Here is a 112,322-nt window from a genome sequence, read left to right as displayed (position 1 = left end):
CGATTTAATTAACAACTTTTAAATACATTCTTCTTTCATAGTATAATCTTCACGTGCTTCCTCCGAAGCACACTTTCTGTGTACTCACTACCTAATTTATAGCCAAAGTATTCACTCACTGTCTCTGTACTGTCTCGCTAGCCTAGCTTAGCTCGTAGCCGACTCATTAGCACCATGGCTACTTCACCTGTCCCTCCTGCACTTTCTTGCTCATTGTGTCAGATGTTTAGTTACTCCTCGGCCTCCTTTAGCAGTAATGATATCTGTAACAAATGTAGCATATTTGCAGCGCTGGAGGCCAGGATTACTGAATTGGAGACTCGGCTTCGCACCCTTCATTCACCCGCAGCTAGCCAGGCCCCTGTAGCTGGTGCAGCCGAAAATAGCGTAGGCCCTGCTAGCTGTTCCCCGGCAGGTCCCAAGCAGCTGGGGAATCAGGGCGGCTGGGTCACGGTGAGGAGGAAGCATAGTCCTAAACAGAAGCCCCAGGTACACCACCAACCCGTTCATGTGTCTAACCGTTTTTCCCCACTCGGCGACACACCCGCCGGGGGTCAAACTCTGGTAATTGGCGATTCTGTTCTCAGACATGTGAAGCTAGAGACACCGGCAACCATAGTCAATTGTCTTCCAGGGGCCAGAGCAGGCGACATTGAAGGAAATTTAAAACTGCTGGCTAAGGGTAAACGTAAATTCAGTAAAATCATAATTCACGTCGGCAGTAATGACACCCGGTTACGCCAATCGGAGGTCACTAAAATCAATATTGAATCGGTGTGCAACTTTGCCAAAACAATGTCGGACTCTGTAGTTTTCTCTGGTCCCCTCCCCAATCAGACCAGGAGTGACATGTTTAGCCGCATGTTCTCCTTAAATTGCTGGCTGTCTGAGTGGTGTCCCAGAAACTATGTGGGCTTCATAGATAATTGGCAAACCTTCTGGAGGAAACCTGGTCTTGTTAGGAGAGACGGCATCCATCCCACTTTGGATGGAGCAGCTCTCATTTCTAGAAATATGGACAAATTTATTAAACCCCCCAAAATATGACTATCCAGAGTTGGGACCAGGAAGCAGAGTTGCAGTCTTACACGCTTCTCTGCAGCTTCTCTCCTCCTGCTACCCCCCCAAAAACCCATCTCCATAGAGACTGTGTCAGCTTCCAAAAAGACAAAAAACAAACTAAAAACCAGCAACAAACAACTTAAACATAAACAATCACAAAGAAAGAACAATACAGTATCCACATCTGAACCAAAGAGTAAAACAGTGAAATGTGGATTATTAAATATTAGGTCTCTCTCCTCCAAGTCTCTGTTAGTACATGACTTAATAATTGATCAACAAATTGATTTACTCTGCCTTACAGAAACCTGGTTGCAGCAGGATGATTATGTTAGTTTAAATGAATCAACACCCCCGAGCCATTCTAACTACCAGAAATCTCGAAGCACAGGCCGAGGGGGCGGTGTGGCAGCAATTTTTCACACCAGCCTATTAATTAATGAAAGACCAAGACAGACTTTTAATTCATTTGAAAGCCTGATGCTTAACATTGTCCACCCCAGCTGTGAAACTCAGAAACCAGTCTTACTTGTTATCATCTATCGTCCACCTGGGCCTTACACAGAGTTTCTGTCTGATTTCTCAGACTTTATATCTAATTTAGTTCTGAGCTCAGATAAAATAATTATTGTGGGTGATTTTAACATCCATGTAGATGCTAAAAATGACAGCCTCAACATGGCATTTAATCTGTTATTAGACTCAATTGGTTTCTCTCAAAATGTAAAAGAACCCACCCACCACTTTAATCACACTCTAGATCTTGTTTTAACATATGGCATCGAACCTGAACATTTAACAGTGTTTCCTGAAAACCCTCTCCTGTCTGATCATTTCCTGATAACATTTACTTTTACAATAATTGATTACACAGCGGTGAAGAGTAGACTTTATCAAAGTAGATGTCTTTCTGAAAGCACTGTAACTAAGTTTAAGAATATAATCCACCCACTGTTATCATCTCCAATGCCCTGTACCAACACAGAGCAAAGCAGCTATCTGAACGCTACCCCAACAGAGGTCGATTATCTTGTTAATAATTTCACCTCCTCACTACGTACGACTCTGGATACTGTAGCTCCTGTGAAAACTAAGGCCTCAAATCAGAAGTACCTGACTCCGTGGTATAATTCTGAAACACGTACCCTAAAGCAGATGACTCGTAATCTGGAGAGGAAATGGCGTGTCACAAATCTAGAGGATCATCATTTAGCCTGGAGAAATAGTTTGCTGCTTTATAAGAAAGCCCTCCGCAAAGCCAGAACATCTTACTATTCATCACTGATTGAAGAAAATAAGAACAACCCTAGGTTTCTCTTCAGCACTGTAGCCAGGCTGACAAAAAGTCAGAGCTCTTTTGAGCCAACCATCCCTTTAACGTTAACTAGTAATGACTTCATGAACTTCTTCACAAATAAAATTTTTATCATTAGAGAAAAAATTACCAATAATCATCCCACAGATGTAATATTATCTACAGCTACTCTTAGTACCATTGATATTAAGTTAGACTCTTTTTCTCCAATTGATCTTTCTGAGTTAACTTCAATAATTACTTCCTCCAAACCATCAATGTGTCTTTTAGACCCCATTCCTACAAAACTGCTCAAAGAAGTCCTGCCATTAATTAATTCTTCGATCTTAAATATGATCAACCTATCTCTAATAATCGGCTATGTACCACAGGCCTTCAAGCTGGCTGTAGTTAAACCTTTACTCAAAAAGCCATCTCTAGACCCAGCAGTCTTAGCTAATTATAGGCCAATCTCCAACCTTCCTTTCATATCAAAAATCCTTGAAAGAGTAGTTGTCAAACAGCTAACAGATCATCTGCAGAGGAATGGTTTATTTGAAGAGTTTCAGTCAGGTTTCAGAGCTCAGCACAGCACAGAAACAGCTTTAGTGAAGGTTACAAATGATCTTCTTATGGCCTCTGACAGTGGACTCATCTCTGTGCTTGTCCTGCTAGACCTCAGTGCAGCGTTCGATACTGTTGATCATAATATCCTATTAGAGCGATTAGAACATGCTGTAGGTATTACAAGTACTGCGCTGCAGTGGTTTGTATCATATCTATCTAATAGACTCCAATTCGTGCATGTAAATGGAGAGTCCTCTTCACACACTGAGGTTAATTATGGAGTTCCACAGGGTTCAGTGCTAGGACCAATTCTGTTTACATTATACATGCTTCCCTTAGGCAGTATCATTAGAAGACATAGCATACATTTTCACTGCTATGCAGATGACACCCAGCTCTATCTGTCCATGAAGCCAGATAACACACACCAATTAGTTAAACTGCAGGAATGTCTTAAAGACATAAAGACCTGGATGGCCGCTAACTTTCTGCTTCTTAATTCAGATAAAACTGAGGTTATTGTACTCGGCCCTGAAAATCTTAGAAATATGGTATCTAATCAGATTCTTACTCTGGATGGCATTACCTTGGCCTCCAGTAACGCGGTGAGGAACCTTGGAGTCATTTTTGACCAGGACATGTCCTTCAACGCACATATTAAACAAATATGTAAGACTGCTTTCTTCCATTTGCGCAACATCTCTAAAATTAGAAATATCCTGTCTCAGAGTGACGCTGAAAAACTAGTTCATGCATTTATTACTTCCAGGCTGGACTACTGTAATTCATTATTATCAGGATGTCCAAAAAACTCACTGAAAAGCCTTCAGCTAATCCAAAATGCTGCAGCAAGAGTCCTGACAGGGACTAGAAAGAGAGAGCATATTTCTCCTGTTTTGGCTTCCCTTCATTGGCTTCCTGTTAAATCCAGAATTGAATTCAAAATCCTGCTCCTCACATACAAGGTCTTAAATAATCAGGCCCCATCTTATCTTAATGACCTTGTAGTACCATATCACCCTATTAGAGCGCTCCGCTCTCGCTCTGCAGGCCTACTTGTTGTTCCTAGAGTATTTAAAAGTAGAATGGGAGGGAGAGCCTTCAGTTTTCAGGCCCCTCTTCTGTGGAACCAGCTTCCAGTTTGGATTCGGGAGACAGACACTATCTCTACTTTTAAGATTAGGCTTAAAACTTTCCTTTTTTCTAAAGCATATAGTTAGGGCTGGACCAGGTGACCCTGAATCCTCCCTTTGTTATGCTGCAATAGATGTAGGCTGCCGGGGGATTCCCATGATGCATTGAGTTTTTCCTTTCCAGTCACCTTTCTCACTCACTATGTATTAATAGACCTCTCTGCATTGAATCATATCTGTTATTAACCTCTGTCTCTCTTCCACAGCATGTCTTTATCCTGTCTTCCTTCTCTCACCCCAACCGGTCGCAGCAGATGGCCGCCCCTCCCTGAGCCTGGTTCTGCCGGAGGTTTCTTCCTGTTAAAAGGGAGTTTTTCCTTCCCACTGTCGCCAAAGTGCTTGCTCATAGGGGGTCATATGATTGTTGGGTTTTTCTCTGTATCTATGAAGCGCCTTGAGGCGACTTTTGTTGTGATTTGGCGCTATATAAATAAAATTGAATTGAATTGAATTGAATTATCTGGTGCCTTGAACTTGAAAACAGCAGCAAGGGTGGGATCAGGGCAGTACTTCACAAACATCATGGCTGCCTCCTGCTAGGGATCCTCCATGTGCCGTCCGAGCCTCTTCAGGCTTTCCTCTGCTGCATCAACTGCCTTATTCAGTCGGACCCAATATTCTACAGGAGTTTCTCCTGGCACTGGAACTGTGCTGTAGAAATCGACCATAGGCATACACGAATATGTCATGTCACTGAAATGTTGCCTCAGTATGTCATATATAACATTTGGATTCTCACAAGGTTTTAACGATGGGGTGCTTCTCAGAGTTAGTCTTACAATGTCCTTAGCTTTGCCCATCAACTTGAACATTATCTCTTGGTACTATTCCTGAAGGGGTGTTGCTCGCTTCTTGACATACATTCTCATCAGCTCCTCCCACTCACAGACTGTATGTTTTTCCGACCCATCTCCTCTGACGACTGGAGGCTCCCTCACATCTGACTGCAGGACTAGCTTTGCCCCAGTCAGGTTAAGGTAAGTGGGCTCGCTGGGTGGCTGGCTTACACTACTCTGAGCTTGTGCGGCCCCGTCATCCCTTTCCCCACATTCCTTTTTCAACTGATCCCTAATGGTCTGCCCCACCTGTTGAGCTATGTGTGTTATCAAGTCATTTAATGCTGGGTCTGCTGTGGCTGAAGGGTCTGAGAATGATTTACCTTTACCACTACTGGAAGATGTGCAACCAAGTATGCGAGTGGAACAGAAAGCTGGGGAGCCTGCACTGCGAACTGGTGTACTAGGCAACCCCTCAATTACCCTCCCTCTTCCCATGGCAAAGCTGAACCCGTCACTTGAAACTTTTTCATCATCCATTGTTCTAACACATGTACAATGCAAACAGCAGAATTAAATTTACCTTGTAAACAACAGTCCGAAAAAAAGGTGCAAGTGTTTCCTAGAACGCTTGGGATTTGTGTTCAAAGCTTACATTACATTGTCCATTACAGCAACCTCTGGTGACCAAACTGATGTTGATCACCACGAACCACGATGAGCAAGTCTGAAGTGGTGTGGATTCGGGTCACGGCACCACTGTAGCCGGTCTGGCCTTAAACTCTTATTGCCGTTAGTTCTCTGCGTTGTGTTGTGCGAATGACCAGAGGAGTCAGCTCTCACTTTGCCAGCTGGGTGGATTTATTCTCCCAGAACTGTTTAAAATAAAAACAAAACAGTACAGCAACTTCACTTTACTGGACTTCTGTATGAACACCTCTCCTCAGCGGGGTCTCTACGCAACTGAGGTGCAACATCACAACAAATCCAATTACCAAATAATACTGCTAAAATGTATTTATATTCATATATAACAAACAAAAATGCACTGCATCGTGAACATATAGTGACAATTACCTCATCAACAAAATTATACTTTAGGGAGACTTCATTTACCAGTGGCAATTTTACATATTTACAGTAAGTTGAAACAGTGAACATGAATCACAAACAAACAGAAGATATAACCAGTTCACAGGACACAAAAATAAAAGAGGGAGCTCACATACCTGTTTAAAATAAAAACAAAACAGTACAGCAACTTCACTTTACTGGACTTCTGCATGAACACCTTCAAGGGAGAGAGAAGGATAGCGGACCACATGAGAAGCCACGTGCATGCTCCTATGCTCTCATCTGAGATTGGCTAACTAGCATGTTACAATAAAGTGCTGTACTTGGCAGAGAAACAATAATTCACACTAAAACATCAAACAGAACTATGAGACAAAATGCACAAAGGGAACGAGCAGTGTTTGAATTACTTTTTAGTTACTTTAACTGTGTTTATTTGCTCTGTAACTGAGAACACTAGCGTACGCTCACCTCTCCTCAGCGGGGCCTCTACGCGACTGAGGAAAATAGCGCGCAGCTACAGGAAGTGACTTCCTGGGAAGTCAAAGGTCACACAAACAAAATAAAAGCTCCCAAAATATAAATACAGAAAATAAACATATATAAATAAACACATATACATAACCAATACTGACAAAACAAGATAACACTGCAGGATGGATCTTTGGTGAAATATAAATTATTTTTTAATACACCCGTTACACATGTATGGAAGAATGTTTAATTGATTATTTATTATAACTGATGCATACAGGGAGTGCAGAATTATTAGGCAAGTTGTGTTTTTGAGCAATAATTTTATTATTGAACAACAACCATGTTCTCAATGAACCCAAAAAACACATTAATATCAAAGCTGAATGTTTTTGGAAGTAGTTTTTAGTTTGTTTTTAGTTTTAGTTAATTTTAAAGGGATATCTGTGTGTTCAGGTGACTATTACTGTGCATAATTATTAGGCAACTTAACAAAACACAAATATATACCCATTTCAATTATTTATTTTTACCAGTGAAACCAATATAACATCTCCACATTCACAAATATACATTTCTGACATTCAAAAACAAAACAAAAACAAATCAGCGACCAATATAGCCACCTTTCTTTGCAAGGACACTCAAAAGCCTGCCATCCATGGATTCTGTCAGTGTTTTGATCTGTTCACCATCAACATTGCGTGCAGCAGCAACCACAGCGTCCCAGACACTGTTTAGAGAGGTGTACTGCTTTCCCTCCTTGTAAATCTCACATTTGATGATGGACCACAGGTTCTCAATGGGGTTCAGATCAGGTGAACAAGGTGGCCATTGTCATGGTCTGGGTGGGTATCTGCAAGTCTCCAACAGTGGCCCCTCCTCCTTTAGGCGGAGTTCGGTTGCTCCTCCCTGGCTGACCGCCTGTGAGCAATTATTCCGGCAGTATTTCAGACCTGCGCTCTCAACCATTCAACGCCTGAGTATCTGCTATCCCCATGTTAGTCAAGTGGAGCATCATAACTCTGTCCAGAATCCGTGTGATGACTTACTTGTTCTTCTTGTTCTCAGAGGTAGCACCTGGAGTGGAGGTCTTGTCTCCCTCACTCCCGCCTTCCTGGACCTGGGCCGCTTGCCGCTAATACGACGTGGCCTGCCGGCCCACCACTCACTTGCCTGCCTCCCCACGTCTCGACCGCTTCCGGGCCTTCCGCCCCACCTGTCCCCTCCACCTGAAACCAATGCCCCGGCCCCTACCTAGTCCTGTTTCCACCTCCCCGCTGCCTCTGCTGTTCATCCGTCTCCTAGAGGTGTCTAGGTCACCCTCCGTTATCTTAGATTATCCTACGCGCCACTAGTGTGGTGGCGTCGTTTTGTTTTTTGCTTGTGTTTGCCTGTGGGCGGAAATAAATCCTTTGTTCCCTTATCGTCTCGCTTCCGGGTTGGTTTCTGCACCTGTGTCCATCTCTGTTCCCTCGTGCCGCTGGGCCGTGACAGCCATGTCATTAGTTTTTCTTCTTTTATACCCTTTCTTGCCAGCCACGCTGTGGAGTACTTGGACGCGTGTGATCGAGCATTGTCCTGCATGAAAATCATGTTTTTCTTGAAGGATGCAGACTTCTTCCTGTACCACTGCTTGAAGAAGGTGTTTTCCAGAAACTGGCAGTAGGACTGGGAGTTGAGCTTGACTCCATCCTCAACCCGAAAAGGCCCCACAAGCTCATCTTTGATGATACCAGCCCAAACCAGTACTCCACCTCCACCTTGCTGGCGCCTGAGTCGGACTGGAGCTCTCTGCCCTTTACCAATCCAGCCACGGGCCCATCCATCTGGCCCATCAAGACTCACTCTCATTTCATCATTCCATAAAACCTGAGAAAAACCAGTCTTGAGATATTTCTTGGCCCAGTCTTGACGTTTCAGCTTGTGTGTCTTGTTCAGTGGTGGTCGTCTTTCAGCCTTTCTTACCTTGGCCACGTCTCTGAGTATTGCACACCTTGTGCTTTTGGGCACTCCAGTGATGTTGCAGCTCTGAAATATGGCCAAACTGGTGGCAAGTGGCATCTTGGCAGCTGCACGCTTGACTTTTCTCAGTTCATGGGCAGTTATTTTGCGCCTTGGTTTTTCCACACGCTTCTTGCGACCCTGTTGACAATTTTGATAGAAACGCTTGATTGTTCGATGATCACACTTCAGAAGCTTTGCAATTTTGAGACTGCTGCATCCCTCTGCAAGATATCTCTCTATTTTTGACTTTTCTGAGCCTGTCAAGTCCTTCTTTTGACCCATTTTGCCAAAGGAAAGGACGTTGCCTAATAATTATGCACACCTGATATAGGGTGTTGATGTCATTAGACCACACCCCTTCTCATTACAGAGATGCACATCACCTAATATGCTTAATTGGTAGTAGGCTTTCGAGCCTATACAACTTGGAGTAAGACAACATGCATGAAGAGGATGATGTGGACAAAATACTCATTTGCCTAATAATTCTGCACTCCCTGTATTATGTTCATTTGTGACACAGAAGGGGTTGAACCCTGACATGAATAAAACCATTCTGAAATGAGCTGTTTGGTGAAGATCTATGCTGATGTGTTGCAGTGTACATCTCCCCACGTGTGTGCTATATAAAATCATCGTTTGACTATCTCTTCTGGGCCAGTGTTGGTTTTGTTCCTTGCCTCAATATTTTGAATCAAGACAAGTCCTTATGCATTCATCTTCATAAATTGAACACAAATTGAAAACATATTGAACAAGGAAAGAACAACAAAACCCAATCTGATCAGATGTCTGCGTTTCCTACAGTCTATTGCTCAGGTGCCAGTGGTTAGATAAGAACCTACTCAGCAAGTGACAGGTGTAATTTATTAAAAATTCCTAATAAAAGATGAAAAGATTCTTACAAAAGTAGTTAATAACTCCTTTAGTGCATCAGCAAGAAAAACTTTGATGATGATGGAAAGGAGACAGCAGCTCTGGCCATAAAACTGTCATGCTAAAGAGGTGCAAGCTCATTCAGCACTTTTAGATTACTGTTAATGAGAATGTTTGAATGTACCAGGTCTAACAATGTGGCTCAAAGAGTTGGCAGTTCATCTTGTAATCGGAAGGTTGAAGGTTGCCGGCTCATGTCTCGGTCGTTGTGTCCTTGGGCAAGACACTTCACCTACCGCCTACTGGTGATGGCCAGAGGGGCCCATGGTGCTTTATGGCAGCCTCGCCTCTGTCAGTCTGCCCCAAGGCAGCTGTGGCTACAACTGTAGCTTGCCTTCACCAGTGTATGAATGTGAGAGTGAATGAATAGTGGTATTGTGAATCGCTTTGAGGGGTCCCGAAAAGCGCTATATAAATGCAATTTATTATTATTATAACAAGATGTTTTGTTAACACACAACCTTTATTTTTCATTCATATTTTAATTCTCCCTGTAGATATTTACTGTTAACCATGTTCAAGCCTTTTAATTCAGCAGATATTTTTGTTATTAATATTTACTTCACACTTTTTTTTCCAGTTGTCCTCGCAGGAGAGCCACTGCAGACATATGCTTTATAGAATATGATGCTGAACATTAAACAGCATATAAAGTATATAAATTAGCTCAGTCTTAAACATATAGAGCAACAATATTAATCCAGGTGACACTGATGGGGAACATTTCCTGCAGATTCATTGTTTTTACTTTGATACTTTTTGCTCTTTAGGCATTGTTGTAATATTTTGATGATTGTTTTCCTAAAGGAAAATTTCAGCTAATGGCAAATAATAGTAAATCATTTTTGTTAATATAGTAGATATTTATTCAACTAAAGAGGTAATAATATTCACAATTCTTCAGCTAGAAAGGAGTTCAGAAAGGTGAGGATCACAAGTTGAGTGCAGACTGGCAGCCTGAATGTTATGATTTTTTCATTTCATACGTGTATCTTATTAATTCCATAACAAGATAGTGGAGGAAGTTGTTTCTGTCTGTGGATGAACAGGGTGGATGGTTCATTTGCTTGCTAGGCAAATGTGTAATTTACTATACATTGGGGCCTTTGTACTCAAGGGAATATCCTGTTTTCAGTATCTCTACAGTTCAGTTCAGTTCAGTTCAGTTCATTTTTATTTCAAACATTTCAAACATGTGCCTTCACAATCATTACAAAATATCATTCCATTATTTGTTTGAAAAGGAGTAGGCTGAAGTATTTACTTATTTGTCCCTACCCCCTCAAGTTTTACCTCTCATTCATTTAATTTTTTTTTGTCTTAAATTAAACAAACAACATATGAAACATATGAAACATATGAAGTAAAACAAAACATAACATACATAAATCAAAAACAAGAAATTAGCAAGCCCCACCACAGTATAGTTTCTTTCATATGAAAAATACAGAATGTGTATATTTGCAGATACACAAGTTATGGAAAAACAACAAACCAAAAAAAAAAAAAAAAAAAACCAAAAAAGAACCGCAACACCATTGCCAGCAACATTACCGTCCTGGGTTAACCCCGTTTTCTTCATTCTTATACTTATTTAAAATTAGGTTTTTATATTTTACTTTAAACTGTTTTATGTTTTGACTGTCTTTTATTTCTTCTGTTAGACTGTTCCATAATTTAACTCCTGCAATTGAGATTGACATAGTTCTTAAAGTTGTTCTAGCACTTTGTATTTTTAAATTCCATTTCCCTCTTAAGTTATACCCACCTTCTCTTTCTATGAACAATTTACAGATTTCTTTGGGAAGCAATTTATTTCTTACTTTATACATTATTTGCGCTGTTTTAAGCTTCACCAAGTCTTGGAATTTAATAGCTTGCATTTTGACAAAGAGTGCATTTGTATGGTCCCTGTACCCTACATTATTTATTAATCTAATGGCCCTTTTCTGTATTATAGTTATTGTTTGTGTGTTACTTTTGTATGTGTTTCCCCAGACCTCTACACAGTAGATCATATATGGCAGTAGTAAAGCACAGTATAAAATGTGCAGTGCTTTCTGATCCAACATATGCTTTGCTTTCCCCAGGATGGCAATGCCCCGTGCCAATTTCCCCCGAACATAAGTAATGTGTGGCTTCCAACAGAGCTTGTGGTCGATGATCACCCCAAGAAATTTTATTTCATTTACTCTTTCTAAATATACATTGTCAACACATATTTCTACTTCGATGTTTTTCTTTTGGTTTCCAAACAACATAAATTTGGTTTTATCTAGATTCAATGATAATTTATTTATATCAAACCACTTCTTTAATATTGTTAATTCCTGTGTGATCATTTCCAAAACCTGTGGCAATTCCCCTCCTGAACACAGTATATTTGTGTCATCTGCAAATATTACAAACTTTAAAATCTCCGATACTCTGCAGATATCATTTAAGTACATAATAAACATTTTTGGACCCAGTACTGAACCTTGAGGTACTCCACAAGCTATATCCATCAAATTAGATTTATATTCATTTATTTGTACATATTGTTGCCTATTCCCTACATAGCTTTTTAACCATTCCAAAACCACTCCCCTAAACCCGTACTTTTCCAGTTTTTTTAATAGAATTTCATGATTAACAGTATCAAACGCCTTCTTTAGATCTAAGAAAACTCCGAGCGCATACCTCTTACTATCCATACATTCCGTTATCTTTTCCATTAAATCTATCAGTGCCAAAGCTGTTGATCTGTTGCTTCTGAACCCATACTGACTATCTGTCATTAATTCATATTTTTCCACAAAACTGTCAAATCTTTTTATGAAGAGTTTTTCCTGTCATGGTCCTGGGCCATGTGGGCCCAGTATTCTTAGTTTTCATGTATTTTTGTATTTTGTTCTTTATTTAGGCCATGCTTCCTGGGTTGATCTGTTACGTTGTTCCTTATGTGTTTTCCCTTCGTGACTCTTACCCCCTGTGTGCCCCTCTGTGTATTTATGAGCCCTCGTCTCTCTTTGTGTTTTATTCTATGTTTTCCCCAGCCCGTTATGTCTGCGTTCTCCCCGTGCTCTCTCTCCTCCTGTTTGAACCTCTGTGTACTTCCTGTTTTACTTTGCCCATCTCCCATCAGTGTTACGTTCACTCCTGCCGTGTCTTGTTATGATTATCAGTGTCACCTGTGTTCCCCGTGTGCATCCACTTCCCCTGATCATCCCTCATGTGTATTTAGTCTCTGTGTTTCATACAGTCTGTGTTGCGTCGTCTGTGTTCCCACCCCCTGTGTTCCGTATTTCCAGCCATAGCCTTTCCTTAGTTTGTCCAGTTTAGGTTTCTGTTGAGCTACTACTCATATGCTGCCTTCACTCTGTTTTGTTCCTTTCATCAGCCATAATAAAAGGCTCGCTTTTGTTTAAATCCACTCCTGCATCCTCGCTTGTGTTCGCACCTGGGTCCACCATACACATTCCCGCACGGTCTGCCTCCGCAGACCGTGACATTTCCAGTATCTTAGAGAACTGGGAGAGTATTGACACTGGTCTATAGTTTGTAAAATGATGTCCTTCACTGGTTTTGTAAATGGGAATAACTTTAGCAACTTTCATTTTTTGTGGAAAAACTCCTTTTTGAAACGACAAGTTGAATATATATTTTAATGGTTTTACGATACCATCAATAACTGTCTTTACCGTTACCATATCAATATCATTCCAGTCTGTACTGGTTTTGTTCTTAAGTCCTCTAACTATGTCATAAATCTCTTTCTCTTCCACTGCTCTTAAAAACATTGAGCTACTATTCCTTTCAATATTTTCACCAGTGTCCCTTTCTATTCCATCAACCTTTATTTCTTCTGCCAGTTTTGGCCCTATGTTTACGAAGAATTCATTAAAGCCATTTACTATCTCTTCCATGTTATTAATACTTCTTGTCCCTTCTATAAAGTACCCAGGGTAATCATTATTCCTTAATTCATTTTTGATTATTCTGTTTAATACATTCCATATATCTCTTGTGTTATCTTTATTGTGTTCTAGCCTTTTAATGTAATACTCTCTTTTACAGGATCTCATTATATTAGTTAATTTCTTTTTGTAAGTTTTATACTTCATTTCAGTTTCTATTGTTCTCTTTTTCATGAATTCTCGATATAGGGTATTCTTTTTTTTGCTGGCATTTTGTAGTCCTTCATACAAATATGAATTATGCAAAATTTGTGATGTAATCATACATACAGACAATGTACTCTAACGGTAAAAACATAAAATTTGAAGTCTTTTTTTTCATTTACATTTTATGTGCCCCAGCTTTTTTGGAATTGAATCGAACAGTTCTCTCTATACTAGTGGTCTATACTAGGTGATTACTGTCATAATCACAGTCTGCTTTCCACTTTGGCAACTAGAAGGCAATACTCTACAATATGCAATAAAAATACACTACTTCTCTCTCATGTTCTGAAAAAAACCAACCTTCCCACAGCAAACACAGTAAGAGCCACAGATGAATTTTTGTCAGCGTGCCTTTGGTCATAAAGAATGGAGTCAAACATCCCCTCCCAGATGATAGGAGCTTTCCAGGATGTGAATGTCTGAACCAATGGTCTGGCCCTGAGTGAAATTAAAAATAAATGTTGACATGCAGTTAAGATCCTGGATTTTATACTGGCAAATGTTTAGACTAAAAACAGACATTCTGTTTTTTTTTCTCTCTTCTCTGCTTTTTCCTGCTTATCTGTTCCCCATTTACCCGTCCCTTCTACCTCTTCCCGTTTATTTTTTGAATGTCTCCCAATAAGAGTGTGCAACAGTTGTAGTCTGGTTTTTTTGTTATCTGTGCTCTCCACATTTACAAGTGTGAAAGATTTCACCCTAAATACTAAATACCACTTCCTTGTTTGAAGGAAGACAGCAAACCAGCACTGTTTTGTTTTGTTTTTGTCAGAGTCCAGTACACTCCAGATTAGAATAAATATTTCCCCTCACCAGGAGCACTAACAAAAAACCAAATTATGAATCTTTTATTTGCCTTTAGGTATTGTTAGGGAGTTTTTATTGTTTTATTTGCTTATGTTTCAAAAGTTATGTTACACATATTTCACCAGACACAGTTTTCTGTAGAAACAGGAAGCTGAACCTGTGACACTGGGATTTACCGCAAGAGACCAGGGCCCTATTTCAGGAAGCCGGTTTAGAAAACCCCGAGTGAAAAACGATACTCACGGTTGAGTAACCCCGAACTGTCCAACTCGGAATATTCGGTTTCAGAAATGCTGATAACAATTAGTTCAATCAACGCGGAGTTGCTACAACCCCAAGTCAAGCGCGCGCACAAGGATACATAAAGCCCCGATTAGTGGAGCACAGATTAAGCGAGTCACCATGGAGACGGAGGGAAAGAAGGCGCGGTCGACGTATTTCACAGCGCTTGAGGCGGAAATTCTGATGGCAGCATATGCCGACAGCATGCACATCATGCAGAAAAAAAGTAACACAGCCGCAGCTGCAAAGGAAAGGGAGCATGCATGGCAAAACATAACCGACAGAGTCAATGCGTGAGTGTTAATCTAAACATTGATCTAGGGATCACCACCCATTTAACACGTCATCTCAGTATATGTCATTTCATTGCCTATGTCATACATTTTATGTTGTGATGTGATGTGAGCGCAGGTGCAACCCAACAGGCCCCAAACGTACCTGGCAGCAAGTAAAAATGAAGTATAAAAACATAGTCCAAACAGGTAAGGTGCAATTGTATTATGAGCCATAGTGCTTGGTCTGTGTGTCCTATGTAAATCAATTGCAGTTAGAGGCTACAGTAATATACCTCCTGTAAGCACATATTGAAATTATCTGAGCACATCACAAGTGCACATTTGCCTACTCTGTATGCCCAAATGTGTGCCGTCACAGCCAACAGAAAAAAAGCGGAGGCCCGACAAACAGGTGGGGGTCCTCCACCACCACCACTCACAGAGGCTGAGCAGTTGGCCCTCAGCCAAAACAGTGGGCGCCCTGTGGCTGAAGGCATCTCTGCGGGGACATCCTCTGTGGCAATAACCCCACAAGACACAAGTGGCTACATAAGGGGTAAATCCAAACCAATACATGGCGTGCATACATCCATTCTGCACAGTCACCTTGACCAAAATGAACTATGTCGTAGTGAAGTTATTGTCCTACTGTCAGAGAATGACAGTTATCAAACAGTCAGGTGAATAAACAACACTGAGACACTTGGAAACTGTTAACGTGCTGCACGGGTGAGGGCCCAGGGAGAGACTCACACACACCGAGCTGCAGTGGTACGTCTTTATGAAGAGCATAGCAGTGTCCTTTAATTTTGCATACATGTGTGTGTGTGTGTGTTAACCTCTCACAGGGTGAGCTCCCTGTTCCCAGAGACAGAGCGAGTAGTACATTTCGTACTTTTCCCAATAAGAGTAACATATGAACATATACCTTAATGCAACATAAAGCTCATAAAAGCGTTTCCACCCTGACACCTACTGATTTTGCCTTCCCTCAGTGTCGGTTGTCTCTGAGAGCATACTGACAATGAGGTGTATGGTGATTGGTATGTCTGGTAATTGCCATTTGCGCCCACATAAGTCATGAGTGACCTGTGTGAACCCCATATACTTCCAGTTGATGGTGATGGTGTACTGCATCTGGTGCAGCCCCCTGTTGAGCCAGACCGACATGCAGTCGTGAGTACTCATAATACTCCACAGACTACATGTGTCAACAGTAGAACAGCAATGTTGTTAAATGTCTCCACCACAGGCATATGATGACGAAACAGTGACAGCTGCTACAGAGGAGGCAGCAACAGAGCCACACTATGAGGTATACAGCGTACAGTGGAAAATATAACAACTGACTACAATGTGGTACTATGATGACACCATGGACTTACTATGTCCCTGGCAGAGTGATGCTGGAAATGAAGAGGAAGAGGGTCCAGCCACTCCTACAACAAACCTTACCACAGTGGGTTGTCCAGCACTGATTTACCTAAGTAGGCATGTACGATGGATGCCAATGCTATGTCCTTTGTTGCAATAGCTCCCTGTAAAGCAGCTGTATAAGACATATCTGGCCAGGAAGATACAGAAGTGCGACATGGAAATGGTGCACCTCCAGCTGCAGATCCAAAAGTCGAAGCTGGAGATTGTACTGCTGGAACAACAGTTAAGGGTGGGTGGAGTGATCATAGATGGATGAATCATGTCAGTGTTTGCACAACATACTAATATACGCATTTATACTTTGTGTACAGGACATACAAGGTGACCAATAAAGCCAGTTGACCCCAGTATCTGTGTATTTGTCATGTAACATGTTGGGGTGACGGGTCACAGGAAATGGTTGTGGCATATGGTGTCTCTGACTGCTCTTCCATCCTGTACGTTCGTGGGTGGGTCAGGATGTTCATCGTGTGGATCACTGCTGATGTCTGGTTCAGCTGGACAGTGTTCACCTCTAATCGTGGCAATGTTGTGTAGGATCACACATGCCACAATGATGTCACATGCCCTTTCTGGGGTGACCCTGAGTCTACGAAGGCACTGGAATCGGGCCTTGAGCATTCCGATGGTCATTTCAACTCTGGCCCGTGTCCTGCAATGGGCCAGATTATAACGCTGCTGTGGGCCCGGTTCAGGGGCAGGGTAAGGGGTGAGCAAATAGGGTAGACATGGGTACCCCCTATCACCAAGCAGGTGGCCAGTGAACTCTCCTAGGACAGAAGAATACATGTCAGTGCAAACGTCCCTGTGGCAATTGGTCTCTGTATATTTCACAGTTACTTCGACCCACCGTGTCCAAATTTGGTGCTCAGTGTACATTCCCGGAAGATTCGTGAGTCATGTACAGAGCCTGGCCACTTGGCTTCCACATTTGTGATGATGTTGGCAGCATCACATATGATCTACACAGTGCAGAGAACACATATTGGCATCCATTACCATGATGCCATCACTTGTTGGTGTGAAATGCTACAGGGAATTATGTACCTGTACATTGATGCTGTGGAAGGACTTCCTGTTCACATAGTCTCCTTCATTTGCTGAGGGTGCAATGATTGGAATGTGGGTGCCATCTATACAGCCAATCACGCCTGGGAACCCTGGAAATTTATGTACCATTTGAGTGGTAGTTCACGTATCACCACATCATGCATTGAGTTTTGTTCATCCTGATACCTGCAATTTTGTGGAATCCCTCTTTGATGAATCTTGTGGGTCTGTGACCGGGGAACACCACAAACGAGTGCAGGAGACGTTTCAGTGCTACTGTAACATTCCTGACTGCCCGACAGACGGTAGCCTTGGAAACGTGCTCAGCGTCACCAATATTGTACAGAAAGCTCCCGTTTGCAAAGAAACGGAGTGCGGTACAAAGAATATGTAATGGACTGAGCGCATGTCCGAGATGTGTCACATGCGCAATATATGGCCTGAGGATGTTATCCAAATAACTTATTGATTGTGCTGAGAAACGGTAACGTTCGCACAGGAAATCATCAGGTAATGATAAAATGTCCATATGCGCTCTGATCACTCTCTCCCGGCGGAGAGCTCTGCGGAGTATTTGGGCTTCAAGATCTACTGGCTCTTCAAGGAAGGGACACGCCATGTCTGACACTTCCTACTGTCAGGTTTCCGACAAAGAGGCGGGGACAGTCAGGGTTAGTTGTAGTAAACCTGCTAGGGGGCAGGTTAGCTTCACGGAGTGTGTCGTCATAGTGACTCACTCAGGCTTCAGCTGAACTCGCTTTGTGAAACCGAAAAACCAGAGTTTTCGTTAACTCAGGGTATACTTAGTCAGACTTTGCACTAAACCGGCTTCCTGAAATAGGGCCCAGCACAGAAATACATATCCGCAGAAGTTGACTTGCATTATATTATTCTTAGAAATTGACTTGCAACACACATACTTTGTGACACACACACACAGCTTACACACACAGCTTACACACACAGCTTACGCACAGACAGCATCAGGACCTGCGTAACAGGAAATGTGATTATATTTGCATATTGACGATGTAACCTATAAAAATAAACGAATACTGCAGTTCGGTGTGATTTGCTCTGAGCTTTTCACCCGTGCCGCACGTTGTCAATCTTAAGTGTCTCAGTGTTGTTTACTCACCTGACTGTTTGTTAACTGTAAATCTCTGACATTTAATTGGTCCTTCGAAGCCGTTAATGGACTGGTATTAATAATAATATTATGCTCCATTTCACAGTGGTATCCTTCCTCAAGTCCCGACGCCGTGACAAGCCTGCGTCGAAGTCTCTGCAGAGCACCCTCCAGGAAGGGTTGAAAGTCCAGGGACGCTAAATTCGGGTCCTGGCCGACGTTATACAGGCCCACGGCGCTGGGGCTTGAAGGCGACGCCCGACAGACCAGCAACAGCGAAGCCAGGTGATTATTCCACATTTGACACACCTTGCGTAAAACAATCGGCTGGGACAGACTGTCTGCTCTAAGTATATTAAATAGGAAGTGGCCTATTCGCTAAAATAAGTCTATAGAAAGACTGACTATCCGCTCACCTGAAAGAGGTTGGTAGCCTGATAGAATTAATTGTCCGCTCGCCTGAAATAGTGGCTGGAAGCCCGACAAGTTGTCCGCTCGCCTGAAATAGTGGCTGGAAGCCCGACAAGTTACCCGCTTGCCTGAAAAAGGGCTGGAAGCCGTGTAACGGTTAGCAGCACGCCTGAAAGACGGCTAGTGGTAGATACTAAAGAGACACCCAGACTGTCCAGCATAAATCTTGCGCACATAAACTGTTTTTACTGTTTTGTTGGAGCGGTAAGTTGATTTGACAGCACAGACAGCACATTAAGGTGGCTGAACTACTCCACTGAATTGTTTACCGTTGATAGCTCACGTACTGGCTGAATGAGAAATTAAGTTGTGCGTCATCACGTAAAATCGACAACCGCTTTCAAGAATAGCTGAAAGTAGAAGCCTGTTGTTGATAACTTCTCTCATTCTTCGTGCCAGTGACAGCTTCACGGGTCTGTCTGTATATTTAACTCAATTAAATACCTTGTAAACAAATCTTCTACAAAACGAAACTAAATGGGTAGTAACGAAACTAAACTCACGGCAGATGAACAGTGGTTAGACAGTAGCTATTTTAAGAGGAACCTTACAAACAGAACTCAACAATGAAATATAGTTGGCATGACGATCATGCCCAGATTGTATAAAATAAATAAAAGGAAATCATTCACATGAAAACCTTTTCTATAAAAAAGAGAGATGCATAAGGTAGATTAAGGCTGTGTCATTGTTCAGCCAAGGAAAGTGTGTGACAAGGTAAATGTCTCCAGCCTGGGTGAGGGTGGGACTGCAGCCCACCCGAAGCCCTTGATGGATACAAAATAAAATATAAAAATAAATATAATAATAAACTGCTTGTTTTGTTACACTCACTGAACATTAACATGCATAGGAAAAGTAATGAAGACCTGCTTACACTTATACACATAACATGAGTTGGTATTTCTGACCAGAGAGAGGGAAACGGGTAGTTTAAGTACTCAGGATAATAATGAAAATGTCTTAGTTGTGTTTCTTCAGGAGCAAACAGACCTGGACCAATTCTCCAGGTGCAGCGGTCGGAAGAAACCTATAGGTTAACATGACTGGACATGTCAAAGCAAGTTTCTGGTTGAATTGTTCACAGCGCCATGTCTCCATAAACCTGACAAGTGGGCCCTAACTTGTGTCTGAGGACAAGGATTGCTGTTAATAAGGTGGGAACTTAAAATTTGGGTTAGCAAATTTGGGAAAGAAAACTGACTGCTTAAGCGGAGAATTGTGCAGGAGTCTGAAACACTGCAAAAGCAACATATGCAAATTCACTTACATGATTTACAAATGCCCAGTTTTAGAGCTGTAAACTGTGAGCAATTCAAAGTTTAAAGAGAGATAAAAATATGAAAACTTTAACTTCAAAGTTGAAATATGTAAGATGTGTGAATTTTTTGAAAAACTAGGGGGTATCGAGGAATGCCTCAAGTATAAACATAATGAACAAAAAAAAAAACACACAGAAGAAGAAGCAAAGAGCAATGGAAACACGGACGTGTATAACATAGAACAATTACTTCTAGGCTCTGAACACAAACCCTCTGTTGTCAGATCTAGCAGATCCAAAAACTACCACAACTTACAGGCCAGTTAAACCACAATATCCCTTAAGCACAGAAGCAACAACAGGGATCAGGCCAGTAATTGCAGATATGGAAAAAGCAGGCATTTTAGTAAAAACAACTGAAACAACCTGTAACACTCCGATTTTCCCAGTGAAAAAAGCAAACACGGGGAAATATCGACTAGTACATGACCTTAGAGCAATAAATGACATAACAGAACAAATTCCACAATTGGTGGCAAATCCACACACCATTTTAAATCAAGTAACACCAAAGGAACAGTGGTTTTCTGTAATAGACCTATCCAATGCTTTCTTTTCCGTACCACTACACCCTGACTCACAAAAGCTATTTGGATTCACCTTTGACAACCAGAAGTATACCTATACAAGGTTGCCTCAGGGATTTCAGAATAGCCCCACTCTTTATGCAGAAGCTCTGAGAAAATCCAGGTCATTTTGCACGCTTCCTGCCCCAGGTAAATTCCTGCTATACGTTGATGATATTTTGATTACAGGCTACACACAGACGGATTGCAAAGCAAACACACACAGTTTTGCAACATCTAGCAGAGCAAGGCCATAAAGTCTCACAGCATAAATTGCAATTGTGGAGCCGAGAAGTAACGTACCTTGGCCACAGACTGACAGGACAAGGCAGACAGCTGTCAATCTTAAGTGTCTCAGTGTTGTTTGCTCACCTGACTGTTTGTTAACTGTAAATCTCTGACAGGTATATATATATTTAAATTCACCATCATTAATTTACTTATTTTGAGTTCTTAAACATGGTCTGATACAAGGCACGTTATAATTACCAGTTAGTGAGTCCATTCTCTTACCCAAAATTAACTGTGTCATCCAAATTAATGTTCGATCTTGCTTCTGGTTTCCATTCGGAGCATGGCGGTTTCGGCGTCACGTTAGCGCTCTTTAAACATCTAAAGTTTTTTGGAAGAGATCGTTTAATACACTCACCACAACTTCGTTAGATACACTTTGCAAGTATTAGGTTGTGATAGTATGACCTTTGTTCCACACCTTAAATACAGGGAGTGCAGAATTATTAGGCAAGTTGTATTTTTGAGGAAGAATTTTATTATTGAACAACAACCGGTTTTCGTCCTGGTCGCGGAACACTGGACCAGCTCTTTATCCTTTCGAGGATACTTGAGGGTGCATGGGAGTTTGCCCAACCAGTCTACATGTGTTTTGTGGACTTGGAGAAGGCATTCGACCGTGTCCCTTGGGGTGTCCTGTGGGAGGTGTTGCGGGAGTATGGGGTGTCTGGCCCATTGCTACGGGCCATTCGATCCCTATACAACCGTTGTAAGAGCTTGGTTCGCATTGCCGGCAATAAGTCGGACTCGTTCCTGGTGGGTGATGGGCTCCGCCAGGGCTGCCCATTGTCTCCGGCTCTGTTCATAATTTTTATGGACAGGATTTCTAGGCGCAGCCAAGTGGCGGAGGGCTTTCGCTTTGGTGGCCTCAGAATCTCATCTCTGATTTTTGCGGATGATGTGGTTCTGTTGGCTTCATCGGGTGAGGGCCTCCAGCTCGCACTGGAACGGTTCGCAGCCGAGTGTGAAGCAGCGGGAATGAGGATCAGCACCTCCAAATCTGAGGCCATGGTTCTCAGCCGGAAAAGGGTGGAGTGCCCACTCCGGGTCGGGGATGAGTTCCTGCCCCAAGTGGACGAGGTCAAGTATCTCGGGGTCTTGTTCGCAAGTGATGGGAGAAGGGAGCCGGAGATCGACAGACGGATTGGGGCTGCAGCTGCAGTAATGCAGACGCTGCACTGGTCCGTCGTGGTGAAGAGGGAGCTGAGTGTAAAAGCGAAGCTCTCAATTTACCGGTCGATCTACGTCCCTACCCTCACCTATGGCCACGAGCTGTGGGTAGTGACCGAAAGAGCGAGATCGCGGATACAAGCGGCAGAAATGAGCTTCCTCCGAAGGGTGGCTGGCCTCTCCCTTAGAGATAGGGTGAGAAGTTCGGCCATCCGGGAGGGGCTCAGAGTAGAGCCGCTGCTGCTCCACATCGAAAGGAGCCAGCTGAGGTGGTTCGGGCATCTGACAAGGATGCCCCCTGGGCGCCTCCTGGGTGAGGTGTTCCAGGCATGTCCCACCGGGAGGAGGCCCCGGGGCAGACCCAGGACACGCTGGAGAGATTATATCTCTCGGCTGGCCTGGGAGCGCCTTGGTGTTCCCCCGGATAAACTGGAGGAGGTGGCTGGGGAGAGGGAGGTCAGGGCCTCTTTGCTTAGGCTGCTGCCCCCGCGACCCGGCCTAAGCGGATGAAGATGGATGGAACAACAACTATGTTCTCAATGAACCCAAAAAACTCATTAATATCAAAGCTGAATGTTTTTGGAAGTCGTTTTTAGTTTGTTTTTAGTTTTAGCTATTTTAGGGGGATATTTGTGTGTGCAGGTGACTATTACTGTGCAACTTAACAAAACACAAATATATACCCATTTCAATTATTTATTTTTACCAGTGAAACCAATATAACATCTCCACATTCACAAATATACATTTCTGACATTCAAAAACAAAACAAAAACAAATCAGCGACCAATATAGGCACCTTTCTTTGCAAGGACACTCAAAAGCCTGCCATCCATGGATTCTGTCAGTGTTTTGATCTGTTCACCATCAACATTGCGTGCAGCAGCAACCACAGCCTCCCAGACACTGTTCAGAGAGGTGTACTGTTTTCCCTCCTTGTAAATCTCACATTTGATGATGGACCACAGGTTCTCAATGGGGTTCAGATCAGGTGACCAAGGTGGCCATGTCATTAGTTTTTCTTCTTTTATACCCTTTCTTGCCAGCCACGCTGTGGAGTACTTGGACGCGTGTGATGGAGCATTGTCCTGCATGAAAATCATGTTTTTCTTGAAGGATGCAGACTTCTTCCTGTACCACTGCTTGAAGAAGGTGTCTTCCAGAAACTGGCAGTAGGACTGGGAGTTGAGCTTGACTCCATCCTCAACCCGAAAAGGCCCCACAAGCTCATCTTTGATGATACCAGCCCAAACCAGTACTCCACCTCCACCTTGCTGGCGCCTGAGTCGGACTGGAGCTCTCTGCCCTTTACCAATCCAGCCACGGGCCCATCCATCTGGCCCATCAAGACTCACTCTCATTTCATCATTCCATAAAACCTGAGAAAAACCAGTCTTGAGATATTTCTTGGCCCAGTCTTGACGTTTCAGCTTGTGTGTCTTGTTCAGTGGTGGTCGTCTTTCAGCCTTTCTTACCTTGGCCACGTCTCTGAGTATTGCACACCTTGTGCTTTTGGGCACTCCAGTGATGTTGCAGCTCTGAAATATGGCCAAACTGGTGGCAAGTGGCATCTTGGCAGCTGCACGCATGACTTTTCTCAGTTCATGGGCAGTTATTTTGCGCCTTGGTTTTTCCACACGCTTCTTGCGACCCTGTTGACAATTTTGATAGAAATGCTTGATTGTTCGATGATCACACTTCAGAAGCTTTGCAATTTTGAGACTGCTGCATCCCTCTGCAAGATATCTCTCTATTTTTGACTTTTCTGAGCCTGTCAAGTCCTTCTTTTGACCCATTTTGCCAAAGGAAAGGACGTTGCCTAATAATTATGCACACCTGGTATAGGGTGTTGATGTCATTAGACCACACCCCTTCTCATTACAGAGATGCACGTCACCTAATATGCTTAATTGGTAGTAGGCTTTCGAGCCTATACAGCTTGGAGTAAGACAACATGCATGAAGAGGATGATGTGGACAAAATACTCATTTGCCTAATAATTCTGCACTCCCTGTATTATGTTCATTTGTGACACAGAAGGGGTTGAACCCTGACATGAATAAAACCATTCTGAAATGAGCTTTTTGGTGAAGATCTATGCTGATGTGTTGCAGTGTCCATCTTCCCACGTGTGTGCTCAATAAAATCATCGTTTGACTATCTCTTCTGGGCCAGTGTTGGTTTTGTTCCTTGCCTCAATATTTTGAATCAAGACAAGTCCTTATGCATTCATCTTCATAAATTGAACACAAATTGAAAACATATTGAACAAGGAAAGAACAACAAAAACCAATCTGATCAGATGTCTGCGTTTCCTACAGTCTATTGCTCAGGTGCCAGTGGTTAGATAAGAACCTACTCAGCAAGTGACAGGTGTAATTTATTAAAAATTCCTAATAAAAGATGAAAAGATTCTTACAAAAGTAGTTAATAACTCCTTTAGTGCATCAGCAAGAAAAACTTTGATGATGATGGAAAGGAGACAGCAGCTCTGGCCATAAAACTGTCATGCTAAAGAGGTGCAAGCTCATTCAGCACTTTTAGATTACTGTTAATGAGAATGTTTGAATGTACCAGGTCTAACAATGTGTCTCAAAGAGTTGGCAGTTCATCTTGTAATCGGAAGGTTGAAGGTTGCCGGCTCATGTCTCGGTCGTTGTGTCCTTGGGCAAGACACTTCACCTACCGCCTACTGGTGATGGCCAGAGGGGCCCATGGTGCTTTATGGCAGCCTCGCCTCTGTCAGTCTGCCCCAAGGCAGCTGTGGCTACAACTGTAGCTTGCCTTCACCAGTGTATGAATGTGAGAGTGAGTGAATAGTGGTATTGTGAATCGCTTTGAGGGGTCCCGAAAAGCGCTATATAAATGCAATTTATTATTATTATAACAAGATGTTTTGTTAACACACAACCTTTATTTTTCATTCATATTTTAATTCTCCCTGTAGATATTTACTGTTAACCATGTTCAAGCCTTTTAATTCAGCAGATATTTTTGTTATTAATATTTACTTCACACTTTTTTTTCCAGTTGTCCTCGCAGGAGAGCCACTGCAGACATATGCTTTATAGAATATGATGCTGAACATTAAACAGCATATAAAGTATATAAATTAGCTCAGTCTTAAACATATAGAGCAACAATATTAATCCAGGTGACACTGATGGGGAACATTTCCTGCAGATTCATTGTTTTTACTTTGATACTTTTTGCTCTTTAGGCATTGTTGTAATATTTTGATGATTGTTTTCCTAAAGGAAAATTTCAGCTAATGGCAAATAATAGTAAATCATTTTTGTTAATATAGTAGATATTTATTCAACTAAAGAGGTAATAATATTCACAATTCTTCAGCTAGAAAGGAGTTCAGAAAGGTGAGGATCACAAGTTGAGTGCAGACTGGCAGCCTGAATGTTATGATTTTTTCATTTCATACGTGTATCTTATTAATTCCATAACAAGATAGTGGAGGAAGTTGTTTCTGTCTGTGGATGAACAGGGTGGATGGTTCATTTGCTTGCTAGGCAAATGTGTAATTTACTATACATTGGGGCCTTTGTACTCAAGGGAATATCCTGTTTTCAGTATCTCTACAGTTCAGTTCAGTTCAGTTCAGTTCATTTTTATTTCAAACATTTCAAACATGTGCCTTCACAATCATTACAAAATATCATTCCATTATTTGTTTGAAAAGGAGTAGGCTGAAGTATTTACTTATTTGTCCCTACCCCCTCAAGTTTTACCTCTCATTCATTTAATTTTTTTTTGTCTTAAATTAAACAAACAACATATGAAACATATGAAACATATGAAGTAAAACAAAACATAACATACATAAATCAAAAACAAGAAATTAGCAAGCCCCACCACAGTATAGTTTCTTTCATATGAAAAATACAGAATGTGTATATTTGCAGATACACAAGTTATGGAAAAACAACAAACCAAAGAAAAAAAAAAAAAAAACCCAAAAAAGAACCGCAACACCATTGCCAGCAACATTACCGTCCTGGGTTAACCCCGTTTTCTTCATTCTTATACTTATTTAAAATTAGGTTTTTATATTTTACTTTAAACTGTTTTATGTTTTGACTGTCTTTTATTTCTTCTGTTAGACTGTTCCATAATTTAACTCCTGAAATTGAGATTGACATAGTTCTTAAAGTTGTTCTAGCACTTTGTATTTTTAAATTCCATTTCCCTCTTAAGTTATACCCACCTTCTCTTTCTATGAACAATTTACAGATTTCTTTGGGAAGCAATTTATTTCTTACTTTATACATTATTTGCGCTGTTTTAAGCTTCACCAAGTCTTGGAATTTAATAGCTTGCATTTTGACAAAGAGTGCATTTGTATGGTCCCTGTACCCTACATTATTTATTAATCTAATGGCCCTTTTCTGTATTATAGTTATTGTTTGTGTGTTACTTTTGTATGTGTTTCCCCAGACCTCTACACAGTAGCTCATATATGGCAGTAGTAAAGCACAGTATAAAATGTGCAGTGCTTTCTGATCCAACATATGCTTTGCTTTCCCCAGGATGGCAATGCCCCGTGCCAATTTCCCCCGAACATAAGTAATGTGTGGCTTCCAACAGAGCTTGTGGTCGATGATCACCCCAAGAAATTTTATTTCATTTACTCTTTCTAAATATACATTGTCAACACATATTTCTACTTCGATGTTTTTCTTTTGGTTTCCAAACAACATAAATTTGGTTTTATCTAGATTCAATGATAATTTATTTATATCAAACCACTTCTTTAATATTGTTAATTCCTGTGTGATCATTTCCAAAACCTGTGGCAATTCCCCTCCTGAACACAGTATATTTGTGTCATCTGCAAATATTACAAACTTTAAAATCTCCGATACTCTGCAGATATCATTTAAGTACATAATAAACATTTTTGGACCCAGTACTGAACCTTGAGGTACTCCACAAGCTATATCCATCAAATTAGATTTATATTCATTTATTTGTACATATTGTTGCCTATTCCCTACATAGCTTTTTAACCATTCCAAAACCACTCCCCTAAACCCGTACTTTTCCAGTTTTTTTAATAGAATTTCATGATTAACAGTATCAAACGCCTTCTTTAGATCTAAGAAAACTCCGAGCGCATACCTCTTACTATCCATACATTCCGTTATCTTTTCCATTAAATCTATCAGTGCCAAAGCTGTTGATCTGTTGCTTCTGAACCCATACTGACTATCTGTCATTAATTCATATTTTTCCACAAAACTGTCAAATCTTTTTATGAAGAGTTTTTCCTGTCATGGTCCTGGGCCATGTGGGCCCAGTATTCTTAGTTTTCATGTATTTTTGTATTTTGTTCTTTATTTAGGCCATGCTTCCTGGGTTGATCTGTTACGTTGTTCCTTATGTGTTTTCCCTTCGTGACTCTTACCCCCTGTGTGCCCCTCTGTGTATTTATGAGCCCTCGTCTCTCTTTGTGTTTTATTCTATGTTTTCCCCAGCCCGTTATGTCTGCGTTCTCCCCGTGCTCTCTCTCCTCCTGTTTGAACCTCTGTGTACTTCCTGTTTTACTTTGCCCATCTCCCATCAGTGTTACGTTCACTCCTGCCGTGTCTTGTTATGATTATCAGTGTCACCTGTGTTCCCCGTGTGCATCCACTTCCCCTGATCATCCCTCATGTGTATTTAGTCTCTGTGTTTCATACAGTCTGTGTTGCGTCGTCTGTGTTCCCACCCCCTGTGTTCCGTATTTCCAGCCATAGCCTTTCCTTAGTTTGTCCAGTTTAGGTTTCTGTTGAGCTACTACTCATATGCTGCCTTCACTCTGTTTTGTTCCTTTCATCAGCCATAATAAAAGGCTCGCTTTTGTTTAAATCCACTCCTGCATCCTCGCTTGTGTTCGCACCTGGGTCCACCATACACATTCCCGCACGGTCTGCCTCCGCAGACCGTGACATTTCCAGTATCTTAGAGAACTGGGAGAGTATTGACACTGGTCTATAGTTTGTAAAATGATGTCCTTCACTGGTTTTGTAAATGGGAATAACTTTAGCAACTTTCATTTTTTGTGGAAAAACTCCTTTTTGAAACGACAAGTTGAATATATATTTTAATGGTTTTACGATACCATCAATAACTGTCTTTACCGTTACCATATCAATATCATTCCAGTCTGTACTGGTTTTGTTCTTAAGTCCTCTAACTATGTCATAAATCTCTTTCTCTTCCACTGCTCTTAAAAACATTGAGCTACTATTCCTTTCAATATTTTCACCAGTGTCCCTTTCTATTCCATCAACCTTTATTTCTTCTGCCAGTTTTGGCCCTATGTTTACGAAGAATTCATTAAAGCCATTTACTATCTCTTCCATGTTATTAATACTTCTTGTCCCTTCTATAAAGTACCCAGGGTAATCATTATTCCTTAATTCATTTTTGATTATTCTGTTTAATACATTCCATATATCTCTTGTGTTATCTTTATTGTGTTCTAGCCTTTTAATGTAATACTCTCTTTTACAGGATCTCATTATATTAGTTAATTTATTTTTGTAAGTTTTATACTTCATTTCAGTTTCTATTGTTCTCTTTTTCATGAATTCTCGATATAGGGTATTCTTTTTTTCTGGCATTTTGTAGTCCTTCATACAAATATGAATTATGCAAAATTTGTGATGTAATCATACATACAGACAATGTACTCTAACGGTAAAAACATAAAATTTGAAGTCTTTTTTTTCATTTACATTTTATGTGCCCCAGCTTTTTTGGAATTGAATCGAACAGTTCTCTCTATACTAGTGGTCTATACTAGGTGATTACTGTCATAATCACAGTCTGCTTTCCACTTTGGCAACTAGAAGGCAATACTCTACAATATGCAATAAAAATACACTACTTCTCTCTCATGTTCTGAAAAAAACCAACCTTCCCACAGCAAACACAGTAAGAGCCACAGATGAATTTTTGTCAGCGTGCCTTTGGTCATAAAGAATGGAGTCAAACATCCCCTCCCAGATGATAGGAGCTTTCCAGGATGTGAATGTCTGAACCAATGGTCTGGCCCTGAGTGAAATTAAAAATAAATGTTGACATGCAGTTAAGATCCTGGATTTTATACTGGCAAATGTTTAGACTAAAAACAGACATTCTATATATTCAAAAGATCATTCTATATATTCAGACTTTGGTTGGAATATATATATAATATTTTCCTAAAGGGCATTCCATAATATATATATATATATATATATATATATATATATATATATATATATATATATATATATATATATAATGTTTTTCCTCTACACCCCCCCCCCCAATTTTTTTGCACATGTCGAGGAGCGTGTCAGGCTACATTTCACTGTGTGTTATACTTGTATAACTATGCATGTGACAAATAAAGAACCTTGAACCTTGAGAGTTTACTGGTCAAAACTATTTATTAAACAAATAAAACACATTTTTTTAACCACCAAAAAATACACGTTCAAAGCAACACAACAGCGGCCCAATATCAGACAAAACTCCACTCTGTAGAGTAGGCAATCGTAATGAAGCAGTTGGTTTTATTTTGTGGATTCAAGCTGCTCTTTGTATTTTTGGCCACCAGATGTCACCAAACAGGACTGTGTTGAAAAGCTTCGAGTAATGAACCGTTTTTCAATACAAGCTTCAGTGCTTCAGAAAGCTTCATTTGGCCATCACTAGTGTAATGCATTTACAGTGCTACAGTCAAAAGGCAGTTGTCAAAGACTTACATTGCCATTTCAGACTGCACAACTTCTCCACCAGTTGAGTCCTCATTGGCTTCTGTAATCTAAAACACCAGAGTATTAAAATATAAAAGAAATGGAACAACAAATGACAAACAAGAACAGAGGACAAGTCAAAGACAAGAACCAAAACAGCCACACCTAAAATGAATGAAAGCATAACCACAGAAGATCAGTCTTTGTGTCAGGGCTCTGTGTGCGGGCAGGCAGAGAGGAGGATCCAAGTGCAGGACTCGAACACAGAATTGTAAATCAGAACCTCAGCTTTATTGCTGACATGAAAACCAAACGTGAAGTGCCGTGACTACAGAAACCAAAGAAACACACAAGCATAATCTGAGGGTACGACACGACAACTGGCAGGGAAACACACAAGGCTTAAATACATACTGAGGTGATTAGGGAATGTGAAACAGGAGGAGAGCACAGCTGGGACTCATCAGACATGACGAGGCAAAACTCAACACATTGACATAGTACACAGACTTTCAAAGTAAAACAGGAAACTGAACAGACGTGGACTAACCTAGGGGATACGGTGACAGAACAAGAGACACACTGACAGAGACGACTGTATACTAACAGAACACAGAACCACGACCTAAGAAGGAGAACACAAGAAATGCCCAGGACCTAGGGAGTTAGGAATACTAGCGACAGAAATCAAACGCAAGAGAATCAAAACACATCATGAAATCAAAGCTAACTAATACAAACAGAAAAACACTGAGTCCACAGACTCAGGACCGTGACACTTTGGGTAGGTAGAACTTAGGATAACTGAGGGGGAAAAAATAAATAAATAAATAAATAAAGGAAAGGTTAAGGACATTAACAAAAGATAATGAAAAAGCCAGAACCCAGGAAACTAAGATTACAAGAACAAAATGACCCTAACCCTAAAATACTGTTAGACCACAGTTGAAGCTTGCTCTACTGCATTTCTGTTATTAACAGTGAATCAATTGGCGGGGCATTATTTAAGCATAGCCATCTGGCATAGTGATCAGATGAATGTCTCAAATCCTTTGGGGAAACTCACAGCATTTATTATTCTGAGCAGTAACATGTTAAAGATGTCTTATACAATACTAGGGTGACTGGAGCGCCACTGAGTTACAGTAATAGTGACAATTATGCCATATCAGCCACCCGAGTGGAACATTTGAATACCTTTGGACGGATATAAAGATTGGAGCGACCCAGTAGGTTTCTTGCTCTAATTTCTTGGGGCGTCTCCTCTTCAAGAGGAAGAATGAGCCGCTGTCCATTCACTTTGCATAGATCGAACTGCAAGGGTATGTCTGCAATATTGTCCCGTAGTGCCTGCCTGAATTCAGCTGCATTTAGGTTTACAGGAACGACCACCCGAGTAGCAGGAGTGGCATCTGTAATCAAATTTAAACCAAATTAGCTTTCCCTAAAAACGGAAAAGGGTAAATTGTCACATTGTAGTGTCTCAACATCAACTTATTGGTGCAAGGAAATAAAGATTACAAAGGTGCTAAAAATCTAATGCCAAATTCTACAATTTGTAAACAACTGACACCATGACGTAATTTTCTTTTTTCAAACCCATCACTCCAAATAATTAATATTAATATAAATATTGATTACCCCTATGAGATCGGTAGTGTGTCAGTGTGGGATTCCTTAGTACTGACACCTTAAACGTTAACTGGCGATGTCTGGTTCTCCCGCCTCTTGGTCTGCGCACTGGCCCACCTCCGTGCTGTTGGCGGAAAACTCCAAAGCTATCATTAGACCATGAGATAATTTTAGTCAAACTAATGACACAGAGACACCCCCCCCCCCCCCCCCCCCCCAAGAAAAAAAAGAAAAGAAAAAAAAAACACCCAACACACTCAGAGTAAGGAATGAGTGTTCAACACATCGGTGTTTATTGCGTGCATTTTTCGATTGTCTCGCAAATTAAATGCTCCCTGAAAATATGGGATATGCTACATTTATAAACTAAAATCTTTATGCATAAATGCACATAACAGGGATTAAAATGACTGTCATTTGAAGTCGTCAATCTAGGATAGACATTTATGATTACAGAATTTGTTGTTGAATTGTAACACATAATTAGTAAATGAGCCATTTATTATTTAAAAATGTAAAAGTTATTTCCTTTTGCAAAAACAAAAAAGGCGCAAAGCTAAAAGCTTGCCAATAGAGTAACCACCACCAAAGCATTTCACCTTTGTAGAAGAGATGTCCCCTCTTCACTGTCATCTTGATTCAGTAGCCGGTTAAATTGGGCATTCATTCTGTCTCTGATATCAGTGACTCTCCGTCGAAATGCAGCGCTCCGTTCGGACATGACTGTCCACAAAAAGTCCGCCAAAAGGCTGGGCAGATATATATATATAGCATCCCTAAAATTCAAAGTACGGCGGGAGAAGGTACATTGTTTGTGATTGGATCAGCAAGACTGAAGGTTGTGTTTTTTGTTTTTTTTAATCCACCCCTTACCACAACCTGTGATCAGAATTTGTGTTAACCAATCACAGTCAACCTCATATTTGTGTTGTCTCAATCAAGCTATGTGCGACAAACTACATACAGATGAATGCATGCGAAATCTCTGCGCCAACAAAAAACACCGTAAGTACCCTAGTTAATCTCAATTATTGTTCGACTTAGCTAACTAAAAGCTAAGCGATGATTCAAAAACATTGCTTTGTCCTTTTAAGCACATGTTACATGTTAGCTTTGTATTGTAGTAAGCGAAAAAAAAAGTCATGCTGAGAACCTTCACAGACAAGTCATGCTAACCTTTGTCCGTTAGGAATGTTGCCAACATGCCATTTTAGGTGAGGCATGTTAATAAGGTCTTTAATATGGTACTCCGTTTAGCCACTTTATATTATTTAAAATACGGTTTTATATCACTTGTTACATTAGCCGGATTAGGCTACACGGTACTGCACTGCCATCCCAGATAGCAAGACGACATTGAATTGATGTTGATTTTTTCTATAAAGTACCGGAGAAAGTAGATTGAATGTTCTTTTGTTATCACTGATTTATGGTCTAGTTACAGTTCACTAGCTATGTCGACGTGCAATTTAGGTATATCTGACCGGTAAATTAAAGCAGCGATCACCTGGACTGTTCCGTATCACCCCTCTCACAGTGGTACATCCCTCCAGGTAACCATTCACAAGTCTTGTACAGTAGAGCGGGAATTAATCTCAGCGGAATTGAGAGGAGAAAGTGGATGCAAGCTGCCGTTAAACTTGACTGAAGAAGAAGAGAGGAGAAAGTAAAGAAATGAATAAAGAACAGTCAGTATATGCAGAAAATAAATAATAAAGTTAAAAGACAGCATGGTCTTCATGAACCCAGGGTACAATACAAAAATGTCGTTTTATTTAAGTGAGCAAAACAATGTAGACCATGTTAATTTTGGTAATTAGTTGGAAAAAAAAAACCTAATGACAGCATTTAAAATAAACAAAGATGAATAACATGGATGGGAACATTTGACAATGGAATTGGAACATTATCAAAAATGATTTTTCAGATATGCTGAGTAGAAGATGCGGAGATTCAAATTTTTAACTTGGGTGTGTGTTTGAAATATGAAAATATTGGTTGACATCGTTGACATACTGCTATTAAAGATAGGAATATGTATGAAACGTAGATTCAAAAGCTCTATTAACAGAACTATAACCTGTTAGAATGTGACATTTATTTCAGATGCATTCTGTAACTGTTCACAGTCCCAATACTTAGTGATGACAGAGTGTTTCCAAAAGTGCTCAGTCACAATTTTCAGAAGACTAACATGAAATTTTTTGATTTATTTAAATATATAAAGCAATAATTTAAATTTTTGTCTTTGTAGAATCACAGTACAAAGTATGGCCTGGAGGATTTTCATCTCAAGGTGCAAGAACATTCATAATGACTGTACACGGTGGCTGCTGATGGACGATGTTGGGCCAGATGTGCTACAGTTAGCGTTAAGGAGGTATGATGAAAGCATGATGGAAAACATTTAACATTTTAACTTGCATAAAATGTTTAAGGGGAATATGGCCTGAAAATATAACATGAATTAAGAAGTAATTTTTTGATGTCTTTGAGGTTGGAGACAATGCAGAGAAGCCTTCGGTGGGCAAGAGGAAGACTGATCAGTGTAACTGCAGCAGATCAACTTCTACGTGACTTGGCTGAATTGATTCAGGAGGTCGAACTGTCTACTCAGCATGGCCAACAAGGTAAGCACATATTTTGTCGATTCCTTGACTGATCAGAAGTGTGAAATAAATTATGACTCTGTCTTAACCTATTTTCCAAATACACCAAACTCTTATATATTTTCAGGCTCTTTTGGATACCAGGCACCAGTGGTTTTCAACAGAGGTAGAGGCAGATCCCTTTACCTTATCACTCGGGAACAGCTTTCATTCCTGAAGTCATGTGGATTCACTGCACCTCAGATGGCTGATATTTTGAATGTTTCACTTCGTACAATTCGAAGACGTCTGCGGTCAGTGACTTTTGAAACCAGTGTGACTTTCAGTTCTTTTGTGACACACACCCACTGTTTATTCAAATTAAATGGTATTGTGAAATTGTAAAAATTAGTATGTTTGAATGTGCACTAACTAGTCAAGTAATGATGTGTGTTGTTATGGCAGTGATAAAATACTCGTGTTCTTTTTGTCTGATTTCAGACAGTATCATTTCACCCGTGCATCAATGTATGCGGAACTGACTGACAGTGCGCTGGATGAACATGTGCAGGACATTGTCGCTGGCAATGAACAAATTGGTCCTGAGGCTGTCAGAGCCTCCCTGCGAGTACGTGGACTACGTGTACAGTGAAGGAGGGTTCGAGCAAGCATGCTACGGATAAATCCTGGAGCAGCTGCCATAAGAGCAGTTTTGCGGAGACCAGAACGAAGAACATATCAGGTTGCAGGTCCAAACTCATTGTGGCACATTGATGGAAATCACAAGCTGATAAGGTAACCAAGCACACTGATTTGTTGAACACCTATTTTGACCAAAGTGAAATTCCGCATTACATCAAATATAACTGTTGAACAGTAAGACACATCCAATAGAGCCAGGCCCTGGGATGGGCAGTCCTCTAACACAACTGGTTATGTTTAAAGGGGAAAATGAGAGAACACAGACATCGCAAGCAACGTACAGACAAACTTGACATGCAATAGTGCCATGTAAATCAATTAAGAGTGTGTGTTTCCATTGTTTCAATAACAAAGCAGAAATAAGATTTTTCTTCTTATGGACCACGGTTTTAGGTGGAGGATAGTCATTCATGGGGCTATTGATGGATACAGTCGTCTTGTGGTCTTCCTTCATGCCTCAAACAACAACTGTAGCAGTACTGTTTTATCAAGTTTCATCAGAGCCGTGGTATCCTATGGTGTACCCTCGAGGGTCCGGACAGACAGAGGAGGGGAAAACAATGCTGTCTGCCTGATGATGAACATTTTCAGAGGCTTTGATCGTGGAAGTGCCCTAAGAGGAAGGAGTACCCATAATCAGAGAATTGAGAGGCTCTGGGGTGATCTGTGGCGAGGAATGACCAATGTGTACTGTGATTTATTTCACCACCTGGAGGAGGAAGGCATCATTGACATTGACAATGAAATGCACCTTTGGGCTCTCCATTACATCTATCTCCCAAGGATCAACAGAGATTTGAAAGACTTCACTCAACAGTGGAACAATCATGGCTTGCGGACAGAGAGACACTTGAGCCCATTACAGATTTTTGTCCGAGGCAGCCTCCAGCAACAGGGCCGAGCCTCAACTGCCATGCAGGACATCTTTCAGACCAGAGCAGCTGCTGCTGATGGGAGTATTGGTGGGACAGCTGATGGTGGTGTGACAGCCACTGAGAGTGAAACGACTGCTGCTCAGGGCTCAGGTGCAGATTCTGGTGGTGGTGCTGCTGCTCATGGTACAGATGAGCTGGGATTGCTGGTCGACTGACCTGAGAGGATTACTGTGCCAGACATTGAATTTACTCTGGACGGAATGGTGATGGAGCAAGTGGTAGAACTGTTTAATCCACTAAGTGGCACCAGAGGGAGTCATGGTATTGAGCTCATCACTGGCTTAATATACTTTCTGGACTCCACATATCACTGAGACAGTTCAATTAATGACTGAAACATAATAGCAGCAAGTGGAAAGACTTCAAAATATCTAGGTGACTGGATACATATAATGTGAAAAGTTATGATACGTGTTTACTGTGTACCATTGAGTAGTGGTGTAAATGCTGTTAAAATGTTCTGTGTGGATTTCATGATGTAGATGACTGATTTATAAGTTACATAATATCATGAATATATATAGTTTGTGTTGAAATGTCTTTATTTGAAATGTACATGTGTAAAGTGTAAGAGCTAGTGTCTCGTGAGAATACCCTTAACGAGAGTACACGAGACTTTGCATGGACTGCGAGGGAGCAGATGTCTCTCATGAAGTGATTTTAAGTTAAAAGTTTACTAAAAGAAAAAGCAACACAAGGACTTAAGGACCTCTTTTCAGGACAAGCAGCCAACGAGGTATTTGTCATTTGAGAAATGTTGTTATTTGTGTTTGGACTTAATATGTGTACTCTAAAGTTGCTAATTGATTTGTACTGTTCGCTTGTGACCAGTTCTCATGGTGTATCGGCGTACTGGTGATGGTGAAGCCGAGGAGAGAAGGCCCAAGTAATAAACGCCCGTTTCAAAGAACCGACCTGTGTCTGTGTTGTTGTGAATTCTGTCATGGAAATCAGTGCATTTCCTGTATCCTTTGGGGCAACAGACCTGAGTCACACTTTTAGAGAAGTACCTGGTGAGGTGGATTGAGAGGAATATCCATGATGCATGGCAGTTTGTTCACTCACTTCCTCTCCACCACAGCTTCCGAAGTGCAGCCAATCACAGAGCTTGCTCTCCTGATCCAAGAAGAACACATCAAAGTGCGCTGCACAAGCTTGCTCACAAAAAATAGCCTGCCCATACACTGCTTGTGTACAGCTTCTGTTTTGATCTTCCAGTTCAGCAAATGTATATATGTGGGTGTCCAGGTATTTGTGCTCCTCCACCACATCATATCAGTGGGTTCAGTATCTTATACTTTTGTCAAGATAATGCACACTGCAGCCGACAGTTATCAGAAAGAAGCCATTACCAAGTTACACGGATTCTTTTTTTTTTATAACTTCATGTCATATAAACTAGTTATGTTATGTGCAACACTGTCATGTGCCACTCTGGTTTTATGTTTCAAATTCATGTAAGACATCCAGAGTACTCTGATGACATTGACAAGGACATCTCCAGTTTATATGGGAAACTATTATTTCAGGTTCTTGAGATTACTTATTTACGTCACTTTTGACAAAACGTACATACAGGTCTGATTCAAAACTGTATATCTATTTTTTTAATGCATGTTGAAAGGGCAAAAATATTCCTGAGATACTGTTAACATTATTAAATTTGAAGGCTATTATACAGTGGTATTACTTTAAACTGAGTAAAACGGTATTTTGATAAAAGTTAAGGTCTCCGTTTGTTTCAGAAAAAGCATACTGTCATTTACTTGCTTTTATTATTTATTTATATGCCCTCCGCGGACCATCTCTGCACTGCGTGGGTGATTAGTGGCTCCCTGCACAGTAAGGGCTGCACACAGGGACAAGACGCACTCGGTTACGATCGGATCTTCCCTGGGCAGGGGGAGGTGATGAACTGTATGCCACTTTTTCATTGGCATACATTAAGTACAATGTTTTATTGCCTACAGTGGGGCAGGTCACATACTGGGTGAAGGCGGGCAGTGTGGAGTCCAGCGAGACATGATTAAAGTCCCCTGATATTAGAAGAAGAGCTCTCGGAGATTGCGTTTGCAGTCTGCGGACCACAGAGAGTCACAGGCTGCCTCCACGGATGCTAACGGCTAATAGCTCAATGTCTGTGTTGCAGAGTTGTTCTTTCACAGCGATGTGCCCAGAGATACCACAACCGTCTTTAACAAACACTGCCAGCCCCCCTCCTTTCCTCTCACCGCTGTCTCTCGTCTTGTCCGCCCGCAGCAGCTGGAAGCCGGGCAGCCTACTCACAGAGGGAGTACCGGTGTTCCAGATCAACTGGCGTTTAGATCAACTGGCGTTGGTCGAACAGATGTGTGGCAGTCTTGCGTTTCAGGAGCTGCTACCGACAAACCAGCAAAAAAACGCCAAATGTGTAATCTGTGACACTTGTGAGGTTGTCTCAAACACACTCCGTCAGTCTTGATGCTGTTGAACAACAAAATGTTTAAAAATGTGGCGAGTTTACCTGGTGATATCCTCATGCGCGACGCGATCGCGAAAACAGCAAACAAGTAACACCACGCCGTTGTTGTTCACAGGACAGCAAGAGTAAACGATCGGGAGACCCTTGTCGTCGTTATCGTTCCACTCGCACGGTTTATTTCACCGAATTCAGCGTTTTTGCTTCACAACTACAGCGTGCAGTTTACTTTGTGCACCAACATGGAGTCGAGTCAACCAGCGCCACCTCTGGCCAAGTGCCACAGCCTACAGCCAGATCAACCGGTGACACACATCTGCAGCACGTTTGAATTCGTGTCATGCACATTTGTACCTTTCAATTGTGTGTTTGTGTGTTTTATCCTGAAGGTCTCAGCTCTTCTTTTGATTGTATATCTTTCCCTGCTGGTTGATCCTTCAGGATAGCGATCGTGGAGCTTGAACTCCAGAAGCTCCCTCACAATTCTGGGATCCATTTCCCTCACCTACACCTGTCCACCTATCTACCTACTCCACTGTACCACAAACACACAGACTAACAGACACACCACACAAACCAACTAGCACACCTCACTCACTCACTTTCAGGAGTCCACTCTCTCACAAGCTCTTCCCAACCACACTGGCTATAGTTGCCTTCTAATCACTATCTAACTGCTGTAAATTCACTGACTGCTACCACCTCACGAAACCCACAGATGTTGGTTGTACTCACTGGGCTTATATAGACTGCATATGACTACCAATTCCTTCCAGCTGTGCTGCTTAATCACCTATATTGGCTACCAGTGTTCCTAGCAAACACCACACGGTTGCCTCATGTGACTCCAGTTGCACAATTGAAATATACAGAATCACAGTAGAGACATAGGCAGCCTATTCTGACAAGGTGTGTTGTGAGCACACTGATGACATATTTCTATGTGATCTATGTGTGGAATGCATATTGTTGTTGGGTAATAACATGAACAGAAGGAGTTGTGATGTCTACAACTTCATGTATATGATGGGATTTAAATGGATACACAATTGTGTTTCATGTGGTTGCATGGTTTATGGGACAGCAAAGACAACATTGACAATTACAAATGTGTTGTGCAGGTAACATATTCAAACGTGGTGATGGGACCAGCTGCAGATGTGTGTCATACGTATATCTGGCTGGATGATGGACAGAAGGAATTGACCCGTGTAGTCTTTGCTTACTGATTGTTTGTAGTGTTGACAATCCACATTGCTGGCATTGCATGTTTCAACATATTTGTGGGTAGATTTAGATGCACCACGTGTGAGTGCAGCCACTCAGCCTTTACTCAATGTGATCATAGCAGCAGGTGCAGATGTGTGTCACAAGTTAATCTAGTGGTAGGCTATGGTACTTGGCCACAGGTGGCAGCAGTGGACTGACCTGCATTGGGGACTGGTCCAGCTGCTATGTGGTAGTCAGTAGATGGGCTCCACATTGGGGATTATATGCAAGTTTTGGGGACTGTTTATTGCTGATCACTGTGTGACTGCTGTACATTCAGCGTAGCTGCCATCCCCTTACGGATCGTTATGGGATTGACCACACTTATACAGACTGTATATCACATCCAACTCTGAAATGTGCGTTTGCAGAGGGGAGACACAGGCAGACTATGCTGGCGACATGTGAGTTACAACACTGGTGAAATATTGGTGTGTCATATATTTGTTCACGACATTTTTCTTATGGGCAAAAGTGTTGATATCAGGATGGTGATTCTTATGACTATGTGTATGTCATTTGGCATTTTGTACAAATGTAGGCTGATAATAAATACATGATATCATTTCATTCATTTCAAAGGTTTATTTGCATGACGCACAAACACACAATTGAAAGGTACAAATGTGCATGACACGAATTCAAACGTGCTGCAGATGTGTGTCACAGGTTGATCTGGCTGTAGGCTGTGGCACTTGGCCAGAGGTGGCGCTGGTTGACTCGACTCCATGTTGGTGCACAGAGCAAACTGCTCGCTTTAGTTGTGGAGCAAAAACGCTGAATTCGGTAAAATAAACCGTGCGAGTGGAACGATAACGACGACAAGGTTCTCCCGATCGTTTACTCTTGCTGTCCTGTGAACAACAACGGCGTGGTGTTACTTGTTTGCTGTTTTCGCGATCGCGTCGCGCATGAGGATATCACCAGGTAAACTCGCCACATTTTTAAACATTTTGTTGTTCAACAGCATCAAGACTGACGGAGTGTGTTTGAGACAACCTCACAAGTGTCACAGATGACACATTTGGCGTTTTTTTGCTGGTTTGTCGGTAGCAGCTCCTGAAACGCAAGACTGCCACACATCTGTTCGACCAACGCCAGTTGATCTAAACGCCAGTTGATCTGGAACACCGGGCAGTGCCGGGGTACTGCCACTGTGACCGGGTTAGCGTCATTAGCTCCTCAATCATATCAGGGAGCGATCTCACATTTACAGTGATTACAGGAAGGAGAGATGGTGTGTGAGGTGTCCTCGGGAGACATCACCCCCGTTTCTTGCCTCACTGGGGATGTAGGGTCTGTCTGCCGGTAGCGCAGCTGCAGGGCGCAGCGCTAACAGCTGATCCCTAATGTTAAACACTTGTGTCAAGCCAGCCTCCAATTCGAGACTTGCAGTCAAGCCAGCCTCCAGTTGATTTTACGTTCCCTGTGTATTCAAAGTATTACGGGAATGGATGTGGAAACCAGATTTCAAAATAAAAGCCAACTTCGAGTGAATTAACAGATATGTTAAGAACATAATAACATATAATTTAGGCTTTTTTTTTTTTTTTTAGAAACTCTAATGTTACATCTACATGACACAGCCTTGTACCCTAATTGTGCCCTGTCAAGGCCATCTTATTTTGGATTTCAAAGTAAAAGCCCTGTGAATCTTCATTTTTGAACTACTCTTTCAATGAATTCATAATGCTCTTAAAAGCAAAAGTCGTATTTCCAAATACTATTTGAACTTTGTATCAACACTTTCCAACCGCAGTCTTTTTCACAGTAATACCATATCAAATAAATTCTTTCTGATTTTGCTTTTCATAGTAATGGCCCTTTGAAATTGCCGATATTTGACTTAATCTTCTAACGATTCAAAATGCTCTAAAATGGAAAATTCCTGTTTCCACAGGGTAATTCCACCTTAGATCAACAGTATACAACCCCACAGTGATACCATATCAATATCAAGTCATTCTGATTTTGTTTTCAAAAATAAAAGCCCTTTCAAATTGTCCACAATTGACCTAACTTTCAGTGATTTCAAAATGCTCTAAAATGGAAAATTCCTGTTTCCACAGGATAATTCCACTCTGTATTTACAGTATACAGCCCCACAGTGATACCATATCAATATCAAGTCATTCTGATTTTGCTTTCAAAAATAAAAGCCTTTTCAAATTGTCCATAATTGACCTAACTTTCAGTGATTTCAAAATGCTCTTAAATAGAATTTTGCTGTTTCCACAGGGTAATTCCACTTTAGATCAACAGTATACAACCTCACAGTGATACCATATCAATATCAAGTCATTCTGATTTTGCTTTTCATAGTAATGGCCCTTTGAAATTGCCGATATTTGACTTAATCTTCTAACGATTCAAAATGCTCTAAAATGGAAAATTCCTGTTTCCACAGGGTAATTCCACTTTAGATCAACAGCATACAACCTCACGATGTTACCATATCAATATCAAGACATTCTGATTTTGCTTTCAAAAATAAAAGCCCTTTCAAATTGTCCATAATTGACCTAACTTTCAGTGATTTCAAAATGCTCTAAAATGAAAAATTCTTGTTTCCACAGGATAATTCCACCTTAGATCAACAGTATACAACCCCACAGTGATACCATATCAATATCAAGTCATTCTGATTATGCCTTCCAAAATAAAAGACTTTTCAAATTGTCCATAGTTGACCTACCTTTCAGTGATTTCAAAATGCTCTAAAATGGAAAATTCCTGTTTCCACAGGGTAATTCCACTTTAGATCAACAGTATACAACCCCACGGTGATACCATATCAATATCAAGTCATTCTGATTTTGCTTTCAAAAATAAAAGCCTTTTCAAATTGTCCATAATTGACCTAACTTTCAGTGATTTCAAAATGCTCTTAAATAGAATTTTGCTGTTTCCACAGGGTAATTCCACTTTAGATCAACAGTATACAACCCCACGGTGATACCATATCAATATCAAGTCATTCTGATTTTGCTTTTCATAGTAATGGCCCTTTGAAATTGCCGATATTTGACTTAATCTTCTAACGATTCAAAATGCTCTAAAATGAAAAATTCTTGTTTCCACAGGGTAATTCCACCTTAGATCAACAGTATACAACCTCACAGTGATACCATATCAATATCAAGTCATTCTGATTTTGCTTTCAAAAATAAAAGCCCTTTCAAATTGTCCACAATTGACCTAACTTTCTGTGATTTCAAAATGCTCTAACATGAAAAATTCTTGTTTCCACAGGGTAATTCCACTTTAGATCAATAGTATACAACCTCACAGTGATACCATATCAATATCAAGTCATTCTGATTTTGCTTTCAAAAATAAAAGCCTTTTCAAATTGTCCATAATTGACCTAACTTTCAGTGATTTCAAAATGCTATAAAATGGAAAATTCCTGTTTCCACAGGGTAATTCCACTTTAGATCAACAGTATACAACCTCACAGTGATACCATATCAATATCAAGTCATTCTGATTTTGCTTTCAAAAATAAAAGCCTTTTCAAATTGTCCATAATTGACCTAACTTTCAGTGATTTCAAAATGCTCTAAAATGAAAAATTCTTGTTTCCACAGGGTAATTCCACCTTAGATCAACAGTATACAACCTCACAGTGATACCATATCAATATCAAGTCATTCTGATTTTGCTTTCAAAAATAAAAGCCCTTTCAAATTGTCCACAATTGACCTAACTTTCAGTGATTTCAAAATGCTCTAAAATGAAAAATTCTTGTTTCCACAGGGTAATTCCACTTTAGATCAATAGTATACAACCTCACAGTGATACCATATCAATATCAAGTCATTCTGATTTTGCCTTCCAAAATAAATGCCCTTTCAAATTGAACATATACGGCCTACTTTTTTGACGATTTCAAAATGTTCTTAAACAGAATTTTGCTGTTTCCACAGGATAATTTCACTTTAGTTCAACAGTATACAACCTCACGATGTTACCATATCAATTTCAAGTCATTCTGATTTTGCTTTCAAAAATAAAAGCATTTTCAAAATGCCCATATCTGACTTGATCCTGGAACAATTTCAAAATGCTCTAAAATGGAAAATTCCTGTTTCCACAGGGTAATTCCACTTTAGATCAACAGTATACAGCCCCACAGTGATACCATATCAATATCAAGTCATTCTGATTATGCCTTCCAAAATAAATGCCCTTTCAAATTGAGCATATATACGACCTACTTTTTTAACGATTTCAAAATGTTCTTAAAAAGAATTTTGCTGTTTCCACAGGATAATTTCACTTTAGGTCAACAGTATACAACCTCACGATGTTACCATATCAATATCAAGTCATTCTGATTATGCCTTCCAAAATAAAAGACTTTTCAAATTGCCAAGATACGACCTACTCTTTTAAAGATTTCAAAATGCTCTAAAAGTGAAAATTGCTGTTTCCACAGGATAATTTCACTTTAGGTCAACAGTATACAACCTGACGATGTTACCACATCAATATCAAGTCATTCTGATTTTGCTTTCAAAAATAAAAGCATTTTCAAAATGCCCATATCTGACTTGATCCTGGAACAATTTCAAAATGCTCTAAAATGGAAAATTCCTGTTTCCACAGGGTAATTCCACCTTAGATCAACAGTATACAGCCCCACGGTGATACCATATCAATATCAAGTCATTCTGATTATGCCTTCCAAAATAAAAGACTTTTCAAATTGCCAAGATACGACCTACTCTTTTAAAGATTTCAAAATGCTCTAAAAGTGAAAATTGCTGTTTCCACAGGATAATTTCACTTTAGGTCAACAGTATACAACCTCACGATGTTACCATATCAATTTCAAGTAATTCTGATTATGCCTTCCAAAATAATGGCCTGTTGAAAATGCCCATAATTTACCTAACTTTCAGTGATTTCGGAATGCTCTAAAAAGGAAATTTTCTGTTTCCACAGAATAATTTCACTTTAAATCAACAGTATACAACCCCACAGAGATACGATGTTAAGATCAAGTCACTCTGATTTTGCCTTCCAAAATAAAAGTATTTTCAAATTGCCCATAGACGACCTACTCGTTTAACGATTTCAAAATGCTCTTAAATTGAAAGATGCTGTTTCCACAGGATAATTCCACTTTAGATCAACAGTATCCAACCCGACAGTAAAACCATGTAAATTTCATGTTGGTCTGATTTCGCCTTTCAAATTAATGGCCCGTCGAATTTGTCCATATGTGATATACTCTTTCAATTATTTCAGAATGTTTTAAAAATGAAAATTGCTGTTTCAACACATATTGGGTTTTCATTTTGAAAAGCAAAATCAGACTCAATTGATTATGACAGAATTGAATCATAAAGATGATGTAAAAGGAAGCTGAAATTGCCACTAGGTTGTAATTGATAGTACGTTTATATTTTAAGTCTGTGGAAAGATGTCATGGTTGGTTTGCAAGCTGTTTTGTAATTTCTTTATTTAGAATGACATCTTTCCACAGACTTAAAATATAAACGTACTATCAATTACAACCTAGTGGCAATTTCAGCTTCCTTTTACATCATCTTTATGATTCAATTCTGTCATAATCAATTGAGTCTGATTTTGCTTTTCAAAATGAAAACCCAATATGTGTTGAAACAGCAATTTTCATTTTTAAAACATTCTGAAATAATTGAAAGAGTATATCACATATGGACAAATTCGACGGGCCATTAATTTGAAAGGCGAAATCAGACCAACATGAAATTTACATGGTTTTACTGTCGGGTTGGATACTGTTGATCTAAAGTGGAATTATCCTGTGGAAACAGCATCTTTCAATTTAAGAGCATTTTGAAATCGTTAAACGAGTAGGTCGTCTATGGGCAATTTGAAAATACTTTTATTTTGGAAGGCAAAATCAGAGTGACTTGATCTTAACATCGTATCTCTGTGGGGTTGTATACTGTTGATTTAAAGTGAAATTATTCTGTGGAAACAGAAAATTTCCTTTTTAGAGCATTCCGAAATCACTGAAAGTTAGGTAAATTATGGGCATTTTCAACAGGCCATTATTTTGGAAGGCATAATCAGAATTACTTGAAATTGATATGGTAACATCGTGAGGTTGTATACTGTTGACCTAAAGTGAAATTATCCTGTGGAAACAGCAATTTTCACTTTTAGAGCATTTTGAAATCTTTAAAAGAGTAGGTCGTATCTTGGCAATTTGAAAAGTCTTTTATTTTGGAAGGCATAATCAGAATGACTTGATATTGATATGGTATCACCGTGGGGCTGTATACTGTTGATCTAAGGTGGAATTACCCTGTGGAAACAGGAATTTTCCATTTTAGAGCATTTTGAAATTGTTCCAGGATCAAGTCAGATATGGGCATTTTGAAAATGCTTTTATTTTTGAAAGCAAAATCAGAATGACTTGATATTGATGTGGTAACATCGTCAGGTTGTATACTGTTGACCTAAAGTGAAATTATCCTGTGGAAACAGCAATTTTCACTTTTAGAGCATTTTGAAATCTTTAAAAGAGTAGGTCGTATCTTGGCAATTTGAAAAGTCTTTTATTTTGGAAGGCATAATCAGAATGACTTGATATTGATATGGTATCACTGTGGGGCTGTATACTGTTGATCTAAGGTGGAATTACCCTGTGGAAACAAGAATTTTTCATTTTAGAGCATTTTGAAATCACTGAAAGTTAGGTCAATTATGGACAATTTGAAAAGGCTTTTATTTTTGAAAGCAAAATCAGAATGACTTGATATTGATATGGTATCACTGTGGGGCTGTATACTGTAAATACAGAGTGGAATTATCCTGTGGAAACAGGAATTTTCCATTTTAGAGCATTTTGAAATCACTGAACGTTAGGTCAATTGTGGACAATTTGAAAGGGCTTTTATTTTTGAAAACAAAATCAGAATGACTTGATATTGATATGGTATCACTGTGGGGTTGTATACTGTTGATCTAAGGTGGAATTATCCTGTGGAAACAAGAATTTTTCATTTTAGAGCATTTTGAAATCACTGAAAGTTAGGTCAATTATGGACAATTTGAAAAGGCTTTTATTTTTGAAAGCAAAATCAGAATGACTTGATATTGATATGGTGTCACTGTGGGGTTGTATACTGTTGATCTAAAGTGGAATTACCCTGTGGAAACAGGAATTTTCCATTTTAGAGCATTTTGAAATCACTGAAAGTTAGGTCAATTATGGACAATTTGAAAGGGCTTTTATTTTTGAAAGCAAAATCAGAATGACTTGATATTGATATGGTATCACTGTGGGGTTGTATACTGTTGATCTAAGGTGGAATTACCCTGTGGAAACAGGAATTTTCCATTTTAGAGCATTTTGAATCGTTAGAAGATTAAGTCAAATATCGGCAATTTCAAAGGGCCATTACTATGAAAAGCAAAATCAGAAAGAATTTATTTGATATGGTATTACTGTGAAAAAGACTGCGGTTGGAAAGTGTTGATACAAAGTTCAAATAGTATTTGGAAATACGACTTTTGCTTTTAAGAGCATTATGAATTCATTGAAAGAGTAGTTCAAAAATGAAGATTCACAGGGCTTTTACTTTGAAATCCAAAATAAGATGGCCTTGACAGGGCACAATTAGGGTACAAGGCTGTGTCATGTAGATGTAACATTAGAGTTTCTAAAAAAAAAAAAAAAAGCCTAAATTATTATGTTATTATGTTCTTAACATATCTGTTAATTCACTCGAAGTTGGCTTTTATTTTGAAATCTGGTTTCCACATCCATTCCCGTAATACTTTGAATACACAGGGAACGTAAAATCAACTGGAGGCTGGCTTGACTGCAAGTCTCGAATTGGAGGCTGGCTTGACACCAGTATGTAAACAAAGGAGCCATGCGCCGAGCGTCCAAACACGGGTGAAAAAAGTGGAGACAAAAGAAGAGAAAAGTCAACATAACTAGCACGAAGCGGTAATGCAAGATGGCAGGATCTGATTGCTAAGACATAAGTTAAAGGTTAAGAAAAGTAAAGAGGAAAATAAGAAAGAGGCTCAGTTAGCTGCCATAACAGGTAACACAGTTAAGGTTTCAGAAAAAGTATTCTGTCGTTTGTTTGCTCGATCTTGCCTTAAACACATCAAAATGCATAGTGGGATTATAATACAAGTGAATACTGGGACAAGCACTGGTACTGAATAGGCAATCGCTTAGCAGCAAGGTGAATCGGTGATGCATTAGTGTGGTCTGCACTTCCTCTTCTTTGATTGGGTGAAATGAGTTGAAAGTAATTGGATGAGGGAACCATGGGGAGTGCCCTGCATAATTTCAATAAAACGCCGTTTTAAACGTCGTTACAGCTGGCAGAGAACGCCGTAAAAAACGGCGTTCAAAGATGCATAAAAACGGCGTTTTGTGCCAAGTCGCGTAAAAAACGGCGTTTCCGTCTGTCTTTGAACGCCGCTTTTTACGTCACTCGGATGGTGCGTTCAGGGCGCCATCCGAGTGACGTAAAAAGCGGCGTTTGTCGGAACAGAACCCCGTTTTTTTCGGCGTTTTGAATAATTAAACGGCGTTTTTTACGCCATTTCTTAACCAAACGGGTTAGGAAAGTGGCGAATTTTGGCACTAATGGCTTGCCATTGCCTGACCTCCACCTTCGCCACGGCACAGCGGCTACGCCTCCCACCTTGGCTCAACAGAGGCTCCCGCCCCAGAGGCTCGGCTGTGTACCCCGCCCGCTTCCTCTTCCCGGAAAAAGCGGCGCACACGCCGCCATAACAAGGACTATTTTCAGCCACTCCCGATGGTGAGCTCCAGTGACTCTTTTTCGCACTCACCATCTGATTATTCACTTAAAACGCACAATAGACTCATTTCTGATTCATGGGGAGTTTCCCTCCTTGAGGATGACGTGGACTGGGAAGATTTTTTCTGCTCTGCTCCCCCAAAGACTGTAAATAGTTTAATTCTAAACTGGCCACAGCTTTATGTAGTACGTGTTCTAAAAGCTGACCAGTAAAACCGGCAAAAGAGGAACACGACGCTATCAGGTACAACGCCAGATTTCTACCTCAGTATTGGTGGTCTTCTAACAAATTGCTGGGGCTGTCAAGTGAAGGATACAGAGTTCCTGATAAACTGCTACCCACCTGTGATGCAGCTAGTTCCTGGGAGAGGTCCTGGATTTTCTGCTGCTGCTGGACCAGCACCTCCTGGATAGAGAGCAGGGTCTGCTGCAGCTGGCTGACTGTGAAGAACAAGCAGAGTAAGAGATGACAAAGTGATTCAAGTTAGTCTTTTAAAAAAGAAAGAAAGAAAAAAAAAGACGCGCAGCTTTATGTTTTATGATGAAGTTATTTAATTGATACAAAACAACTGTTTTCTTTCCACAATGACAGAACCGATGAGACTCGAGTCACTGATCAAAGCGGCCCTCTGAGAATTGTAATCAAAGCTAATACCGGGTAACTTTAGTCGCAGCTTTTTGGTCCGAGGCGTCGGGGGTAGATAGTGGGAAGGAGGGGGCACATAGGATGGAGGTATTAATCTCTAGTGTCTGAACTTAAATCAAATAACAGTCTCTAACCTTCCATTATCCACCCAGACACTGCCTTCTAATGCATCTTTAAATCCTCAAACGATCAACAAAGGAAAAAACAAGGCTCTCATCTGGGAGGAGGCTGCCAGACAAAATGTCCCCCCTAATCCTAATAAATATTGTTCTTTTTCCATTGACTTTGAAGATTGAATTAGTTCAAGTGTTGGTGTTGGAGGAAGGTGTATGATTTCAAATAACACCAGGCACAGTTTGTTGTCCCTGCTTCCAGTCACGCGTGTATTACCAAACAATGCATTAAGTTTCCCCGAGCTGATTATATTACAGAAAACCAATAAACATTCATATAAATCATGGGCGTGTAAAGTGTTAAATCAAGCCTAATAGGATTAACATCAACAGATATTGTGGCGGTCCACTGCTGAGGTTGTCAGGCCAATGGTTAAAAGCCTGTGCTGCAGCCGGCTGGACGGGATGTAAAGAACCCCTGCTCTCACATTAACCCAGGCCAGGACAAAAGACAGAGCGCCTAGCTTTGGAGCTGGGCTTCTTTTGAAAAACCAGCACAGACAAAATATTTGATCTTTCAAAGACACTAATATCTTGCCGTGACACCTGTGTTTAAATGGGTGGAGTTGTATCAATATAGGTGGGGTGCTTAAACGTTTGATCTTTTCAAGCTTTCTACAGAATACGAGTTCGAGCAGGACTGCCGGTTGGGGCTGGAGACTTTTGTGCAAACAGTTTCAGTTTTTCAGTGAGTTTTGTAATCCAGAGTGCGACCAACCTTTCTAAAGACGGCAATAAAATTAAAAGGTATGGCAACCCGTGCTTAAAAAGGTGTTACTATGACGGGGTGTGCACTTTAAACCGAGAGCTGCCCTATTAGTCTGCGATTCCACCTTACCACAAAACAGCTTATCCAGATGTGTGGGTCACTCTGCCAGCCTGTAATGCTGCGCCTCCCGAATTACCAACGCCACTGCATTTTCAGCCGTCCGCAGCTAAACTCTTTTTAATGTCTCTCCAGAAAGTTGACTCTTTTGTACGGCTTAGACTCGTATTCCCAGTTATCACAGATATGAAGCCAGGAATATTAATAAAGTCAATGACTTTGGCCAGGCATGAATCAGAAGGAGGCTGTAGCTGCGATGTGTGCGTGTGTGCATGCATTTGTGTTAGAGAGAATCAGAGGCAAGATGATGTGTGGTGCTTGCAGCTGCTGTGAGAGGGATGCACATTGTGCATTCAGTAAATTATTCAGTAAATACCTCAATATAATGTACACTACATATGTCCAGGCCTGTCTCTGTCTTTAATGGCCAGCTGGTCACCAATATGGCTCCCACCAACAAAGAGTGCCCAAACAGCCGCACAATTCCATTACAGCCTGGGCGCGCTGAAGTAGTTCCAAGATCCATTCATTAATTGTCTGTGTGAAGTTGTAGGCAAATCATAATGGGAGTCAAGGCCCTTACTCTTGAGCTGAGGCTGGCGAGAGAGACTAATGTAGTCCCCATTCAAAAGGATACATCACCTCATTGCGCCTGGCACTAGAGAAACACATGAACTTTAACAAAAGGAGGTTCGAGCAATTGGCAGCGGCGAGGCAGTCGGTCGCTATTACTCAGTGCAGAGAGGAGCGAGAGGGAGAGGAAGACAAAGAGAAAGCAGGGGGAGAAAACTCTCAGTGTAATTGCAACCCCTCTCCCCAACTGTTAACTACAACAGTCATTAACTACAATAGCAGTGTGGCTACTGCAGTCATAGCAAATTAGTTCCCTCTATTGACTGAAGAAAAGACCTGTGTTTTTTTTCTCTCCCTTTAGAGTCTCACCTTCACACTGGGAGAGGGGAAAAAAAAAAAACTTTTACTGAGAAATCCTGTCTTTGGTAGCAAACAAAACAGGGTTTGCAAGTTGGCAAATCTCCAATCAGTGATAAGTAGAGCAAGAATGGGCAGTGAAGTAGCCAGAGGAAATGTGTTTGCATAGTTGGGAGAAAATGACCATAAAAGAACATATATTTGTTAATCAGATTCAGGGCGGCACACCTTGCACGCGATCCTACACAATTGCAGCCCTCCACCTACCTTTGCCAGCCAGAAAACAATAGCATGGGTGTGACTGGATAAAATGATAACAGCCATATTTTCATCTGCACTACGTTGGTCCGTGACAGAAGCCATAAACTCAGATTCTCGATTTGTTTTCATTTGGAGATGACGGGAAAATCAAACAAAGGATGTCTGTATTTAAAATAATCAGATCGTATTTATAATCAAGTTCAGCCCCTCTTTGTCTCTCAGGCTAAAAAAAAAAAAATCTACATAAACACAGGTCTCTCACTATAGAGCCTGAAAAACAAGTGAGAGACGTAAACAATTTACTAATAGATTAATAATATAAGGTTTACACCTGTTTTACAAATGAAATATGAATTTTAAAAAATTCATTAAGGCCTACCAAATAACATTTGAGACAAAGCTTACCTAAACAGTGCGACTTTCTTTTAAGAAGTGGCATTAATGTTTCATTTAATACCCTATAACCTTGCATGTTTTAGAACTCCGGAACATTTGGTTTAATTTAAAGAATCTGAAAAGGCACCTTGGAAATAAAATGCCTTTTAATTATTATCATTAACACAAAACAAACAATACGGTGTGCCAGAGCCACCTGTCTGAAATGGGGATTGGTAGCTTTCCGGTGAAAAACACACTCTAGTTTAACACTACTGCTAACGAGACCAAAGTTTCTCAGAGTGCCTCTCTCATTTACGCCTCCCTGGATTTTTAATTATACTGACGAAGAGCACGGAAAGCATCTCTCTCCCCGCTTCTTTCTCTCCCTCCACGTCTGACAGCCAGGTTGAGATTCCTCACCTGTCCAACATGGGAGCCGCACCTGTCACCATGCACTTAATCACACCAGGCCCAGCGCTGAGCCCAGACGGCACACAGTGCCACTGCGACTCGTGCACATCATGCACACAAACACAAACAGACACATACACGCGCGCACAAAATTAAAATGAACTTTATGCCCACCTATGGGGAAGAGGGTGGATGATGATGATGGTGGCGATGGAGGTTTGGATGGGGGTGAGGTTGGTGCAGGGCGGAAGGGTGGGGGAGAGATGGATGGAAGGGGGGAGTGAGACGGGATGGGTGGGGTGGAAGAAAAGTTGTCATTTCCCAACTCCTCATTAATATTCCGAGGTTAAGAGCTTTTCAGCGAAACGTAATTAATTGAGCCCGAGCCTGACAGTAAACAAGCAATTTCAAATTAAAGCGAAATGACAGCGGCGTCATTTGTTAAAAACGCGCAGGGCCCCCGATTTTGGCGACAGATAAATGAGGGAAAATGTTAAGGAGGGAGAAAGTGATGAAGATATTAATCTTCACCTGTCTGTGTCAGCGTGCCACTCATTGCCGCAATGTTGCTTTCCATCCTCTGCAGATGCTCCTTGTCCTCTCGGCTTCCCATAATGAGGGGAAGGATGTATTTCTGCAATTAAAAGCATGGCACAATATTACACTTCTCTCTAGTGGATAGGGGGAGAAAGATGAGGAAAAGACAGGGCCACCTAGACGTGGCAGTCCAGGGTCAATGGCATTGTTTTATTGGACTTGTGCGTCACTGTCTAAAGTGCATGATTAAGTGAAAAGATTTCTAGAGCGGATGATAAAATAGGTGTGTACACACGTTCGTATTGAAACCATTAGTGGGTAAGAAAATCAACAACTGTGATAACAGATTAGTCATTTTAAATATAGAGCAGAAAAGTCAAAAACCTGCTGCTTTTCTAAGCAAAAAGCTGCAAACCCAAAAGCATATTTTCAACATTATAAAAAGAATGAAACTGTGAAAAGGACAGTAAAAGCAAGAGACCAGCCTACAGGGAAAAACATGGTGGTGAACACTGAAAATAGTCTTCCAAAACCAAAAACAATGTCACTCTGTTTATCATCTCTGCCACTAAATAAACAAAACTCTACCAAATGATATGTATATCTGACAGCCAAATGAGGAAGTTTGCTGCCCAGTGAGAGGGTTACCCAGACGAGCAGTTTGTGAGCATCTCGCTCAGTCCTTTTCATGTATGTTTCATATAAAGCTAATGTCCGCACATACATTTAGGGAACCACTGAACTGCCTTAAAATTATCTGTATATCTGTGTTTGTTTATTTGCTCTTAAGGCTGAGTAACTGCCAGTTTACAGCTCTCTGCCGGGTTTTCTCTCCAGCTCAGGTGGCAGGCAGCCACACCAGTGCAAGTAATAAACACTTTTTAGAGAAAAAGATTAAATGGGTGTCAACACGAGGTAATTAATAAGTGGGTTGCTGAGAGTGTGGTGTTTACAAGGTGCACCATAACATAAATAAAGTATGGGCACAAGCCTGGACATATGGTGCGACTGGCGCTACACTAGTGACATGACAGCAACCTGTGCCGTCCCACCAGGGAATCCCACCTCCCAGGTGACCGGTGGCTGGCCAACACTGCAGCATGTGGGAAACAGTGGACTGGTACAGTCTGTGAATGTGCATGTGCAGCTTTATGAAAAGCTCTGTAATGAAAAAGGAAATAATAGGACATAACAGCACTAAAGGAAAGCAAGTGCATCTGACATGGTCAGCAGGGCAATATGTACATACATGATACCTGCTCCCCTTCTCTCTCCTCCATACACAAAGGAGAATGGGCTGTCACCTAGTCCAAGAGCTACTGCTAAAGCTCCTGTCCTCCTTTAAAACAAGAGTAATGGCTTCCACATGCCACTCAGACTACTACTAACAACTACTATGGGATTAATGTCAGCAGGGACAAGGGGCCTCCTGAGCTCTTGTTCAAGGGCTGCTAAGCCTGATAAAAAATAAAATAAAATAAAAAGAACGGTGAATACTTTTAGACTGTAGAATGTCAAAAAAATAAATGAAAAAAGTAGTTGTGTGTGGTGTCAGCAGATGTTTTTAAAGCAAAAAAATATCTATTTGAGGGGAGGAGAAAATGTGCTCAGATGACATCATGCTTTGACGTAAAGCAGGGTAGCTTTAATAACAAGACCAAAGTGCTGTTACATAGTGCAGAGGCGTCTTCTATTCTAGCACCGTAGTTCATCATAAACTAACGCTAACCAATTTTAATGTGATATAAGGGAGAGGCAGTGCAGACAGATGTCAGGATGTGGCATATTAACAGCACAACAATTGGTCACATTAAAACAAATAAATCAGTGATGAAACAGACAAAATGAGGTCGTGTAACTTGCCTTGTAAAGCTGATAAAAACAGAATGTGATACCCCCCATAATGATGGCAAGGGCACCATAGTCCCTCCACCTGCAGCCCGTTGGACCTGGACATAGAAGAAAGATTAAACATTAAGCTTTTGACATTAATATGCATATGCACTACTTTGCATGAGAGTGCTAGTTCAACTTATTTATATAGCCCCAAATCACAGCAACAGTGTCCTCAAGGTGCTTTATACTGTTGTAAGGTAAAGATCCTATAATAATAATAATAATAATAATAATAATAATAATAATAATAATAATACAGAGAAAACCCCAAACGACCCCCTATGAGCAAGCACTCTTGGTGACAGTGGGAAAGAAAAACTCCCTTTTAGCAGGAAGAAACCTCGGGCAAAGCCAGACTCAGGGAGTGGCAGCCACCCGCCGTGACTGGCTGGGAGTGAGGGGAGGAAGTCGGGATACAAGACAAGACACAAAAACTTGAAATGCAGCATTAAAAGTATTGCATAATTTCTTTTAAGAATGCTGACTGACCTTTGCACGATTAAACATTTAATATAACTCAACTAGCACTTCTTTCCATTAACAACCCCTGTGGTAAGTCTAGAGCACTTGCCTGTCATTGCAAATAACACATTGTCCTTGGCGTTGTTTTAGCGGGACAGCCACAGCAGCTCTGATTAGTGGTACTACAGCTTATTCTATAGCTCCTGATTACAGCTGAGACTGTAGTGCCACTGATTTTAAAAGGGTCATTGATCTTCCAGTATCCTTTTCTCAGAATCCCATTTTCCAGTTCTTTTCCATGTAGCGCCCTCATGAAGACACGCATATACAGGAGAAACAGCCCAGAAGTGCAAAACTAAGAAAGTCGTGGCATTCACAGGTCATTTTATGACCATGCTAACACAATTAGGTTAAATGAAAAACACTTTTTGTTCAGTAATCAAAGATTACGCAAGTTGTGTATTGGTAATCACAAGTGTGTTCACTTTTGTTGCATTTCATTTTTGCTTAAAGCTTTGTATTTTGCAAAATATTTTGGTTTTGGTAAAACAGTTGACATTTAATTGATATTGAACAGGACTGTACTCACCTCTCTTGTGTGTATGACATAATAATGAACCCTGTTTAAGCAGAACATCTGAACCATAAGGGTTAAGCCTACAGAAATAAACATGCACTCTTTATTGTGCTTTTCTATTAAAGGCTACCATTGTCTTCCAATGGTAGCCTTTCAGGTGGGGGTGACAGGGGCAGATACAGTGTTTATATATAAACCTTCAAAACTAAACAGAAAGGTAAGAGAGAGTGTATTTGTGCTTTTAGAAGTCGCTGTCTTGCTGAATGACAGATAATGTGAAAGTGTGTCATTGTGCAAGCTGTCATCTGGGTAGGCCAACTGTCTGTCAAAGTGGAAATTCCCCTCTTAAGAGGAGAAGCATTCAACTGAAAATGTCACTAAACAACAAACAAGTCTTGAGGAAATATATGAGTTTTTCTTTATTTACTCTGGTGGGGCCAAAATGAATAGGAAATTATTAGAGGCTAGGCCACTGAAGCACACCATTGATATTCTATTACAGGTCTGATTTCACCTAATGGGTTATGTGGTACATGTTTACTGGCTTGAAGTAAGTAAACCAGATTGATTTTGTGCCTTAGCACTTGTGTGATTTTTACATGCAAATAAAATGAGAGACCCGCTGTCATACAGGACTACATGGTATATTTCCAAGGTGAATGCTACTTTATTCTCCATCTCAAGGGCACATTTCATTGGTTTTGCAGCACACTGCAATGATCCTGTAACCTTTCCTATCGAAAATTTTGAATCAATCTCCAACATCCATATGGTAACCACATAAATTTAGGTCTTCGTCAACATAGCTGAGATAGACTTGTCACCTATCCCAGAATACGGCGCATCTGAAAGGCCTGGAAGTCCTTGGGATAGGTGTTTGACCCTGAACAAGCCTCACTGCATCACCAGGGGTCTTCACTTTCTCTTTTCTCCTCTTTTAGGACCTTTCATTCTTTCCCCATCTCTCCTTTTTTCTATACCACTTCTACTTGTCCTTTTTTTTTTTTATTTGGTCACTTAAGCTGTGGAACTGTGGTCTCCATCCCCCGTTTTTCCAATCTCCTCTCAAATTTATTGGGTTCAGTGGAGGCCTTCCTGTCCTTCTACCGTGTGGAAATAGAGATCAGAGTATCCATTACTTCGACAGAGATGGATGCGGGTCCCTGTGCACCGTCCCCATAAGAAGGACATCACAGGGAGGTAGCCCCCTCTTTTCGGCATGACCCCCCATACAAGACTCCGCGCTCTCACCTCATTATGCAGTTCCCTTATAGCCATTTTGATATAAAACCCTCCACTATGGACAGAGAGCTGCGAGTCTTCCTAACTACATGGCCATCCCATCAACATCACATTCATTACAAAACATGAGATGCTGGGGGAGTCAAGGACAGTGTGGTAATAAATGAGGGTGGAATACATCTGGAATCATTGTCATATGGGTTAAGCATTACGCGGACTTCATTCTGCATTGGTAAATCAGTGGACAGCACTCATAACCTCCTGAGGTAATAAAGATACAGGTTGTGGTGTGGGGTCTCGCCAGGAGGAACCCCTTGAAACAGAATGGCAAGAGACTTCATAAGCTTGTGCTCATATTTCCTGTGTCAAAATCCACAGTGCAGGAAATATATGTCGTATGCTACGTATAACCGTAATACTTGTAAAGAGCGAGGTATATGAGGAGCTACAGATAATTTAAACTAAACAGGGTTAACAAAAGTAAGAGGGAAGCTCTCTAACAACACATCTGCAAAGCACAAGGATCTCTGTTCAGTCTCAAATCTTTAAGTCTCAAACTATTTCTGTAGGGCATGCATGCATTTGCAGGTGCTAAAAAAGTTGAAAAAATGATATATGTACTCACTGAGCGGTGCAGGAGGGAGCTGAGCTGCATGGAGTGGATGTGCGGGCCCTGCAGGGACCAGAGGCAGTGCTTCTGTGGAGCCAGAACGCTGGATGGCCAACTCTACCTCTTCATCTGTCAGGCCTGTAATGAAGACACACACTTATAAGGCATTCGCAAAAATGTTCCCTTAATGGGAAAAACCAAATGGCTCTTTGGCTATCATAATGTATGCTTAAATACTTCCCAAGCCCCCCACAAATCTTTCAAGTAGAATTTAGAGAAAGTATGTCAAATCTCATTCAATTTCACAAAGACTCTTTCTCAAAAATGTATTTTCATTTCATAATTCGGAAATTCCAGCGAGAGTTTTTGATTCAGGGACATCCATCAAAGGAAGAGAGTGCGGAAAGGTTCACACAGTGAAATCTGAAACTCTGCTAGCCTATTAACTGCCACCAAAGGCAAAGAAAATAAGAGTCTGTCCACTTCTCCAGTTATATTTCCCATGTGGAGATTTCATACACCCCAGACAGTGAAAATGCATTATTTTAATTTCTTCATTGTAATGTAAATGTATTACATAATTTTGCAAATGCCAATATAATTTAATCTTCAGATCTTTTTAATGATTTTAGTGATGATTAAATTGCAAAGGGCTCCCCGATGGAGAATCAGAGGGGAGGAGGAAAAAAAATCTAATATGAACATCTCCTTTTGTGGCAAGAAAGGATTTTATTTCAGCCACCATATGCTGCCATTGCTGTGGGTCTCATCTTTTAATGAGCATCTTACTCTAAACAAAGAAAATAATTATAACTTTTGATGAAACATGCTGGGGAAAAAAAAAAAAAAAAAACACATTTATAGCAGAACAAGTAAGAGAAAGCTGAAGACAAAAAACCAAAACTGGAACATATTGTAGTTCTTAGATGGAGAAAAGCACCTTATAATGAAGACGCAACACAATTTACATTAGAATATTTTATACTTCTCCAAGATTTTAGCCATTACTTCCTTCTGTAATTTCACTTACTTAATGATAGATAATCAGATTTGTAAAAGAGTCTTTTACTTAAACTATTCCCTCAGGATTTAGTTTCTCACACGCGCTGCCTAATGCTTCCTCCATCTTTTCAGAGATATTGAGAGAACGGAAAGTGTTCGTATGCAGTATTTCAAGTGACTGCTTCACGTTTTCATTAACAGAACAGTATCTGCACAGAGATATAACAGTTCTTCTACTGACCTCCAGAGTGGCCTATACGAGACAGCATACAATAACCTCCATGTGGATTGAAAGTTTTATGAGAAGTCAAATGTAAAGCAGAAAGTTTCAGTTCTGAAGGTGGACAAGATGTGATTTAAAACAAACAAAAAGGAAAAGAGAAACAAGTCCTCCCATTTGAATACCTGTTTAAGTGTTTAACTGTGAAGCAAATCTGAATTCACACTTGAGCATGTACCCGCAGGCCAAAAGAATAACAAATCCTGTGATAATCTAGCAGAAAGCTTATGCCAAGAGAGGTCCCTCCAGTCACCTATTTAAATGCTCAAAGGAATGGCCATGAAAATTGTTGAATAATTGAAGGCAAATATTGGCCAGCCTGTAGCAGAGCAGGTCCTGAGTGCCAGGAAGTGGTGAGCGCCATGCGCTGAGTTTGTGCAGTCAGACTGCACTGTCAAATAAGCAATAATGTGTCCCTGGACTCCTGTTTCATCTGACCGCAGCAGACTACATGGTGACAGACTATTGAGTGAGACATGCGATGATCTCAGTTTCACCAAATAAGACAAGATATATTAAAACAAAAGAAAAGAGACAAAAAAAAAAGGAAATTTCCCTTCACCTTGAAATTTAAGGTCTTTAAAAAGGAAACAAAAAACTACATTTAGGCTGCTGTTGAGACCAATATATGTACATGTTAATAGCTCTTCACATCTTTGATGTTGTTTACGCAGCAAATGAAAGGTTTTTGTTTTTTACCCAACATCAAAATAAAATACCTGGAAATTCCAAAAGCTGATTTCCTGTGAAATTACAGCTTGCTAAGTTGTGTTTGAGGCTCTGATCTGTTTATTGCCGTGGGGGAAGACAACAGCAAACAAAAGAGCCCTCAGATCCCAAAGAAAAAGGAACAAGGTGAAAGTGAGTTTTACATATAAAAGGAAAAGACAAAAAAGGGATTGTGAAATTTATTATGGGTTCCAAAACCTGTGGAATGACCCCTGGACCCCCATTTCAGATCGACCTGTGGGGAGATGAATTTTTTAAGACATAAATTACACCTAATGACGACACCATAAAAAACAACAATAATGGAAAGCTATTCTGTATTTCATTATACTGTATTATTTGGTGCACCTGATACACGCAGTGCCTGTTTATGAGTCACCGTATTAGCAGATGCTCTGCCAAAGCATTTGCTTTGACCTTGCCATTCTCATTGGGGCATGAAATTACGGTGCTGGCACCTCGATATTACAGCTATAAATACTGTAAACTGCATATCTGGGCTACGTTTTCTATTGTCTTTCAACATAAACCTGATCGGTATTTATTTAAAGGAAAACCCATTGCTCGTCAGGTTATTTACAGCTCTATTTTCACTGGCTCATATTCTCTGGGTATTTTTTAAGGGCAAAGAGGCAGCAGGGCGCTAGCATTAAATCTATTTCTCCAATTCTGGCACTTCTGGACTTTATGGGTCAAGACTTAGCCTGGACAGCCAATTATAAGAATTGCTTACTAAAATATTTTGTGTGGTAAAAGGTGAATGCCTTTTTCGCTGTCCTCCAAGGCCTGAACTATGAAGTTGCCCTTGAGTGAAAATTACTTACATTTTGAATATTATGGGAAAAAAAATGCAAGCCAGGGGTCATAAATAGATGGAGGTCAATGGGTTATTAAGGAGAGGTTCAAACTGTTTCCCAAGCTATACTGCCGAGGGAGATTCTACATGTCATTTGGTTCTGTTCAACAGCTTGAACATTGCCCCTAAATAATGACCATTCTCATAGAGTATTCATTTATGTATTAAAAAAGGGGACTCTGCTCTCATTTCCCTGCTTTATCGCCTTGTAGTGATGACAAAGTGGGCAAGGCCTAGGCTAGGTGGCGCCGTGGAGTAATTTATAACCACATCAATCCCTTTACCTTCCATGCAGGCCTTGGTCATTGTCATTTTTGTCCGAGAGGTGAGTCACATAACCCCACTTACAAACAGCATCCTATTAATATCTGGGATGATGAACCTTACTCTTACCTCCATAGCAGGTATGGTAATAGACCAAAAGCCTACCTCTGTTTCCCCTGACCCTCCATCAGTGGCCCACTTCTCAGGGTGAAATCTCTTAGGGTTATTTATTCAACTTAATAACAACTGAGACGTTATTAAAAAATAAATAAATAAATAAAAACAGTCACGCCATCATTTATATCTCACCAACTCCGAATGCCCTGTACCCGTTTCACATGCTGAAATTACCTGTACTGCAGCAAGTATGTACACTCCCTGTGTTTACTTTCCAAAACAAATTACCTTCGGTTTGTCAAACTAGGAGCGGCTGGGTGATGTCACCTTAGGTCCCACGGTCAAAGTGACACACTGAGAACTGGAAAATGTTGTTGACCTTGTCCTGAGAATTTGATTTTTTTTGGTAATTATGTGTGTAACTGCTAATTGTCTGGGTTAAATGGTGGTGCCAAAGTGGAGGCCCAATGCTCTTTAGTTGCTGCATCTGTTAATTGAAGAAGACATAGATGGCACAATTCACTAGATGAGAGTCTAGCGCATTATATTTCACTCAAACACAATAAAATTTACTTGATCTTGGCAGTCAACGACTAAGGCAAAATTGCTTCAAGATTGCGGTATGACAGTTTAAAATGCAATTCATTTCCTCACTCCTCTGTAAAAGACAGGGGAAAAAAGCATCTCTGGGTTTAAATCTTGATTTATATTACATCAAAGTGACAAAGTTTCAATATTTCAGCCAGCTTATTCAACTTCAAGGACTCTAGAAGGGCAGCTTGAAATATTGGACTGCATAATTGCCAATTCATACCCTGAAATTGACAGTTGAAGGAAAACAGAAAATTATATTTTTCAATGAATATTGAAATAAACCACACTATTAGGCTCTCTTTGGAAAAAACAGACATGTAAACAGAGAGGCATCCTTCAGTGCAGATTAGGGCACAAATGCGCTGGGAAATAATATGCACGACTGAGATTATTGTGTAAAGATTCTGCAACATGCAATCAAAGTGGGCCCTATTTTCCCCTTCATCAGCTGTCCAGCGTAAGTACTGGCAGCAAGAGGAAACCAATTTAAATTCCACTCTACCAGGAGATGGTATTGTTTCATTTTATGTGTGCTTTGACATTTCTGGCTGTTAATATAGAGTAAAATCCAGAAGTATTTACATAAATATGACATTAAACTGTATTAGAAATTAAGACTGACACATTTGCTGTGGTGACTGTGGGAGAAGGAGGATGATGATTGAGTTTCTTTGTCAAAAGGTTGAAAGGACAATACATGCTGGGTACAGGAGCATGCAAAAGTCTGAGCACTGGCCTGCTGCCGCCTGTATAAAAGCTTATTGTGGCTCAGCAAGCAGTCACCAATGAACAAGATTACTAATCTGATTCAGTTTACCAACGAGTTTTATGGGAGGAAAATGGAAAGTTTCAAAATCAAATTCTTGTCAGTATTGATGTCGATGCTTCTGAGAAGATGAACAAAGGCTAAAATATATTTTGTACTGATACTTCATTTTATTTTGTTACTATGAATGTAACCCAGAAGTGCAATTCATACAATAATTTATGAATTAACACAAACACCGGCACGATAAAGTTATTTTGTTTAAATTCCCACAAAGAAATATTTCAATCAGGAAATGTGGTATACTGATGAAAAAGGTCTGACAGGTGATTCATCACTTAAAGTACACTTTACTTTTATTTTTAGCAGTCAGCTAAGATTAGTTCCTTACTAAGCGGCATTGCGGTGCAATATCTGGGTTTGATGCGCAGCTTAAAAAAAGCCTTTTCCTGATATAATTTCCTGTAATATGATCAACGTCGATTTCTAAGACAAAAAAAATTACTGTACTTAAATAAAATCACAAAAACACAAAGCAACTGATTTAATAAAGCACGATAGTAACAGTAGAGCTTTTTTCCTGAAACAGGAGAAATCTTAAAGCTTGAGTATTGGATTTAAACAACTTCCAGGTTTACTGCTGTATGACTGTACAAGTCAAGAGTTATCCTAAGAATACTGCAGAGTGCAAACATACTTTGTGCTTAGTGTTTCATTGCCCATATCTCCCATCTCTCTCTGTGTAAGATCGATGTCCTTATGCAAATCCAGAGTTCTTGTTTAGATCTACAGCGGAACCGATTTTCCAAAATAAATCTGCATTAAAGCATCATACATATTTCATGGACTTAAAGTGCAGTAAGAGCAAACCGATTTGGATAGTGGAGCTCCGTGGAGTTTGCATCAAGGCTGAAAGTAAGAAGAAAATAAGGTGCAGCATGGCATCCTTTGACAATAATGAGGCCTTGTTACATTTCAATTAACCAACAGCAGACTGATAACATGCCTTAGTTGTTAATAATGAAAGAAAAAGACAAAAAAAATACATTTCAAATGATATCAAGAGAGCCATATGAGATGAGTGTAGTAGCAGCCGGCAACCATGGATTTGGTTTCGGGTTACCTTTCCTAGTCACAGAGCTTTTAGGCTCACTTTTCACTGTTTGGCTGAATGCAAAGTCCCTAAGCGCTGTACAAGTACAGTCCCCACACACTGAACTGTCTCACTGCAAATTTAAATAAAAACACTCCCCACAAAGTGTTTATCCAAGGTAAAAGACACACACACACTGTACATACTATTACAGCTCAGCCATAGGCTGACTGTTATAAATACATGGCATAACACTGCAGCTCTACTGCTGCATTATATTGAACTGACTTAAATGAGTTCAGAGTAATAAAGCTTTTTACAACTTTTATTGCACAAACAATATTCTACTGTGTGTTAGAAATATCTCAATGAATTGCAAAGAAAGTGAAGAGTCAGCAAACATTCCAACCTCCCCTGCTTAGAAAACCTCCTCGTGCCGTGCCTCAAATTTACGATAACTGTTAAATTAAGTAAAAGGGTTAAAATGCTGGAAGGCAATATTGATAATTCCATTGAAAATGCAGAGGGAGTTTGTCAATATTAATTTCCCTGAACCCAAAGGAGCATCCAGACTGGTGTGTCATTTATTCACAGAGCCTGAATCATGCTCTCTGAAGCTAAATCGACCCCTATTAGGCCCCCCTGAAGGCAAAGATCCATGGCCACAACCTTTGACCCCAACAGAATGATCTTACAAAAAATAGCATATCGTTAGCTTCATAGCATAATTGCCTAAGTCATTTGACTAAGTCAATGACTTAGGCACTTGTGCTATGAAGCTAACGATATGTATCTTTGCCAACCGCATTTTGTGGATTGTAATACCACAGCCATTTTCCCCCAAATTATGTATACTGTTCACAGCTTTCAGCTTTCAGCATAAATCAAGCAAATGAGAAGTCTCTCACCTTTTTTCTTCAAGAAGGTTTTTCTGAGGGCCAAGGGACTCTGATGTACTTTTGGGTTCTGTAGAAATTGTACAGCAGTGGTAATCTGGGGAGAGACAAATGTGATTTAATCCCTCGTAATGATATAACATGAGAGGAAGAAGATAAGCTTTGCAGCAAACTGATGCTTTTCACAGCACAAACAACAGTCTAGACCTTCTTTAAGAAAAAGGTTCATTATCAGTCCAACCCCACAGGAAAAAAAGAAAAACCTTAAATGGATTCCATTTGATAGTTGCTTTTACGCTCCCCCCACACCCAGCAGTGAGGAAAAAGACCACCTGACCACTTTCCAGCTAAATGTGGGGAATGACCAAATCAGCAGTTATAAAATTAGCCCATCAAGAGTGCTGGACAAATGGAGTATGGAGCTTAATTTGCTATTACCCTCTTAAAGACAAACTTCCATTCTTAAGTGCGGAGTGGAAGAAAATCTATACTTAATGCAGAGGTGATCATTTGTATCTAATAACTTGAGAATCCTAGGCTGAAAACTTCTGTAATTCTTCCAGTTAAAAACCTGCCATGATCAAATCACCCAGCCTGAATGTTGTAATGACTTGAAACGTTAATGCACTAGAACGTTAAATAGCATCAGAACACCAGTAGTTTTAAGTGCATTGCGTTCATCGATTCTATTATGTTTTCCTTCGAGATGCACCTTAATTTTCCACCCCAGTATGCATTTCCAAGAATTGGAGGGAGGGGAAAAAAATCTTCCTCAAATGGCATTAAAACATAAATTTGAAGTGGGCGCCATGAAGTGGCGCCTCCTAAAATAGATAAATATGTAAGAACACAGAGAAAGGGGAAACACACTAGAGAGGAGGTTTCGATGACTTATTATCGCACCTGTGGTCCCCGTGATTCAATTGTAAAAGTCATCCCTCTAATAGGTTGAAAGGTTTTGATTACTCTTCTTTTCTCTTAGTGTTGAAAGATACAAAGTGATTGAGCGCCCTGCCAGTGGTAATTCATTTTGGGTAATGCATTGCATATACTAAGAACCTGTTTCAATCCAAAAGAATTGCAGTTTAAACTTGTCCAAGTGGTAGGAGTGGCAGTGAAGCTGTTTAAAAAGTGAGATTTCTGTCACAAGCACACAGTACAGTAGAGAATTATAGCGCAGGCATCTTTAAGAAACTTAGCAAACGCGGATTACAAACAAACCTAAAATGAACATCTGAATAATAATAACATTTCTTCTTTATACAACCCAGTGAACCTTTCATTAAAATGCACCATTTTGACTTCATGAGATCGCTGCCACAACTGATGTACACACTAATCTACATTTTCACTGGGACAACACGGTGACCTTGATGTACACAAGGGTTACGCAAGAGGTGCGGAATTTCCTGGATCTCTATATATGCTGAGAGCTTTATTAAAGCCAGTCACCCGGAACCTTCATTGTGACAACCAGATTAAACCATTTGCATGGTGACCCCGTAACTGATGTTCTGGGCCAAAAGATACAGTCAAAACACAGAGAAAATATCCCTTTGATAAAAAAGACAAAAATCACTGTCCAAGTCAGTGAGCCATTACCACAAGTCACAGCATGTGGTACTGGCGGAAACTAGAGATAATAAACACACTAAAATCTAATACTCCAATATTTATTACGGTAAATAACAGAGTTATATACAGGAGGCCCGCTGAGAGGTAATGACCTAACAGGGAAAGAATATGCTGAATGAGCAGTCCTTGTTTACATTCGCTTAAAATTTCAGTAGCACAATATTGACAAGAAAATTGTATCAGCGTTAACAGGCGTAAGTGTGACATCTTAGTAAGGACCGCAGCTAGCTCAGCGGCAAACTAATGAGGCAAATGTCCATTTGGTTAAAACTGTTGTGGTAGATCTTCAGGGAGAGGAAAAATGCACTTCTTAGCAGATGACATAGATGCTTTGCACAAGTTCCATCCAGACATCTCAATCAATTATAACCACATTGCACAGATTTCAGTCTTGTTATTGACTTATGGATCACCCCAGTTATAGTGTTGGGTAGCACACAACTGGGGCTTTTAGGAGGGCGGGGGTAAGATGGATAACAGTACAAGGCGCATTTGAGTAGACAGCATAAATAACTAAAACTGAAATTAGGTGAATTTCCTTCCTTGCAGGAAACTGGTAAATGATTTTTGGTGCGAAGAACAATTAGGCTTCTTTGTAATACCTCTTGTAAAGGTTCGACTCCTAATGCACCAGAGTGCTCCATGTTAAGAGCGATAATCTTTGCAAACCAGATAACCAATAAAGTGTCAGGTAAAGCCGAAAAAGAGGTGAAAACTCAATCACAGAAAGAGATAACATTAACCAACACACTTAAAGAGAGTGAACTTGATGAACGGACAAGATTACAGAAATGTTATTGAGTTTGAATTGGACAAGAATTTGCACTGCACTTGTCTGAAAATTACAACTGCAATACCTTGAATTGTGAGAAATGAGGCTGCAATCCAATTATGTTCGAACTGCATGGATAGACGCCTGAGGGAATCCATGTAACCAGTTGTATATTTTTGCCCCAACTAGTAACGGCACTTAACCATAATATACCGTAAGACCCACCTATGGATATTTTACAGGAATTCAAGAGCAGGTGTGAGCATCTGGGAAATTCAGACTTTCGATCATCAGACACCAGTTTGTGGTATATCTTACAATTGATCATTTGGGCTGGTTTCTGTATTTGTAGCTAGTTTCAGTTTTAAAGTAACCAGAATTTTAACCACGAGAAATTAAAAAGAAATCTGAGAAGAGAGAAAAGATTTGTGTTTTCAGTCTGAATTATTTAGGCCAACGCAAACCACTACTTATCGAGTAATTACTGTGCAATACGGTAAAAATGCAGTTTTAGGGTTGCAAACATTCTTGGAATAAACAAGAACACTTTGATAAAAGATACCATACCAGAGTTTAAAAAAAACCAAAACTCAAGATTTTCCATCCACAGTCTCGTGGTATCACATATTCTTATCTAAAACACTTCAAACAATTCAAAAAAAAAAAGAAAAGAAAAGAAAAAGAAAAGAAAAAGACGGAAAAAAAAAAGAGAGTGCAACATCAACTTTTTATATTTTTGAACAGGAAATGACTGGCATGTACTGAGCAACTCTTTGCTCCTTATCTGTTCTGCAAAAATATGTACACAATTTGTCTGCAACATTGAAAAGATTTGCAGGACTTGATGGAACTAGAAGCTGGGTGGGGGTGCAATTGAGGGTCTAAAAGGAAATCATTAGCAAGTATAGAATTCGGGCTCAGTGTGAATCAATTCATTCCAAATTGCCCTGGCCTGTACATTTGTGGAGAAGTGCCCCTGATATAATAACAGACTGATAGACATGAACAAAAATTGTGTTAAGCTAGTCTCAAATTTCCCCCCCAAACACACGTTTGGAGGACCAAAAGCAGGAGAAAGTGAGAGACGGCGAAAAATGAAGCTCTATATTAATTTGGTGCTTTCATGGATGATCTGCTATCAGGGGCAGCTGTCTTAAATGACTTAACCCAATACCTTTCTGATATTAGAGCCCTGCCAGAAAGGAATTAACTTTTAATGCAATTATTGTATTTCCTTTAGTTGCCTGACTGCTTGATGTGGCCAACAGTGCTTTTTAATCTTTTTAAAAGAGCAGCTTTAAATGCCCTTCTAATTGTGACAACCTTCTTGCCTTAATGTGACCTTTAGTGGAGAAAGCAAGGCCACTTGGGAACAGCTATAGGGAATTACTGACCCTGAGAGACATCAGGAAGTGAGATGCAGAGCTGGCCATTTAGCTAACATCCACAGTTGTTCAGACACTCCAGGAGCTTCAAGGGCCCTGCTGGAGACGAATCTTTCTAACAATGACTGTACAAAAAGAACCCTTCATTTCTCACTCATTGTTGCTTGTCCCTTCATGTGCAGTGCTTTTTCAAAGAAGTTAGAACGTTACAAAATGAAATGAGAAGCAATTACCGAAACTTGTCTTCAGCATAAGCAAAATCTGATAAAGGGTTACTGGTTAAACGTGGGCATTTCTAAACTACTTTGCATCTGTTCACACGTTGCCGGGTTGGCGTTTTGTGTGTTACACTCTGAAATGTGGTCAATCTTTATTGAATTATCCTAACTTTTGAAATTTAAAGGTCAGAGTCAACATTTCAGCAGATGAAAAAGGGTCATGGAAAACTTCATTGACATTTGCGATGCAAAGGTTTAAAAATAACATGCGCTGTATCAGTGTCAGAGCCATGGGCAAGGCTACGATCATGACATCAAAAGCATATTATGCAATTTTTGTAAAAGGGGGGGTTGGTGGACGGAAATTGAGCTTTTTTTTTTTTTTTTTTTTTTTCAAGACCACTGCATATAGAGAACAAACTTTCCATTCAGCAGCATTTCCCTATCAAAGTTCTGACATCACAAACATGGAAAAGTTGAGTGGTTTAGTGGTGAGAAAAACCGAGGGCCGTAGTAGACTGTATTCGACAAGGCCACCGACAAAAAGGTAAAAACGCACTTAATATGATATTGTGAATAACGCTACGCTTGTCAAAGAGAAAGAAAGGGGGGGAAGCTGCATTGTTATTTTCGAAATACAAGCAATTTTTAGAAAAGTGTAAAACTTTCAAAACTGTGTTTAATTTGCTGGAAATGTTTCGCTTCCTACAAACTTTAAGTTCAGAATTGTCGTCCCCCCCCCCCCCCCCCCCCCAAAAAAAAAGAGAGAAAAAATGTTTTATTGGCTTCTTTTTTTACTGACTTGCAAAATAATTGAACTTCTTTCAAGAGCCGGTTGTACAGGGTAAAAAAAATATCCTCATTCTGCAGAACGAGCAGAATAAGAAAGTAGCTGAAGCTGCCACGTGTTTTAACGGAACATGAAGCAACAACAAAGTCATGCGCTTTCTTTATTCTTGCGAGATCTAAACATGAAGACAAACAGGTGGCACTCGGCCAATTCAAAACTAGCCTGACAGATACGCTATAAAGCCGAATCTGACATTTCTTAATGTGCAACTGTCAGTCGTGCTGCCTGGGGTTGCCTTTGCTAAACTAGTGAGACAGATGACTGTTTAGATAAGGACATCCCCAGTGGGGCTCCGAGAGCCCCAAGAGCCCTGATGACTAAAGACGTGCGACTCTGTGAGTGACACCTCACTTTCACTTACTTTGGGCAAAAATACTGCCTAGCCCTATACATTCCTTTTAATTCAGGTAAAAGGCCCAAACCATGAGTTTGAAGCTGCTCTCAGAGATGAGGGTCATCAGAGATTAACCCATGGCACTTTAGCAGTGGGGGTGCAAGAAGCGAGTCGCAGCGAAGCACAACAAACTACTTAGCTACCACAAAACATTCCAGCCCCTTCTCAGCTGCAATCCAGTAATGGATACTTCCTCAGCTCCTCGATTGGTCAAAATGTTTTCATACAATAATTTAATTCAGAAACACATTTACAAAGCAGGAGTAATCAATTTTAATTAGTTGATTTTTTTTTTCATTCGCATAAAATTTAATGTACTGCCATCGATCTCCTTTGTTCTTTAATGCAGTGGCTCTTTCCTGTAATTCGAAGCTTTTTCTTTTTTCTTTCTTACGCAGTCAGTGATGACATTGTGTGACAAGCAGCTCAGTGTGCTTTTCAGTGACCGTTTTCAAAACATGAAAATGCTCACAACGCAACTTTATCTACGCACAGCGTAGCAAAAAGAAAATGTGGTCATAATGTGGTCTGTAAATGCGTCGAGTATGAAAAATGTTCTGTTTAGAAATGACTCCGGTCAAATATACGAGAAAAACGTTTGAAATAGAATAAAAGACACTAAACTGTCAGAAACTTTCTGATCATTTCTTGCCGATTTAAAATGTATCATTAAAATGTTTTTGAAAAATCAAAAAGATAAACAAACAAAATAAACAAAAGCAGCAAGAGTTTCATGTATGGTTTAACAACAATAAACAGTAGAGTTTACAATGAAAACTTAGATGAATGGGAAGCAATAGAAAGTGGTTTGGCTGTTATAAAAACACAAACACTCTGTAGTGTTTTTATGGAACATTTTAAAATAGCAAATTTCATAACAAAATCTACACTGAGGTTAACACAAAATGGCTAAACATTTATATTATGCCATATTTATATGGCATATATATAAGTTCAGTTCTTCGGTAAAGAGAAATGAGAGACGCAATTTGCTACGGTACCATAAAGAAGCACAGGGTCTTTTCTTAAACCTGCCACTGCTCTGTGTGTTGTCCTTCACATCATCAGGGCCTGCCGGCCTTTCACATTCAATTAGTTGATTGAGGCAAAATGCAAGCGGCACCAGCAGCAAACAACGTGAAGCTTGTGTCCAAGCGACACACCACAGAAGTTGTGTTGTGGTGTCAGGAGAAGAGCTGCTTCCGTCACAAGCAACTTACAGTGACAAGCCTATCCTCCTCTGTTCATCCAAAACTGCTCTGCTCACTGAGGAAGCACCCACCCGAGTATATTAGACTTGTATTTTCTACCTATCAGAAGGTTGGTGGTTTGATCCCTGGCTCCTTTGATCTGCATGTTGAAGCACTGTTGATCATGCAAATGAACCCTGATGATTTTTTTTTAACTGTTTGCCATCCGTAAGTCAAATACTTGGGTTAGTTATGTATCTCTAAAACTTGGACTTCATAACTTGAAATTTGAAGTGACAGTAGGTATCTCTACATTTAAAATTTCAAATTATATCAGAATGAAGTGTCAGATTCAAGCTTCTATAAACATTAGATAATATTCTATAATAGGGATTGGTCTTAAAACCTGTTCAGTGGATTAACATAAGATGTGGTACGTACGTTCATGTTCCCCCTCATTACAAACTGGACTTCAATGATGTTCGGACTTTTCCTGTAAGGCGGCATTGGTTTAAAAAAGTCTACTTGCGTAGTAGTTGCTGTTTCAACAAATACATGTGGCAACTTTTCCAGATTCCCATCATCATCATGCATTATGTTTATTGCCTGTTCATGAGGGATCACATGCTACTGTGCTAAACTAAAAAGGAAACATGATAAAACTTTACCAGTGTGAGCATGTTAGCATTCACCTCAAAGCTCTGGAGTAAGTTCAGATTCTCTGAGCTGCTGGGCTGTACTATTTTATAATATACATTTGCTTATAGGTTAGTGGTTTTTCTATGAATGATACAATTCCTCAAACGTGCTTCAGCAATAAATGTGAGGAAGCATAGGTCACCTCCAAAAGCTTTCTGTGGCTGCCCCTCTAAAAGCAGCCTACCAGCTCTGAGCGGCCGCTGAACACTGGCTCCTTCCTGGTGAAAATGAGAACATTTGACAAGCCAAGGTCACCAGGGGGCTTTGCCTGTATAAGGCTTCAATCGCAGAGCCCAGGAAACACCGCAAAGTCATAAAGCACTTTGTCATCACTCGCTATATAAACTCTCAACAATCAAGTGGGATCACATTCCCTGCCTCCCACCCTCCCACTTTGTGTGGCCCGTGTCACTTGATTTTCTCCTGGCGCTGTTTCAAATCCAAATGGAGTACGTGGATACTGGAGGGCTGTCATGTATAAGGCTGTGGGGCCTCTTTTGAACCTGAAGGAAAGCTTTAGTCACTTCACTGACAGGTAAAGGAAGGTGCTGGTAAGGAGCAATGAGGGAAAACAGCAGCAAGCTGTTAAAAGAACAGGGAGGTGGGTACTGGCTGGCAGTATTTATGAATGGTCCAATAATGAGCCATCGGGAGCGTGGTGGCCATGAGAACATGAGGGGAGACAAGAGGTAGAAAAAACAAATGCCCTTGTCCTGCACTCGTAGAGAGATTGGATTATCCAAGGGAAGGCCTGTCAGCCGGCTGAGGGACCGCGGCTGGAGGCGGCGCAGGGGCAACAGGTGCGACGCTTGCTAGCGTTTGTGCAAATTAGACTAATCACAGGGCCTGACTGTGGAACACCTGAAGCATGCTAGTGACCAGGCAGGGGAAAGAGGGGGGAGATGTGGAACGAAAAAGAAAATGAAGGGGGAGAGTTCAGCACTGGCTTTTTTGCAATCACAATGGGCCTTGCGTTCTGTTAGACAGCTATTTAACTTTATACAGAATTTCTCTAAGCATTTAAACACTGACTGTGGTTAATCTGTAAAGCTGCAGCGAAAGACCACAGAGTGCTTGCAACAGAGGGACGAAGCCACCGTGACCTTGCTTATTGGTGCGTAAAGTTTTGAAACCCTCTAGTTAGTGTTTTTTTTTTTTTTAAATGTGTTTATGACCATGTTTAGACAAAAAACAGGGCGATATCAGTTAAACCTAACGCCGCACATGATCCAGTCTATTAAATCTGACAACAACAAAAAAAAAATGCAAATAGAAAGAACAGTGAAACCTTTTAGTAAAATACTAAACGAGTCAAAACAGCACCAAACTGCTACTTAAAGCAGCCCTGGACTCCAAGAATGCATAACTTTAAGCCTTGAAAGAGCTCAAAGTGGTGAGTTTGAGTGATGAATGCTCATTAGCTTTACCAGCTTTCATTGATGGGAAAATGAGCTTATAGCGTATTTCACATATTTTTCACAAGCAGCAGCCTTCAAGGCTGAAATTTTAAACCAATAAGGAAATGCCAAAAACTGCAGTTCCTTGAATGGCTACTTGAAGCTAACTCCAAAAAGTGAGTCCATCCCCATAAAATCCCATGATGGAATTCCCATCTTCAGCTATAAAATTAACAGGTTTACAACCTGGTAAAAAAAAAAAATATGGCTTTGCTCTCTCTAAGTAATTTCAGTACGAGGGGAATTTTTGCTTTTTGCAACTCGCCTGGATTTTCTACCATTTAAAGACTTTTGTAAAGATACATAGCCACTGTGATTGTGCTGACACAGGCCGCTGGCGGTAGCAATCTGCTGCTTTCAGACATTTTAAATGCAACTTTTTTTTGACAAATTATGTGATTTGTTAGGTGGGTAAGTGTAAGAACAGCCTGTTGAAGAACATTCAAGTATTTTAATTAAGACTTGTTCATGTCTATTAAAGTTCTGCAGTCAGGTGACTACTAACCACTTGGTGCTAACTTGTCTGCCATATTCACAGAGGTCTTAAAACTGCTCCAAGACTACCTTGCAACCACCAGTTATGAGGAAAAAATGTTTATACTTTGACTGGTTAGAAGAAACCTCCCCACCACTGCTTTAGACACTAGAAGGGAACATGCCTACATGGTCCCGAACTCTAGTAGTTTGCACCGGTCACCTGTAGTTGTGACCATGGAAATTTGTTAGCAATCAAAGCAATAACAAGGAGGTTTTTGGTGCAACTTATTTAAGCTCGCAACAGGCAACAACCTCCAGGAATTATTTACCAACCAGTCGGGGAATATGCGTTTTGGAAAACTGCAATCGAAATTGGGCGAAATATGCGAAACCATGTAGGCCATTTTTGCATCTTCATCATGCTAAACATAATATGCTTATGCTAATTAGCAACATAATGCTAATTAACATGCAAAGTAGGCTACAGCTAAGGTGAGCCTGCACCAAAGAGTGCAACTTGTCTGGGACACATATCTTTGCAATAGGGGACTTAACTGGATGCCAGCTGGTTGTCTTCTAGTTGTAAAGGCAAGGTTGCTTTCAACAACTAGCCGTCTTAATGGAAGGATGGAAATCTGTGAGGCTCTGGCTGAATTAAAAAGTGAAATTGTGGGTATGTACATGAAACAAGTTGGATTTATCACAGTTAATCATCATATTATGATTGCATGTAGCTGTCCACTTGACCCCATCACCGTTTTATTGCCGTCTTAACCCACAAAGATGGAAACTGACTGTGAATGGCGAGTGGTAAGCAACACGATCACAAATGCATTGCACTTGGTCGCAACAATTGTAGTGTGCAGCGGTGGCCAACCACACAAAGAAAATCTGGCTAATGTAACTACTCCACCGAATTACCACAGAAGTTGCCGGGAATTTACTGCGTCTTGCATATGAGTAAACACAACCTATAAAGAAAAGAAAAGAGGGTAGCTGAAGCTTTTCAGTCAGGTTAGATAACACACAACAACAGGACTGAATGAATCATCAGTTTTGTCCCTTTTGTCACACAGTTTTTTTCTGTTTACTGTAAATACTTTAAAATAGACTTTATTTTTCTACTCTCTTGAAGGCTATTAAAAGCAGAACTTTTCAAAAGTCTACACATTCATAAGATCATGTCCTATACCTTTCAAGCTGTATGCGCTGAATCACTTCCAGAGTTTTCCAGAGCCCTAAGCGTTCACCCACCAGACACGTGTGAGTAGTAATGAGTAAATGGGGTCTGCGAAAAAGGGGGAAGGCCGTACATTCATCGACCTTGTCCTCCAAAATTGGCATGGATTGTCACAGCGAAATACAATCCACATTTCCATGCCCTTAGACGGGAGGAGAGCGAGTAAAAAAAATAATCCCAAAATCCCTCAGTGGACACCCAATGTCTTGTTTTGGAGGGTCTGCGGTACTCCGAATTCTTCTGGTAACAGAAACCCAAAGTGAATGATGGACATTTTCTATTATTAGCATCAGCAGAATCTTCCCAACCTTTGCTTCTTCCATGCTGCAAATATCACGTTGCTGATGTATTCCATATTAAATTACTGAGTTTTAACTGAGCTGTGCTGAGCAGTGTCTGTTATCAACAACCATAATGTGGAAGATTAGCACACACATGATGCCCACCTGTTGCCCAGCTCTGTTTTATGAAGGTCGCAGCTGTGATACTGAAACCGGTCTTTTTAAAGGCTCTCGTGATGTTCATACGGGGCTGCTGATATTCAAGAGTCATTCAACAGAAATAAAGCTGATTGTGACACGTTAATTTTAATTTTAAATCCCCCCGGTGTTGTTGCTTCTTCCTTGCAGTTAAAACAAAAGAAGAAAAAGAAAAGCGATGACTGCTTTTTAAAAGACTGTCCGTTTATTCGGCATTGTGAAGGATTTAGACCAAAAGTTATTGCCATTGTCTGTAATTCATGCACGGAGGCCGCTGGATTTTCTCATCATAGTTTTATTTAAACCTTTCTGCTCTCCTTTAAGTCGGAGATTACTACAGCAGTTCAACCAGTTCTCACGCACAAACACATTTTCTGTTTTGGTTCCACATCTCTGACCAAAACTTCATCTTTTTTTGTTGGGGTTTTTTTTTTCCAGCTTGACCTACAACTGCTCATTTTCGAAAGTGAGAAACGAGCGACGCTTCCTGCATCGTGCGACCACATGACTTTGTCCGTTTTCTTCACATCGTTTCAGACTGCGCGGCTCGCAGCGAGAGCAATTATTAAGGCGAAAACGATGCAGGTGCACATGCACGCCCAATAACTTCTAACGCTCTTGTATGTACAAACAGACAAACCACTTTAAGCCGCTTTCATCATCATTTTCTTTCTGCTGAAATTACCGCTGAAAGGCTTTCACATTATTAACATAAAAATGAGTCACACTGTGCCGGTGCCAGAGTCAAACGGTTTTACAGCTCTGTCGAACGCTGTCTGTTCTGTGTTCCAGCCGTCATCGCTGAGCAGAAACACCATGTTGGACCATTCCAGCTTATTGTCAGCCAATATGCCAGGCTTTTTCCCTGAAAGAAAATGATCCCGTCCCCCTCGGACTCACGTCAAATTAACTAAATTTACAGCTTAGCACTTAAGAACTTCTCCATTTGCCAAGAAAGCAGCAGCAGCAGGCCTCGGTTGCCAGTTAGCAGCGCTTCGCTGTGGCAAATGAAGTGGAATGAGAATTGCTCTAGCTTCTGAGAGAGAGAGAGAGCGCCGGTCCATTTGACTTTTGTTTTTTTTTGCTGTGAGCTCTCTCCTTTTGGATCAGAATTATAGAGTGATGAAAGGCTCCCACTCAACTCCGGAGACCTCTGGTCCAATTCTGAAGCGAACTACTTGAAGGGTAATGGCCGCGTGGCGGTGAGCCAGCCCGGATCAACCGTTTTACGCGCTTGTTTCTGGTCGCTGTCTGCTACTAGTTGTTTGCTCTGCTGGCAAAGTTGTGTTTAACTCTGCGGATGACTAATCTGTGGCGATGGGCAAACTCGAGGCAAAGTAAAACAAATAGAACACAATGTTTGGTATTTCTTAGTAAACATTTATGTAACAGGGCTGACAGGAGGCTCGTTTTTCACAAGCTGTTTAAAGGGCCTCAAGGCTAATCTTTCCACTGGATTCTGTTTGTGTTTGTAAGATGACAACTGCATGTTTACCAAATAACATGTCCCATGTAACGTTACACCATCACTCCACCCTCCACAACCCCCCCCCCCCCAACTCCCTTTGTGAAAATGTGTTCACTTCAAACAGAGCTCACAGAAATATGGGAAGTGCTTTTGTTCCCAGCTAAGCGCTGTGACCACGTTTAATTCTGACCATGACGGTCACATCTGAACTTACAATCGAAGACATGAGTGCTTCAGCTATTTAAAAATAAATAAATAATTTTCAGCATGTAAAATGCATCAGTGGTGGAAGCACCTGGCTCTGACTCATCAAAACGCATAAACGCAAACATTTTTGGAGAAACTTCATTTAAAGGCTAACAAAAGCTCGGCTAATCTGCAACATTTATCTATCGCCAATGAAGTTTCCATCTACTTTGTTTTTTTCTACTCAAAAGCTCTTAGACAAAACACTGAATCCCTGCCTGTGACACGCCCTCAATAAGAGAAACTAAAAGGAATGAAGCTTTTCAGAGAAAGAAAGAGAAAAAAGAAGAAGAAAAATTATCTGCTTCATGACCATGAAGATCGAATCAGCAGTTTCCAGGCAGTTTGTTCCACTTTCTGTGTGAACTGGTCAAACTTGAATCCAGTTTTTCTGGTGTTTGATGTTAATAACATACCACCATTTGTTTGTTTTTACTAACTGAATGTTCCATCAAAACTGTGAGAAAAGAATAGTTTGTTATCTGTAGGTCCTCGCACACACAAAAAGTGTTTAAAGATGACGTTTTTCTAGATACTCCGCCCTCAGAAGAATGTGAGATCTGTTTATGGAAAGAAAAAGTGGAAAAAAATGTTACCAGACCAGAAACAAAAACACATAGGTGTTATGCAAGAGGAGCAATAATTCAGATCTGCTGAGCATATAGGGAAGTACATAAGAGCTCTGTGCAGGAGAGGATCTTTAAAAGTTAATTATATATTTGTTAGTGCATGAAATCATGGAGTAGGGGGATGAAGTCAATGCTTGTTGCTATGTTGAAGAGCTTAAAAACATCCTAGTTCTCTTTGTGTGGTTGGCTGTAAATGTGGAAAATATAAAACGGATGGAAATCGCTTGATTTTTGCAGATCTTTGTAGAACAGCTTTGGTGTTTGATGTTTGAAACTATCTCATGTTACAAGTCAGACTTTCCTATGAATGCCTTTAATAGTGATTCTTCTGTACTCATGGAAACTTCACTCTTGGCTACAGTTCTGTTCTTGAAGTCTTACTCTTAAAGGGACAGATCAGCAGAAAATCACAAAATCAAAGCTACGTGTTTTGCTCCAGCTTGTTTGTCCATCTAGATCAGGGGTCGGCAACCCTGGGCACGCGCGCCACAGTTGGCACACGAAGGGTTAACTGATGGCACGACCATAGCTGGACTGGCCATCGCTGGTGATTTTTTTGTTTTTATGGACTGATGATTTTTTTTTTTTTTAGTAACCGTATAAACAATGAAAGGTGGTGAATTGGCCAGATGCTGGCAGATGTGTAAAAATAACTCAGTTGTTTGGTGGCGGATATGGCGGAGCTGCCTCAAGAGGCCAGGTGGATGAGGGGAAGGGGAGGCAGGAGGAGAGACCCGAGGTGGCCGCCGGTTCGAGTGTCAGGTGAGCTGAACTTCAGGTAAGAAGTTATGACCTGCAGTCTATCTGGGTCAGATATAAACCAAGTTTAGGTGGAGTTTATTTTCGTTGTGCTGAGTTTTTACAGTCAGTTACAATAACTCGTACTGCGTGCTAGCTAGCATGACGGAGTTTCTATACAGCTGGGTGGGTGCTATGATGTTACTGATAGTGAACTTTATTTTATTCACAAGGTTGGTAAAGTAAGTAAAGTAAAGTTGCCAACCATGCCATAAAAAACGGAATCGTCCCGTATTCAGAGAAAATATTGCGCGTTTTGTGTTGAGCTGAAAAGGAATGCGATTTGTCCCGTACTTCAGCTAGAATGGAAAAAGACACAAAGCTAGATTTATTCTGCGTCTTTACACTGCAGCTGCCTCTTCTTCTCTCATTCAGTCATGAAACTGATCATTGATCAGCTGATCGGCTTTTTTCTTGTTTGTTTATCGCCAACTTTGCGCCAGAAAGAGGAAACCGCCGGATGTCGTGCTAAACAACAGCAGCACGTTTAAGCTTGATCAGCTGTTTTTAGAATGTATTTAATATTACTTTCTAGTATCAGCTGATGTTTGCTGGAGCCACAGCCGTAAAAGCTGCTGGTCATGATATTGGTTTGGATATGTGGTGAGAGGGAAACATGAAGATGAAACCAGGAGATGTCCTTACTGAATCATCAGAGCTGAACAGGTGATGGAGAAACAGGTTTACCTTTTAGGTGACATGAATGAGTTGAAGGGAAGTTATCAACTGTTTCTGAGAGACAAATAACACCAGGATCCTTTTTTACATAGCTGACAGCTGGTAACTGTGCAGGGGCGGATCTAGCAAAGTGTTGCCAGGGGGCCAGGCAGGGTATTAACAGGGAGAGGGGGGCACAAAGAAATACTTTCTTATTCTCATTTAAAATGTCTCGCTTTTATTAAATAATTATCTGAATCTTACAACCAAAGTTTTTATCTGATGTACAACATATAGAAATCATACATATACCAACAAGACTGTATTATAAAGCAGTGGGGTACACACCCCCCCATGGCATCAATGACAGATTAGAATAGGTTCCAGACATTAGTCACAGTTAATCGTACATCTTGTACATCTTTTAATAGCTATAAGCAGACATAGAACTTCTCTTTTCTATAACACCTTCCATACAAGGTAATAATCTTAAGCCCTCAGGGTCTCTGAGGCTAATTATTGACTCTGCTCATCTGTTACCAAGTAGAATAAAATGCAACAGGTGAGCAACAAGAAGCTGGAAACATTGGGGCCTCTGCTCAGGCCTATTCCTAGATTATATGTATTATATGTACTGTAAGCATGCATGCAATTAACCTGCTATGTTCTCATCTCCCCTCAGCATGTATCATCTGGACACTCTCACCAGTGAAGCTTAAAACCTTCTAGAATGGAACATCAACTCTAACCAAGCACATTCATGCATTGTGTATAAAATGAACTAAACCTGATAAACATAGAAATGTCAATGTGATGACAGACATATTCAATGCAATTTTATAAACCCTGCAGGAAATATTACTGATAAATGATACTGTAAAACATGTTATTAATACATTCTTCATAAGGCAGATTATATGGTAGCAATAAAAGAATCTCTGAATCCCAACACAACCTAACTGAAACTATATGTACTATGTTGAATAAATGTTTTAATCAAGAACCTCTACTAAGAGCTTAATAAAAGAATATAAAAGTATAACAGGCAATTTGAATAACCTAGTAATTCAAATAGCCTCGTCTAACCTGCTCCTCAGAATAACTTAGACTCTGCTTTCACTTCTGCAAACTCTCTGCAACTTCCTGTCAACTCCTGCAACTTAGTCTTTCTGAAAGACACACACACTGTTTAAACCTCTGAATACAATATCAATGCTGTAAATTATATTATTAATGCAATAGTAATGATGATGATTATTTACCAATAGCAGTAAAATAATTTCCCTGCTCCACAGCATGGAGCAATGCCACAGAATCACCCAGTGCCTCAGACCCAAATCTCCCCTTGAACTCCTGATCCACATCAAAACAGAAGACATAATGAAATCTGTGACGGATCTCTGACTCTATAGCTGACACTAAAGACTTTATGTATTTTCTTTGAGGTACCAAGTGGGTTTGCAATTTCAAAATCATCCACATAAAGTATTATTGACAATTTCTGTCCCTCTTGTGAGTAGAACATTTTCTTCAAGCACATCATTTTTTTCAACAACAATTGCAAAGATGTGAGAATAGGCACATACATATAAGTGTGCTTTGACGATTCAATTAAATACTCCACAGGTTTGCCATATGGAAAATTTGCTTCGTAATATGATTTCCTCCTCTTTGCTGTAGATAGAGATCCTTCAGATGTGGCCAAGGCTGGACTGGGACAAAAAATCGGCCCCGGCATTTTGACTAGAGACCGGCCCACCAGGATAAAGATTGAAAATGTGACGTCATTCAGGGATAAAACCGCAAAGGATTCTGGGAACTTGTGGCAAGAGGTACTAGCGCACGCAGGCTTTCAATTGAACTCAGTTACACAGCGATAAAAAGAAACCCAAAAAATGGCAAGAAGCTGTTGTATTATTAACTGCAATAACCGGTCGCATGAGAGCCACGGGAAGCCGACGGGTAAAGAGATCGTTTTTTTTTAATCGGATTACGTCGTTGAAGTGAAATTTTTTAAGCCATGTTTCCGAAGTAAGAGCCGACGGATGGTCTGGATATACCAAATATAACATCTCAGAACACTCCAGCTCACATGTTAGTCTGCTCCAAGCATTCCCACAAAGGTCAGTCTGCTGTTGTAGTTAATATGTCATTTTTCTTAACATAATTGGTGATATAGGTTACAAGCAAGTCTGGCGCTGAACAGAAATTGTCGCGCTATGCTCCTTTGTTTATTGTGCATAAATAGTGAATTGTCCTGACACAATATTGCGTTTCGCTTCTGTTATAACCATGGTACACTGACAAAACCATATACTTTTATTCACAGGATAAAACAGTTGTTTTGTATCACTAATTGTCCATTGCGATTACAACATACAATATTATTGTCACTGCTACATTTCTGTAATGCTACTGTAACCGGTTTCTGCTTCATCCCGCTGCAACAGTTCGGCCCAAACAGACTCCTCGACTCTGCGTTGTGTAGTGTTTTTAAAAAGACAAGGAGTCTCTGATCGATCGTTGCCACTTTATTTCCTGAATGGAAACAACGGTGTATTATCAGTGCACAGGCTCGCCATACACCACTCCGCACAGCACACTCTCGTATGGCTACGGCAGACTGGCAGCGATTACTGCAGCAATATTACAATTTCTAATATACAATAAAATAACAGCAACAACAAATGATGTACCTGAATGGAAACAACGGTGTATTATCAGTGCACAGGCTCGCCACACACCACTCCGCACAGCACACTACGGCAGAACATCTCATTAGCATTCCGCTTTAGCATACAGTTTCACACATTAATAAACAAATGAAAAGTACATAAAACTGGTGTTGGACATGTGTCCACTAAGCACTTATTACACTCGGTGCTCGTCAGCTAATCAAACATGTTTTATGTGTCTGTACTACTTAGCTATATTGTGTGCGGAACAATACAACTCACCTCTCGTATGGCTACGGCAGACTGGCAGCGATTACTGCAGCCAGCCACACCGAGAGGGGGGGGGGCGCTGTTTCCCCATTACACTGATATTTGTGGCAAGTGGAATAATACCACATAAACACTGTTACACTACCAGAAATTATTTCCACTACTAATTAATTACCGTTGAGCTCAAAGGTTATATTAATAAACTGTTAATGAATGTGTATTTATGAAGACGATTTGTGAGACTGGTAAACTTATGATATGTACAATAGTCTTTCGTTCTACACGGTGCATTTCAAGGTCCTGTACCCATCCGTCGGTAAACTGTACCTGGGCTTGTTGCAGTGACCTGAAGTTACTAAACTTCATGAGTGTATGCACTCACTCCAAGAAGCGTATATTTATAAATCTGAGCGTGGTGAAAGTTGGGCAGCACGCTGACATCTTTTGTCCACTCTTTCACTCCTTTGATTTTTTCCTCGTATCTTTTCTTTGTCTTTTCGTCGAGTCTGTCTTTGTACGGACCGGCATTGTTCTCCTTTTGTTTTGTACATTCCTTTTTTGTGCGGCAAAGAAAAAAAAAAGAAGGTATTGGAACTGGAGAATGAACGTTTTGCGGTGCTGCAAATGTTTGCATTTGATGCGGTACTTGGATTGTTTTGCCACGAGTTCCCGGCATGCAATGCGCGAAAATCAGTGATTGTTAAACAAGGGGGAGGGTGCATCCAGCCTCCTCGGCTGTAATTGGTCCAGCCCAGAGTCGATCATGACCAATTGGCCAATCCAACACCTTTCATTATATATACCCTTCCTAAAAAAAAAAAAAAAAAAAATCCATCGGCCCATAAAAACAAAAAATCGCCAGCGGCCCACCGGGCAAATGCCCGGTATGCCCGATGGCCAGTCCAGCTATGGATGTGGCACATTTATGTAAAACATTGCTATCAGAAACTGCCTAACAAATCTCATTCACCAGTTTGTCCTTATATGTACAGTTGTGCTTTTTCAGTATACCTACAACTGATTTTCTAACCAGAGGTTGAAACAACAAAACAAAAACAACTGATCTATATGCTCAATAATCTCCTGTGTTGCTCTCTGGGACACATGGAGAATGGTCTGCATTTTCAAAAAAAATCCAGCCAGATTGTATTGCAAGTGCTCTTCTAAACCCTCAATTCCACTGATTTCACTGGTGGATGCCACTTGATTGTCATCTGATGACTCTATTGAATCAAGTTGCATGTCATCTTTTTGTTCTACATTTATAACACTTTGCACAATGCCTTCATTGTAACTTGTTGAATTTTGGTGGTCTCTGCATTTGTGGGCATTGAAGGTTGAGTATACATTGGTTTTAAAATTGCAGTTCTTGAAAGGACATGGAACAGTTTCTTTTCGTTTTAAATGCCGCCTCAGATGGATAAACATTTGGCTTTCAATAAATGGCTGCTGAAAATTACACACAGGGCAACAAAATCCATAATTATTCAAATCTAGATAAGAACCGTCTTTTCTTTGCGTGGGAGTGTGCATTCTTGACATGTGTATCTTTAATGAATTAAATGTACTAAATGTACACATGCATGTGTTGTAGAGACAGGGTAAGGGTGAAATTGTGGAGTACTGACCATGGTTGAGCCGATAATGCTTCAACAACATGACTTTTATGGCAGTAGAAAAACTACACAACTTGCAATTCCACATTTTGATGCCAAATCGTTTTAAAATCACCTTTACTGGCTGTCTTTAGTGCAGTGCTGGATGATCTCTCGGCATGCTACTGCTCCTTCAATCGTCAGACTGTAATAACACAAAACCCATGAGGACAGAAAGCTAGCAGAACAGTTTTTACTTTTAGACTTTTACTTCACTTAAAAAAAGTCAATCTGAATAACACAAGCTTTGAATACAGTAAGATTTATTCTTGCACTACAGTTCATTTTCAATTCAGGTTGGTCAACTACTCTATACGTTATAAAATAATAAAACAATTTTACACAAGTGAAGTACACAATAGGCTAACCCTTGGAAAGTACAGAGTCAGAAACGTTTAGGTTTGATGCAGGGCAGCTTTGAAAAGGTAAATTATTTCACGACTAAAATGCCACTAACCATCATATTTAAAATTTGTGAAGGTGAACTTGTCCACTAAACTCTTAAAATTAACACTAAATAAATCTTCTACTATTTTCACTGTGTCAAAAGTAGGCTACATTTCAACTTGATAAAGTTCAGAGTCAGAAAAGCCTAAACACTGATTTTACCAAAGGTTTTGTGCCATGCAGTTTGCAAAGATTAGACAACTTACCAACTATTTGATTGAAACAAGCCACCAACCGTTAATTTTTTAAATTATGAAGGCAGACTCCATACAGCGCTAGGCGGGAATTGTGTGCTGGCAAGCTAAGTTACGAGCTACTACAACAAAGTAGTCTGATAAATTACAACGAAGTACAACTAAAACAAAGCAATCTGATAAATGTACATTTTGTTATGCTGTAAGCCTAGTTGTGATTGTCAAACTGAGCATAACGACCTTCACCTACAGAAACGAAACTGGATGTGTCAACAGCTTTTATTTGTTCAGAAAAATACTCTCCCCAAATCTGTTGCCCATGAGCACAACAAAACCTACTGCCACTGAGTAGTATATATGAAATAAAGTTATTACAGTTTGGTAGAAAACACATACGGATCACAAATGCTGACTATATAACAAGAGGATCTTTAAATTGTACTTTTAAAGGAAAAGAGAAGTCCAGTCAAACCAGTTTTCTTTTCTGTTAACAATGACCTGTTGTTCAGTAAAATACTCCCCTCATAAGTCTGTTGCCTGTAAGCAGCACAGGATTGTGTGTGTGTGTGTGTGTGTGGGGGGGGGGGCAGTCCAGAATTTCATCTAAACAAAAGGCACTTTTGTTCACACCGAACGCCATGGACGCGAACAAGACGCCCCAAACGCCCCTAATTTGACACGTGCACATTCGCACCTCTACGCGTGTCCAAAAAAAGGATGTGATGGTTATCAAAACCAAACATGATAAATTTGGCAAGAGCAGGAGACACGACACGAAGGAGATTTGTCAATCAGGCTGCAGAATGCAATGCTGTACGGTGCAAAAAAAGAAAAGAAAAAGAAAATCAGCGAAAAAGCAAAGCAGTGACGGATGAACAGTGGGACCACTGTGTGCTGTTTATTAATAAACAATAGAATATATTCCTAAATGACAACATGCATAAAAGCAGAACGGTATTTGTACGTCAGTGGGAAAATAGCGGTGGCTTGCTAGCTTTTGTGCGGCTTCCCCGGGTCAGCGAAAACTTTAGAGAAAACTTAAGAGAAATGAATGAACTTACCAGGTTGCCCGATCTCTTTACATATCTTCCTCCAAGCTCGGTCCTTTTTATTCCTGTCTCGGTACAGAAAGCAGCTGGTGTCGTACAGCTCCAGGTTGTTTGCTACGGCATTGATTAGCCTTCCCTCCATTGAAGTATGAAGGGCTTTGGCTGGATCTGCCCCTTTGACCTAGGTAACAGCGATGTCACCAGGCTCCTGATTGGTTGTCGCGGCGCGATTTGACGCTGGAGTTCAGATTTTTCCAACTCGAGCGGTAGACGGGTAACGCGCGTACGCACAAAATGCAACACAAAAACTCACACGCGTGGTTTTTTCGCGAGTCAAACGCTCCAAACGCGCTAGACTGACGCGCGTTTCAGGCGTTTTCGCGTTTTCGCGACGCAAATCTGCTTCCGAATTTTCGCGGGAGCCGCAATCGCGGGTCATCGCGGGTCATCGCAGGTCATCGCGCCTTCCCATTAACGCCTCTATCGCGTTCGGTGTGAACACACCTAAAACTGACATAGTTACGTTTATCCTACCATAAAACAAAGAGAAGGTACGAACTCTCCCATGCTCCAAGGATGTGGGTGTGAATGCCAGTGCACTCTGGAATGCACACAAAGTCTTGTAGTGAACAACAGCCTAAGTCATCAAAAGGTCAACATGCAGTATTCTACCATATGCAAACTTATATCATTAAAAGATTATACTGACTACTAAGTACAATTTTCTATTGACACTGAGATACCGACGAGGCCTCCTTGCAAGTAAATCGATCGATCGCTGTTGCCTTGTTTTTCTTTCATGGGAATAAGTCCTGGATACAGCGGGGTCTGAGTTTAGACCCAACAATAAGGCTTATAGGTTCAGAAATTGGTCAAACTACCAAGAAGTTGAGTTATGAAAATAACCCAGCATTTTTTAGTATGTATGCCATTATGTTTTTGTTTTTGTTGGCAATTTTCCTGCAAAGAAAAATGAGGTAATCTATCTTTTAAAATGGAGCATTTTATTCTTTTTCTACTTAACCGATTCAAGGTGAGTATATTATTAGAATTAAAATTTTGACTAAAATGAAGTTTGTATCTCCATCTAATAATAACATTTTACTATTACATTAATATAACACAAGGTAACACAAGGTCCATTAGGTTTTGACAGAAATAGCTGGTAAAAATATCTTCAAAAGTACTTACTTTCACTTTTATATCAGTACAGATGCTCAGTTCAACTTCAACTTTTTTTTTTCTAGTATCTGTATTTCTACATAAATACAGAATGTCTGTACTTTTGCCACCTGTGGTTGTCTGTATGTTTTTTTTTCCAGCAGTGTACAGTGAATGTTTACCCTTCATGATAAGTGTCATATCAGTTAGACCAGGTGTCTACAACCTTTCACATCCGGGTTCCACGCAAAAGAAAACACTGGGAACCGCAAATACTTTTGACATCTAAAATGAAGATAACACTGTATATATTGTTTTTTACCTTTATGCTTTGGGTGAACAACTAAGGTGTATTGCTTATGAAATCCATGAAGTGCTACAGAGAAAATTACATTTTATTTATGTAATTAACACATTTTGAACTCTTAAAGAAATATAACAAAAGGAAAGACACCCAGCTGAACTAAAATGATCCAGCAAACAAAAACTGCTGTGAGCCGCCACCCTTTGGGATTTTGGATTCTTGACCTGACTTTTAAAAAATAATTGGAAAAAAGTACTATGCTGCTAAAAGATGGAAAATAGATATTTGCAAAATTCTGCCTAAATATGTATTTTACCTGGTTAATGTGTGTGGCGGGGCGTGGTCTGCAGCGCTGCTGCAGGGGAGGCGGACGCACCTGAGCGGCACCTGCAATCACGCCTCGCCGTCTTTACGTCTGTGCTATATGCTGTTGCGTTGGTTTGTGTCGGGCTGTGATCTGCAAAGAGTTTTTATACAGTTAAATCGAGCTGTTGGATATATCTGTGAATCCAAGTAAGTTTACTTTTTTACTTTACTTTCCTACAAGTGAAGACGTACAAAGTAACTCTGCCAATAATAATAATAATAATAATGTAAATAAAATTAAAAAATAAAATGTACTCCTGACTCCTCATTAAATTTCTACATAAAAAAGTTGTCACTCACCTACTCTGTGACTTATATAGTAACAAATTTTATCTGTGGAAAAAATGTAGAAAATGTAAAATGAATTAATAGGATGTATTATTATTTAGTTCACAGCAGTTAGTAGGTATTTCATCCTGTTCTTCATGTAGTGGAAACAACACTTGTGATACTGTAGTTTTTGTAGTTTGGGGCCCTCTGGAGATGAAGTCCAATTTAAATAATAACCCTTCACAATCCTTCAGTGAATTTTCACATTTTATGCACTATAAATACTGAGTGTTGTTCAACTGGCAACCATGTATGAATTTTGTTTAAATTTTAAGCATGGAAGATTTAGACTACAGTACTTTTTTTTCATTTCATTTTTAACAAATTTCTTGTTATTCTCATCATTAACACTAACACAGGTTTTGGCCAGGAATCTAATGGTAAATGGTTGCTGTCTCTCAAGAGGTACAAATAAAACTGGTTTTACTGGACTTGTGCATTCAACTGATTTACACAATGGCACCAGAGATAATGTAAAAAAAATATACATATGTATGTTCCCCATACAGGTTGTACCAGTTTAAGACACTCCATTTTGTGCTCCCTGTCTTTTGGAAAAACATTTTTGAACATGTCGATGAAATTTCTTGAGAACCCACAGACATTATCAAATCTATGGAAAGTTCATAGAAGGGGCCAACTGAACCTTCAGGATTTGAAAACTGTTTGTGTAGAAGAATCAGTTAAAATCACACTTGATGCATGCGACTAGTTTCTCCATACAGGAGGTGTGTTGAAGCTGTCATCACCAGCAAAGGATTTTGTATGAAATATTAAATACATTTCTGTAAACATATTTGATACTTGACTGGTCTTTCAGTTCTCATTATTTTTATGGACAGCTATGGGTTGATTTATTTGAATGTGTTGATTCGATGGGTTGCTACCAACATGCCAGTAGCACCTTTAGAAATACTTTTACTTAGAAAATTGGTGATGTGTTCAATACTCATGTCACCTTCTGTATGCTGCACTACTGTCACTCAGTTCTAAAGCTACTTCCCACCAATGTCCATCTGCCTTAATTAAGATAGGCACAATTTTATGACATAATGGTTTAAGTTTCAATGGTAAAAACATTCTTTAAGCTATAGATTGGAGAAATTAATCCTAGATGCCACTAGATCATTTTGATGTTTGGGTCAAAGTATAGGATAGTATAGGAGGAGTTGCAGATGTAGCTTATAGTTTGGATAAAATGAATCAAGCTTTCACATTCACGGATTTACATCAATTGATCTTAATTGTAAAAATGAGCAATAGACTTTGTTGGTCTAAAACAGTTTTGAGCAGTTTATAATTTATGGATATGGCAGGTTATGCAGGAAATGAATGTAAGATAATGAAAATATTTTACATGAAATAAGATACTTTATTACTTTACTTTACTTTATTTTATTTATCCCAAGGTTGGGCTCACTATTTTTTTTTCTTTTCAATAAGGTCTAATTCTGTCAACCAGCCATCCCTTTCTCCTCCATCAGAACGCTGCTTAAGAAGAAAATGACAGGGCTGTTTTCCCTAACAATGAGGTAGGAGCGTGGGCCAAGATGGTGGTGCTGTTGGCAGGAATGTGTGTGCGTGTGTGTGTCTGTGTCTGTGTGTGTGCGGGGGGGGTGCATTATTATTACAGAAACTGGATTTTGAATTGTGAGTTGACAACAAACGAGACTCTTCCATTGTAATCAGAAGAGGATTGATTTCACTTTGCCTGATTCTATTTTATACAAACATGTATCAAGTGAAGGAGAGAGCATTTCCAGAAATCTTTCTAACTTATTGTTTTCCTTACCTTGTTGTTTTATCTGTAGGTATAAAAAACATAAAAATAACCATAATGTCCCCAATTGATTTTAGACTTTCTGGAAAACATTTTGGCTGCCACCATGTCAGTGTTTTGGAGCCAGACATTATTACTACTAGCCCACTAGTGACCTAACCAATTGCAAGGAGGTTTTCAGTGCAGTACCATATACAGCTTTGTGACTAGTTTCACTATAGTGGCTTTTAGCATTGCAAGCAATAGGGGAATACACATTTTTCCCCATTGATTGATGGTTGCCAAAATGTTCACCAACAGCATTGTAAGCCTGCATGACTCAGGCTTTAGCAATCTTCATGAATTACCTATGTAAAGACATTTATCTGTTAATTGATGCTAAATATTGGTATACCTGTCAAAGGAAAAACAATGAAGTGAGGCCCAAACTTTATTTGATTTATTTAGTATTATTTTTAATATTATTATTTTTTATTAATTTCTAAGTAAAAATGATGGAATCCTCTGCTGTCTGCTGTTGGTCATCCTCGGTTCTACTTCCTTATATACAAGGTATGTATTAAGGCACTATTTTCAAAAGCATATTGATACGTAATATCTATATGATGTAGCAACCTTTTCAAACAATTTATTTTGTTGTTATGTCCTGTGGTGCTTATTTTTCCGGTATCAGATATTTAAGGAACACTATCCTAATGATAAAATTGCACCCTGAACGAGAACCAAGCCACAGCATTAATTTGGATGACACACTTAACTTTGGGTAAGAGATATTCAAAATTTGGACACCATTGTCTGGTAATTATAATGTCCCATACTTGTATTTGATTTTTAAGATGTTTTTAGTAGAATAAACACATGCAGCTTGTGCACACAATTTAGGAAACTTCTGCATCAAAGTACAGTTAAAATAAAATATTTTTGGAGGTTAATGTTACAATAGCACTTGTGACAAGCAGACAGTAACCAAATTTGAAAGTGTGTTAAAAAAAGAAGAAAGAAAAACCAGAGCGACATGATTAAAGAAGCATTTACACAAACTAACTATAGAATAAAATAACCTGCTTGGGAGTATTCATAATAGGGCTGCCACGATTAGTCGACTAGTCACGATTACATCGACTATTAAAATCGTCGACGAGTAAATTAATAGTCGACGCTTTGTTTGAAGCTTTGTAAGATCCCAAAAGACGCAGGAATAAGTAGTAGGATTTAAGAGTGTAATAACGGACTGAAACAGAAGATGGCAGCACTGCATGTACAAGGATGCCAGCTGCTGTTAAACCCCGAAATTGTGTGTGTCCCAAAATTCATAGCGCAGCCCAACCTAGTTTCCAACAATGGCGGCAGCTAGTTAGTTTTAATATTACTCTTATTATTCTTTCTGGGTCAGTAAATAAAGTTTAACATATTTTTAGGCGAGAATGTAGCTGTGTAAACTTCAAATATCTGCTCAGTTTATCAAGACGCCACATACTTTCAAAAGCGCTCCGACGTTTTCGGAGACGTCTGTTACCCACTAGCTCGATAGCTAGCCGGGGGCAAGGCTCACTAGAGCCCGTGGGAACACCGGACACCCGGCTAATCGTTTTCAAACCCACTGCCATCTTTCGCTACTCAGGTTAAACATGATATATAAGTCCCTTAGATAACTTAAAAATGTTATAGTTTGGCTTTTTTTTTTGTATTTTATTTGTTCCTGAGTAAATCGGTTTGGCTGAGATTAAAGTTATAGTTTTTACACAGCTGAATAAACCTCAAGCAGAAAACTGATTATCAGAAGTGTGAGATGCTCGAGAATTTACTCCGGTTTCCTGTTATATTTTAGATAGCAAGGAGTTTATTAAACTTCACCGAAACAATCTGCAAATTTCATTAAAATTTAATAAACTATCATCTTGTCTTTATTTTTAGTTAGCACATACCTTAAACACTTAAAGCTGTAAGCTAATGATAGTTATATAAGAGCAGATGCTGCTGGTGCAATAAGCTGTACGTTTTACGTCCAATGGATTTGATTAGTCGACTAATCGCAAAAATAATCGGTGACTAGTCGACTATCAAAATAATCGTTTGTGGCAGCCCTAATTCATAAGTAAGATTTTTTTTCACTCTCAATAAAGGAAAAAAAGAAAAAAGAAACACTGGAAGAACAGTCTTTAGAGAGTTTCATGATTAAAAACAGTCAAAACACTGATGTCAGCTGTACAATACTGTTACAAATGAATTAACATCTCTGGTGAACTGTAAATTAAAGTTATTAGTTCCTCATATTCATTAGCACAAGGGACATGTTCCTGAATTATTTTAAACCAGAATATATAGATTGTGTTTTAATTTATTTTGTTCTTTTAATCCAGGGCCAGACCAGCAGTTCAGACATCAACATCTTGGAATGCTCCTATCATCTGGGAGGGAATGTTTGATCCAAATCTTTTTGATCAAAAGCACATAGGAGAAAAGTCATCAGTGGCCCTTACTGTGTTTGCTGTGGGACGGTTGGTTCCTCCATAAAAACTGTATTCCTTGGCTATTATACAGTGGTGCCTTCTAGTTAATAGAATTTAATAGAATGATTAAGAAATGTAGGCATACCTACATGGCTGAATCAGTTCAACATGGCGAATTTAAACTGTAAATTCACTAGCCCACATAAGTAATCATGAGGTGGTAACTCTAGTTTTAGTTTATGGGGGGAAATGTGCCTTATACCCCTGCAAAAGGGTTGCAAATGCATACGATAAGATCCACAAGCACAAACAAATGTTTACAAATGTGTACATCGATTTCTGTGTAACTTTTGAGGAGTCACAAATATGTGCTCCAATTCATGCACAAATACAAAGAAATTTGACCAAATTTGACCAAACTGTTTTGAAATCCAGACATCTAAACCTGAATAAATTTGCGCACATACATCTACGGTTATTATTATTATTATTATTAGCATTATTATTATTATTATTATTATTATTATTATTATTATTATTAGCATTAGCATTATAGTCATGTCTAGGTCTTTTCTTGCTTTCTTGAATGTTGCCTTCTTTGTTGCTATTTTTTTTTGTAATTGGTAATTAGTATCTGGAGTAGTTGGCCTTTATGACCCATAACCAATAAACACCAGCTTGCCTTGCTGTTTGTTGGGTGTGGACGATTGAACCTTGGCTCAGATTGAAATAATTACTTTTGGTGCATCAAAGATAGTGAAGAAATATACAAACAGGATGGGTTTTGTATTGTTTTGCAATAATTTACAAATAAAAAAATCATTTGTTTTTCTCTGTCTCTCATTAAGGTACCTGGATGCCTACCTCAAGACTTTCCTCATCTCAGCAGAACAACATTTTATGTTGGGATTACCAGTGACGTATTATGTGTTTACAGACTTACCAGACAAAGTACCAAACATCACACTTGCTTCTCACAGAAACATAAAGGTTATCCAGGTGGGAAAGCACACCAGGTGGCAAGACATTTCTATGATGCGAATGAGGACAATATCAGAAGCTATAGAGTCAGAGATCCGTCACAGATTTCATTATGTCTTCTGTTTTGATGTGGATCAGGAGTTTCAGGGGAGATTTGGGTCTGAGGCACTGGGTGATTCTGTGGCTTTGCTCCATGCCCACTATTATAAATTACCAAAAGCCTGGTTTACCTACGACAGAAACCCCAAATCTAAAGCCTTCATGGAAACTGGCGATTTCTACTACCATGCTGCTATCTTTGGAGGAATGTGGCAAAATGTAAAGCATTTGGTAGATGCCTGTTATCTGGCTATCATGGAGGATAAAATAAATGATGTGGAAGCTCTGTGGCACGATGAGAGCCATCTAAACAAGTACTTTTGGATTCATAAACCAAGCAGGCTGCTGTCTCCAGAGTACTGCTGGGACCAGAGCATTTGGGACAAGCAGGATATACTTGTCACCCGCCTAGTGTGGGCACCAAAACATTATGACACACTTCGTACTGGCTAGATCGAAAATCAAAGTTGGAATTATTTTATAAGCAAGGGGCTAGTTTGTTAAACGTATATATAGGCTTATTTTTATTGGATTATTTGACAAGTGAGCTAGTAGAATAGCTCGTCTTCCTTTTCTGAAAACTCATCTAATCCAGCTAGGTAAATCTAAATGCTTAGGCTTGGAGGACTGTTGTTCCTTTTTGTAATTATGTTGCAATATTATATATTATTTTGTAAATATTTTAGGTTGTGACTAAATCTGGAGACTTTAATTATAGCTTGGTGGCTAACAAAGGTGAAAATTCTGCTCATGTACTAAAATCTTAAAATACCATAAAGAGAAGCATATCCTCTGACCAGTAGGTTTTTGTGGAATATTTATGGTTTCAAGAAGACAGACAGAAGTGAATTAAAAGGCCTAAAATCCAGCTTTCGTGGGTGTAATGTAACAAAGAGTGCAGTGACAGAGATTTATGCTTGTGCTTTTGCTGATAGTTATTTTTGCTTTAATCAAATCATGAATCTAATCAAAATATGATCAAGAGGTAATAATTTAAAAACGAAGTGATTTTATTATGCATGGGCAATCAGAAGAAGTAATTTTTGGGTGTATTGTGATAAGGAGAGAAAGCAAATTCTAAGTTACAATGAAGTAATCAGAATTGAAAACTGTATGTGAAGTACAAAGAGCAATGTATTTCTAATCAAGATGATAAGAAGATGATAAGAAATCAGGCTAATGTTATGCAAACTGAAGTGAAATTATGTTGAATAAATGTGACAATTGTAATAAAGTAACTCTTACTACAGAGATAAAGTGAGGCAGAGAAAGAACACTGAGATGTGCTCAACATCAAATGGTTGGGCTGACAAAACACTGGATGATGGCCATGACATGAAGGAAAGGTGAAAAGAAGAAGAGGACTATAAGACCCTTTGCAGATAACAGTAAATTACTTAAATAAGAAATTCTATCTGCAATTAAAGGTCATTTTGTGGATATTCCCTTTTTTGGATTGTTTTTAAATTCTTTTTTAAAAACTACTTTTTAAGTAATTTTGCAGCAGTCATGAAAGAATGGGGTATAATAAGCATACTGGTGTTTTGGAGAAGGTGACTATTGAAGATCAATTGGAGAGAAAGAGTCTCGATAAAAATCCATAACTGTATGTAATGATGTGTCTGTGAGATGGTTAGAAATATTTGCTTTTCTAGTGGCTAAAATTTTATTTGTGAAGACATTCATTAAGTCATTTCTAGTTAAGGTTAAAGGAATGATTTGCTCAACAGAGCTGTGACTCACTGAGCTTAGCAATAGATAGCGAAGAGAAACTGATTGTCACGGGTTGCTCTGAGGATCCACTCGCAGGACTCCGGAGTTGTGTTTTAACAGAGACGGTTTATTCACAAAATCTTCACCAAGTGTATTTACAGACAGTGCGAGGACAGTGCTATATACAAGATGTGAGAGGCAGGGTTCCAGGGCTCCAGGGAAAACAAGGGAATCACACACGCGCTCACGCCAACCTCTCTCCGCTAGTGACCAGTCACCTCTTACACACTCCACACGGGGAAACACGGGGACGGGTCCGGGGAATCTAGAACAGAGAGACAAATGTTAACTTTCTGATACGGAAGAGTGGGAAACTAGGGCTCGACGTACAGACTAGAGTCTTCACAACAATCCAGCGTTGAACAGCTGATCTCCTCCTTCTGATATACCAGCTGGTCTGATGAGGCCCAGGTGTGCATGATCCGGGAGGGCGTGGACCGAGGACGTGAACCCGCCATGAGTTCCGCCCCAGCAAAACAGGGGAGGGGGAGAGAGATGTTGATCAGTGCCTTGCCGATCCCGCAGGCCGTGACAGTACCCCCCCTCCAACGGGAGCCTCCCGGCGACCCCCAGGCTTCTCAGGGTGAGCCTCATGGAACCGCGGGACCCAGGAACGCTCCTCGATGCCATAGCCCTCCCAGTCCACAAGATACTGCAGGCCACGGCCCCGGCGCCTGACGTCCATAATCCGAGTCACGGAGAAAGCCGGACGGCCAGCGATGACCCGGGCAGGTGGAGGGGGTCCGGAAGGAGGGCACAGAGGACTGGAACAGTGGGGTTTGAGTTGGGAAACATGAAACACATTGTGGATATGCATGGTCCTGGGAAGCTTGAGACGCACAGAAACTGGGTTAACAACGGAGTCCACGTCAAACGGTCCGATGAAGGTGGGGGAGAGCTTTTGCGATTCCGTTCTGAGAGGCACATACCGGGTCGAGAGCCAAACCTTCTGTCCAGGTGAGTAGGCCGTGGCCAGGGTCCTGTGGCGGTCTGCCTGCCGTTTGTTCCGATCTGCCACGCGAAGAAGGGCAGCTCTAGTGGCCCGCCATGCGCGCCGACACCGCCGCAGGTGCTGCTGAACAGAGGGCACAAAGTGCTCACCTTCTATTGCAGGGAACAGGGGAGGCTGGTACCCCAGGGAGGCCTCTGTTAATGTTAGTGGAAAATGATTCTATGTTTCTTTACCTTCTTTTAAATGTACAAAGATGCCTTTTCTCTGCCCTTTGTCTATGGTTAGATTAGTTTAGAATTATCCTTTTAGACTTTCCCAGCGAAGACATATTGTTTTGGGACATATTGTTTTAGATTGTTTTATCTCTCACAGCTTTCTCCCAGCTCTCTGCTGACGAGACTAGCGCCACATATGGAGTTGTTTATTTTATCTGTTTATTATTTTCTTATCCTGTTCTCACTGTCTTTCCTATAAAAAGTGCCAAGCCTCTGTTCACGATGTGAGTTGTTCTCAGCAGCTCACCCGTGTTCACGTTAAAGCATAAAAAGAAACCTTGTCTCATTGTGTCTTTATTTCTCCTGGGTTTTTTACAGAGTTTTCTCCCAACATTTCTTGGTCCTTCGAGCCGGATCGCCTCCATCGTGTCCCATCTCCGTGACCAGTCCACGTTGTTCGCCTGTCGACAGCCCACACACCAGGTGTGTGGAAAAAGACCAAGAGCGTTAAATTCGAGTCTTGGCCAACGTCTTAGCAAGCGACCCACGGTGGTGGGGCCCGATCGAGGTGGACCAGATCCGGCGACGCTGACCAGGTAGATACAGACACACTGACACAATCTTGCGTAAAAACGTATTTTAAATTCAGGGAATTTAAAATAGCGGAAGTAGCTCGTCGACTGGTAGCTTGGAGCTCGTCGACTGGAAGCTCCCCACTTCTGTGGGTTAGGTTTGGAGCTCTGGGTAGCTCCCCCAGCTGGGTCTAGACAGGGTCTAGGGAATAAGTAGCTCGTCTACAGAAAGACTGGCAGCTCCCCTTATGATAAGGGTTCCGATCGCGCGAATAGGTGTGAATGTGAATGTGTGTGTGTATTGTTTTAATTAACGGAGCAAGCTGAATTTTCACGGTCCAATAAGAGACTGAGCTGCTCCTACTGTGTTTTTCTTTTACTGCTGTTCACTGACGTGCTGGTGATTTGGGAGAACGGTCGAGTTCCGTCTCGTAAAGTTCACACCGCTTTTGGAAATAGTCCGAAAGTAGAAGGGCGTGTGAGCAACCACTCTCATTTCTAATACCAGCGAAGGTGATAGCAGCTGTATCGTGTATATATTACTTAAACAAAAATTAAGTAAATACATAAATAAGATGGGTAATCAAGTAAGTGAAATTAAAACTCACTCCTGCTGACGAGCAGTGGTGAGAAAAGAAAAGTCCAGGGGCCGGACAAAACAATGTCTGTAAATTGAGAAATTTAAGAAAACAAAATATAAACAGTCAGAAGAACAGAATCCAACTGCCAGTTTAGTAAAACCAGAAGACGAGTGTTAAGGTTCACAATTGAGGAAGGAGAGTACAAACCACCCATGGTCCAGAAGGTCTTGGTCAAACAATGATTTTAATGAACACACGTGTGGGAAGATACTCTGTACGCCGACAGCAAGTGATCTCCGACTTAATCAAAGCATAAACAGATATTTTATAGCATCAGGGTTTGATTTACTGACGCCCCTTCATGCGTCACAGATACATTTTATACATAGATCAGATCAACACCACAATGGCCTTTAACCCAGAAGATCATCTTCTATTTTCATGGCTGGTACTTTCCGTTCTTATCTTAAAGTGAATTGTTCCTCTTTCTTGTCGAGACATGACTAATCTCTCCTCTAAATAAATCTAACTAATGTGTGTGTATGTGTTGACCTCACATGCTCTTTCTCAATTCACCTGTTGCACTTCTGACCTTTTACCAGACCAGAGGCTCACTGAGACTATATGTATGTCTTCTACTAAATAAATGTTTTAACCAAGAACCTCTACTAAAACCTTAATATAAAATGATCTGATATATAAGTGTTTTGTAAGCATGTATTGCAATTCCTTCTATGGCTCCAAGTCACTTGCACAATAGATTGTCCGGACATCGCGCCGAACAAAGCTTCCGACCCCCAATTAATTGACCGAGCTCCAACTCTTTAATAAGCACAGATATGCATTATGTATAAAATAGTCATAACTGCACCTGAAATACAAGGTCAACATAATAACTGTATGCATAACATCTTAAGGCCTTCTTAAAGCTATCTGTTACATTGTTAAAGCCTCGTCTTAGCCTGCTGCTCAAAATAACTTTCACTTCTGCAAAACTCTCCAAGCCTGTTTCCTGTCCTGTTACTTTTAGCCTTTCTGAAAGACACAGACTGTTCAACCCCTGAATGCAATATAAACTCCAGATTATATTATTAATGCAATGGTAATGATGACAATTATTTAACAATAGCAGTAAAATAATTTCCCTGCTCCACACTCCCTCTCTCGACCTCTGGAACACCAGAGGTCGCAATACATTGTGTCCTCGCTCAGACCCTCTCTAGCCGTCCTCTGGCTCAACCAGCTCCCATTCGAGAACACTCCATGTGTAAGCTTAGGTTTTCTCGGTCCCTCTCTGGTGGTTCAGCAGGCCTCGAGATCTCCAGGATCCTCGCCTCTCCTGTGGTCGCCGAGATCTTCTGCAAAGGAAACAAAACACCTTTTCCTGCATCTCCCTAACTTATCCTTTTTGGGACTCTGTAATCAAAAGCCTGATCCTAATTATGTTCTTAACTTATTGACTTATATTTATATATATTCTTCAACGGTCCTCATCCCTTTAAAACTCTTTAAGCCCTGCTTTCACGTCCGGTTGCTCGCTCTATTTTCCCTTATCTGATCATCAACATCCTGTGCACAAATTGTCGCTGCTGCAAGTTCCTCTACTCTAAAAGATCCAAAAGAAAACAACCACTTTAATCAATTAAGTTTAAGCATATAAGCAATTACTCCTGTATACATTTCATCATAGCTAAATGCTGCCTAAAAACAACTCCTATGTGTTAACTTCATTTTAACCTCACATTTCCTATGTTATAACCCGTTTTTGGTATAGCCTTTTTATTTCATTTGCTCCCTTTAATGTAACAATACCTTCTAATTCTAATTTATCAGACTTAACCAAAATATATGCTTTCCTTCCTCTTTGGTCCTTCTTTAAGTTCAGTCAAAAAGCTAAATGAATTTGAGGCCTTTTGCCCGGAATCAATACTGTCATGTGTGTTTATGGACTCTGTGTCTGTAAACGCGTGCAATCCTTCAATAACTTCAATAACTCATATCAAAAATGCAATATGTATAAAATCATTTCTATTTATAAGCTCTCCCCTTTATCCTAAAAATACCTCCTATGTAATATCTGTATGTGTAAGCCTACATTATAACCACTACTTCTAGAAATCAAAAAGAAATCAAAGCTGTTCTACTCCTTCAACCCTCACTAATTTTCCCTCTAAGAATTATTCACAGCTTTGAAAAACCGGCATTGTATCTTCTAAACAGGATTCAGTTCTGTCATGGTCCTGGGCCATGTTGGCCCAGTATTCTTGGTTCCTTGTATTTTCGCTCCTTATTTAGGCCAGGTTTTCTGAGGTGTCCTGTTGTGGTGTTCCCTAAGTGTTTTTCCCTTTGTGACTCTTACCCCCTTGTGCCCCTCTGTGTATTTATGAGCTCTCGTCTCTCTTTGTGTTTATTCCATGTTTCCCCCAGCCTGTTATGTCTGTGTTCTCCCCGTGCTCTCTCTCCTCCTGTCTGAACCTCTGTGTACTTCCTGTTTTACTTTGACAGTCTCTCGTCAGTATGCGTAATGTTGTGTTCACTCCTGCCCTGTCTCGTTATGTTTATCAGTGTCACCTGTGTTCCCCACCTGTGTGTAATCTCCCTGTGTTCTCTGGGTGTATTTAAGTTGTGTCTTCTGTTATGGTAGTTGCTGGTTCGCCTGTGTTGTTTCCCCTCGGTCTCCCTGCGTCTCTTGTGTATTTCCCCGGACCTCCCTGCATCCTCGTTTCTGGTTTGTGTTATTAGCTTACCCAGTTTGGGTGTCCGGTTTCTTGTTTTTCCACCAGTGCTGTTTTGTGCCCACCGTTGTAAATAAATATTCACCTGCACCAGAGCTGCCGCCTTTTGGGTCCTTTTCTACAACTCCACACGGCTTGCCCCGCAAACCGTGACAAGTTCACTTTAATCCTTTCACCTTAACTTAAAAATAACAGTTTCAGTTTTACCATATCCAAATGATCAAAAACCCAAAAGGTCCTGAAATGATCCTAAATTATTAAACAATTAAATTATTAAACCCTAAACCCCCCTTTATCTTGATACATTTCATGTGTCAAGATACTATACAAAACTTAAAAATGCTCAGTTTCCCCACTCATGATCCAATCTATGTCATAAAAATAAACTTAAAACAGAACAGTTATCAGTCATGTGTTTCTTCAATTAATGTTAACTGAGTTACATCAAAAAATATTTCCCCTTTAGCATTTGGCATTCTCCCAACAATATACTATAATCCCATAATCTAACCCCAGTCAACAAAACAAAACAGAAATTTTCTCTGGTAAAAGCAAATTGTTTGTCCACATTTATTCATCCACACCTTCATCCAGTCACACATTCACATGCAGTCACACCATATATTTGCTAATAGTGGAGCTTCCCGCGTCAGATTCTCCACCCTCAGCAAAATGAGCTCAGTCATTTTTTATTTTCCATAGGAAAATATTTCTTTATGCTTTTGGACTGGATTGACTCGCATAAAATCCTTTTTACAGGGACTTACGACCTGAATAGTCCCCAGGTAGCTTTCTCCTCAGCCAATTGTAATCTGGAAAGCCCCCTTATATTTGCTCTTCCCGAGAATTTTCAGCGCCGTTATTCACTGTTGCAGGCCTGCTTAAAACAGAAATGAAAAAATAGAGCTGATTGTTAGCTCATAAAAACAAAACAAAATCACCTGACAGGTTTTCTTTAAGTGCACTCTTACAAAATAATGGGCCCAATTTTAGACATGTCGATGTTTCCTAAAACTCCCTCTATTAAAAACAAAAACAACAACAACCCGAACCTAACTGACAGAATCAACCCATCACCACAACAACCTCAACAACCTTAAACACACAAAAGTTTTGCCACCACATAATTTCACCTCCTCAATACACCGAAAGTCTCATTAAAACCACACAATTTGCACACAAAAATCACCCCCTTATGCTCTGTAACATACTTCAATTCAGCATAAAACATAACCCCCCTTACAACAACATATCACTAAACTATAAATTTCCTACCCAAATCTGTACTTCTCTTCTCTGCTATGCTTCCTCTTCTGAAAGTCACTTCCTCAGTCACACACACACACAGGAAGTTCCTTCGTCACCACTCACTCCAACTAATTTGCATACTGAATCATCTCTCAATGAGTTGCTGTAACAACAGAAACATATGTTTAAACATTCCCAACTCATTAAATCATTTTATTTCTTTCTACAGTGATCACTGGTTTTGATCACTCAGTACGAGAGAGCACTCCTAAGTCACTCTTTTAAAACTACTTTAATCACTTTTTGTTTACATAACTCACTCCCTTTGTCATATAGCTTCTTCTATTCCTCAATTACAAACTCAAATGTATTTTATTAAACATTCACACCATTGTATCATTCATACAAAATAGCAAGCTGTTCTTCATTGCATAGGTTTGTGTTCTTAGCCAGGTTTTTAATCAGTGTCTATGCATTAAACTCCATGAGCTTGTCTTGTCTTTATAAGGTTAATGCATTTTCTGTTTGTGTATGTGAATTTGCATATGTTGCTTTTGCAGTGTGTCAGACTCCTGCACAATTCTCCACTCAAGCCGTCAGTTGTCTTTCCCAAATTTGCTAACCCAAATTTTAAGTTCCCACCTTATTAACAGCATTCCTGCTCCTCAGCCAGAAGTTAGGGCCCACTTGTCAGGTTTATGGAGACATGGCGCTGTGAACAATTCAACCAGAAACTTGCCTTGGCATGTCCAGTCAAGTTAACCTACAGGTTTCTTCCGACCGCTGCATGGGGAGAATTGATCCAGGTCTCTTTCGCCCCTAAAGAAACACAACTGAGACATTTTCATTATTATCATAAGTACTTAAACTTCCCGTTTCCCTCTCTCTGGTCAGAAATCCCAACTTATGTCATGTATATACGTGTAAGCAGGTCTTCATTGCTTTTCCTATGTATTTTGTTAATGTTCAGTGAGTGTAAGCTGCTTTCTTCATTGCCTCTGTATGTTATAGTCAGGTTTAATTCATGCATCTTTTCCCTGATTTCTTAATTCAAAACTATCTCACTTCTGATTCTTTCCAGAAATAATTTCACATGTAACACTTTGTCTATGTGTGTTTTCTATTCTTGTTTACCTCTTTGTTTGTGACGGTGGACATCCCTAAACCATCATGAGTTCAGGCTTTCATTTCAATCCAATTACACCCTGTATTCTCACAGTCGAACTCGTCCGGCTTCGCCTCTCACTGGTCACTGTCCTCTTCTCTCAGTGTCCTTTTGTTGTCTTGAATTCCAGCAAACACAGTCTGTTTCTTCTCTGTTTCTCTTCAGTATTTTCCTTTTGGATCAAGTCCCAGCCTGGCAAAATACCACATTCAGTGCCTTTAAACAGTCATGTCACACTGTTCTTACCAGCCTGCTGTCCACCGTGCATGTTTCATCACGTGGTTTCTTCTTTTCTGTTGATCCTCTCAGACGTCTCTTTCAAGATTACTCCAAGCATGGCAAATCTGACAATCAATGTCCAGTGCTTTCCACAGCTCATTATCCCACTGTTCAACTGCCCCGCCTGTAATTTACAGTACATGTTGCACCGTGTGCTTTTCCATGCTGCTGCTGGTCCCGTCAGTTTGGTTTCAGTGTTAACGAGTCAGTTGCACTGTCTTTTGGCTGCTGTTAATTCTTGAAGTCCACGATGTTCTGTCGGTCTTCATCAGGAGATTAACTGTCCTTTGAGCTTCTTCTCAGGATGGGGACAAGTGCGAGGTCAAGCTGTAAAATTTTAAGCCAAAATCTGGCCTGTTTTCTCCCAATTATGCTACTCTAGTGGTTTTGGCGCCGTACTCAAAATTCCAGGTTGAGAGAAGTCCACCTTTATTTATCTGTAATCTGTGTTGACACACTAAAACATACAATTAATATCCTTTTCATTTCTTTTCTCAAAACCTCCATTCGCTTTATCTGCCTAGAGTTTAACTCATCTGTTTCTCTCTCTGGGTGCTCACTCGTCACAGTCACTTCCTTTTATGCGCATGTAACTTCCTGTCACACACACACAGCTTCTCAGAGCAGCTCAAGCTGCTTTTCTGTTTCTGCAGGCTAATCAAACTTATTTTGTATTTACAATCTACAAACCCTCTGTAATTCTACTAACTTTTGATCTAAAATGTAGCATCATTCACACAATGATTTCATAATCCTCTCACACACACACCTTTTAAATAAACTAAACTCTTATAACATCACTCATGCATCTCTTAAATTAAAAACACTTTCAAACTTTAAAACATCCTACTTTACATCACCAAAGAAATACCTCTCACACCTTTATTCATCATTCAAAACCTTCTAGTCACCGCATTCACACACTTAAACTGTGACTAGAGTTAAGGAATATAACTCAAAACACACTTTCCTAAGAGTATTTTAGACATGCTTGTCATAATCAGAAAGAGCAAGTAAAAAACAAACAAACAAAAAATTGAAACCTCCATTAATTCTCACCGCACACACAAGAAATTAAAAATAAACCACACCAGCAACTAATGTTGGAGAAAAGTTACTACTGAAAGTGATGTGTTAGTCTTAAGTATATACAGTGCACTCAATATATTTATATATCTACATCCAAACTCAGTCAATTACTATACATCCACTACGGCAACTCAAAACTTTATTTATAGTCCTCTAATAAACATAAATGGCATTTGAAACACACACTCAACAATGTTTGCAGCAGTATTTGTAAAACCAACTGTGGTTTAAACAGTTCACTGCTTACTCATTTGCATTTTCACTCACACACACACCGTCTAAAAATAGCTCCAGCATTGCCTCAGACTCCTTTCACACAGAGATCTCTTATTTTATATTACAACGACGTCTTATATTTACAACCACTGTCAGATCTGTCAGCTTTAGCGCCTACACAATTTCGACAAATTTAAAATAACCGCCCAGCGGATAAACTCCCTGAGTTTTTTGCGACCAATTAACCAGTATCAGACTCTACTGTTTCTGGCCTCATCTCTAAAATCCCTAACTCAATTTAAAAGCGTCAACCAACCCAAACTTTGCCTGAAGCTCTATTTTTGGCATTACACAGCCAAGGCTTACCCCGAAGTTTTAAGTTAAAGTTACACGCCCGAAGTCCAACTTCTCCTGTCCAAAAAAGCGCAGGTACCGTTCCAAACGGTAAGGAGACTCTAACTCCTAGCTTCATTCCAGGATGCCCTGTACCCCACAGTTAAGCCAAACTGAACTAACCCTGTTCGCCGACAGGTCAATGTCGCGCGTCCACAAAAAGGAGGGAGCATAACCTCCGGGCTCTGCGCTTCCTAGCAGACTCGAACTGCCGTTCTAGAATAATTTATAATACTTTGAAACAACAATCAACACCCAAAACAAGTGTATAACTGAGGCAGATCGACCCTGATGGACAATGGGGACTCTAACCCACAAAATGACCAACCAAGGTCTGACCTAATGACCAACCGGGACTTTAACCCACAAAATGACCAAATACCCTACCAAACTACTTGAGACTCTAACTCAATTTCTTTGGGACTTCAACCCAGTATTTAAACTTTTCCTGGCAGACTCTAACTGCTTTAGCAGACTTTACTGCTTTCATTTCTTCTTAGCAGAACTCTAACTGCTTCAACTCATGAAATTTTCATCAAAATCAAAACAGACATCCACCAGTAATTTCAGTGAGTAGACTTAAATTTTATCATATCCAATTTGGCACACTTTGGAAATAATTCAACAGGTAGTGCCTTACCTTTTGGATAAGCCGGCTTATGCCCACTCACTTCGACCACTGGAATTCATGTCTGCCCGTCAGACCACCTCAGAGACCACCAAATTTCTCCATCTAAACCTCCAATCCTCCCTCCTCAACCACTGGACGAAGCCCCCAAATGTTAAGGTTCACAATTGAGGAAGGAGAGTACAAACCACCCATGGTCCAGAAGGTCTTGGTCAAACAATGATTTTAATGAACACACGTGTGGGAAGACAACTCTGTACGCAGACAGCAATTGATCTCCGACTTAATCAAAGCATAAACAGATATTTTATAGCATCAGGGTTTGATTTACTGACGCCCCTTCATGCGTCACAGATACATTTTATACATAGATCAGATCAACACCACAATGGCCTTTAACCCAGAAGATCATCTTCTATTTTCATGGCTGGTACTTTCCGTTCTTATCTTAAAGTGAATTGTTCCTCTTTCTTGTCGAGACATGACTAATCTCTCCTCTAAATAAATCTAACTCATGTGTGTGTGTGTGTGTTGACCTCACATGCTCTTTCTCAATTCACCTGTTGCACTTCTGACCTTTTACCAGACCAGAGGCTCACTGAGACTATATGTATGTCTTCTACTAAATAAATGTTTTAACCAAGAACCTCTACTAAAACCTTAATATAAAATGATCTGATATATAAGTGTTTTGTAAGCATGTATTGCAATTCCTTCTATGGCTCCAAGTCACTTGCACAATAGATTGTCCGGACATCGCGCCGAACAAAGCTTCCGACCCCCAATTAATTGACCGAGCTCCAACTCTTTAATAAGCACAGATATGCATTATGTATAAAATAGTCATAACTGCACCTGAAATACAAGGTCAACATAATAACTGTATGCATAACATCTTAAGGCCTTCTTAAAGCTATCTGTTACATTGTTAAAGCCTCGTCTTAGCCTGCTGCTCAAAATAACTTTCACTTCTGCAAAACTCTCCAAGCCTGTTTCCTGTCCTGTTACTTTTAGCCTTTCTGAAAGACACAGACTGTTCAACCCCTGAATGCAATATAAACTCCAGATTATATTATTAATGCAATGGTAATGATGACAATTATTTAACAATAGCAGTAAAATAATTTCCCTGCTCCACACGAGACACTGTGCAGTCCCCACAATCCTTTTAGTAAACCATCACTCATTCCTGCAGCCGCATCTGCAGCAACACCCATATCAGGAAGAACATAATAATCCCTTATTAAGTGAAAACTAGAGATCAAAGTAGTTTGAAGTAGTTTAAAAGGGTTGAAAACAGACCCCACTGAGTAGATATAAATATAGAAAGTACAAAATAAAGATAAACAAAGGGAAAATTACAGTAGAAATTATCTTTAGAGTATTTGAAATTAATAATAGCAAGGATAACAACCTGTAAAGTGATATTATCAATGAAAAACAGTTGGCATGATGACCATGCCTACAATGTATAAAATGGATATAAAGCAAATAATTCACACGAAAATATTTTAATAACATAAATAAAGTATATTAAGGCTGTGTCACTGTTCAGCCAAGGACAGTGTGTGAAAAGGTAACTGTCTCCACCTTGGGAAAAGGATGATACTGCAGGTCATCTGAAGCCCTTGATGGATACAAAATAAAATATAAATATTATAATAGAACTGCCTGGTCCGCCATGCAACAGAGAGAACAAATGTGACCGCAGATTGGATGAATTCTAAATTATCTGTTTGCTGAATAAGATGATCCTAACTATCAAATTGGCTCAGTAGTAGTATAATGGTACACACGAATAAAACATTATAATATGCTATTGCTGTTATATAAGACAAAGAGGATAATATTAACAATGACATAATATTAATATGAAGAGGCACCTTAGTCGGTTATGATGTGAGGTGGATAATTGTTAAGCAGTAGTCTGCATCAAGCTTAAGGTTTGCTGAAACTCAGTGTAATGACATGTGAGATGAAGACAATACAGAGAATAACTAAACTAATGAAGTGCATAGAGGCACTTGACCAGCTTGAAACCTATCATTCTAGAATGACACATTGCTGAGATATAGAGCACACCTATAATAACAACCAATAAGCAAAACCCTGTAGACAACAGCTAAAACTACAGGATTGAGAAGCTGAATTAAATATGTAGACACTGCTAAGCTGATGAGCATGTTCCACATTTTCTTTTTCGTTTCTTTTAGAGCAGAAGCTGCTGTAACACACCCAAAGAAAGACTCTAGGTCTGACCAACCGTCTCAGTCGTGGGCAAAAAGATGACAGTCAATAAAATTCTAAAAGATAATTTATTGACGAAAAATATATCAAGAGATAAAAGATAAAACAGTCCAGTGTCCCACTTATGAATTGTATAAAAACACACAGTCCCAAGGCCAGAGCCAGCTATGCCACACGGCCAAGTTGCACTCCACATGTTGCCTTTAACAGGGTTAGAAGTTGTCCTTGGAGACCCACCACCCTGCAAGCATATAGTCAGTGGTCACTCAAGCCTCTGCAACTCTGCTGCCTTTAGGCTGTGGCATATAATAGGCCCTGGACTGCACAGAGAGACAAAACGACACACTTAATATAAACTTCATAGCGCAAAACCCATCCATCCCAAACATATCTGATTTCATCACATTACATACCTGCACAGAGAGACAAAAACGACACAGCAGTGTCTGTAGTGTGGGCTATAAGTAGACAAGTGTATCAGTGCAATCAAGTACACCTGCCTCTAATTAGTCCAACCCCATTCCAGCCATTGGCTCACCAAAAATGTGACACACACAAAACCACTCCCAACCCAGTGCAACTTCACACAATAATATGGAGCTGAATTAACACAGGCACATTAGTCTACCATGTTACAAGCTGCATGCTATTAAAAGCCAACATATGCAGACTTCTGCCTTGTTCGGATGGCAGCATTTTTTCTTTTTTCTTTTGTGTCCTGACACGTTTATGTTTTTGTTTTTGTTTGATTATTTTGTTGGTTTTGGAAATGAATTTAAACGAACTTTGTGACAATACTTGAGAATCACAGTGACACATAGTGATTAGGCATATGATTGAAAAATGCCTAGGTTTAGAGCTGTGAGCTATGAGCTGTGAGCAATGCAAAGTTAAATATATATATGTATAAATGGGAAACAACCCTAACTTCAAAGTTTGAAATGTGTGAGATCCATGATTTGTTTGAAAAACTAGAAATTATTTAAAACTGCCTTAAGTGAAAATGTAGTGTTGCATCTATTCTCCCAAACCAAGACAGAAACAAAGAAGAAGCATTCTGTAACTTAAAAATAAGGCTGACGTGTTGCCAATAGACTAAAACACTAATCCGCAGGTGGCTATCAGGAACAGAGAGGCGAGCAAAGTCACAAACACCAAGGCTGCAGACAGCCACGCAGAAACAGCAGATAACATAGAGACAACGCCTGCTAGAACCGTGGAGAGGAAGGTCACTTCACACGAGATTGTAGGAGGAGGCCACAGAGAAATAATGCAAAACAGTTTTGAGGCAGCCACTTAAGAACTTATTTGACCTTACAGCACAGGCCGAAATTGTGTAGGTTACGCAGTAACCACAAATAGTAGAATAATAGAAGCAAAACCACTTTCTTCTTCATATTCAGCACAGAGCGCTGAGCTGATAGCTGTGATTCGCGCATGTGAAATACACAAAGATAAACAAATAAACATTTATACAGACAGCCAGTATGTTTTCTCTGCTGTGCATCATTTCGCAAAACTTTGGCAAAACAGGGGAATGATTACATCAACCGGAAAGCCGGTTCAGCATGCCAGCCTGCTACAACGCCTACTGACTGTAATACATTTACCACAACAACTCGCATTGTGTAAATGTGCAGCACACAAAACTGATGGCTCTTTCATTACTACAGGCAATAACTTTGCTGACAGAGCAGCAAAACAGGCGGCGCAAACGACAAACATCACATTGATGGCAGTAGACACACATCAGATTCCACTGGATGTGTTGAAAAATGAACATAAAGCAGCAAGCACAGCAGAGCAGGCAAAATGGCTAAAACACGGTGCAGTTCTGACAAACGACTTAATGATGTGTTATGGCAAGCCAGTGTTGCCAAAATCCCTCCACAAGATGGCGCCATTAGTGACTCATGGCTGTACGCATTTGTCATCGGGGGGAATGACCTGTATTGTCAACTCTCATTTCTACACTGTAAATTTTGAAACTTCAGCAAACTTCAGAACGTGCATGACGTGTCAAAAATATAATGCTCAGGGAAATCTGCGACCAAAAAGAGGCCGTTTTCCCACTCCGCCTCACCCTTTTCACACAATTCATATGGATTTTATTGAGCTAAGCGAATGTCAAGGGTCGAAATATGCCCTAGTGGTTATAGACGTGTTCTCCAAGTGGCCAGAAATTTACCCAGTGAAAAAGGCAGATGCAATTTCAGTAGCAAAGTGCCTGTGCAATCACTTCATACCCACATATGGCATCCCAGCTTTGATACGATCAGACAACGGCACTCATTTTGTAAATGATGTCATCACTAAGGTCTCTGAAGCACTCGGTTTCAGCATAAAACACCATTGTGCGTATCACCCTCAGAGCGCAGGCCTGGTAGAGAGAACTAACGGCACTATAAAACAAAGGCTCAGGAAATGCATGGCAGAAACAGGAAGGCCGTGGCCTGAATGTTTGGGTTTAGTGAAAATGTGGATGCGCTTAACACAAGGCTCCCATAAACTCACTCCATTTGAAATCATTCATGGTAGGCCGTTCCCACTGCCCATCACCAGTCAACCAATAGACAAATCAATCAGAGAAAACACATTAGCAGAATGGATGTCTAAGCTGTTAGAAAACAAAGAGATCATTGTACATAATCAACAACCTGATGATGTTTCTCCAGTGTCTTGCAGATTACAGCCCGGTGACTGGGTTCTGATCAAGGTGCTCCAAAGGAAAAACTGGAGCGCACCCAGGTGGGAGGGACCACATCAGGTTCTCCTCACCACGCCCACCGCTTGCAAAATAGCGGAACGACCATCTTGGATCCATCAGAGCCATTGCAGACGAGTAAGTGAAGCCATCTAAACTCAGCCGACACAGGCTCGCCCAATTGTCGTGATCTCGCCCGGTGGAGGGAACAGCCTTTCTGGCCGGGGGGTCTACTCACGACAGGAGGGTGTGTCCTGTTGTCATGAGGTGGTGGCTCCTAATAACTGCAGCGGCCCTGACCCTGGCCGGGCTCCTCACCTTTGCTTCCGTGAGGGACAACAAGTCACGCTATATGAAGAAAAGGCAGACACTGTATGACAAAGGAAAGTACACCAAGTTTCCCCATGGCTACGCCACTAACTTCTGGTGGCAGTTTATGAACACTACAGCTCACTTGAATAATAAAACTGACTGCTATGCATGTACCCATATGCCCCTATCCTCACAGACGTCTGGCCTGTGGCCGTACAGCATACCTGAAGATCGCAGTTGGTGCCTATTGGGCCTGGAAACACATCCAGGCTACGGTACTCTTTGGTCCAAGGCCAACTACAGCATCCCAGCAAAAGCTACCTGGAGGTCATCATCACCCACAAATGTGAACTGTTCCGGACAGACCTACCTACTGACCTGGCCCCAAGTCTCAGACCCACTGCCTGATGTAATTCTACTGAACAAACTGAACGCATCACAACTGCCAGTATGTGTGATGAACAATGGATCGCGGGCAGTGGGGGAGCTGCCTACTCACCTATGTAAATACATATACACTTTCTGCCCACCGCGGAACGAGAGGAAGTGTATGGCCTGTTCAATCAACGAAACCTGTGCCAGTAACACGACGCTGATGAGCCTCAACTGTCGCTCCGACTACAGCTTTCAAATGCCACTACAAACAAAGACTCAGTACCAGACAGGATGTGCACGGATGGCACCCAGCAGTAGAGGAACCAGAGTTTTGGCTGACTGGTACTTCCTATGTGGCAATAAGGCTTATCTGTCACTCCCTGAAGGTTGGGGGGGTCTGTGCGCCCTGGTGCAATTATCAGATCACGTCTTCTTCATGCAAAGTGTTGCACTTCACCCAAGCAGGGATAGAGACGTGAAGTGGACATCGCCTCACCCAATTCTTTCGGCATTACAGTGGACACTGGAGTGCCGGGAGAGTTTCGCATCTGGGGAGGAGGAGTGAAATTCTTACAGAGCTTGGTCCCCGGCATTGGAGTTGCCGAGGTGCGGGATCACGTGGAAATCAACCGATATGCTCTGCTACGACACATCAACTTAACTAAGACCCTGGGAACGGCCTTAGCAGGAGAACAGAAGGCCATCAGAACGATGGTGCTGCAGAACAGACTGACACTAGACCTGCTAACAGCATCACAAGGAGGAGTTTGCAAGCTGATCGGGGAGACATGTTGCACTTTTATCCCTGATGGATACGAAGCTGGAGGAGACATTTATGAAGCTTTGCAGAACTTGACCGTTCTGCAACAATATCTCACTGACCACACACCTGGAGCAGCTACAGCACAAGGCTGGCTGGACTGGCTGTTCGGCGGTTCATGGCTGGCTGCTGTAGCAAAACCGTTTGTCCTTCTAGGTCTCATCATGATAGCACTGCTCATATTAGTGTTGTGTGTGTTGCCATGTCTAAGAGTAATGATTTCAAAGATGATAACAACTACAATGACTGCTTATGTTGCCGTGCCTCAAGAAGAACAGCATCCCATTGAAATTCTGTTAGAGGAACTTGTAATAGCTGCTAATAAATGACGTGGTGATTAAAAATGATTTGTCAAGTGATCATGCACTGATTAACACATTAGTAGTTTATACAGGTACAACATAAGGTTTTCTTATTCTTTTATTTTTTTTATTTTTTTTTTATAGTTTTAGTTTTATTATTTTCCTTCGTTATCACTTTTGTATTTTCTTTTACTGTGTCTTCCTTAGTCTTTTTCTTTTTTATTCTTTAGGCCACATGATTTACATTTCTGCTTTGACATTTTGACCATTAAAAAATTGCTAAAGATACGTAATAAATACCCTTGACAGACAATTGTTGTATACATTTAAAATAAGTTAAAACAGGGGGGAATGTTAGTGGAAAATGATTCTATGTTTCTTTACCTTCTTTTAAATGTACAAAGATGCCTTTTCTCTGCCCTTTGTCTATGGTTAGATTAGTTTAGAATTATCCTTTTAGACTTTCCCAGCGAAGACATATTGTTTTGGGACATATTGTTTTAGATTGTTTTATCTCTCACAGCTTTCTCCCAGCTCTCTGCTGACGAGACTAGCGCCACATATGGAGTTGTTCATTTTATCTGTTTATTATTTTCTTATCCTGTTCTCACTGTCTTTCCTATAAAAAGTGCCAAGCCTCTGTTCACGATGTGAGTTGTTCTCAGCAGCTCACCCGTGTTCACGTTAAAGCATAAAAAGAAACCTTGTCTAATTGTGTCTTTATTTCTCCTGGGTTTTTTACAGAGTTTTCTCCCAACAGCCTCGAATGGAGAGACGCCTGTAGCCGACGAGGCAAGGCTATTGTGAGCGTACTCCACCCACGTCAGTTGCTTGCTCCAGGTGGTCTGATTAGTGGACGTCAAGCAACGGAGAGCTGCTTTGAGTTCTTGGTTGGCCTGTTCCGCTTGACCGTTGGTCTGTGGATGAAAACCTGATGAGAGACTGACCTGGGCCCCTAAGGAGGTGCAGAACTCCCTCCAAACACGCGACATGAACTGTGGGCCTCAGTCTGAGACCACTTCAGCGGGGATCCCGTGGAGGCGAAATACATGAGTCGACAGAAGCCGGGCGGTCTCCAGGGCAGTGGGGAGCTTGGGGAGAGCAACAAAGTGGGCAGCTTTAGAAAAACGGTCGACAATGGTGAGGATGACTGTGTTACCTGATGATGGCGGAAGACCAGTGACAAAGTCAACCGCAATGTGGGACCAGGGGCGGCTTGGCGTAGGTAAGGGATGAAGTAGGCCAGCAGCGGGCTGGTTGACAGGTTTATTCTGGGCACAGGTTGGACAGGCAGCGATGAATTCTTGGACGTCCTTGGCCAGTGTAGGCCACCAGGCGAACCGCTTGAT

At 40.3% G+C, this 112,322-nt stretch overlaps 2 protein-coding genes, 1 long non-coding RNA gene and 2 pseudogenes across 7 annotated transcripts; 3 read left to right on the top strand and 2 right to left on the bottom strand.

The window, feature by feature from the left end:
* Positions 1-29,646: 29,646 nt before the first annotated feature.
* On the bottom strand, positions 29,647-32,749 carry LOC146719107 (uncharacterized). The gene is made up of 3 exons (XR_014920964.1): positions 32,322-32,749; positions 31,732-31,868; positions 29,647-31,502 (listed from the first exon to the last, which is right to left on the bottom strand). It is a non-coding gene; the product is annotated as an uncharacterized LOC146719107 (long non-coding RNA).
* A 2,087-nt stretch (positions 32,750-34,836) lies between these two features.
* Positions 34,837-36,102, top strand: LOC146719106 (uncharacterized; annotated as a pseudogene). Its single transcript, XR_014920864.1, has 2 exons — positions 34,837-35,105; positions 35,406-36,102. The product of XR_014920864.1 is annotated as an uncharacterized LOC146719106 (transcript).
* Positions 36,103-48,655: 12,553 nt separating this feature from the next.
* On the bottom strand, positions 48,656-75,626 carry LOC146719105 (peroxisomal membrane protein PEX14-like). The gene is made up of 6 exons (XM_085459027.1): positions 75,537-75,626; positions 64,025-64,109; positions 57,431-57,553; positions 54,492-54,577; positions 52,623-52,725; positions 48,656-48,907 (listed from the first exon to the last, which is right to left on the bottom strand). The coding sequence occupies exons 1-6, from the start codon at positions 75,624-75,626 to the stop codon at positions 48,732-48,734; spliced, it is 663 nt and encodes a 220-aa protein (XP_085315153.1). The 3' UTR covers positions 48,656-48,731.
* Positions 48,902-93,807, top strand: LOC146719104 (N-acetyllactosaminide alpha-1,3-galactosyltransferase-like). Of its 4 annotated transcripts, none has more exons than XM_085460451.1 (7): positions 86,366-86,874; positions 87,417-87,462; positions 88,542-88,589; positions 89,324-89,389; positions 89,511-89,600; positions 91,198-91,335; positions 92,136-93,807. In XM_085460451.1, the coding sequence occupies exons 3-7, from the start codon at positions 88,561-88,563 to the stop codon at positions 92,818-92,820; spliced, it is 1,008 nt and encodes a 335-aa protein (XP_085316577.1). In that variant the 5' UTR covers positions 86,366-86,874; positions 87,417-87,462; positions 88,542-88,560; the 3' UTR covers positions 92,821-93,807. The 4 variants fall into 4 exon arrangements, with proteins under 4 accessions (XP_085316572.1, XP_085316577.1, XP_085316556.1 ...); XM_085460430.1 differs by having other exon boundaries at positions 86,367-86,874; positions 88,501-88,589; XM_085460446.1 differs by lacking the exons at positions 86,366-86,874; positions 87,417-87,462 and adding an exon at positions 48,902-48,925 and having other exon boundaries at positions 88,501-88,589.
* A 13,130-nt stretch (positions 93,808-106,937) lies between these two features.
* Positions 106,938-111,037, top strand: LOC146719103 (uncharacterized; annotated as a pseudogene).
* Positions 111,038-112,322: the final 1,285 nt, after the last annotated feature.

This window comes from Copadichromis virginalis, linkage group LG1 (assembly GCF_057382275.1).
Source record: "Copadichromis virginalis isolate Kocher_CV1m ecotype Utaka linkage group LG1, C_Virginalis_male_GT1.1, whole genome shotgun sequence".
In the NCBI taxonomy this organism is placed as follows: domain Eukaryota; kingdom Metazoa; phylum Chordata; class Actinopteri; order Cichliformes; family Cichlidae; genus Copadichromis; species Copadichromis virginalis.
The sequence above is the reverse complement of the archived record's forward strand: the minus strand, read 5'-3'. Positions and strand labels throughout refer to the sequence as shown.

Bases quoted from the DNA above. Each gene is read 5' to 3' on its own strand.
- LOC146719105 (XM_085459027.1), bottom strand. From the start codon at position 75,626: ATGGTGTTTCTGCTCAGCGATGACGGCTGGAACACAGAACAGACAGCG. The intron at 54,578-57,430 runs GTGAGTACATAT...TTCTATGTCCAG, and splicing joins GCTCCCTCCTGCACCGCTCA to GTCCAACGGGCTGCAGGTGG. The intron at 48,908-52,622 runs GTGAAGATTAAT...TGTTCTTCACAG, and splicing joins TGGCACGCTGACACAGACAG to TCAGCCAGCTGCAGCAGACC.
- LOC146719104 (XM_085460446.1), top strand. From the start codon at position 88,561: ATGACAGGGCTGTTTTCCCTAACAATGAG. The intron at 89,601-91,197 runs GTAAGAGATATT...CTTTTAATCCAG, and splicing joins GATGACACACTTAACTTTGG to GGCCAGACCAGCAGTTCAGA. The intron at 91,336-92,135 runs GTTGGTTCCTCC...TCTCTCATTAAG, and splicing joins ACTGTGTTTGCTGTGGGACG to GTACCTGGATGCCTACCTCA.